Source organism: Lygodium microphyllum, chromosome 17 (assembly GCF_053477565.2).
Source record: "Lygodium microphyllum isolate KBCC chromosome 17, Lygodium_microphyllum_v1.1.10, whole genome shotgun sequence".
NCBI lineage: Eukaryota > Viridiplantae > Streptophyta > Polypodiopsida > Schizaeales > Lygodiaceae > Lygodium > Lygodium microphyllum.
Window position 1 is genome coordinate 95,261,561 of NC_141151.1, and position 144,179 is coordinate 95,405,739.

The following is a 144,179-nucleotide window of genomic DNA, read 5'->3' on the forward strand; positions in this document are numbered from 1 at the left end:
GGTATGTAACCCCTAGTTCTCATGTGTCTCACTCTTTACAATGTATTCAATTGTATTCATAATCATTTTTCCCATAGTAGCCTTATTATAAAAGTAGTAAGAAAGCAAGTAAATCATGCTTTTTCAAAATGCTTAGGCTAAGGTTTAAGATATTAACAAAAAAAAACTACTTCAAGGCTAAATAAAAAGGCCTAAATCTAGATAAAGAAAAAATGGATGGCAATGTCTTGAGTAATCATGTGCCAATTTTAATTATGCTATAATAATATTGATGGCCGTGTTATGATCTCATGACTTGCTACCATTAGGAATAACATAACAATAAATATTATGATTGTGATGCTTCGACCTCGTGACCTACTACCATTAGGAATTAACTTTGCACTTAAATACTAAAACATCAAATCATCCAAGCAAATAATATATCAATAAAAAGTACATATGAATGAATAACCAAATAGAAGAAATATGTAAAAAATTAAACTTCATTATAAATTACTATTTTATGCTATTCTAGGGAACACTAACTACAACATACTCATAAACCAATTTACTTGGCTACCTAGATAATGCTAGCTGCAACAACATACGCATCGGCTAATTCTTCTGCATTAAGTTTTTCTATCATGATCAATAATTTTACTCCAAGTTGTAAAATCTCAATGGCTTTCTCTAATAAGTGTGGAGAATTAAATCTCTAATGTGCAGGAAATTGGCATCTAAAGGAAAAGCAAGCTTATGTGAAAAAAATTATGAACATTTTCATGAAACCAAATTTTAACCTAAATGTAATTTTACTAACATTAAATGTAATATAAAAGAGACCATAGAATCTAGGTGCTAACTCGACTACTAGATTTTTTTTCTATGCTTTTAGTTTTAGGACTCTCAATTTTTGGCAAAATGTAATCACCTATATTAAATATTTGAGATTGTCTCAGTTAATTGGCTTGAGTAATGTATCATCCTTGTGCTTTTTCAATAGATGTGTAGGAATACTAATAAAATAAAAATGTGTCATTAAAATAAAAATATTATAACTTTACTTTAAAATCTTGAATGAAAACAATAAATAACTACACTAAAAGTCTACTAACATCTAACCCAACAATGTTTCAAACAAACAACTATAGTAGACAATGAATTTGATAGTTCGTTATTGCCAAATATTATAAGTCCTTGTTAAAAATTCAATTAATTTAAGTAATATTGTACTCCTAAAGAAGGATATTCTTATGGGATCATTATAGATTGTATAATCAAGGTTATTAGCATTAAGGTTGATGGTTTAAGTACTACAATTATCTCAAGAAAAGTGAAGGCTTGGTAAAAATATTCTTTTGTATTTCTTAATCTCAATGTCTACTTTGAACAAGTATAACTTCTTATAAACTCAAGGCTAGGTCACAATGTGACTTTTCATTTTTTATGGGAGTATATTAGTCAAGCACTCTTAAAAATGAGCCTAAACATGTTACAATAAGCCTAATATTAAATTGAAAGATTTTGACTAAGAAGCCATTTTTCTCTATTAATAAATACATGTTGTAGAGCTATTTTGATGTAGAATTTCAATTTTTACTGCACCATCATATTGCCTACCTAGTAGGAAAACAATATCGTATTTACAATATGTCAAAAGCATGTTTTGATACCATTATGGCAACAAGATGACAATGTGGACTAGCAACATAGAATCTTGGACTTGAGCTGCCTAGATCTCTATAAAATAACTATGAATATTATTCAATTGTTTCTCAAGCTTTGCTTTAAAAAGGGAAAGACGATAATATTATTTTGCAAGGTTTGATTTAAAAAGAAAAATTCAACACACTTATTAATCATAAACATTTAAAACTTACATGATCGTGAACTCTTGCACAAAAAATGCACACCATGTCATCCATCCATGGGAATGAGTTCTCCATGAATTTCTCATACTTTTCTAGGGCTTTAAGTATTAATTGTGGCATATGGCAATTGAAAGCCTAGAGCATAGCCTTCCTTTGATCCCATCGTTGCAAGGTGTCTCTTTGATTTCTTTTCAACATCGGAACAACAAAATTGTGCTATAATGTGTTTGAACCAATCTTATTGACAGGATAGAGATCCAAGCACAATCCCATTTTGGCTTTAGAAATTAAGTCAACATATGTGTTGTGTATATGATATCACTAAAAAAATGAGGACCTATACATAATCATTGGCCATCTCACCACTCATGCACTAAATAACATGCTAAGATGTACATAATCACCAACCATCTCACCACCCTTACACAATCTCTAGCTATCACTTGTACTATTATGTTAGCAAGATTACTTGAATTGGCATGTATATGATGATCCTTTCTAACCGTGATCTATATCATAGACCTCAATAACACATATGGTAAGAGTAATGACTTGTTTCACACTCTTGCTACTTTGATTAGAGAGTATCTAACTTTGACGAGTGTCTTAACTTTAGTGAAATTATACATGATTTCATGAAGTGTATGAGCATGGACTATTTACTTACAACCAATCCATATGGAGTACAAGTTTTGGCATGTCCTTTAATCTCCCTCCCAAAATATTAGAGAGATTCTCAAAAAGTATCAAATACACATACTACACTGCACTCCATGTGTTCTTTGTGGTATTATTTTATGGCAACAATGGGTAAAACTTGGACATGCAAATTTGTTGAGAGTACAACTGAGTGTGTTACTTGCAGGTGAAGTAGCATCCTCATAAAAGTATGAAATTGGGGTGGATTTTGTGACATTACTTAATAGAAGCATATGTATAAAGTCACTTCACGTACAAATTAAGACCGGTATGGGTATGTTGCTTGCATGAGACTAAGAATCTAGAGACTAAGAATCTACAAGTAACTAGAAAGTTGCAAATCATATCACATATGATTAAGAACAAAAAGTTAATAGAGCAAGAGGATAGGTTGCAAATCATATGGTTTATTGAGAGTTCTTTATGACATTGGTACCATCCCCTAGTTAGGATACCTAGTTTTTTTTTTGAGAGTTTTTCACCACGTTGGTACCATCCCCTCATGGTCTAGACTTTGACACTTTGCATGAGTGATGATCGCAAGAGAACACATTAGTAGAGAAATTAGCCTCATTCAAAGTACTTGACCCCCTTTCTTTCAGAGAATTAAACTCTACTAAAGACACCTCCAAAAAAAAAATCCCCCAAGATAAAAATACAATACACAGCAAGGGCCCTATAAAGAGCAATTCAATACATCATAAAAACAATGGTTGTGTGACCCAATCTAACAGGCTATAATGCCAAACCATATGATGGGCTAGGTGAAAGGTGCCCAGATTCCATGTCTACATGAAAGCATCTCTTCTCATCCTCCCGTCATTGTAAGCTCACTAATGTTAAAACTATTTAGACATCTCTCCTCAACAATAATTCATGGATTTAATAGCTTGTAAATTTGTTCTACCATGCTAATTTTGGATTTCAATGAAGATACCCTTGTATATCTCACAACTTGGTGATTTATTTCTCAATTTGCATTTGGAAGGTGAATTGAGTAGCTCTCTGTGAGTGAGTGTATGGGATGCAGCTCAAAACAATACGAGTAGAATCTCATTCACAACCACATGTGCAAGTATTTGTTGCTTGGAATACGATTACAAAATAGCTGTTTTGCATGATGTGTCTACAGAAGGTCAGAACTCACAACAACCTTTCTTAGTGCCAAAACCTTTCACCAGGAAGACCAGGCCATGAAAGCCACTTGTTTGTCATTATAACAACTACCATTCTGGAATTGCATGTGAGCAACAATGTCATTCAATATCTTTACTTGATGACTTTAAGAAAGACACGTAAAATCGATGGTTCCCGTGAAGTGTGCAGGCAGAATCACCTGGACTTTTGATATTGAGTTACAACCTGATTCAGAGACTTGGGAGGATTACAAAACACGCTAGGGACCCTGAAGCAACGACTTTCATGTATGCACACAATTAACCTAGATTTCTCGTATAGGAGTTTCCACCAATGGCTCAATCGTGCTTGTACTGGTGAAAATGTATCTAGCCCAGTAGATATAAATGAATCTGTGGTCCTCTTTACAGCAATAATAGTAGATACCATATCTATGAATCAATGAGATTGATCCTGCATTTTTCTTCCTGCAAGCCCCAGCTCATGGTTCGAATTTCTTTGATCCCATTGTATTAGCTGGAAAAAAAAAACTGAAATAACTACTGAATACAGCAGCTAATTCTTTGCCCTGTCATCAACCAATATGCTGTCAGAGCTGGTAGTACCTAAATATGGTAGAACTAACATGATTGAATGAGAGTGTTTCTGTGGTGCACTGTAACATGCCGGTGCTTATACAAAGATTTAATTATAAAATATTAGAATAAACCAAAATAACAAACTCATCACAGCCCTTTCAAAAACGAACAAGACAGAGCAGATCATGAAGTCATCTTTGACAGCTAGAGTTTGCAAGAATACAACAAAATGAGTTCACATTAAGATGTGATCTGATTAAAGTTCGAATTTCGCCATATTATTAAGCTCCAAACCTTGAGATTGAGCTGTAGAGCTTGGTAGAGACCAAGATTGAAGTGCAGAGTATGGGTCTTGTGATGATCCTACATTTGTTGAGGTCCATTAAGATGTGATCTGATTAAAGCTTGAATTTTTCCATATTATTCAGTTTGAATTTTTCCATATTATTAAGCTCCAAACTTTGAGATTGAGCTGTAGAGCTTGGTAGAGACCAAGACTGAAGTGCAGAGTATGGGTCTTGTGATGATCCTACATTTGTTGAGGTCCATTGGGTCGCCAGCTCTTGAAGATCCGTGTCATGGAGTTTAATGTCTCTAAAAGGCCAGAGTGGCCTATGAGACCATAACCAATACAACTGGTATCACCATCTCTCATCAGATAAGAAGAGATAAAATTTATGTGCAAGTTTACATGGTATATTGGAATGAGAAGTATGGAAAGTTAAAAAGTTGGACAAAACTAAGTTTAAAAAGATCAAGATTGCCCCCCTCAATTTATGAAATCCACAAAGACTCTGCAAGCTACCTCCGACTGAGTCACCGCCCCAATCTACCTCTGTAACGAGCAATCGTGATGCAAATGTGACGCGTATGGACACGCCTATGTTGCTGAGTAGGTACTCTAGGGCGTCATGCTTTGCGTAGCGTTGTAGCTCTATCAACTGTGATGCCTCCTGATACTATATCTCCGCAACGCCTATCAATAGGAGATGTAATGTCTGGGGTGGTCGCGGCTAGGGGTTCAGCGATGCTGAAGGAGTCTGTAACCGCTCTCTGGAGGGGTGGATGATGCTAGGGTTGCCTCCTACCCGTAACAATAATGCTCTACGTCGTTGGAGCTCCAACAAGAAAAGGCCCAAACATCTTTGGTCCTCATAGTCCATCACCCCTCTCAGTATTCCAAAACCCTCCTTAAAGAGATAATGATAGAGGCCTCGGATATCATAGTATACAGTACATCTACAAATGAAGTGCTCTTTCGTCTCTAGCTCCCATCCACAAAGCTAGCACATCCTCTCATTGGCTGCAATATGGCTCCATCGACCTGTCTCAATCATCAGCTAATGCAATGAGGTGCAGATCTGACTAATAGCAACTCGGAGTCCGTGGGAAAGTTGAGCATCCATGTATCTAGGCCTCATTATGAAACCGTCATGAGAAAGCTGCAAGAAGTGACATTGGTATTGTGTCGTTTTCATGCCTAATGGGAAAGGGGGCTTGGACCAAGTCCTTTCTGTCTCCACTTTAGTGATGCTTGCCCTGATCACACTATTCAGCTCTGCACAATTGAGGCTCAAAGTAGGGCAGTCAAGGCTATAATCAAACGGTGGTAGTCTATTTGTACTCATGCCATGTAAATTCAGTCACATGCTCATATGTGCATACAAACACTATCTATCTCCCTCTGTTGCAAGCTGTCTTGAAGACTCCAGCGCTAGTCTAGAATATTGGTCTTTAGGGAGCTGCCATATCCTCTGGAGGAAAGTAATTGCTTGGAATAATGCCTCAAGCACCATGGGTGCAGTGCCTAATTCTACCCGGATGATCTCCTCTGGTACTAAGGCTTTTGCCCTTATCATACGTGCTATCATCATGACTAGCGGTCTTTCCATGTGTTCCCAGCCATCATAATGTTGTGCTTCCGGTCCATCGCAGTCCATAAGTGGCATCCATCTAGTATGATAAAGCCTTGGGCCCCAAATTGCTGCCCCATAGAGTAGTGTGGGCATAACTAAAGTGTCAAAAAGCCACAATCTGGTACGAGGCTCTTGAAACTATGTGCGTGCACACTATCGCTCTAGAGTACACTACATATGCCCGTGCAAGCCTAGCCTTTGAAGTCTCCTTCCATGAAAACTCTGGCCCCTTGAAAGTGACCCCAAGGTATACATATTGTCTAACCATTTCCACAGGCTGACCGTCATACATAAAGTGGTGCCACCCAAGCTGTTGATGCATCCAGATGCTATTGTAGTAGTCCCTCTAGTGAATTTGAGATAAGCACCATATCATCAATATATAACAAAATTGGTATCAATACCCCAGCCAAGCTGACTCCCATATCACCCCATCTTTGCATGTAATCACGAATCTTGTCAATGTACGGTCCAAAAAGCAAAGGAGAGAGGGGACAACCTTGCTTTACGCCCATCATACTAGAGACTGAGTCTGTTGTGTCTCCATGCACCCGTACTCTCCTTGTAACAGTTTCATACAATGCATAAATATACCATTGCATATCCTCTAGGACCCCAATAGCTTGCAACCTTTTCATGAGTCTTACACGTGGCACAGTATCAAAGGCTTTGCAAAGGTCCACAAAACAACAATAGATTTTTTGCCTCCGTGATCATTCCTCCTCAATCAAGGTCCTTAGCATGAATATATGGTCTAGCGTATTGTATCCGTGGCGGAAACCAGCTCGTCCTATAGACCGTATTTTCTTTGTTTCAGCCCACCAACTCAACTCATGCTCCACAATAGAGGCATATATCTTTACTAGCATATGGCCAAACATAATAGTGCGCTAGTTGTTAGCGACCAATGGATCTCCACTCTTAAAAATCAACACCAACATATTGGAAACCCCTCACATATGGTTCTATTGAAGAGACCAATGCATAGCATACATGTGCAAAATGCTTTGCTACAAGGCCATCTTGATCATGTGCTCTCCCATTCTTCAACCTCCAAATGGCATATCTCACCATCTTTTCCGTAAAGAAACCGCACTGTGTTGGCCTAGAGTTTGATGGACAGGGTATCTGCTCTTGTGATGGAACATCGTATAGTGCCCTAGCATGTTCATGCCAAACCATAGGTGATGTCAACTGAATTGGGGGTTGTCTTCCGTGAAATTTCCTCCATGCCCTCTTGCTGTCTCTGCTTAGAAAGAGCTAATACATCTCTGACTCTAGTTTGGCTAAATAATCTCTCTTCTTTTTTCGCACAAGATGACAAAAGACATTCCGTGCATGTTTATGTGTGCATGTTCCTAGTGTAATATCCCTCTGTTGGTGGGTCCTAGTCTGTTTGCACCCATCATCATACCAAGCATTTTGAGGGGCAGTACAATTGCGTATTGCAGTAGGGCCCATCTTACATGGAAATGCCTCTGAAGCTATAGCATGTAAAACCTTCGCTAGAGATCTAGTGACATCTTCCAATGGTTCATGTTGGTCTAGCTGACTTAAGCCCTCTTGTACTGCATCACTATAGATATGCGACGTTTACTCTAGAAATTCATAATGCGGGAATGTATATGACTGTGTGCATGTTTCTTGTCTCTGACTATATGCTAGAGTAAATTTTAGGATTGCATGGTTGGCCGCTATACCAATCGGCTAAACAGATATCTCAAAATCCTTAATTTCTCAAATTAGCACTGGCGAGCCCATTACATAGTCCACCACACTAGCCCCTTTTTGGTGTGCATGTTTCTTGTCTCTGACTATATGCTAGAGTAAATTTTAGGATCACATGGTCGGCCGCTATACCAATCGGCTTATCAGATATCTCAAAATCCTTAATTTCTCAAATTAGCACTGCCGAGCACATTACATAGTCCACCACACTGGCCCCTTTTTTGTTGTTCCAACAAGTGAAAGTATCCACTCCCAGCCATCTTAGTAGGCCATTGAATATAGCCAATCCGTGAGCACTTCCCAAAGCTAGCATATGGAATCCTTATGTTGTCACCTCCTTATCTTGAGATGTCCTGGCAAGCCCTAGTTCATCCAATGCCAATTCCTTAAACATTTCATGTTCAATATCATAAAAGACGGACTGCTCACTTCTTGTTCGAGCATTAAAGTCTCCCACTAGTAGTATCATGAGAGAGAGGGAGAGGGAGAGAGAAGAAAAAGGAGAGGCAGAGGGAGAGGAGAGGGAGAGGGAGAGGGAGAGAAGAGGAAGAGAAGGTGAGGGAAAGGGAAAAGGAGAGGGACAGGGAGAGTATGGTGACAAAGCTAGAATGGAGACTTGAGCTCAAAAAGGAAATTGAAGAAGATGGAGACTGATTTGTGTGATGAGATGAGAAGGGGCTGCCCTTTTATAAGGGCTGAGGTGAGGGAGAAGAGTCAAGACAAACTTAGAAAGTTTGAACTTTGAAGTGTGAAAGGGTAAATAAGGTTCGAAAGAAGAGGCAACTTAGAAGTTTGAAGTTACAACAGCCGAAAAAAAGGGGGTCACTTTTTCAAAAAAAAAAAAACTGCCAACAGCCACTTTAAAATGGTTTTTTTTAAATACAATTCGAACACATGGAACCTGTACAGTACCATACGGTATGGTATTGTACAAAATGTACCATACGTGAGCGGAATGCAACCCTGTGCATGTCATTGTATTATGCATAGAAGAGCAGGCTGTTGCTCTAATATCTACAAAATCGCCTCCTAGGATTCAATATACACGCAAGACATTTCACAAGCCTACCACAGAGAATAAAAAACAGGGAAATGGTTAACAGACTCATCAACCAGCCATAGGAGCCAAACGGGCTCAACCCCAAACGTAGGATGAACAGCATAATGGCTCATGCTCATGTAACAACAGTTAATGTCCATATGACGACCTGTGGGCCTAGAGGCCAATTATGGGCGTCACACAACGTGTGGCACACATGAGCCCTTCAGTTCTTTTTACAGGACTCATTGACCTCTGCCTGAGCCTAAGGTCACATTCAGACTTAGTCTCTCAGTGATCCAGGGATATAACCAATGCTATGGACACCCATCTTCAATGTCCTAGGATGTTAAATGAATCTTGTTTACACCTTTAAGATCCATCTTCTGAACTGCAAGTTATATGCTTGCATTTGTGCTCCATGTGCTTCTAGCATGTGTGGACTTTTCTGTAAGTAAGATCATCTTCCAAAAACAATTTCTCAGCTTTTTCCAAAGTTCCTTTCATGTCTAAGTAAAGAATTTGAAGCACAATGGTGTTACGGTGTTCCTAAATGGCTCCTCCTAAGTTCTCTATGTGGTCATGAAGGTATATTTGAAAGAAAATTGACTATAGGACTCCCCTTATTTTGGCCCAACAATCTCGTGAAATTTTTTCTGAAGGCACTGGTTTCTCACCTCACTAGCTTTTCCGTTTCTCATCAAGTTGTTTTCAAACATCCATAGTATGAACTTGTCATGTGGTAAAAAGAGAGAATGGGAAAGACAATCGTCAATCCACAATGCAGATGCAAATGGCTTGAATGATAGAGTTGGTAAATTGCACAAGGTCTTCCAAGGCAATCTATTCATCCATCCCTTTATTTAGCCAGATAGTTTAAGCCAATAACAGTGGAATATTCCCTGGTTCATTCATTGAAGGAAAATGCCAGAAAGGAAAGCTTCTTAAATTCCTAATGCTAGCACAACATCCTCACAAGATACTCAAGGTCACAAAATGCTTAACAGTAAACGAATAAGAACATCCAGACAGTGCAATAGCATGACCAAGCCTCACCTTGTTACATAAGAATTGTCTGCTGTATTCACTACTACCTCATCACCATCTTTTATGAATGTGGGGGCCTGGAAAATCCATTGCATATTCTATTATTTTTCATGAGGTAGTCTGACTTTAGGTTAGGCATTCAAATATAAGTAGTTGCCATACCATTATACGCACTCCATTATCCAAAAGAACTTTCTTGTACCTGCAAAGCATACTCATAAAACACGAGTTTCACACAATACGAGCATTTAACGACATACAAGTAAATAACTAGACTAAAGAAGCAGCCCTTTCTGTAAGTTAAGTGTGTTTGCATATTTAGCATGTAGACAGGATTTACTAATTGTGAATATTGCTGGAACGGCAAATTTATGACCTTGCTTAACATTTTGTGGAAATTCAACTTGAAATGCTGATGGAAATACATTGAGGATGGTTGTTAACATTTCGCATGTGGACATACGGAAAAAGGAAACAAGAACCAATTGGCTGTGTAGCCAAGATCTAGAGAACACTTTGTTGAGAATCAGCAATCACACTCAAACAGCCTCTTTGTATGGAGTCTCAGGGTCAAGGACATGCAGGCTAACTTATCCCATATGCACAATGGTGCCTACTGCAGTTTCCTACTTTCCTATAAAGCATTGTACTTGCTTCCTTTCTTAATGCAATGATAGTACTCTTTTCATTTCAGTAAAGTGTCAATGTCATTGTCCACATACACAAGATTGTGTTTATGAGTCCAAGTCTCAATCTTAGAACCTAATTCACTTGTGTAACAAACAGTGTCCTTTCCATCATGAGTCTACACTTATTTCTTCATCCTCCATAGCTTCCGTTTTTGCCATGCTCTAGATCCCGCATTTCTCACATGGTATCAGAGCCCAGTTGGGCATGGCATTGCTTGTCTAGCCTCTCTTGATTCTTTTTAACCTCAGTCTAGCTCAATGTCAGCTCATGACTTCATCTCCCAACTCTACTCTCACTGAAGCTTCCATGGCAGCCATAGCCAGCAGCACCCTGTCAGATTGAACTGCTTATATCTCACTCCACAGGTCAAATCTCTTGGAGCTTCCTTCTGGAAAAGTATTCCCCAACTCATAAAGCTTCCCTGTATCACATCAATCCAGGACATTGGACCATCTGGAGCTCAGCATTGTGAAAATCCCCAATCTCTGCTCTGTGTCTGCCATAGCCAGACAGGACCTACCTTGCTTGGAGCTTCCATAACTCTTCAACCAGGCCATTTCAGCCCACGATTTCTTCTGGAGAGTTGTTCCTCTGCTCAAGGCGCTTCATCCTGGCACGATAATCGATGAGATTGCTGCTCCCTGGCTTCAGCATTGCGCAAATCGCGGATTCCTGTCAGAAATGCGCCTGCTGCTGTTCGACGTGTCTGCGTGCTGCATACTGACCACGATTTTGATCATCATGATAGGGCTTTTGTAGCCCATGAAATCAGCTTCCTAGGCATATAAAAAGTTTTGAAAATGATCCACTGTAGCTCCTGCAATCAGCAAAAAACCAGGCCCCTGTCTCAGAAACCCTAATTCCACCATAGCCAAAGCTTCAAAATCTTGACATTTTTCACTGTTTCTTTCACTGAAGTTATCAACAGTGATTTTAATCACTGAGCAATACTCTCTGAAATTCATTAAAGTACTGTCACTCAGATCTGAAGGCATCAGCATCAAATCAAGAAGGGAAAGATCTTAAAGATCACTTGGATTTTAAAAGAGTAAAAGACTTTTTGCAAATCTGGTATTCATTGACACTCAGTTAGTGCTTTTTAGCACTTGTGTCTCTCAATCAATTCTTCTATTGCTCAAATCAAATAAGTCTGAAGTTGATTTGCTACTGTTCCCGTAAATCTAACATGGGCAAAGACTCTCCAAATGCTCGATTCAAAGGAGTCGGGTTCCACACTTGGCAAACCCGCATCAAGCTCATCCTGATGAAGAAGGGTCTCTGGGCCATCACAAATGGCAAAGAGAAGAAACCTCGGGACGCGGACCTTGCAACTACTTGGCAAAAGAATGATGACAGAGCTCAGGCCATTATCAAACTGGAGCTAGACGACAGTTATATCCATCATGTGGATAACTGTGAGACCTCACAGGATACATGGAAAAGACTTGACACCCTGTTCGGTGCACAATCTAAATCATCAAAGTATGGTCTCCTGATTGAGTTCTTCAGGCTTGAAATGAAGTCCAGCACATCACTTGCCACACATCTTAATTACATGGAAGGACTCCTAACCCAACTTGCAGGAATCAACATTAAAATGGATGAAGATGTTTGCATCGGTGTTCTACTTAAGAGCTTGCCTCCTGAATATAATAATGTATCAACAACTTTAATCAACATGCCAAATCCTGAACTTGTTGATATCCAGGCATCACTGTTAGAAGAAGAAAAGAAGCTAAAAACTAAAGAAGAACCAAGTACTTCTAGAGATGAGCATGCATTATATGTTGGCAACAGGTACAAAGGCAAGAAAGATCAGCTCTTTTGTGACTTCTGCAAAAGGACCGGACACACCAAGAAGTTCTGCCACGCAAGAAAGAGATCCCAAAAGGCCTATCTAGTCGCAGTCAAAGAAGAAGAAGAAAATGGAGCAAAGGAAGAAGAAGATGAAGATGAAGACCACTAGGATCGGAAGGACAAGACTCATCAGTCCTTGTACTCTCATAATTCTGATAGACTGTTTTAATAGCCTTGTATTTTCCTTGCCCTAATGCTTTCTGCCATAAGCTTTGTAAACTCCTTATGTAACTTGGCATTATAGTCCCTGTACACTTTGTGAGGCCCCTGTTACAGCCTCTGGATGTCCACCATGTTTATGGTACCCACACTTAGCTTTTTCTGCGACAGCCTCTGGTGTTTTGCCATGTCTGTGGTATGCCCACACTTTGCAGGTGGTTCTCATTACAGCCTCTACACACTTTGTGCCTTTCTTAGTTGTGATTGAGGAGGGGTGTTGAGAATCAGCAATCACACTCAAACAGCCTCTTTGTATGGAGTCTCAGGGTCAAGGACATGCAGGCTAACTTATCCCATATGCACAATGGTGCCTACTGCAGTTTCCTACTTTCCTATAAAGCATTGTACTTGCTTCCTTTCTTAATGCAATGATAGTACTCTTTTCATTTCAGTAAAGTGTCAATGTCATTGTCCACATACACAAGATTGTGTTTATGAGTCCAAGTCTCAATCTTGGAACCTAATTCACTTGTGTAACAAACAGTGTCCTTTCCATCATGAGTCTACACTTATTTCTTCATCCTCCATAGCTTCCGTTTTTGCCATGCTCTAGATCCCGCATTTCTCACACACTTGACAATCATTGACCTAGACACTCAGCTCAAGGCCTCATTGGCCAAGCCCATTGTCAGGGTCCTCCTTCCATGCAAGGAGCCTCCGAAGAGACTTTAGTCTATTACACCTACACATGGAGGACCATGGCTTCAGTCTATTACACCTACACACGGAGGACCATGGCAGCCGAGCATTCAGTACCTTTTATTACCTTGCGAATGGTCATTAATATTTCAAATTAAGCATACCTTGAGAACAGTCTTCAACATTTCAAATGTTGATGGAAATACCTTAAGAATGGTCATTAACATTCCAAATGTCAGCATACCAAGAAAGGAAGAACTTGAAAATCATTGACCCAGACACTCAGCTCAAGGCCTCATTGGCCAAGCCCATTGTCAGGGTCCTCCTTCCATGCAAGGAGCCTCCGAAGAGACTTCAGTCTATTACACCTACACATGAAGGACCATGGCTTCAATCTATTACACCTACACACGGAGAACCATGGCAGCCGAGCATTCAGTACCTTTTATTACCTTGCGAATGGTCATTAATATTTCAAATGTAAGCATACCTTGAGAACAGTCTTCAACATTTCAAATGTTGATGGAAATACCTTGAGAATGGTCATTAACATTCCAAATGTAAGCATACCAAGAAAGGAAGAACAAACACTTGGTCATGTAGCTGAGATTTATAGGAGGCTTGAGAATCATTGACCCAAACACTTAGAGAAAAGCCTTATTGGCCAAGCTCATTGTTAGGGATCTCCTTCCATGCAAGGAGCATTGTTAGGAAACTTTTGCTGTGGAGGTTTCAATCTATTACGCCTACACATGGAGAACCATGGCAGCCTAGCATTCACTAGATCTTCTGTAACCAGCCTTCCTTCTTGGAATGGGTGGTGATAACCTGATTTAAGAGTTAATTACAGCAATAAATAAATGCACATAAAATGAAATACACACTTTACCATAACATTCTTGGACAATAGACACCCTGTTGGCCCCAAAATTGGCGCCCCTTGCGGTATTTCTTTAGCTTTCATTCAATTGGAAGGAGTACAACTTGAGATTCTTCAATCTCCTCCTACTAACCAATTGCTCTTGCTGTCATAAATGTCCAGCAAGCCTTTTGGGTCATTTGCCCCTTGTTTCACCCAGGATTTCTTCTCCAATTTGACCCTTGGTTGGCCAAATGCTGCCCCAAATCAATTCAAGATGGGCTGGCTCCTGAAATCCCTTGATAATCTTCAATTATCAGCTGCTGATTTCAGTCCCTTGAGCCTTCAATCTTTGGCACAGATCCCAAGGTGGCTGCTAAACCCTAATTTCTGCTGTGAATTAGGGTTTACTGCAGAAGTTACAGATCAGCCCACCAAAAATGGCTGAGATCTCCTCCGAATGGCTGAGAATTACTGAGAATGGCTGAGCATAGGCTGAAAGAGATGAGAGAATGTTACAGAGAGAAAATTTTGAGATTTGTCGCGAAGAACTGATCAAAATCAGCTGCTACCCTCCTGTACCAGCCCCAAACGGATGCACCAACAACAATAGGAGCATCAGAGACTGTGATCTTCAGGAGAAAGTGCATCAGCAGCAATCGTCAGCTTCCCAAGGTCAAGAGTATGCAATCCCCATCACCAAAATGGTCTCCAATGGCTGGGAAATGGCCCCAAAAGCTGGCAGCAACAGTCCAACACCTCAGCTCTAAAATGGGAAAACGAGATTTCCCTCTCCCTTCAGCCCTATTTAGCCTTTTCCCCACTTGCATGGGAAAGTTTTGCCAAGTGGCAGCTTTCTTAATCCATTTTCAGCAATTTCCAGTCATTTAATTAATTTTCAGAATTAATTAATTCTGAAAATTAATTCAACCCTTAATCCATGTCCAGAAAATTGACCTTGCCCATCCAAAAATTAATTGGCTAGGCCATTTGCAACCCAAAGTGATCCCATGCATTAATTGACCCTTGGACAAGCATTAATCCATTAATTAATGCCTAGTCCCTAGTGTCACCACTGACACTTAATGGCCAATTAATGGTCCTAGGGGCAAACTGACACCAAAATTCACCTAGAATCTAACAAGTGTAACTTGTTACAACTTTTGCCTTCGACACCCATATTTTTCACAAGGTCCTTCGACCTTCAACTATGAAAAAGTAGCTTGCACCTCACATGTGCAACACGTGCATCTTTTAATTGCAAATTTGATTAATCCTTTAATCAAATGTCAATTAAACATAAGCAAAGTATCAAATTTTCACATCCTCGTGACATCTTCCAAGAGATCAAGACAATAGAAATAGGGAGGAGTTCACCACTTCTCACACCTAATTTGGTCTCTTGTCTACAAGGGACATCCTCCCTAGGGTCATTGCAACTAGTAGAGACAAGATATTCACTTTCATGGTGGATGAGGATGGTCATCTCCAATGACACGATCTATGCCCCATTGCAACTAGTATAGACAAGATATTCACTTTCATGGTGGATGAGAATGGTCATCTCCAATGACACAGTTTATGCCCCATTGGCAGCCTGTCCTCTTCACTTGTTTTCAAGTGTTGCTGGGAGAAATTTGGCTCAAGGAGACACATCAACATCCCTTGTACATCTGCCTTCTTCATTTAGCATTCATTGGCTGCAGATTTCTAAGTCTTTCTGTCTCTTTTCTCTCTCCCTTTCTCTTGTGTTCATTGCCTTTCAGTGTTGGCCATATGCTTCCGCATTTACTACACTCAGACATGGTATCACAGTGGCGTAGAAGGGCTGATTGATCGTGGGCGCACCTGATCGGGAGAACTCTTCACAACAAAAGTTTGAGTTTTCAGCCTTTGGAGGCTACAGTGAACAAGTTGTATGCAAAGAAGAGGCAAAGTTGTATGCAAGTCAATAAGCTTTGGCAACTACAGATGCAAGTCTAGAACTCCAGAACCCTGCATTCCAACAAGGGAGGGGAGTTTGTCTCCCATGAGCTAACTCGTTTTGTGCAAATCGCGGCATTCGCTAGGAGTTTGCCTACACAAATACCCCTCAGGAGAATGGCATATTGCAGCAAAAGAATTGCAGTGTGATCAGACTATGATGGAGCGTCAACAAATACCTCATGGTCTTTGGGCCGAACCAGTGGCCACCACTGTCCATATTCTTAATTGATCCTCTACTTCGACCCTTTTGAGACTTATTTTGGACAAAAGCCAGATGTCTCTTATTTCCAAGTGTTTGGGTGTGATGCCTATATTCACATCCTAAAGAAGAAGAGAGAGAAGTTTGAGCCGCCTTCCAAGATAGACATGTTCGTGGGATATAGCTCGTAGTCCCAAGGATACCGCCTTTATGATCCCACTACCCGAAATGTACATAAGTCAAGATGTTCGATTCATGGAGTTTCTAGCTTTGCAGGGGGGAGTTGAGCATCCCGTTTTTTGGAGATCCATGTGACAATTGCACACTTGCTCCAATGTTGGGAATAAAAGGCCAATGTGCCTTTCATACGTACTCAAGTGTGAACACACCCTTAGCACTTGTACTTTACATATAACTATAAAAAAAAACCTAAAAGAGATACAACTGATTGTACCCACACATCATGCATCTCTCTTACTCTCACTCCCTACTGCTACTTATGCTTTCTCTCTCTCTCCACCATTGCCATCGCTGAACATTGCATCTCCACTATGCACCCGTCACTACAAACTAGTATTAAAGCTGAAGGCTATCCCGATTGTGCCTCCCAAAGCTAGTCCAAGCTGTGCCATTAATAGGTAGTCGGTTTGAGTTAGGTGTAGGTTACAAGTCACAAGGAGCTGCCCGGCAGGTAGGCGACAGTCCTTCCAGTCAATCACAGACAACACAGGTCTTGTGCAGGCTATAGGGCAGTCAGCCGACACATCTCGGCCGTCAAGCAACAGGTCTCGATGGTTAGGAGGCAGTTCGGCGCAGGTTACGGGGCAATCATGCTAGGTCAGCACAGGTCGTGTGCAACCATCGACCCATCGACAATCAACTTTTTCTTTTTTTTAAGAAATCACGTTTTTTTAAAGGGTTGATCCTTGGTTAAAGTTCTACAGGCTGTCATGCATGTACAAGCACAATTTGAAAATTTGAAAAATTGGGTACACATTTACTCCCGGAAATTGGGGCTTTTGGCATATGCTTAAAGATTTTGCTCGGCTGAGTAAAATTTGTGGAATTTGAACACTCTCGAGTCTCAAAAATTGGGGCTTTTCATATAATTGTGGAAATTACAATTGGACAAGTATAATTTCATGAAATTTTGACACATTGGACCTCGCACAATTTGGGGCTTTTGCAAATTTTGGGTCAAATTTAGACTTGGCACATACTTGCAGTGCAATTTCTATGCAAATTGAACACATTGGACCCCAAAAATTTTTGGGGCTTTTGCAAAATTGTGAAATTTTGGCAAAATTGGCTTATGCAATCTATCGGGAGTTATGTTTGATGTCATTTGAGCAGTCTAAGCAAAGAATTTTTGGGGCTTTTGACCGTGGGAGTCAAATTTGTGCGCGTGAATGCATTTGGAGCAGAAATTACAGCTAAAATTTGGGGCTTTCTCATGAAATTGATGTATTAGCCCATGTCACAACTACAATTTCTTGTGGTGTGCTGTAGCACACATTTTATGCCTCTCAAAATTGATTTGCAGATCTGAAAGTTCTGCAATTACTTGTTTTTCATTGCTGGTTGGTACTTGTTTTGTACCTTGGTCATTTGTGTGACAATTCAGCTCACATTTGTTTACTTTGAGCAATAAATCATGGTTGGGAGTAGTGACAATAGCAATCTTTTGCGCATTAAGAAGCTTGAGGGTGCACACAACTTTGCTATATGACAGAAGCAGTGCTATAATGTATTGGTGCAAAAGAAACAGGTGAAGCCCATAAAAACAAAAGGGGTAAAACCAGCAACCATGGATCCAAATGAGTGGGATGAGTTAGATAAGCTCGCACACTCTGCCATAGAGCTTTCGATGTTGGACACTTTGCTCTTCAACATAGAGAAATTGAAATCTCCTTATGATATGTGGCAAAGACTTGACGAATTATATGCTCAAAAAAGTGTAGCAAGCAAGGTTTATTGGTTGAAATTTTTGATGGACCTTCATATGAAGAAAGGTACATTTGAAATGAGTTTGAATCTATTTTCAGCCAACTGATTGCTTTGGAGATCCACATTGATGAGGAGTTCAAAGCAACATTTTTGCTATGTACATTGCTTGAAAGTTGGGACACTTTCAGGACAGCAATGAGTAACTCCAATGCCATGCTATTATATTCAGATGTAGAGAGCTCTTTGCTCATGGAAGAGCTCAATAGACAAAATATTTCAGCAAACAAGTCTTCCAATGCACTACATACTAGAGGCATATCCCAGCAGAAGTGTAATTCTAAAAACAAAGCACACAACAAGTCTCGTGGACAAAATGTAGAGTGCCATCACTGTTGCAAGAAAGGGCACTTCAAGTGGGATTGCTTTAAGTGAAAGAAAGAGAAGGGCAAGCGTAGAAGCACTAATGATAACAATGATGAGAAAAAGGATAGCAATGTGAAGATAGAGAAAGTCAATGTAGTCAGTCACGAGAATGACAGTGGCAGTGATATACTCTTTGCTCCTTCTTTTAGTACACAGTTATTGATTGTAGATTCTGATGATGGCATGCACACTTGGATTCTTGATTCACGTGCTTCATTTGTGCGTAGCATGTGTCCCTGCATAAAATAGACGGAATCCATGACAATCCACAACTTTTTCCTGCTTCACCGTGACTTTTGTGCTCAACTGCACACAATACATCCCACTGGTTCTCATGCAAGACAGTCCACATGGCATGTTGCTTATGGCGAGAGCAAATGCCTCGCACATTCCACGTGGCTATCTTCATATATCTTCAAAAAAAAGGAAGTCAGGAACGAGGCGCCTGTTGCCTCGATTTTACCTTTTCCGCAAGAGCATCCAGGACACCCTCATCCAGAAAATCAGCCAATACTGCAAACGAATTCTGGCGATCTGCTTTAGAGGTAGAAGGAAAATAAACTGCCTTGGGAGTGGGGCGGGGATAACGCCGATCCCAGGGTGTAATCACATTACCTTTTGCATCAAACGCCAGCTTAGCAGGTGGGCCCTTGGGACCGTCTGTATAGACTTTCCTTGTAGACTGATTACGGGGGGCAGACGGGGCCATAGTACGCGCAGCATGCTGTGAAGTAAACATTTCTTTCCTGCGCATATACGTGCGCACAGAATCCTGCGAAGCATTAGGCCCAGGATCCGCCAGCAGGCCTGCATCCAACTTTTTACCTTTTTTTTTACGTGCCTCAATCCAATCAGTGCTACGGGAATCCAAACCCAGGACGTGTTGTTTGCCTTTATCCAGGACATTAGGCGGCTGAAGGGCCTTTTGTGCCGGGGCATCAAGCACCATGTCATCCTTAGGCAGCACAACATGCACATCCTCGGAAGACGGTTGTCTTTCGGGGCATTCGGCCATAAAATGCCCCAATTTACCACATGAAAAGCAGTGTCCTGCAAAGTTGCCCCATTTCAAGCGAAAATGCAAAGGATGCATACCAGAACAATTGAGGCGAAGCCACACAGGCCTTTTCCTGGCCGTGTCCCATAACATGCATAAACGGTTTCGATTCATAGCCCTGAGGCTTGGGGGAACCAGTACTGTTCCCACAACTGCCATCGCATCCTGCAACAATGGCCAATAGACCGCCGGACAATTTTCCACTTCCACCCATACCGGGCATTCTCGTTGAAGCAGACGCTGGAAGTCTCCCATAGAGCGCCATGGTACAACATGGACCAAGCGGCGATCAAAGAATAATGGCAACTTGGACAGGAGCTCAGCTCGATGTGTTTCCGATTTCAACAGCACCTCATAAAAGCCGCGAGGTCCAAGAAAGATCTCCTCAACACACTCCCCTTGCAATAAATGGTGCATCCACTGGCGAATATGTGAAAGCACTGGGATCCTGCCAGTGAAGAAAAGTATAACGGCACGGTCATAAAACACCGAAAAAGACCGCAAGACTGATTTCGGGTCGACCGTGGCTTCTAGCACGTCATCAGTTCCCGCGTCAGAAAAAGTTTCATTATTATGCTGGACATAATCGCCAAGCAGAGTATTGGCAAAGTCCAACAAATACTGCCAGTCAATCTCCTGCAAATCCACAGGATCAGAGGCAACCTGCGCATAGGAACGTTCCTGAGGACCCATTGGCTCGTCAGAAGTATGCTTGGAGTGTTTGCCCGCAGGCGGCAATTCAGAACCCAGAGGCATCTCCTCCGTGCACGGCACCATATCCTCCGGCTCCTCTATATCAGAATCAGGGCCAAGGGCTGCCACCGTCCGGTCTAGAAAATCCATATCCAGGCCAGCCATACTGCTGTCTTCTCTCTCTGTCAGGGACTCTCTTTTTTTTCGTAAAGGGTAATTACGAAAAAAATACAAGTTTACTTGGTTACAAGATACATGATGACAGTAAGCCAACATGTGTAAAGGCTCCAGTACTACACTACAAAAGAGTTACAAAAGTCATGACAAAGCCGCCGAGGAAATTGCCATATGCCAGGGAAGAAAGGTCTCCCGAGGGAGTACGCGTGAGTGCCGAAGGAGATCTATCTGCCGATGCAAGAAACCTTTAACCCTCCCAATATGTGCCGGGCCTTTCGAGGCTGAATCGAAAGAAAGGCATTCCGAGTGATCCAATTGTGCCAGCATCCCCAGTATGTCTCTTTCTTTTATGAAATCCCCAGAATCCAATACATCCCACTGGTTCTCATGCAAGACGATCGACATGGCATGTTGCTAGCGGCGAGAGCAAATGCCTCGCACAATCCTCGGAACTATCTTCATAAATCTTCAAAGAAGGAAGTCAGGAACGAGGCACCTGTTGCCTCGATTTCACCTTTGCCGCGAGAGCATCCAAGACGCCCTCATCCAGAAAATCAGCCAAAACTGCAAACGAGTTCTGGCGACCTGCTGTAGAGGTAGAAGGGACATCCACTGCCTTGGGAGCGGGGCGGGAATAACGCCGATCCCAGGGAGTAATGACATTACCTTTGGCATCAAACTCCAGCTGAGCAGGAGGGCCTTTGGGCCCGTCGGTAGAGACTTTCCTTGGAGACTGATCACGGGGGGCAGACGGGGCCGTAGTACGCGCAGCCTGCTGTGAAGTAACCATTTCTTTTCTGCGCGTATACGTGCGCACGGAATCCGGAGAAGCAGTAAGCCCAGGAGCCGCCCGGCCTGCATCCAACTGTTTACCTTTTTTGGGACGTGGCTCAATCCAGTCAGTGTGACGGGAGTCCATACCCCGGACCTGTTGTTTGCCTTGATCCATGACATGAGGTGACTGAAGGTCTTTCTGGGGCGGGGCATCCAGCACCATGTCATCCTTGGGTAGCACCACTTGCGCATTCTCCGAAGACGATTGCCTTTGAGGGCATTCAGCCATGAAATGCCCCAATTTTCCACATGAAAAACAGTGGCCCGCAAAGTTACCCCATTTCAAGCGGAAATGCAAAGGATGCATGCCTGTACAATTGAGGCGAAGCCAGGCAGGCCTTTTCCTGGCCGTGTCCCATAACATGCATAAACGGTTGCGGTTCATTGCCCTGAGGCTGGGGGGAACCAGCACTGTGCCCACAACCGCCATCGCATCCTTCAACATTGGCCAATATACTGCCGGACAATTTTCGACTTCCACCCACACCGGGCATTCTCGCTGAAGCAGACGCTGGAAGTCGGCCATGGGGCGCCATGGCACAACATGGACCAGGCGGCGATCGAAGAATAGTGGCAACTTGGACAAGAGCTCAGCTCTATGCGTTTCCGATTTCAACAGCACCTCATAAAAGCCACGAGGACCAATGAAGATCTCCTCAACACACTCCCCTTGCAATACATGGTGCATCCACTGGCGAATATGCGACAGGACTGGAATCCTGCCAGTAAAGAAAAGTATAACTGCACGCTCATAAAATACCGAGAAGGATCTCAAGACTGATTTGGGATCCACCGTGGCTTCCAAGACATCATCCGTTCCTGCTTCAGAAAAAGATTCATTATTATGCTGTACATAATCGCCAAGCAGAGTATTGGCAAAGTCTAGTAAATGTTCCCAGTCAATGTCCTGCGAATCCACAGGATCCGAGGCCACTTGCGCATAGGAACGATCCTGACAACCCATTGGCTCATCAGAAGTATGCTTAGAACATTTGCCGGCAGGCGGCAGTCCAGAACCTGGCAGTTCAGAACCCGGAGGCAGCTCCTCCGTGCATGGCACCATATCCTCTGGCTCCTCTGTGTCGGAGTCAGGGCCAAGGGCTGCCACCGTCCGATCGAGAAAATCCATATCCAGGCCAGCCATACTGCTGTCTTAGCGGAGGCTGCAGATCCGACTGGCGACAGCAGGGCAAAGCACGCAACTGGCAGGCCTCTGAGATGCAGGCTACGGACCTGCAGGAGAAGGCGACGGGACTGCAGATGACGGCGAACGGAACAGGCAGCGGGGCTACAGACTATGGCTCCAGGGCGCAGGCGACTCCTCGCTGTCGAGCACTGTCTCGCTCACGGGCACGCGAAGGGGCACGTTGGCGAAGACGTGGGCCTGCGACGGCAGACGGACAGAGGCCAAACGGCGACTGACGAATCGCGGGCAGGCGGCGGTGGCTCAGGCGACGAGGGCGCAGTCGACGGGGGTTCAGGCAGACGACGGGGGCCAGGCGAACGGGCTCAAGGACTCAGGCGACGAGGGCGCAGTCGACGAGGGCGCAGGCAGACAGCAGGGGCGCAGGCGACGGGGTCGCAGGCGGCCGACGAAGGTCCGGGGTCAAACGTACTGGCGGGGCCCAGGAGGAAGCGGAGGGCGGGACAGGCGGGTCAGACGACCTTCTGCAGGTCGTCAGACCAACTCTCTCTCTCTCTCTCTCTCTCTCTCTCTCTCTCTCTCTCTCACATTCAACTCTGTCAGGGACTCTCTGTCTCTCTCGCTCTCTCTCTCTCTCTCTCTCTCTCTCTCTCTCTCTCTCTCTCTCTCTCTCTCTCTCTCTCTCTCTCTCTCGCTGGCTCTCTCTCTTGCTTGCTCTGCAGGTCCCGCAGACCTGCAAAATCAGTGCACCACCCGTCTACAGCAACACGACTGCAACAGAGAACCGGGCAGACACGCGCAGATGACCCGGGGTGCCGAGTAACAGGTGAAACACTGGGGAGGCGTAAACGTGGCTGCGTCAACCCCGCACGCTGACGCAGAGGAGTCTACCACAGGCGGAGCAGACATCAGGCAGGGCGGATGATAGGCGGGGCAGACCTCAGTCAGGGCGGACGTCAGGCGGGGCAGCCGTCAGGCAGGGCAGACGTCAGGCGGGGCAGCGTTCGACAGGAGGGTCAGACACCAAACGTCGATGCAGGCGGGCAGACGAAGTCGCAGCAGCCGTCCAGCGAGCAGGCGCGAGGCGTGAATGAGCGCAGGTATAGACGGGCGGTGGTACCTGCGACAGTCGTGGCCACGAGAGGGACTGACGGGCACAGCAACGGCACGTCCTGACGGGTCCGCGGCTGCACAGGGTCGACGACTCGCTCGCTAGGTCAGGCGGGATGAAGGTCCGCCATCGCCAGTTCTCTCTCTCTCTCTCTCTCTCTCTCTCTCTCTCTCTCTCTCTCTCTCTCTCTCTCTCTCTCTCTCTCTCTCTCTCTCTCTCTCTCATGCGTAAAGGGTAATTTGATTCGTCATTTCCCTTATAAAGTCTTAAGGTACCATTTAGTACCGTATTTTATCGTACTGTACCATACCGTACTTTTCGTACTTGACAACTATGTGCTGTCCACTTAGGGGACAACTACGCATGTAACATTGCAGGAATTGGCAGTGTAATAGGGTGTAAGGGGAGGTAGTCATCTAAGGCATGTACCTCAGCTCAAGAAGAGCTTGATAAGCACAGGGCAACTAGATGATAAAGGCTATCACACCGCTTTTGGGGATCGCAAATGGAAGATATGTAAGGGATCTAGAATTGTTGCTAAAGGCTCTAAGAGTGACACTCTATATCCATTATATGTATCTAGTGTGCATGATCATGTTGTTGCCATAACTGAGCAGCCAAATGTGTCTTTGTGGCATAGCCGGTTGGAGCACAAGAGTCAAACTAGAATGAAAGTGATTTCTCATTTGGGTTATTTACCGTGTTTGAGGTATACTGATTTTGATCATTGTGATCATTGTATATTTAGCAAGCATGTTCAAACATCACATGAAAAGTCTCTTTCATTAAAATATTCACCCTTAGAGTCGGTACATTCAAATGTATGTGAGATGTCAGGATTGTCTCTAGGAGAAAATAAATATTTTATTACATTTGTTGATGATGCCTTATGCAAAGTATGGGTTTATCTGATCCATCGTAAAGACAAGGCATTGGATAAGTTTAAAAAATTTCTGGCACTTGTTGAAAATATGACCAACAATACATTAAAGTGGCTTCGCTCTGACAATGGTGGAAAATGTGTGTCCAAAGCCTTTCAAGCCTTTTGTGATAGTTAAGGGATAAACAGTGAGCTCACTACCTCTACAATCCACCCCAAAACGGTGTTGCATAGCGTACGGATAGGACAATTCAAGAGAAGGTCTGTACCATGTTGTCTCATGCTGCATTACCTCATGGATTTTGGGCAGAGGCTATTATGACAGCCGTACACTTGATAAATCGGTCACCAAAACTGTCTTTTTTTTTTGCGAGGGGGTGGGGGGAGAGGGGGGGTCTCTCACGAAGCGTGGGCAAGCAAGCCACCTTCGTATGCACTCTTAAGAGTGTTTGGCTACAAGGCATTTATGCACATATGCAAGGAACAATGCGACGAATTCAAGCCAAAGTCCTGTAAATGAATTTTCCTAGGATATGGTGACGAGGGTGAAATGGAGTACAAATTATGGGATGTCGAGAAAAGGAAAATTATATGCAGCAATGATGTTATCTTCGAGGAAGATCGCATGCGTAAATAGTCTGAAAAGACTAAGGAAATTAGAAGGGTTGTGTTCCGAAAAGAAATACCTATAGGACAGCAAAGAGTGCCCGTTGTACAGCAGCAAATACCTGCTATAAATGACCCTATAAATGCAGGGAATGATGCTAAAATTGATCACAAGAAGTTTCCTATGATATACCATAGTTTCAGCGAGAAAATGTGCCATTAGAATAGCTGGAACAAGCAGGACAGCATGCTGAACCATTAGAACAACAAGCTATTAATGCAGATTTGCAAGCCGAACAACCAGCAAACATTGATCATTGGTTCGTTGGTTGATCAGAAATACCAAACAACCATATAGGTTTATTCCTAATGCGAATTATATTGCCGATCATGTCATGCTAACAAATTGTGGTGAACTGTCATGCTTCAAGAAGGCAATGGACAGAGAGAACAGCAAGAAACCACATAAAGCTATGCTATCAAAGATGGAATCTCTAAAGAAGAATGGTACTTGGGATTTGGTGCATTTGCCCAAGGGACAGAAAGTCCTACTATGCAAATGAGTTTACAAGATGGTTCTTCGCCAAAGTACAAAGCACAACTTGTTGCAAAAGGATATAAGCAGGAACATGGAATTGACTTTGACGAGATCTTTTCTCCTGTAGCCAAGATAACTACTTTGCAAACCATATTGGGCTTGGTTGCATGTGAGGATATGGAACTCATACAGATGGATATCAAAACTGCTTTCTTACATGATGATTTACATGAGGACATATATATGCAACAGCCAAAAGGTTTTGTGGCCAAGGGGCAGAAAAATATGATATGTAAACTGAACAAAAGCTTGTATGGGCTAAAACAGGCACCATATGAATAGTATCATAAGTTTAATACATTCGTTTAATACATTCATGTAATCTCAAAGATTTAAAAGAAGTCAAGTGGATCACTGCTTATATACCAAGAAGGCAGCAGATGGCAACATTATTATACTAATTTTGTATGTGGATGACATGTTGATTGGTGGTAGGGATGTTCATGCATTGGACACATTGAAGCAGAACCTACACAAAAATTTTGACATAAAGGATCTTGGTGAGACAAATCACATTCTTAGCATGCATATACTAAGGGACGGATCGAAAGGTCTCCTTTATCTGTCACAACAAAAGTATGTATCCAAGATTTTGCATCGTTTCAATATGGAGGGGGGAAAAGCAATTAGTGTACCATTGCCTCCATATGTGAAACTCAGTGTAGACAACCCTACATTTGATGATGAAAAGGCTGAAATGGTCAGGATTCCGTATGCTTGAACTGTGGGTAGCTTGATGTATGCTATGGTTGCTACACATCCTAACATAGCATTTGCACTAGAAGTGGTTAGCAAGTACAAGGCACATCTTGGTAGAAAAGCATTGGGAAGCAATGAAGAGTATCATGAGATATCTTAAGGACACAAAGAATTTGTGCATCTGCTTTTGAAATCAAAAGGCATGTGTTGTTGGCTTTATGGATGTAGACTATGTTGGTCATGCTAACTGCAGGAAGTTTACTTCAAGGTATGCATTCACCTTCACCGGGGAAGCAAGTTTCTTGGATCTCCAAGCTACAGAAGTGTGTTGCATTGTCTACTACAAAGGCAAAGTATATGGCTGCCACTAAGGCATGCAAGGAGGTTTTATGGCTTTCACGTCTACTGGGAGATCTTGATATTACTGAGACCCCTATCCTCCATTGTGATAGCAAGAGTGCTATCATGCTAGCAAAGAATCCCGCCTTTCATGCAAAGACAAAGCACATACACGTAAAGTATCACTTTATCACAGATGTACTTGACAGCAAAAATATTGAGCTTGTGAAGGTACATACATATGATAATCCAAGAGATCTTCTCATGAAGGGTTTTCCAATAGAGCGGTTTGCTCATTGCCAACAAATGATGAGAGTTCGATAGTATATGTATTTCAGTTTTCTACATACTTAAACTTAGCTCATTCTTTCTCAACCTCAAGGCATGCAGCATGCCGCCTTTAGGTGAAAGATGGTTGGAAATAAAGGGCCACCATGCCTTTTATACGTGGTCAGGTGTAAACACACCCTTAGCACTTGTACTTTATATATAACTATCACAAAAAACCTAAAAGAGGTACAACTCATTATACCCACACATCGTCCATCTCTCTTACTCTCACTCTCTACTGCTGCTCACACGCACGCACTCTCTCTCTCTCTCTCTCTCTCTCTCTCTCTCTCTCTCTCTCTCTCTCTCTCTCTCTCTCTCTCTCTCTCTCTCTCTCTCTCTCTCTCTCTCTCTCTCCTGACGAGATGCTCACCACCTAACGCCTGCTGACACTTGACGAGATGCTGTGACGCCTGACGGGGTGCTAACACCTGACGCTGACGCTTGACGCCTGCTGACGCCTGATGGGATGCTCTGATGCCTGACGCCTGATGCGTGACGGGATGCTGTGACGCGAATGACTCCTAATGCCTGGAGAGTGGTGGGCTGAAATGCAAGGCAAGAGAGCACAAGGACAGGCAGGTTTCAGACAAGGATATACCACGCTGTGTTGAGAAACCCTTCACCCGTAGTTTGCATTTTTGCGTTTCTGCGTTTTGCGTTTAGGGTTTGCAGCCCCAAAAAGGGGCGCCATCCTAGATTGACTGTGCCTGTTTATAGTCCGCGCTCTCATTCATTCCTCACGGCTGATTCATTTAGTCCGTCACCTCTTCTCTCCAGCCTCTCCACTACCCTCACACCCCTTCAGGAGGACATTGCGGTTCGTGGTTCGTGGCTGTCTTCATCATCTTCCTTGTGCTACGGCACCCTTGTTCCCTTGTATCACATTCACTCCATGATTCGGAACTTCATCATTCCGTTGATCAGAGTTTCTTCTCTCATCTCTTCTCTTCTCCATGTTTGCCAAGTTCACTCCGTGTTCCTCCCTGCAAACCCTACTGTCTCACCGGTACATCATCTTCTGACATGGTATCAGAGCTGGATCTGCTCAAACAACAGCAAAGATCCTCCACTCCAGTAAAGGCAAAGACCAGTGGCACTTCCTTCGTCATCAGACATTTCGGAGTCCATGATCCATGAGTTTTTGGATTCCCTATCTACTTCAGAGGGGGATTTAGAGGGGGATGTTATTTCTTTGCCTTCAGAGGGGGCATCTACTTCTTCTTCGACTTCAGCGGGGGGCCCTCCACCTCCCACCTCAGAGGGGGACCCTACTCCACATGAAGTTCTTCACCCATCCTCTACTTTCTTGGGGTGGCTGTTTTCGACCAATCATCTCGTCTACTGATACCCAGGATCTTCCAGTACCACCTAGATCGGGACCTCAAAGGTTTAGCCACGACTTGGTGACGAGGCCTTCATATTCCTTCCAGCATGGATACACGGAGCTAGTGGCTTCTCTCCTGAGATTGAGTTTCGGGTTCTCCAGTTCACTCTGTCTACTGTTCTTTACTGCAGCTTTCCTTTCCTGTGGAAATCTTGGATCTTAGGGATCCTCTACATCTTCTTCCTCCTCTTCTCTTCTTGCCTTGGTCACTTGGTTAGCATGGAGCCACCTCCCGAGATCGAGTACGGGCCTCTCCTTATGGTTCTCAGCACCACACAAAGTCCAGCATTCCTCCTATGCATTGCATGTTTTCATCATCTTTGTACTAGGGCGCTTGGGCAAGTGAACAATTTCCCCACGAGGGACACTGTCCAAGTGGCACCTGCTACATGAGCATTCTTCAGCATGTAGCATCTCCACCTCACTCTTCTCTTGTTCTCTTTTTTGGACCTGAGAGGGGGTGTCGAGAAACCCTTCACCCGCAGTTTGCGTTTTTGCGTTTAGGGTTTACAGCCCCCAAAAAGGGGCGACATCCTAGATTGACTATGCCTATTTATAGGCCATGCTCTCATTAATTCCTCACAGTTGATTCATTCAGTCCGTCACCTCTTCTCTCTAGCCTCTCCACTACCCTCACACCCCTTCAGGAGAACATTGCGGTTCGTGGTTCGTGGCTGTCTTCATCATCTTCCTTGTGCTACCGCACCCTTGTTCCCTTGTATCACATTCACTCTATGATTCGGAACTTCATCATTCCATTCATCAGAGTTTCTTCTCTCATCTCTTCTCTTCTCCATATTTGCCGAGTTCACTCCGTGTTCCTCCCCGCAAACCCTACTGTCTCGCTGGTACGTCATCTTTTGACACGCTGGACCATATTCTCACACTTAGAGCCATTATTGAGGAGGATCGAACCTGAGACAAGAGGATCTATCGTTGCTTTGTAGACTTTCGCAAAGCTTTTGATACAGTGCCTTGTACATGCATCATACAGAGATTGCATGACATTGGAGTACCAGAGGGTATACGATGGGGTGTCTATGCATTATATGAGGCAGTGACAGGTCATGTACGAGCACCTGGGGGGCTATCAGAGAGGATTGACATTAGCATAGGAGTGAAACAAGGATGTCCACTTTCACCCACATTGTTTGGTCTATACATAGATGAAGTGTCTGATTACATAGACCGAGAAGGAGGAGCAGAAGCCAGCCTGGAAGGGGTGCTGATACCGATTTTACTGTATGCAGTTGATATTGTTCTCATTTTAGATTCACCGGAGGGATTGCAGTGCCATCTAGATGCTTTGTATATCTTCTGTAGAGATAAAGACCTCACAGTGAACCTTGGGAAGACCAAAACCATGGTTTTCAATACTTCAGCAGCATGGGTGACTAGATCTATGTACCAGTTCACATTTGGGGGAGACATACTGGAGCATGTGAGGAAATATGTCTATTTGGGAGTCACCTTCTCTGGCCCACGTTTTTCGTTGAGAGGGACATCAGAGGCACGTCTGGCACATGGATACGTAGCACTGGGGGCACTCGAGAGTCAATGTGCTCACATACAATTCCAGGAGCCCCGCACTAAACTCTGGTTGTTTGACACCCTAGTTACACCTGCATTACTATATGGAGCGGAGGTATGGGGTTGCAGCTTGTACCACAAGCGTCTTAGCCCACTTACTGATCAGATTGGAGTAGAGAGGGATTATTATGATGGTTGGGATAGCATGGAAATGCCATTAATCATGATGATAGCACGTATGATTAGGAGTAAGCCCTCCACCCCACATCCCATTGTCAGAGCAGAGCTAGGGGCAGCACCTATAGTTATGGAGACACTCTTCAGGGCAGTGACCTTTTGGCACAGACTATGGGAACTTCCACGCCATAGATACTCTAGATTGGCACTAACCTCATCTAGACAACTAGCAACAGGAGGCGAGAAGAATTGTTGGTTTTCACATATGACTATTTGAATGAGCCTACATGATTTGGATATTGACTGTCTTCCACCTTTGGATTATAGCCTTGACTGCCCTACACTTTCTCTCAGCCGATCAGAGTTGAACCAAGTGATTAGAGCTAATATCTTGAGGATTGAGACAACAAGGACATGGATCCATCCACCACTCCCTCTAGGATCGAGGATGGAGTTCTACAGGAGTCATTTCTTGTGTCTCTCTGATGATGGTTTCACTATTCGGCCAATATATATGGACACCCATCTCTCCCATAGCGTACGGGTTGCTATCGGACAGATTCGTACCTCCTCACATAGGCTTCAAATGGAGACAGGCACATGGACAAATACCCTAGCAAAGGATAGGACTTGCCAGCTTTGTGGTCGAGAGCCTGAGACAAAGGAGCACTACATATGCAGATGCACAATATACTATGACACACGAGGACGGTACCACTGCCTCTTCCGTGATGGATTTGGACCCCTTCGTCATGTCATGGAGTACGAGGACCAAAGATGCCTAGGTCTCTTCCTCCTGGAACTCGAGAGGCGTCCAACTGCACTACTGCAAGATAGGAGGTCAGCTCACCTAGAGGGACACACACAGAGAGCAGTGACAAACTTCTTCTACAGAGCCGATCCTACTGACACTACCAGCCTAGCAGAGATAGAGCCACCCCGCCAGGCACCTTACAGGCCACACCGTGGAGTCACATTGGATAGAGCCATTTCCCTTCGTCGAGCATGAGGACCCCGTCTACCAAGACCACGTCCGAGGAGACCACACCACAGTCGGATTAGAGCCATTATCACAAGACACCGCAGACTCACCACCAGGCATATCAGTGAAGCAGTTAGGGACTGCATCATAGTTGAGATCATGTGCAGCTTGAGATCAACTATAGCCCATAGTCCCCACCACACTTTTGTACATGGTTCTATCAGATCTGGTTCTCCTTTCCTTTCCTTTTCTTTTCTATCAATGGAACAACACTATACATGATTCAACCCTAGTATAGTCCCATCGTATAGTTATTTTCAGTATTGTTTCATAGGCCACCCACTCTGTAATGTTATCTTTTCCTTGATGAGATGACATTAGACATGGATGTACTCTGGATTTTGTCTCATAGGCCACATTGGCCTTATGTAGACATTAATATCTCTCTCTCTCTCTCTCTCTCTCTCTCTCTCTCTCTCTCTCTCTCTCTCCCCGCCATTGTCATCATTGAACATCGCATCTCCACTATACACCCATCACTACACTCTAGTGCCTTCCGAATCTTTGCCTATTGAGGTTCCACCCTCTGTGAAGGAGAAGAGTGCTTCACCACCGAATTCCCCCGTTAAGTCGGCCCCAGTGTATATTCCAAAGACTTTAGCAAATAGCGAGCAAAGGGAGAGGAGTATCAACCTCTCCTCATTGGGCTCGGGAGACACTTCTGATTCAAGGATTGAGGAAGTCCCTAAGGAGTGGCAACCACAAGATGGTCTGTGGCGATCTCGAAGGAACCAAACACATACCGCTGAGTTTGTTTGTACTAACTATTGTTTGATAACCCATGTTATACAAGATAGAGAGCCCACCTCCATAAAGGAGGCTAGTCATAACATTGAAAGAAGGCTATGGAGCAAGAGTTGGATGCTATTGAGCGCAATGGCACTTGGGATCTTGTGCCTTCTAATCCCCATTTTCAGCATAATCCAGCTTATTAAATTAATTTTCAGAATAATAATTATTCTAATGATCAAAAAATCAATTTCACGAACCAATATTTAAATTGGCTAGGCCAATTTTCTTCCAAGTATCCCTGAGCAGTTATTGACCCTTAGACTCGCATTAATTAACTAATTAATGCCTCGTCTCTAATGTCACCACTCACATTAGTGGCTAATAAATTGGTCTAGGCCCAAATCTGACACCAAGTACCACCTAGTACTACTTATCAAACATGACTTATTGCAACTTTTGCATTTGGTACCCACTACATCCTCAGGGTCCTTGGCATGTTACCATGAAATGACTCCCATGTGCATCACATGTGCCAAACAACCTTGCACATTTAATTAACATCTTAATCAAATATTGTCAACAAGATTAAAGCATCTTAAAATTTGACGCCCCTACAAACGCTACCTATGGGACTATCACAAAGCCCAAGAGATACAAAGTAGAGCCCTTCAAATGGTCTTTCATGGGGGTAGTAAAGACCATGGCTGCAAACCCTTGCCCCCCTCCCCCCTCTTCTTTTTAGGGGGGTGAGGGGGGCATAGCTTGGGTCACAAACAGAGACCCTACATGTGGATAAGAGGATTTTCACAAAAGCCACTCCTTTTTCATCATTGATCAACATTTAAGCAAGCCACTCTAAATTACTCGCAAGAACAATAGACCCAAGGACGTTGCCGCATATGGGAGCTGATTGCTAGTATTATTGCTTGGTGTAATTGACTGCAAGGTGCAACTATGCTTTATATCTTCAAAATGTAAAGAATTTTTTGATGATTTGGACAAGAATCATCCATACTCTTTGCAAAAGATGGGAGAGGCTGCAGGGTGGCTCTAAGAGTGTAAGGAGGAGGAGAGATGCCTTCCTGTGGACTTCGAACTACAACACATTTCACATGGCCCCTCAATTGCTCTGGCATTATTGCCCACCAGATTGATTGTTCACACACCCATTGTGTTTATAATGTACTTAGCTGATTTTTAGGGGGTTCTTTGTACTTTCTACTTTACCTCCCAGTATTTGCTCCAAGGTCTTACTAATAGAAGTTCCTTTTCTTCATAAGGAAAAAAACAATTGGCCATCTTCATATCCATCCCTAGTTTAGTATGTTTGGGGCTACAAACGGCTGCAGAATGAACTCCAAAACTGTAGTCTATGTGGTTTCTTGTCACCCAAAGGCAAAACAAAGGAGCTGCAATTAGAAGGTGCTGAAGTGACCCTAAGCTCCACAACTCTATGCCCACCTCCGCTTCCACTCCCTCTCATGCCCCCATCCCTTCTCCTGGTGGTCACCATTCATAGCTTATCCCATTGTTTTTTCCTTGCCATTCCGTCATCTTTTGTTGCTCCTCCCACCTAAGCCCAGCTATCCCTTGTTCCTCTTGTCCCCTGCAGTCCCACTACTCCTCCCCACCTTCACCATTGCTTCTTGCACCCCATGTCATCCTCTTAAGCAATTCCACCATCAGTTTTGTACTTCTTGTCTCTTTCCTCTTTCAGCCCTACTCCTTTCAGCCAGCAAATCCTTTTTCATGCAGCAGCCTCCTCTCTTTCCCTTCCCTCCCTCCCTGAGCCATGGCTGCCTCTGCGCCTTAACTTTCCTCTTGGAGCCCCCGTCTAGCTCATTTTATCAGCTGCTTTCCTCTCCCTTAATTCATGCTCCGCCCTCAGGGATCAAGCTTATGCATTGGAGAAAGGGAGTGAATGATACTACCCACACGACAGCTAATCCTCTTTCATCACTTAGTGACTCCAATGCACTCCCCCACCGCAAAGCACTTCTTCAGCCAATGTTATCTGATGTGTCCAGTTTGCTCTCAATGGTCACCCTCCAAGTGACAAATCCAGTCCGCGAACTAGTGGATAACTGCCCACCATTTCACACATTGAAGGACATGATTCAAGTGACTCTCACAAGCTCTTACGAAAGGGTCTCAACACTAGTACTCTAGGCCAAGGAGGGCTTCAGGGTTCACTTCAGCACTCTTCAGCAGTCCAAGTGACACTTGCCACGAGCCAGCTAGACCTCGAAACTTCAATAGCCTCGTTAAACATCTGGATCTAGGCCAAGGACAACTTCTAAGGGTACACTAGGGTTTACAGAGAAAACATTGTGTGCACACATGGCTAATACAATGAGTGTAAAGAACAAGTTTGTTTGTTGCTTAGTAAATATATGCATGTAAGCATGTGTCATTGTACATCTTTTAAATGATTTATGAGAGTGAGAGAGATTTTTTTCATCTATCTCGGGTTGATTGTATATCAGCTCAGCCCTCAAGTGACTTGGGTTGATTGTAGCTATGCTCAGCTCCGTAAATACAGTTTCAATAACTCTTTTGAAGCACTTCTATTTATGTTCATTCACCTAAGGATCGTGATGAAAGCCATACCAATGTAATACTTACCAACCATGAAGAAAGGCTGATTTGCTCTCTCCTGCTGTCTGATTCGTAAGAACTAGTTGATTTGTGGTTTAGTAAATATATGCATATGAGCATTTGTATATCTTTTGTATGATTTGTGAGAGTGAGCAAAATTTCTTCTCACTGCTAGAGTGCTTTAATTGAGCCTAGCCATATGCAACTTGCACTGAGCAAATCTAGATTCCAAGCTGGTTTCCATCTCTTATATGTGTCTATGGCTATAATCAATTCTGAATATTTGTTATCTTCAACCTCAATTTCTGTTCTATAGATTTGCTTGAAAAATAAGTGAATATCCCACTTCTAAAAAATATTATGTTGTATGGGGTGCTAACAATCGAAGAGTGCTTGAAACTCCGCCAGGCAGGGGTAGCAGCAACAATCTCCTACTTCATTTGGTCCAAGAAAATGGAACTCAACCAGACCATGGATCCATCATGGGAGTGCTGAAAATTTATGTGGCTAGGCTAGTCAGAACCAGTAGATCCCTACAGTCTTTCATATGTAAGCCATTTTGCTGAAACATGCTCTCACATAGAATTACATGAACTTCTAGTATTGCATATCTCACAATTTTACTCACACGGCAGTTGCAGTTTGCCCTTTGTAAGATGGCTCAGCTTCAGCTACTTTACAGGTAACTTTTGGAGGAACTGCTGCCGAGATAGGCTTCCCATCACCATAATGCAGAGTGACCGATAAACCATCTGTTTAAAGCCAACAAAGATTACTGCATAAGGTTATAAGGAAAATAAAACCGTCATTATCAGGCCATAATCCAATGTGATAAGTAACAAAGTGTTATTAACTTAACATATACTCTTCAAGTTCATTTCAGCTAGAGTTGGAAAAAATTAGGTGTCCTTTCTTCCAAATACAGAAAAATGGAGTTATCAGTTTATTTGAGTCTATCTGTGCAGAATTCTCATAGAGAAACTTTCAGGTCTCATTCCAGATGTCTTGTGTAAGTACCTACTGAACTTCTCTTCTTTCAAAAATACAACACCTTGCATTACCCTTTGATGTCATTCCGCCTAGATTTGTGAGAGCATTATGGCATTCTTTTTCCCGAGCACAGAAAGACTGAGATTTAAGTTCATCTGTGCAGAATTCTCCAACACAAACTCTATGCAGAATCAAGAACAGTATTTGGAAGATAGAGTCACCTGAAAGAAATGCTGCTCCATTTCCAAACAAACTCTTAGGAATCTCCACTTGCTCAAAAGTTTTTGGCCTATAACAAAACAAATGCACTCTATTTAGTGCTTTGCAATCACATGCCTCTGCATGTCTTAAAAACATCCAATAGAGGCCCCTGAGAAAGAAGTGATCATCTTCAATCTAAAATGATGACAATTCAAACAGCTATTTCTCTTCTTTGAGAAAAGAAAAAGTTACTTTCCTTGTCACCCTTTTTGCAACAGCTCAAACAGCAGGTAGAAATATTCGGCCCTTAACCTTAGAAATAATTGTGACATTTGCAAAATACGACTGCATCAAAACATTCTAGTCAAACATACTAGAAATGTAAGAAACATTTTGAAGTACAAAGATCAAGAAAAAGAGGATGCATTTATGCTAGATTAGTACGGAGTTGACAAAATGAGTGCACTTGTATTGTGTGCCTCACAAACTTTTGACAAACAGCACTCCAGAATAAGTTGATTTTTGCAACATATAAAAGCTGGATGAAAAAAATACTGTTTCAAATAATTATTTCCAACCTTCTAAGGTGTTACGCCCACTTCCTACCTTCTCGATCAAGGAGAACTCCACACTTTTCAGGCTATACACCATTCTAAAGAAGGACCAAGCTTGAGCAATTAAGGGACCAAGGTGACATGCAAATGCTTTTCTTCTTCCTTTCCCTTAGAAAAGAAAATTCTATTAAAAAGACCTCACATAAAAACCACCTAAGATAAAAAACAAAGTACAAGGAACTTTGTAGAGAGCAGCTTAGTACATCACAAATACAATAGCTGTGTAAACAACCAATATGGTGGGCTGTAATGTCAAACCATCTAAGGGGCAGTATGGAAAAAGATGCCGGAGTCCCACGTCCACAAGAAGGCCTCTCTCCTCCTCATCCTCTCCCATCTCCTAGGGACAGAGTTGATGATCTTTGTGCAAATCCTTGAAAGAGTCACCATTGTGATACATTCTGAAGGTCTGCATGGTCCAAATGTACCACCCTCTAATACTAGCAATCAATTCCCATCTATGATAGTGTCTCTGAGTCCACTATGCTTGCAAGTAACTCTAAGTGGGGATCCTACTTAGATGTTGTCCAAGGATGAGAAAAGAAAAGCTTTGCTGAACATCCTCATAACTACATGTTGGACCTCTGTTTGTGAGCTAAGCTACATCCCCCCACCCAAGTCATGACTGTCTTCTCTATTGTGCCACGGAATATCATCCTAAGGACTCTCCTCCATGCCTCCTAAGCTTTGGGAAAATCCTTTAGGCAATGCTTTTGTGTCTCCTCTGTCTCACCATATCTCACAAAGGCCATTGAGTCCCTATCATGTTAAAGCCAAGTGCCAACTGCTAAGCTCCTATGAGGTATTAGCCATAGGAAGGGGGATATCTTCCCAAGCCTAAAGCTGTCGTCTAGCCTCCTCCAAAAATCCCATAAGAAATAGTCTAAGATGCATGGTCAATACCAATGAAAGGTGGCTGCTGGTTGTGTGCTTATCCTACATCCTACCCCTGCACCAGTATTGTAACCAAATAAGGCCACATCATAATGCCTTTCAAGGAATGATTCCCTCCACACCCACTCTCCTAGATCCAACTATAATCCCTGGAGAGGCCTCCTTTCATAAGAGACTCAATATCTCCATCCATCTAACACGCACATGGTTCGGTTTGGGTCCATGCACTACTTCCTCTCACATTGTGCCACTACTTTGATCCTTTGTCTAGAGAATCCTATGAACTCTGTCTAGTCCAAGACCTCTTATTGGAGCAACCATTCTCCTCAACCATAAAAGGGAATGTAATGCCTCAACCAATCGCAATGACTACTAGAAGGATGTCCCCTTTGGAGAAGAGATCAATCCAAGTCTAAGAAGTGCCTGTCTCCATATGCCAATCGGGAGCTCCTCCCTCACGACCTCAATCATAGTCCAAGCTCCCCTAATACCTTGTAGTCCTTGTCTCTGAATCTCTTGCGGTAGTCTTGAAATGTAAACTAGCCTCCGATTGAGGTAGCAACCTATATAAAGAACCTCCCCAAGGATATGTAAGTCCTCTGTCCAAGAGAGTGGCCAAACTCCAATCTCAAATAGTAATTGAAGAGAAGAGGTTGCTTCCTCTTCTCATTGGCTTTGGTCAATGGTAGTTAACAAAGGCTAGATGAAACAAACCTCCATGCTCTAATAATTGTTGGGAATAAAGGCTCACCGTGCCTTTTACGGTGTTCGGGTGTGCACGCACCCTTACACTTGTACTTTATATATATTATCAAAAAAACCTAAAGTGGTACACTTTGTTATTGTACCCACACATTGAGTATCATGCTCTCACTGTCTTCTCACTCCCTACTCTGCTCTCCCTCTCTCACTGTGCATATCTCAGCTACACTCTGTCAAGATCTCTACACACTCAACTACAAACTCATATCAGAGATTAAGGAGTGCACGCTTCTCGAAGCTAGACAAGCGCATGCAAGCGAACAGATCAGAATCAGCAGTAAGCATAAGCAAGCAATTGAAGGATGGAGGCAGTCGAACTAGCAAGAACAGATCCGGCAATCAACATGCATAGCAAACAGGGACCAGCTATGGCACATCACAAGGTAGGTGACAGGAAGGCGGCACAATCAGGCGCACACGATGGGCAACAGGCCACAAGCAATAGGGCAAGTCAGTGCCGGCGAACAACACACGACAATTATTATTATTTCTTGTAATTTTTCCTTCTCTCACTATCGGGCATTCGCATGCCCAAGCACAATGTGCAATCTTGACCCGAAAATTTGGGCCTTTTTCTGAAGTTTGGGACATTGATGTAGAACAGGACAATTTGACTCGGAAATTGCAAAATCGGTGCACATCTGCCAATGAAATTTTGGTGCTTTTCACATTTTAGTGAAAGAAAAAATTTCACTGAAATTTATGCACATTGGACCCAAGAAAATTGGGTCTTTTGCAGAATTTTATCAATTTGTGCAAGAATTGCCTAGTATATGCACTTGGGTACATATATTGATGCAATCTAGACGGATTTCCTTTTGAAGATTTGAGGCTTTTGACCGAAATTGTCAAATTTGTGCCCAAGAATGCTTTTGGAGCAGAAATTGCAATCAAATTTTGGGGATTTCACATGTAATTGGTGCATTGGCTTGTAAACATGGCTAGAATTGCTTGTGGAGTGCAGTAGCAAACATTCTCTAATTCTGGATATCAATTTGCAGATCTGAAATTTCTACAATTTCTTGATTTTCACTGTTGGTTGGTACTTGCAGTGTACCATGGTCATTTGAGTGACATTTGGGCTTGCATTTGTTGACTTTTGAGTCAATCTAGTGCTGCAGATCATGGCTAGAAACAGTGAGAACATCAAAAAGCTTGAAGGTGCACACAATTTTGCAATATGGCAAAATCAGTGCTACAATGTCTTGGTGTAGAAGAAACAGGTGAAGCCCATCAAAGCGAAGGGAATAAAACCAGCAAGTATGGAACAAGAAGAGTGGGATGATTTGGATGAGCTTGCACGCTCTACCATTGAGCTCTCAGTGTCAGACAACTTGCTCTTTAGCATTAAGAAACTGAATTCAACGTATGCAATGTGGCAAAGACTTCAAGAATTGTATGCTCAAAATAGTGCAGCCAACAAGGTTTATTAGCTGAAAAAGTTGATGGACTTTCGCATGAAGGAAGGTACAGCCATGTCTGTACATTTGAAGGCGTTCAACTCAATTTTCAGTCAGCTGATTGCTTTGGATTTCCATATTGATGATAAGTTCAAGGCTACTTTCTTGCTATGCACTTTGCCTGAAAGTTGGGATACTTTCAAGACAGCTTTGAGTAATTCAAATGCTCAGCTGTTATATTCTGATGTAGAGAGTTATTTATTGATGCAAGTACTCAATAGGAAAAATAATTCAGCCAACAAGTCTTCTAATGCATTGCACACCAAGGGTAGATTTCAAGAAAAGGGCAGTTTTGAAAATAGAGCACGCAACAAGTCTCATGGCAAAAATGTGGAGTGTTATCATTGTGGCAAGAAAGGACACTACAAACAAGATTGTTTTCAATTGAAGAAAGAGAAAGGCAAAAACAAAAACACTACAGACAACAAGGCTGAAAAAAAGGATAGCCAGTCTACAAAGAACAGCAGTGTGAAGATAGAGATCAATGTAGTCACTCATGACAATGACACTGACGGTGATGTACTTCTTGCTTCTTCTTGGAGTGCACGCGCATTGATTGCAGATTTTGAGGATGACAAGCACACTTGGATACTTAATTCAGGTGTGTCTTTTCGTGTTACACCACATCATGATTGGTTTTCTGACTACAATGGTGGTGCACATGGTGTTGTCCACTTGGGGGATAACTATAAATGTGAAATTGCAAGCATTGGCAGTGTGAAATTAGAATTTCAGCATGGCTCCGTGTTTGTTTTGCATAATGTGAGGCATGTACCTCAGCTCAAGAAGAGCTTGATAAGCACAAGGCAGCTAGATGACGAAGGCTATCACACCGTCCTTGGGGATAGCAAATGGAAAATTTGTAAGGGCTCTCACATTGTTTCCAAGGGCTCCAAAAGTCATAGTTTGTATCCTTTGCATATATCTAGCATGCGTGACTATGTAGTTGCCATAATCGAGCAGCCAAGTATTTCTTTGTGGCATAGCCGGTTGGGACATATGAGTCAAACTAGAATGAAAGTGCCTTCTCGTTTGGGTTATTTGCCAATCATTGTATTTATGGTAAGCATGCTCAAACGTCACATAAAAAATATATTTCTCTAAAGTCTTCACCCTTAGAGTTGGTACACTCGAATGTATGTCAGATGCTAGGGTTATCTCTAGGGGGAAAGAAGTATTTCATAACTTTTGTTGATGATGCTACACACAATCTATAGGTTTATCCAATCCATCGTAAAGACAAGGCCTTGGATTAATGTAAAAAAATTCTGACATTTACTGAAAATCGACCAGCAAGACATTAAAGTGTCTTTGCTCTAACAATGGTGGAAAATATGTATCCAAAGCCGTTCAGGACTTTGTGACGGCACAGGGATTAAAAGAGAGCTTACCGCCCCTCACAGTACACCTCAAAATAGTGTTGTAGAGCGCATGAACAGGACCATTCAAGACAAGGTCCATACCATGTTGTCACATGCTGCTTTACCTCATGGATTTTTGGTAGAGACTGTTATGATAGCCGTACACTTGATTAATCGATCACCAAACAGGTCTTTGGGAGGGAGAGTCCCTCAAGAAGAGTGGTCGCGCAAGCCACCTTTGTATGCTCACTTGAGAGTGTTTGGCTGCGAAGCATTTGTGCACATTTGCAAGGAAGAATGCAACAAACTTGAGCCAAAGTCCTGGACATGTATTTTCCTAGGATATGGTGACGAGAGTGAAATGGGTATCGACTATGGGATCCCAAGAAAAGGAAAGTAGTACGTATCAATGATATTATCTTCCGGAAAGATCGCGCACACAAACAACCCGAAAAGGCAGAGGAGATTACAAGGGTTGTATTTCGGGAGAATGTACCGATAGGACAACAAAGAATGCCCGTTAGATCGCAACAAATACCTGCTGTAAATGTCCCTGAAAATACAAGAAATAATACTAAAAATGATCAGCAAGATATTTCCCATGATGTACCACAAATTCAATAAGAACAGATGCCTTTGGAACACCCAGAACTAGTTGTACAGCATATTGAACCTACAAAATAGAAAGCTATTAATGGAGATTTGCAAGCTGAACAGCCAACAAATCTTGACCGTTGGATCTATAGGTTGACCAAAGTGCAAAGACAGCCAGAAAGGTTCATTCCTAATGTTAATTATGTGGCTGATTTTGTGACGTTGGGAGATTGTGGTGAGCTATTATGCTTTAAGGAAGCAATGGACAAAAAAGATAGCAAGAAATAGCATAAGGCTATGCTATCAGAGATGGAATCTCTCATGAAAAATGGCACTTGGAATTTGGTGCATTTGCCTAAAGGGCAGAAAGTGCTACCATGCAAATGGGTTTACAAAATGAAAGTCACTTCTGGTTCTCTACCGAAGTACAAGGCACAACTAGTTGCTAAAGGATACAATCAAAAACATGGAATTGTCTTTGATGAAACCTTTTCTCTTGTAGTCAAAATGACTACTTTGCGAACCATTTCGAGCTTGGTTGCATCTGAAGATACGGAACTCATATAGATGGATATCAAGACAACCTTCTTACATGGTGATCTGCTATATGCAATAGCTTGAGGGTTTTATTGCAAAGGGGAAAGAGAACATGGTATATAAACTCAAAAAGAGTTTGTATGGGCCCAAACAGACACCACAAGAATGATATCATAAATTTGATATATTTATGCAATCTCAAGGATTCCATAGATCTCAAGTTGATCATTGCTTATACATCAAGAAGGCAACAAATGTCAACCTTATTCTCTTGGTTTTGTATGCGGATGACATGTTGATTGCAGGCAAGGATGTTCATGCCTTGGACTCCTTGAGGCAAAGCTTACACAGTGGCTTTGATATAAAGGATCTTCGTGAGGCAATTATATTATTGGTATGCGTATACTTAGGGATAGATCAAAGGGTCTTCTCTATCTGTCACAGCAACAGTATGCTACTAAGGTTTTGCAGCGTTTCAATATGGAGGGAGGGAAAGCCATTGGTGTACCATTACCTCCATATGTGAAACTCAATGCAGATGATAGCCCTACGTCTGATGATCGAAAGGCTAAGATGGCCAAGATTCCTTATGCTTCAGCCCTTGGTAGCTTGACGCATGCTATGGTTGCTACACGTCCTGACATTGCATTTGCAGTGGGAGTGGTTAGCAGGTACATGGCATATCCTGGCAAAAAGCATTGGGAAGTAGCGAAGGGTATTGTGAGATACCTTAAGGGCACAAAGGCTTTGTGTATCTGCTTTGGGAAGCAAAAGTCGTTTGTTGTTGACTTCACGGATACAGACTACGTTGGTCATCCTGACTGTAGGAATTCCACTTCAAGCTATATGTTCACATTCACAAGGGGTGCAGTCTCTTGAATATCCAGGCTGCAAAAGTGTGTTGTTTTGTCTACTACAAAGGTCGAGTATGTGACTGCCACACTAAAGCATACAATGAGGCTTTATGGCTTTCACGTCTAGTGAGAAAGCTTGGTATTACAGAGGTTCCTATTCTCCACTGTGACAGTCAGAGTGCTATCATACTAGCATGGAATCCTGTCTTTCATGCAAAGACAAAGCACATACAGATGAAGTATCATTTTATCAAGGATGTACTTGACAGCAGGAGCATTGAGCTGGTCAAGGTACATACAAATGATAACCATGTAGATCTTCTCACGAAGGGTCTCCCAACAGAGCAGTTTGTTCATTGCCGCCAAATGATGGGGGTTGGATAGTATATGTGTATTTTAGCTTTGTACATACATAGAAATAGCTAATTATTTCCTCTACCTTCAGACACGTTGTCTTAAGGTAGGAGGTTGTTGGAAATAAAGGCTCACCGTACCTTTTATGGTGTTCGGGTGTGCACGCACCCTTACACTTGAACTTTATATGTATTATCAAAAAAACCTGAAGTGGTACACTTTGTTATTGTACCCACACATTGGTGTCATGCTCTCACTCTCCTCACTCCCTACTCTGCTCTCTCTCCCCCTCTCTCACTGTGCATATCTTAGCTGCACTCTGTCTCGATCTCTGCACACTCAACTGCAGTAATAGCATTGGCAAATCTCGCCTCAAAGCTTCTTCCTAAGTCTCTCATCCTAATCTCTTGAAAAATCCAATGAATACTAAGCTGTCATGGTCCTCATGTGTGGATGTGATAGACTAAAGCCTCCATATCAAAAGCTTCTTCCAAGGCTCCTCGCCTAAAAGAAAACCCCTGTCAATGAGTTTAGCCAACAAGGCTTTGGTTCGGTTATCTAGGTGTATGATGCCCATGTCTCTTCTAGATCTAGGTTGTATGATAACTCAAGCCACCTTGGCTCTAGCTAGGCTCCCATATCCTCCTAACCAAATAAAATTCCTACTAAGATGCTTCATCCGGCCTATCCATAACCTAGACAATGCCCAACAAGAAGTGATGTACCACATGGTCATAAAAAGAACCAAGCTAGAAAACCACCACCCTACCTCTGTTGATAAAAGCCTCGCCGAGCTCCAATAAATGATCTTCTATCTAATGCGAATGCTTTTCAGTCCCCCTTAAAGGAGGACATTGCAAAACTTGATGCAACCTAGAGGGAAAGGCAACAACTTTGGAGATAACTCCATAATCTGAAGGAGTTATCTTCAGCTATAAGGGTAAAAATGACTCTCCACTCCCTACTTCCCTCAAAGAAAAAAATGTATTTTACTATTGCAAAAATGCATCAAGCCCCTTAACATAAAAAACAATTAACATAAATGAGACATAGTCATAGGTGATGGTCACTTTTGGGCTTGAGGATTACAACGATGGTAGCTTCTTTCTGCTCCACGTCCCATTCCATGTGACTTATAGTCACTAGTGATGACAAATCTTGTATGTCCCTATCCTCATACCATTTTGCATCACTTGTCACTATGAAATGCGAAACAGCTGCTCTAAAGGGTGGATATATAATACACTAATGAGGTAGCGTACAATAGCAAACCATGTAGGGACTCCAAGGCCCAAACAAGCCATATGCAATGACCATTTTATGACAAAAAGGACACTCTGTATCAAGAGAGTGGCATGGAGGGTATGATCTCATGAGAGTCCTGAAGGACACATCAGCTTGCATAAAGTATAGGGAGCATTTCTTTCAATTAGCATTGCACAAAGCTTCCATCAACCATGGTGCTTGCTCATATCTTGTACAGTGACCCCCTCCTCCCACAAAATCTTAAGCTCATCGACCAGTGGACGAATATACATGTCCATATTTTTGACTTTGTAGCGGTCGAGAATGAGCAAGCTAAGGATGAGATGTCCTTTCTTCGTAGAAAGCCATGGAGAGATATTGTAGTTAACAAGGACTATAGGTCACACACTGTAAGAAGTTGCACGCAGACCAAATGGGTTCACGCCATCTATAGCAAGACCGAGCCGAATATTCCTTGGCTCTCGAACAAAGCCTGGGAAGGTAGAGTCAATGTGGCTCTATACGCATGAATCCACTGATATTCATTGAACTTCATCTATAGACCTATTCTGCACATGCCACATTGTCAAGCTCGCCATGCCGGACATATGAAACATGTGGTTTATGTGGGGGATAAGCGAAAATTTTCTAAGAACTTTTTGAGGGATGGTTTGCCCTTGCAAGTCCTGTCGATACCTGTGAGCACTACACTTTGGACATGTCTCCATAGTCTCGTATTCCCCTCGAAATAGTATGCAATCATTGATACATGCATGGATGCTGTTGTAGTCCATGCCAAGCTTTCGTAAAACATATCGTGCATCATCATGAGACTTAGGCATGGTATTTGTAAGTGGTAATATATGATACTTCAGTAACCTTTTAAAAAATCATAAAACATCTTGAAAAAAGACAAATGTTTTTAATGATAGTGCCGAAAAGAAATCAACGAAGCGTACGTACAAGGTACCTAAACAACTCCGTCACACTCGCATCGCTTCACCCATATTTTGCTTGCCCACTTAGGAGTGCAAGCAGTGTCTTCAGGCAAGATACTCGGCACCCATCATATAATGGTATGGAAGCTTCCTCTCTAAGTGGATTAGAAGTCTCGACATCCATGGGCATCAATGCATAGATCATTGCCTCCATCTCAGGCTCCAAGTTTATAGGTAAGTCTGAAAGGCTGCTTGACTCCTCTGGTATTGATGGTGTGGATTGGGTAGTACCTTCCAAGTGGTGGATTGGCTCAAGCACTCCATCCATCGCACGCCCACGAACTCTTTTAACTGGCCGCAAAGGGTGCACTCCTCCTTTGGATGAGACGTCACCTCCTTGGATAGAAAATTTGCAAGCCACACCCAATGTTTTTGTATATGGTATTCAATTAGCTTGTGAATATAATGCATGATTGATACACTTTTCTTACTGTTTGCTCAAAATCTAAGATCGCCTAATCAATTATCTCATATTGAAACTTGCCGAAGCATCATACTTGTTCTATAGACAATCGACGTTTTCATCTAATTGCCAGCTTACATTGAGAGCAAGGAGATGGGACATGCTAATTAAGATATGCCTCGCAATCTTGAACATCATGACCTTCATCATTTTCCATTTGGTCTATGTTACGACAATTTTTTTTTTTGTTATCATTCTTTTTTTCTTTCTTAAATTGTTTGAGAAGGGATTTCTTCTCTTGTAACTCAGTAACATTAACGTATGTAAAGTCTCCACCCATCCACAAATTAACATATGTCGGAGTGTTTCCTATCTCGTGGTATTGCACCGGACCTCACCACCACTCTCTCTTTGTTTTTTATCCATTCATTCTCTTCTCTCCTTCCATGCTTCTCATAGCATCCCTATCTAACCCCTACACATGCTATCCACTTGCGCATGATGCTAGTACAAGGGACTATCTATCCCATTGGAGTCTAACACGTCATGTATATGTCCTCCATCTAACAAAACACCACATCTAGACTCCACCACAATCATTAGTTTGCCAACCCCACTATCACTTTACCCAACAAACATCTACCATATCTTCCTGTTAGATCTACTATGTCCTTCAAATTGGTCCCTTATAACCCCTGAAGTACCTCACATTACGCTGAGCTAAAAACTACATTATAAACTGATTAGCTCTTTATTCCAACTTCAAAACTCAATTATTACCAAAAGTTTCATTAAAGGGTGAGCGTTTCTAGAGAGTGTCTATAACTCATAAGCCAAACCCTAATTTGGGAGGATCCACACTTCTATAAATAGACACACTGCCACCACTCAGCCTATTCCTATTTTGCAGATTGTTGGCACCTTCCTCTACTGTCTAAACCCCATCTACAGAGGATCTCTCAGTTCGAGCTGGCTGTCTACTACTGTCTACTTGTGGCGCCTGCATCCAAACTCTCTCTTATTGCTGCTGACTATTTGGAGCCTGCTGTCCACAGCAGATAGGGTGCATTTGCTGCTGATTTAACTGTTCCAGCCTGTGTTCTACACTGTGCAGCTGTCACTCAGTGCTGGTGCCATTATCAACCTGACTTTAATATGGTGGAGACTCTTGAGGATAGGCGAGATAGATACACAAAAACTATTAGAGGAGGAGAGCAGGCTCCCTAGGAGGAGTTACTATTTCATATTAGAGGCCAAGTCCCATTGTTCACTGTAGAGTTTGGCAGATTCACGGGCTGGCTCCAATTCCCCAAGAGAGATAGAGCAGTAGGAGCCACAACTTTCTCTAGGATTGACCAATTCTATGTGGACGATTGGGTTTGCAATAAGGGCAGCCTAACGGGCATCATGCCAGACACGATCCTCTTAGATCACTCACCGATTTAGCTACTTCTCTTTAAGAGAGTCAGAGGACCCCACTCTAGTGTCAAGATTCCAAAGCACTAAGTGCTTCTATGAGGATGATTTTAGAGAGACAATCACACAAATTTGGAGATCTAGACCCTTCTTAGTTAGACAAGCAACTAGTGACTTGGATGAGAGCTTATAGGAGATTAGTTCCTTCTTCAAGGAGAAGGCCACGAGGAGGAGAGAGGACCTTCTAGAGAAGGAGAGATCTGCTACAGCATTCATTGGCTGCCCTATATAGGGGATTAGAGAGACAGCTAGGATGCAAATGTATAGTTGAGAGGATGCATATTGTTAGAGCCAATGTATAGGTTTCAGGTGAGAGCTTCCTTTTGGACTCACGCTGGTGATAGGATTAACAGAGATTTTTTCCACACCACATGACCAAAACACTCTAGACAGTGTTAGAAGACTTAGGAGAGCAAACAGATCCATTGCGCAGGGCCCCTTGGAGGTGAGACAAGTAGATACATAGTACTCCACAACTTTGCTTGGGTCTCCTACTAGGTTGCTAGGCTACAGGAGGGATAGAGAGATAGTATGGAAAGCACTAGAAAGGTGATTATAGATATGATGAGCACATAATGGCAAGCACCATCCTCTATCATGAGATCAAGTGAGTGCAAAGCACATGGAGTTCGCACAATAGTGGGATAGTCTCTCTCAACATCCTCACCTATCGTGGCACAATATCAACCATTGTCTATTGTGACTTACACCACATGTTATGCCCCAATCTCATCTATGGCCGTCTTGATGCAAGAGTAAATCCACTCCCAAGTAATGCTTAAGCCAAGGGCTAAAGCATTCGCCACATGCAACAATGTGGTATTGGCACAACATGATACCAAGATAATTATGTGTCAGCATCTCTACGAGTATTGAGAGTCGAGAATTGTCAATAGTAACTACTAACTATCAACTGTGTGGAGTTAAGACTTAAAAAAGAAAAATAAAAATTATAAATAGGTGCAATCATGAGATAAATTAAGTATAATTTACCACTTAGCCTATCACTCCATCCATCCGACACAATGCTACAACCATATCAATGTCAATATGACTTAATCCAATCAACTCATCCTGAATGTAAGCCACTTTAGCATTCAAGTGAATGGTCCTTAGTGACTCTAAGCTAACTAGATGTAAGCCAGTAGTAGCTGCTGCTCCAACTAAGGCAACCAATGCATTCTAGAACTTGACATAAGCTGATGTTTGAGCAATGTTGAATGCAAGGTTGCATTGGTAGAAGAACCTACGCTCGCACAAGCATCATATTTGGAACAATTTCCATGGCTTAAGCAAGAGGACGGTTCATAATCAAGGCAATAAACAGCTCGTTGTATTAAATTTCTGTGTGAAAGTAAATTGTCTCATCAGCATCAAAATTCGATTTTGAAAGCATGATTGGATACTACATGTTGTCCTCTACATTTCTATATCTGGCACATGAAAATCGGCCACTTCTAGCTTAAGATATGGCTAATTTTGTACTACAACCTGTTTTGGACAGTTTACAGCAGTCTGTTCCACTTATATGATCCTTCTTCATCAACTTCTTTGATCTTCATCAATATGGAGCTTTATTACAGCATGATTCCAAATGATTCAAGCTATCTTTGTAATTTATTCCCAATTCAGCTTTGAGGACAAAGCTCTTTTAGGCTGGGATGGCTTGTAATAAAGAACAAATCACCTAAGTCTAGACTAGGCTAGGGTCAAGTTATGATCCTTCTTCATCAACTTCTTTGATCTTCATCAATATGGAGCTTTATTACAACATGATTCCAAATGATTCAAGCTATCTTTGTAATCATCTTTGTAATTTGTTTCCAATTCAGCTTTGAGGACAAAGCTCTTTTAGACTAGGATGGCTTGTAATAAAGCATAAATCACCTTAGTCTAGACTAGGCTAGGGTTAAGTATAAAAAGGTGGGGATGTAACATGTGAGGGATCTTTTTGCCATTTTCAAGCAATACATGCTTTAAGGATTCCTTCCTCCCACCAACTAAGAGGGTGCATGCTCTTAGCCACCAAGATATGGGGTGCATACCATATCCCACCTTGACATGAGGTGAATATTCATGTTGCAGCTTACATCTATGATTCTCAGCCTTCCATGGCAATACTATTTCATGCCTAGCTACCTTGGCTATGGCTTCCTTGAAAACATGGTGTATTTCTTGTATTTCTTTGCAAATATGGTGTAATTCATAAATTTCCAGTTATTTGACTTGCTGTGAGAACTAGTATATTACATCCAACCCTCCACAAGTGTTGGTGACTGCTGTCCACCGTTGTCTAGCCTGCGTTTACTATTGTACGACCATCTACTATTGCTGCAAGAACTTCTCAGCTTGTTGCCAGCTACCACATGGCAGTTTTAATGTGTTTGTTGCTCTAGACTGCCACCAGGAGAGCCACATCAGCAGCTGATCCTGTGCTTTGCTGCTGCACCCTGTCACCCTACTGCCACATCATCATCAAGCTGCATTTTGTTGTTCTACACTGTTGCCTGCACCATCTATCATTTGATCCAGCTCCACAATTCTACATTTGCTGCTGCCAAACTTATTTGGAGGCTTTCTGCTACCTTTTGGGATGCATCTAGGTATGACACTCTCCAGCTCACTCTCTACCCCAGTCCTTGAGACATGGGAGTTGGGGTTCAATATGTCACCTTTGCAGAGTGTGTTTGCTGCATTGAGCATCATATATATATTCATTCATTATCTTCTTCAATGGTCATTGCCTGAGTTACCCTAACGCTAACTGTTCTTCATCAGTCTTTGCTTTGTTTCACAATTGTGTTTGTTATCTGTAGACAAGTATTTCTTTATATTGCTGCCCTAATCATCATGACCGCTATGTTCTCATCCCTACAGGCTTCCTTGCTGTTGTTCATTGTCTAAAGATCTTTTCAGCATCATCTTGACCTACATTTACATCTGTACTAGGTCGTTCTTGACTTTTCAGCACTTTTCTTCATCAGCCTTTACTCTGACTAGTGAAAACTGCACTCAGGATTCATCTCCAATGATGGCACAAATTGACACCTCGCTCAACCTATTCGCACAAGAGCCATCAGCTGTTGGATGGCTCTCCCTTTGAGCATTCTGCACATTTTCATTCATTCATCCATTACTCAATTATCTTCTTTTATGGTTTGCATCTTTGCATTAGTATTTGAGTTTGCTGTGTTTCAATCATGGTCATACACCCTTATATTTTCTTTTGCAAACCCTAGTATATCTTCACATGGTATCAAAGTGGAAGCTGTTCTAAAGAGTTACCTAAAGCTATCATGGATTGCTTGGTTTGTTCTCGATTACACTATACATCACATAGTGACTAACAATGGCTCGGACCACTCCATTGTCAAATCCTCTGATGCTTTCCCAAGCTACTCATTCAAAATGGAGCCTCTATTGAGGATACAAGGTCCATGTGACTCTTGAAGACTTGGAGCCAAGAGCCTCTGCCTACCTTGGTGGCCAAGCCTCTCTTATAAGGTGCTCTTTACCTTGGAGTGTTTTATGAATAAAGAGGGGAACCAAGCACATCTTTCAAATACTAGAGCGCATATCCATACTTTAAATACTTCGGAGAATTATTTGTATCATCATATGCTCTTGCTAATCAAAGCATTGATTAAGCATCAAGAGAGGAGGCTAGAAACATACACTACGCATTGACATGCTTTAAGGAGCTTCTTTAAGGAAGGGGTTTGTAATGAACTTTTAGTTATGAGAACTCTTTGGAGACTTGGTACGCCTATAGCCTATATAAGGCACCCCACTTGGCACTCCCATACTCACATTTATTCAATTTATTGACATTCGCTCTTATGAAGTGCTACACTCTTACCTCATACTTCTTTAGAGTACACCGATGCCTTGCATTGGGGTATGATGCCTCACTTTGGGATCTCTTTGTCATCATATTCATTATTGAGTTGCTTTACATTGCCCTCATCACTCATCTGTCTTTTGCAGTCTTGTTACTAAGTGCATGATCTTGTGATATTGTAAACATACACAATGTCCCTCTCTTAGCCCACCACACTCCATACACAATGTCCCTCTCTTGAGCCCACCACACTCCCAACATTATCTGTATTTTTAACCCGACCACATGTCTAATTTAATTAGATTCATACAAATGTAATCATATGCTATATAACTAAGGCCATGGATATACATACAGAGTGAAAAGTAAACTTGGAGATTACATTTAAATCAGATATAGTTGATCATGCTTAAACAATTTCCATGTTATCCAATACTAACTAGTGTTCAGATATACAGCAAGATCCTTCCATCCAGGACCAACAAAATTCACTTCGATTTAATCTTTAAAAAGTACAAAAGAGGCAAATACATTCATTGAGACCTTACAGAATGGTCACTGAAAGTTCCATGTTATCCAATACTAACTAGTGTTAAGATATACAGCAAGATCCTTCCATCCAGGACCAACAAAATTCACTTCGATTTAATCTTTAAAAAGTACAAAAGAAGCAAATACATTCATTGAGACCTTACAGAATGGTCACTGAAAGTGCAAACCACTTACTCCATTAAAACAGCCATGTCCCCATCCTGATACAAGAAGGTTAAACTCTTCACCTCAACAAGTACCTCTGACCAGAAACACAAGAAATCAGCAGTGCCTACAATATCGATTCTTTCAAACATCCAGCACAAGGTGTATCAAAGACAAGGAATATATTCGCAACAACAGCTGAAAACAGATATGAGAAAATAACTTTTAAATATGAACATATCTAACAATCAAGATGAAGAAAACCTTTTTTTGGCATTGGTGTGGATACAGAACTACCAAGCACTAACAAGATCTTCAAGCTGGAAATGGTTTCACAGTAGCTAAAACCAGTGCTAAGTAGTATCTAGCATGAAATGAAACAGAGATTAAAAAGAGACACAAACAGAAAGACCAGTAGATTGAACATACGTGAGAAAGCCTGTAGCATCCTTTTTTTCCCCAGCAAACAAGATGTGGCTAATTACATTCGGAACTGGGCTCAACAGCATCTACCATCTGTGGAGCAAACACAGTCTCTCTCTCTTTTTTTTTTCGTAAAAGGTAATTGTATTAATTATGAAAAAGGGTACAAGTTTACATGATTACAAGATACACGAAGGCTCTACCCCATCATGTGTAAAGCACACACTGTCTCTCTACAAGAACTAGACGACCAAAGAGTTACAAAGTCATGGTAAAGACGTAGAGGAAATTGCCATATGCCAGGGACGTAAGTCCTCCTGAGAGAGCATGTCAGAATGCCGGAGAAGATCTAGCTGCCAATACAAGAGTCCCTTAAGCCGAGCAATATGCCACTGAACATTGTAGGCGGAATCAAAAAGAAGAGCATTCCGAATGGTCTAGTTATGCCGACAGCCCCAATATCGAAGAAAGTGAAACACGATCTTCATATGTGGCTATGTCAGTGTGGGGTATTTGGGCTGCACAAAAACCCAATCAAAGGGGCGTAGCGAGAAGCCAACCACCACTCGCCAAACGGCTGACAAGAATGACCAGATTTTCTTAGCGATGGGGCAAGAAATAAATCGGTGACAGGCAGATTCCACACTGGTGGAGCAAAAGAAACAGTTGCCGTTGGAGATTCGTTGCTTGGAAAGAGCTGAAGCAAGCGGAAGACCACCAATCATCACCCTCCAAAGAAAGACCTTATATTTGAAGGGTGTCTTGTTCAACCAGCCCTCCATCACAATTGCCCTCCACCATGACCGGGATTTACGCAATCCCCATAGAGTATTAGCTTTAGTAACCAGCCATTGATGATCTTTAATCAGAAGATGATACACCTGGTTAGCCGAAGCTTTGCCTAAATTCAGCCGTCCTTCAAAGTCCCAATCCTGCCAGGGGCGATCCGAATCAAGGGCAGGAAAGGGTTGTCTGCTCTGAAGTACCATCAAAAGTTGTTCCCATAAATGCCTGTATCCACGAGGGATCCTGAAAAGCCTCCTGGCTGTACGAAACGATATTAACACATTGCGACTGGCAAGAGTGGCATCCGCGACTGAAGTTAAGCCCAAACGTGCCATGCGGTTGAATTTTGGTCGAAGCTCGTGTTTCCCTTCCCATGAAAGTAACCGCGAGACTGCCAGTAATTCCAATTGAAAAGAATTAGTAGCTAAGCGGTCCTCCGTTGGATGCCACTGAGCCTTCCGGAGGACCAGTCTCCAGGAACATACCAAATGGGCCAGCAGAGATGAAGAAGAACTGGAGAACCGAGAATCGGCATTAAGAACATGCCACCAAGAACTCCGGATTTGGGTATTACCATGCAGAAGCCCGTGATCCTCAAGGAAATAACGGGTGATAACAACCCAGGGATGATGATCCACGCACATGGCGCGGAAAAGAGACCAACGGAGTGCCAACATGTGAGTTTGTGCATCCAAAATAGCCCCTCCACCCATGCGTTTGGGGGTGCACGCATGCGACCAAGAAATCCAGGAAATGCCTGCATGCAAGGAATCCTTTTTCCATAGCATGAAACGAATAGACTGAGTAAGAGCATTCAGTGTAGTAGTAGTCCAGGGCAGCAATGGCAAGAAATATGTGAGCATTGGCAACATAATTGTCTGGGCTACTTTGAGGCGAAAATGGAAGGGCCAGGCCTGAGACTTCCAATATAGAAACTTCACCGCCAGTTTCTAAGAAATCTACTGTAGAAGTTGCTTTGGGGAACATCAACACCCAAAGGGTACCCAAGATACCTGACAATGGAGCCACGGGAAACAACCATACCCTACCAGTCCAATGATTGCAAATCCGACTCCGTGCAGCTGAGAATGGCTGATTTCAAAGCATTGATGCGAAGACCAGAAGCCTGACCAAAGAGAGCCCAAACATCTAATGCTTTGCGAAGGTTATCCTTGTCCGCACGCAGAATCATAAAGATGTCATCAGCCAAGGATTGGCTAATGAAGTGCTGTCCAAAAGGAAGAGACAATCCAGCCAACTGAGTAGAAGCTGCCATATGAGATAACATCGAAAGAACTGGATGACTCGCAAGGGCAAAGAAGAGAGGGCTCAAAGGGCACCCCTGTCTGACAGAGCGGGCAAGGACAAATGGCTCGGTAACGCCTCCATTCAGCATGACTCGCGATGACGCCGCAACACTGATGGTGTAGATCAGACGAGACATCCAAGCACCAAAGCCCATAGCAGACATAAGTTCTACAACGAAAGACCAGTCCAGATAGTCAAAAGCCTTTTCCAGGTCCAATTGAATCAGTACGATCTCCTGATTAGAATGCCTTGCATAATCAATCGCCAGTTGCGCATTTAATACATTGTGCAGAATGTTTCAGCCCTTAATGAAACCATATTGGAGAGGATGCACAATGGCAAGAAGATGCTTATGGAGCCGATTCGCCATTACTTTGGAAAAGATTTTATACATAGAACCCATCAAAGAAATTGGGCGCCAATGTTTCAACATAGACGGCGAAGGAACTTTTGGAAGCAGTTTAATAAGTCCTTCTTTCCAAGAGAAAGGCATGATCCCCGTTTCCCACACCTGCTGAAACAAGGCCGTCAATGGTTTCGCCAATTTGATAGCAAAAACCTCAAAGAACTCATTGGTGAGACCATCCTAGTCAGGACTTTTATCCTTGGGCAAGTGTAACAAAACATCCATAACCTCCGCCTCACAAATATCTGACTCCATAGTAGCTTGCATATCCTGCGGAATCTGATTGCGGACCAGGTCATAAAAAACTGAACGGGCCTGAGTAGTTTGGCCTGAAGGTGGAGAAGTGGAATCAAGAAGGTCGAGGAAATAATTCCTACACATATGCACAATAGTCTGCGGATCAAGGACCATGTGACCTTCTGCATCCTGGAGTCTAGTCATATTCTCTCGAGCAGGAGAGGCATGGAGAGCTCGAAAGAACTTATGAGTCTGACACGCACTATCTTGCAAAGTCTCCATCAGATGTTGCAATTTGACCTGCTGATAAGATTTCAACTGAAACTCTTTAATAAGATCAGCCACACGCATTGCCAGTGACAGCAGAAATTCATCATCTGGAGTGTCCACCAGCAGAGAACGAACCAAAGCCAGCAGGTTCTTCGCTGCTTGTCGACGCCGCCGACAAAGAGCGGCATGATGGATCCCATACTGCCGAGCAACCCGCTGCACATTAGAGAGCAATCGTTCAAACGAAGCAGTGCCCAAAGAGGAGAAGTCCGATAAGAATCTATCAATCAATTGCTGCATATAGCCCTGAAAGATTGCATGCTTCAAATAAGACGAGTTGAAACGCAAAGGGAGTCTCTCCAGAAATTGCTGAAAAGGTGCAATGGGTTGTGCAAGCAGCTCAAGCTGCAGAGGGAAATGGTCCGACAAGGCATATTGCTGCAACACTTTCATTTCGAGCATCTCAGGAAGGAAATCATCATTCTGCATGATGTATATGCGGTCCAACCGTGACCATGTTGTTGCATACTGGGCAGAATGGAAAGTAAACCCTGTAGAAGACAAGTGTAGCCAAGACCAGAGACCTTGCTTAAGAACAGCAAGAGCCAACTCATGCCACATACGACTTTCCGGCGCGTCCATTACCGAATGCTCCGATGTGGACTACGAAGAATCAACACACATATTGAAATCCCCCATAAAAAAGCCCCGTCTGCCAAGTGACAAGGAAGTCTGCAAAGTATGCCAAAGCTCCCGGCGAGATAAAGGATCATTCGGAGCATAGAGGCCAAGTTACCATAAGATCTCTCCTTCGAATAAAATTTCAATCACCACAAAGCGGCCATGTACATCATTTTTAATAAGAACAAGCTGATATTTTTCATGTACAATCATGAGCACACCAGAATAATGCATGGCATGTGTCCCTACATAGAACAAATGAAAGCCATGGCAATCCACAACTTTTCCTGCTTCACTGTGACTCTTATGCTCAACAGCACACAAGACATCCCACTGATTCTCATGCAATACCGTCCACATGGCATGTTGCTTGTGGCGAGAACAAATTCCTCGTACGTTCCACGTGGCTATTTTCATGTGTATTCAAAGGAAAATCAGGTATGAGGCACAACTTGCCTCGATTTGACCTTTTCTGCGAGAATGTCCAGGACTCCCTCGTCCAAGAAATCAGCCAACACGGCAAAAGAGTTCTGACGACCAGATTTGGAGGTAGACGGCATATCCGTTGTCTTGGGGATGGAACGGGGATAACGACGATCCCATGGGGTAATGACGTTGCCTCTGGTATCAAAAGCCAGCTTAGCACGTGGACCCTTTGGACGATCCGAATACACGCTCCTAGTGGGCTGTGGACGGGGGGCAGAGGAAACCATAGCAGGAGCAGCGTGCTTGGAAGACAACATTTCTTTCCTGCGCATATAAGTACGCATGGAATCTTGTGAAGCAGAAGGCATAGTATCCTCCATGCCAGCAACAATCCTGTTGCCTTTTTTTGCGCGTACTTCGACCCAGCCAGTGCCACGGGAATCCAAACCCGAAACCTGTTGTTTACCTTTATCCAGAACTTTAGGTGGGTGGGTAGCATCCTGCGACGGAGCATCACACACCATATCTTCCATGGGCAACGCAACATGCTCAGCATCTGAAGTGTGGTGCTGCTCTGGGCATTCGGCCATAAAATGCCCCAATTTTCCACACGAAAAGCAATGTCCTGTAAAATTGCCCCATTTCAAGCGAAAGTGTAAAGAATGCATGCCAGAGCAATTGAGACGTAACCAAGCAGGCCTTTTCCTAGCAGTGTCCCATAACATACACAACCGATTACGATTCACGGCCCTTAGACTTGGAGGGACCAGAACAGTGCCCACAACGGCTATGGCGTCCTTCAACATTGGCCAATAGACAGCCGGGCAATTTTCCACTTCAACCCACACAGGGCATTCACGTTGCAGTAGGCGCTAAAAATCTGCCATTGGGCACCATGGCACAACATGGCCCAAATGGCGATCAAAGAACAAAGGCAGTTTAGACAAGAGAGCAGCATGGTGCGTCTCAGATTTCAACAGCACCTCAAAAAAGCCTCAGGGCCCAACAAAAATCTCTTCAACACATTCCCCTTGTAGCAGACTGTGCAGCCACTCGCGAATACGGGAAAGCTGTGGAATCCTACTAGTGAAGAAGAGTATCACAGCACGTTCATAAAACACTGAAAAGGAGCGCAGGACATTTTTCGGGTCCACAGTGGCTTCCAGAACATCTTCAGTTGCAGAGTCAGAAAAGACTTCCTGATTATGTTGAACATAATTACCAAGCAGAGTGTTGGCAAACTCCAACAAATGCTCCCAGTCAACATCCTGAGAGTCCACAGAATCAGAAGCAACCTGAGCATAGGAACGATCCTGATGATCCACTGTCTCTTCCGAGGTATGCTTGGTGCGTTTGCCCGCAGGCTAGAAGTCAGGACCACGAGGCATCTCTTCTGTGCACGGAACCATATCCTCTGGTTCCTTGGTATCAGAATCCGGACCAAGAGCTACCACCGTTTGGTCTATAAAAGCCAGATCCAAACCAGCCATATTATATCATTGCGTATGCCGATCAGAGGCCGAGTGAAGATCTCACGGGAGGCAGAAACGTGCAGGCCTCTCTCTCTCTCTCTCTCTCTCTCTCTCTCTCTCTCTCTCTCTCTCTCTCTCTCTCTCTCTCTCTCTCTCTCTCTCTCTCTCTCTCTCATCACACTCACAGCACCGTATTTTCAGTTTCCAGTTTTTAGCTTTTCATTCAGCACTTTTATTTTGGATAGCTGGACCTCATCAGTTGTATCACAGTTTGTCTCATAGGCCAGTTTTGGTCTTTAGAAGACGTTAATATAACTTTCTTTCTTTTCTTCTTTCTCTCTCTCTCTAGCAAAACGGACTGGGCACTGGACTGGTGAAGGGGCTTAGAAATCGCGTGCACAGAAACAGACGACCGCTATGCAAAGAGGGCACGTCCACAGGCCGAGAAGGGCTTGTTTCCTTTGCTGGCTCACGCTGTCACGTTCGTTGTGTAGCAACATGGGTGTGACAAGCTACTTCCCCTTGGTGGCAAAACGGGCAGATCAGGGCGGCGTCTGACAGGCGAGGGCGGCGGCCGACAGGCGCAGGCGGCGTCCGACAGGCGAAGGCGGCGGCTGACAGGCAAGGGCGGCGTCTGACAAGCGATGGCGGATAGAACGAACAGGCGACGGCATGTGGCAGATGATGGCGGGTCTAATAGGGAACAGGACCGACAAGCGTACCTAATGGCGGGTAGGACGGATGGCAGGTCACGCGACGGGTCAGAGGGGGCAGACGGGCGGTGTAGACGCAGGGCAGGTCGACGTGCAGAAGCAAGCGAAGTCAGTCGGCTGCAACGGAAGGGTCACGGCAGGTCATCGTCTCTCTCTCCGCCATCGCGTCCATCATCGTTCCCGCTCCTCTCTCTCTCTCTCTCTCTCTCTCTCTCTCTCTCTCTCTCTCTCTCTCTCTCTCTCTCTCTCTCTCAAGAGCAAGATGCCAGATATAAACTCGGGATGATGACTGGGGTCAGCCAACCAAGGAACAATACGAGGAAGAGACACTCCCCCAAGCTGATCTAAGGTTGTCGGAGGGTAGTGATTTTCAGCCCCTATACCATGCACAATAAGCCTTGAACATCCAAAACATTAAGCAGGCATCTGTCATACAAAAGTAAGCCACTATACCATGCACAATAAGCCTTGAACATCGGAAACATTAAGCAAGCCTCTATCATACAAAAGTAGCGGGTTACCTGTGGTAAAAGCCTCTAGGAGGGAACTGAAACCAGCCTTCCTCCTCGGATAGGGTGGTAAATAACCTGATTTAGCACTAATTACAGCGGGCATAAAATTCACATAAACTGAAAATGCACACTTCACCCCTTTAATCTTGGACATTGGACACCCTGTTGGTGCCAAAATTGGCGCCCCTTGCAGTATTTATTTGTCTTATGTTGCAAATGGAAGAAGTACAACTGAGATCCTCTAACCTCCTCTACTAATCCAAGTGCCTCTTGCTATCAACACTGACAAGCAAGCCTCCAAACCGATTTGCCCATTGGTTTACTTGGGGATTGGCCTTCACCCTGCTCCTTGAAAGACAAATTCAACCCCAAATCTCATATTGGTTAGCTGGCCTCTTGAATCTCCCTAAAATTCCTCAATTTCAGCTGCTGAAATCCAAGTCCTAGCCCCTCAATTCTGAGCATGCATCCCCAGGCAACTGTCAAAACCCTAATTTCTGCTGTAGATTAGGGTTTACAACAAGGATTGACTAAAATCTCTTTCTCTCATGGCCCAAACTGCTAGAAAATGTTGAGATAGCTTGAGAGATGGCTAGGGGATGAGAGAAAATGTTGTAGAGAGAGAAAACTCAGAGTTTCATCACGATAAACACTGAAAAGTTACTACTACACTACTCAAACAACCATGGAAGTTGTTATCTACAGCTTATGTCATCTGCACGAAAAGGACCTTGGGCTGCTGTCACCTGCTCCTAGAGGGATCCAAACTACTATCACATGCTGTAGGACTGATCCCTCGTGTGGCTGCAAATCACATCAGCAACCTCTCATTACTCTCTAATAGCCTCCTCTCTCAAAATGGCTAGGATTGACTCCACCAATCCCTAAAAACGTTTTTCCCACTTGCATGGGCAAGTTTTACCAATTGCCAACCTTCTAATCCCATTTTCCAACATTATCCAACTTATTAAATTAATTTTCAAAATATTAATTTTGAAAATTAATTTACTAATTATTCTAGTTCTCAAAAAATTAATTTCACTAACCAATAATTAAATTGGCTAGGCTAATTTGTCTTCCAAGTATCCTCAAGCAGATATTGACTCTTTTTTTTTTTTTGCAAAATAGGATGTGGCTGATTATATTACTCAAAAAAAACTGATTACAACAGAGTGCTCATACTCAACAGACTAGCTGGACCTGATGCAAAGTCATAAGTACATCATGTATACAAGTCTCTCAAGGCAGTCTGGGGGAGATGGGGGCAAGAAGCCATAGAGGGGGGGTGTATCGCCATCTAGGACTGCCTGCCTGCATCATGAAAAACAGGTCCTGGCCGCCCCAAGTGCGTAGGAAGTGAAAACGGAGCTCCTGATGAGCTCAAGACTCGTCCTGCACCTGGTTCCACTAGCCGCGAAGGGAGTGGATGATGGAGGTCCAGAGCTCTGCCAAAGTCGTCTGTACTGAAAGGCTCTCCCTGCCAAAAACCTCCTAGCAGCATGCCTTCTAGATATGCCATCCAGTAAGACTCCCTACGATCTCCCATACCTCAGATAAGGGTCCAAACCCCAGGTCTTCCCTTGAAGACCAACCACACGAATCCTCCTCCACGGAAGGACAATGATCTCATCTTACTGCCCTCTGTAAAGGACCAAACGCCCCCCCTCCTGCACGGTGAAGAAAGTCCCGTATGGGGTGTTGCCCACTCTGCCTGTCACCTATAGGGGGGTACTCATCGGTGAAAATCTAGCGGCCTATATCTCGCCAGGCTCTACCGGCTCTCGTATCGAGGGGTTGAGTCACTCCTGAGGTATCGCTGCGTCAATCTCCCTTCTCCTCAACTCAACTCCTCTCTGACAACCTAATGCCTGTTGCAATACCTCTTGGTCCACCATCCTGTACAACTCCCGCTATGTCCTAATGGTATGAGCAAGGCCGGCCTCCCAACCAGCCCACTGGATGTGGGGGCGCTCGCCCATCTGTATCCCGTCCCGTCCTCTGACCTAGGGATTCCAAATCATCGATTGGCAGTCTATCTCCTCTTGACAACTTGGGGGGCTATAAATTAGGGCCTTTCGAAGGCCTTGCCACAAAGTAGGCTATGGGGGAAGGAAGACCTAGGGGACGTGATCTGGGCCGTCGTAAAGATCCATCTCAAGGACAGCCTCCAGTCACCACCAAGCCTCGGTCTACACTCCTCGAGACCCTCCTGCAGTAGGACCTTCCAGGTCTGCCCTCTTGGTGTGAGCCCGCGAACTACTAGCTTGCCCAAAGGGCCAAGATCTGGTACTCTGGGTCTATGATCCAAAGCCCTCACTCTCACCGATGTCGGACGATGGTCGCCCACGCCACCTTGGCCCGAGAGTCCTTGGAATCGTCTGACCCCCGGCCCAGAGAAAGTTCCGCACTAAGCAACGAAGCTGAAATACACAGGACGAGGAAAAATACCAACATGAGGCGATATACCAAGCCATCTCTAAGAGGACCTAGTTGACCACCAATGCTTGGCCTACTAAGGAAAGGCGGGCGGTACTCCAATAGATCAGCTTCCGCCTGATAGAATCAAGGACTAGAAGAAATTGTTGGGCAGGAGTGATGTCGAGTCCCACCTAGAACCCTAAGTACAGACGGTCTGCCCTCTGCACACCCGTTTGAAATCCAAGTGGACACTCCACTCCATACTAGAGTCCAACTCCGTAAGGAAACCAACCGACTTTCGCCAATTGATTTTCGCTCCTGCTGCAGTGCGAAACACCTCTAGAGCTAGTCTCACTCTCTCCAACATCAACTCATCGTCCTCTATATAAAGTGTGGTATCATCTACATACTCTGAGTCTAACAATTTCCTCTCCTCTCTCACCGGAAGTCGGAGACCACATAGCCCGCTGAAACCGGTCTATGACTCGCGGTAGTTCCTTCAATTAACACATGGTCTTTACACACACACACATAAGCAGAGACCTCACTCCCTTGCTCAACACCAGATTGTCCCCGAAGACCGGCGCCCCTCTTGGTATTTCTTTATCAATTAAAAGATGGAAAATTACAAAAATGATAATGTTCCAAAATACGTAACCTGTGAACAGTTGGTTTTCATCTCTTTTGAGTAAATCCCAACTGCATAAGAACGAAACTCAATGATTCCTATGCAGAATTGCAGTCTGCAGATCTCTGAATTCACTGTTCTTACTGTCCAGCATCTCCAAAGTTCACTGTTCTTGTCCACCATGTGCACAATTCATTGCTCTTACTATTCAGCATGCGATCAAAACTCAATGATTCGTGTGCAGAATTATAGTCTGCAGATCTCTAAATTCACTGTTCTTACTGTCCAGCATGTGCAAAATTCACTGTTCTTACTGTTCAGCATGCGACCAAAACTCAATGATTCGTGTGCAAAATTACAGTCTGCAGATCTCTGGATTCACTATTCTTACTGTCCAGTGTGTCTTGCATTTTCAGTGACCAATACTCAATGATTCATGTGCAGAATTTCAGAGAAAACACAGAATTGTACCTTCGATGGAATCAGGCCATCATGCGAAGCATTTCCTCTGAGAATAGAGAGAGAGTTGATTAAAGGGAGCAAGCTCTACCTCTGTACTTGAGTCAGAGACGTAGAAATACTCTCCATGGCTGATTTTCTTGCAACAATCTACCCCCAGCTCCTCAAAACTTCATTCTCCCAAACAACCCCTTATGCCTATTACGTTTTTTTTTCATGCTCTCTCTCTCTTTTGGAAATTTGTACCACATGGCATACATGTAACAATTTTCCCGTTTAAACCTTCTGGTCTAAAATTCTCCATGATCGGTGCAAAATTTGACCTCGGCACAGACCAGAGAATTAATCCTCTTGCAAAAACGAAGATAATAACGCGAACAGATTCTGGGGTCCAAAAATAGTAACTCCCTAAATTTTAGGGATGGTAACCCTTGCATTCCTCAAGTTGTTCTGAGCAACTTTTATCATTGTGACCACATCAAAAAGTGTAATGTGGCTCAGTTACGGTGACTTTTATTCCATGAGCACTCTCACATGTGTATCTTCTGTCTTGGCCAAGCTCATTGTCCTGCACCATCTCCAGTGGCTAAGCATACAATCCCAAACCACTGGCATTCTATTCTTCAGTGCCCATTCAATATGGAACCGGTCCTAAGGCTCAAACAAACCATTAGTCCGATTTGTCCCAATGGCTGCCTCTTCTAGCCATACAAAGATCCCGGCTTATTCCAAGAGAACTCTGAGAGTAAGAAGCAACAACAACAAAAGAAAAGAAAAATAAATATTTATATAAGTAAATAAGAAAAGCAACTGTAAAAAGTATCACCATCTGGTGACACCCACTCACACATGACCTGAGGAATAAGACATCGCCTCTGCAAAGAGTAGAAACAGATATGGGGCTAGAGGACAGCCCTACCGGACCAATCTCTCCAGCCGAAACTCCTCCCCCCTCCTGCCACCTATGAGAATCCTGCTAGTAGTTTATCTATAAAGTGCAGAGACCCCGCGGATCCATGCCTGGGGAAAGCCCAACCTCACAATGGTGCCCTTTAAGAAGTCCCAGTCAACCCTGTCATAGGCTTTCTCGAAGTCCAAGAGAAGTACAGCCAATCCTTGACCACTGTGTTGGGCCCACTCAATTGCCTCAAAGAAGGTGAAGACATTGTCGAGGATGCTCCTATCCTGGACAAAACCTGTCTGTGTGTCATGAATGATGTCTGGAAGCATGGGACGGAGTCGCCAACCGATCATCTTGGCCAGTGCCTTATAGGCCACTGACAACAGGGTGATCGGTCTCTATTAGGATAGCTCCAACCAGTCTCCCCCTTTGGGGAGGAGACTAATAAGACTTGCTGATAAACTCCCTGGCATCCGTCTTGAGCTGAAAATCTCCTGAAAGGCCAGCAATAGGGGGTCCTTCACCACCTCCCAATAGGTATAAAGAAGGCCTTAGAAAGACCATCCTCTCCCGGGCATTTCTACCCGTCCTGTGCATGAAAAGCCTCCTCTAATTCCTTCTCTGTGAAGGGGTCTAGGAAGCGTCCCATCTCCTCTGTCACGAGGGATGGGATGTGGTCCCAGACCTGCTATCTACAGCGTTGTCCTCTGGCTGAGACTGTCTCCTGCTAGAAAAGGTGTATGTAGTAGTCAGTGGCAATCTCCATCACCTCATCTAGGCTAGAGCGAATCCTCCCATACTAATCCCGGAGACTGCGAATCTGCTCTCCTGAGATGCGGGGACGATGCACCTGGAAAAACTCCCTGCACATTGTGGCTCCCTTCCACGCCCAAAAGGCTAGTGAAGTGCGGAAGGAAAACTCCGAGCGCCTGTCCTTGAGGCCAGCAAGGGCTCCACGTGCGCATACCTCCTATGGGTGGAGAGCGGTCCCCCCTGTCCCGCTCCCTAGTCCAAAGCTACTCAATCTGCCTCCTCCCTCATGTAGACAGCAAGGATCCGACAGGATCACATGTCCAAGGTTAAGGCTGGGGCATCAAGTGTCAGGAGAACTAGACAATGATCAGACAAAGTGGTGCCGGCCAACTGCCCTACCTCGCCTCTACGAGAGCGTCTCCACTCTCCCACATAAAACCTGTCCAGCCACTCCAACAAAACTCCGCCCAGCCGCCTGTATCCCCAAGAGAAGTCCAGCAACCTCTTCCTTCTATGGAAAGCTGGGTCTCTCCAAGCATCACGTGCTCCTACTGCAAGGAAGAAGACCTCCCATGCCTCCTGCTCCTCCCCAGCCATACCGTGGTAGTTTATGCCTCTTCCCTGCTGGTCCTCTAACACCTCCAGGTTGTTGAAGTCTCCTCCAACAATCCAAGAGTCCACCTCTAGAAGCCCTACTGTGATCTCCCCCCATAACCTGCTGCGTGCCCTAATCTCAGTAGGGGCATAGATATTGAGGACTCCAAGGCACGAGTCCCCAATATCCAATCTAATCCATAGAACCCTCCATGCCATAATCGTCCCATGGTCACGTACACAGGCGGTGAGGCTCAGACCAATAGAGGTGCATACATCTCCACTCTTGCCGTCGTAGGCACTGATGACGTACTCCTAGTAAGTGCGTAAACTGCCTGGGAGTACCTTTCCTACCCGATGGGCCTAGGCGGGGGTAAGCTTGTGCTCCTGCAAAAGTAAGATGTCCTCCGTCCAACGAGGGCAAGCTGCAACTCCCGCCGAACAATCAACTTCCTGGAACCACATACCCCACTATAGTGGAGGTTGTTCACATTCCAGGATGCCAGGTGTAAACTCATAGGGAAACCTGTGACTGACCGAACAAGTATCTATTTGGTGTGGAAGTTGCTGATGAAGAAGAAGAGCTATGGGGCATGCGGATACGCTTTGCTGCAGGCCTGGACGGTGAACTCCATTCCCCCATGGTGGCCCTCGTGCGGACCATAGGAGAGATAGATGTTCCTGGTGATACCATCAAGGCATCTATCAGCCAGGCTAAGAAGCGTGACTCTGTACACTGGTAGAAACTGGCCATCCATGCTAGGAGCCACTCAATCACATCCATCAATGCTCTCCATTGTGGTGGGGCTCGAAAGATAATGCTCAGATGTGGGATCTTGGCACCAGCCCAATAGTTAAGGTCCATCATGCAACCTGGCCATTGCTGGGAAAAGAGTGCTAGTCCTTCTCCCATCCACCGGGAGGTAGTATGCCACCTGACTCTTCACCTCCTCCTCTATATGTGTCATAGTCCAGTCTCCTGTGTGAGAGATCTGAAGGAAGAAAGCATAGTTTGGTCCATCCAGTGGTGCTAGTAAATGGACCTTGCCGCTCCTTGACTTGCATACCACGAAGATCCCCACCTCCAAAGGAAGTGGAGACTCTCCACACTCTGCAACTCTCAGGTAGGACCGCGGACCACTGCGAAAGAATTCCTGTGGTAGCAGCTCCACCTATCTCGAGAAAGTGTAACGGGCGGCAGGGACTGATGAGCTGGTGGGCGGCTATGTGGGGAGGGGGAAGCTAGGCTACTGGTGAGTGGAGGATGTCGGCGTATGGGGCTCCTCACCTTCTGTGGAAAGGGGGGGAGGGTTGTCACTTGTACTGGGTGGGTATCAGAAGGACTAATTGGCAAGAGAGATGGTAGGGAGGAGCAAGATCGAGGGATGGTGGGGTGGTCGGAGGTACGAGACGGATGTGGGAGGTGGGAGTTGTGGGCTCTCGGGTGAGGTAGCCTGTGACGCCTCCATGGGTAGTGGATGTGGAGGCCTCTGGTCCTGCCGGGTAGAATGAGCAGGGGGGCTGCGGGGTGCTCTGCGGAAGGCCTACCCTCGCCCTCCTGCTCCCTACTGCCGTGACTGTGTATGAGGGGCTAACTGCGGCTCCACCTGCCATCTCCCTCTCTGTCGTCTTTGGACCCATGTAAAACCGTCAGCATCCATCTCGGGCCTATCGACGGAGCTCCCTTGGCTTGGAAGTGCGTGCAAACTGCTGCCTGATGCCCAAATTCAAGGCAACGCAAGCACTGCCTTGGCTGCCCAGTCACAATAACCTGCTGCCTGAAAGAGTGTCCGCCTGCCTCAATCTCCAGAAACTTTGGTATATTCAGTGTCTTTCACTGCCACCCGTACCTTTGGGACCCCTGCGGCTATCATTGCATCCGCGAAGGAGGCCAAAAGAACTATGCCGAAGAGCCGTCCAAAGTCCACTAATTGGCGATACTCTACCGCTAGTCCGGGGAAGAGTAAGGTGACCGGATGTCTAACAAACCTATTATGGAGCCCGAATGCCTCCACTGTAAAGCCACTGTATCAGGAAACCATGTAAATGACCCCCTTCATAGAATCATAGGGTGAGCTATCCACTAGCTCACGAGCTGCGTCTGCAGAGGTAAGTCGAACCATGAAGATCCCTTGACCCATGAGAAGAACTGCCTCCACGATCTCTGCGTTGTGCCAATGTGCAACATGGAGTGAAGCCAATCCTGAAACTAGGCCCTAGATGGGGAGTGTCCTACAACCTGACCAAAGATCGTTGTTTCTTTTAGCTCTAGCTCTGTGGCACGAACGGCTAAGAGCTGTTCCTCAAAGAGGACGATTCGCAAGGTGTTTGACTAGGAGGCATTCGCAGAATGCACCGGCGTCTGACCAGAGGTTTCCATTGTGTGTCCCTACTGAGAAACTACAAATCACGCTGCTATGCTACCGGGGGGGGAGTTGCTGCAGAGGGAGGGAGCAACTGGAGGGGAGGAGGGGGAGGGGGGGTGGAGGGGAAGGGGAAGGGGAAGGGGCAAGGGAAGGGGAAGGGGAAGGGTCCAATGGCAAGGAGGGGGAATATGTTGTTTTCTAACGGTGGGGGAGGTGCTAGACACCACTGAAGGCCGGCTCACCACGGGCACGGCGCGGGTGGTGGCCGGACCACAGGGCAAAAGAGACGGGGGATTAGGGGCAGAGAAAGCAAGGGGATTAGGCGAAGGAGGCGAGGGGAAGAGCTTGCGCCAGGCAGCGGTAGGTGATCAGGTGGAGGAGAGCTAGCTGGGAGGACAGCAGGCGGGAGGGATAAGGTGGGATAGCACGAGGGGGAGGGGGGGCGCTAGGCAGGGGAGCAGCACGCCATGGGGCAGTAGGCGGGGGCGCTCTGGTACATGTTAAGAAACCCTTCACCCGCAGTTAACGTTTTTGCGTTTCTGTGTTTTGCATTTAGGATTTGCAGCCCCAAAAAGAGGTGCCACCCTAGACTGACTGTGCCTATTTATAGGCCACTCTCTCATTCATTCCTTACGGCTGATTCATTCAATCCGTCGCCTCTTCTCTCCAGCCTCTCAATTGCCCTCACACCCCTTTAGGAGGACATTGTGGTTCATGGTTCGTGGCTGTCTTCATCATCATCCTTGTGCTACGGCACCCTTGTTCCCTTGTATCACATTCACCCATGATTCAAAAGTTCGTCATTCCATTCATCAAAGTTTCTTCTCTCTTCTCTTCTCTTCTCCATGTTTGCCGAGCTCACTCCGTATTCCTCCCCGCAAACCCTACTGTCTCGCTGGTACGTCATCTTTTGAAATGGTATCAAAGCTGGATCTGCTCAAACAGCGGCAAAGATCCTCCACTCCAGTGACGGCAAAGACCGGTGGCGGGTTCAGTATCTTGCCATAACTCCGCCTGTAACATAGCAAGAGTAAGAGAGAACGCTAAATAGGCCAACTATTCAACTAAAAGAGCATCCAACTCATATAACCCACGACATAGAGTGTCAGTCAAGACCAAAGTCATGTGTTCCTTATCTCGCGCCATGCATCTATCATCATCAAATGTGACCTGCAAACCACACCGTGTCAAAGAAGAAATAGATAATAAATTATTATTTATACCTGGCACAAACAAAGCGTCCTATATATGGAGAATAGAGCCATCAATGGCTATGATCACAATCTCCCCAATACCTCTAACAAGGTATAATGCATTGTTGGCACACTGTACAGACTTGCCAACTAGGACTGCACCAACAGAAGCAAACAAATCTCTGCGAGATGTGATGTGCCTAGAAGCACCACTGTCAAAAAATCATGTACCTACATCCTCAGTAGAGCTAAATGCTCTATCAACCCAAGAAGAGTCATAACTGCATGTATGAAAATAATAGTCCCTGTCTGCAACAACAAAGAGCGCTTACTCAGTAGCAATGGAAGGAGCATCAAAAACACACATCCCCGATGACTCCTCCTTAGCTATGCGCTTTCTACACTCATTGATGTAGTGGTCTGGCTTCTTGCAATAATGGCATTTGCCCTTCTTGGCTTGTGTGCCCCCTTGTTTCTTATTGCCCTGTGAAGTGTCAAGATTATGGGAGAGAAGGAAGGAGTCTCACTTGTAGCTTTCTTGCTTGCACAATGGGGGAATACACACAGAGGTGGAGGCTGAAAACAGTTTTCCTCTTCTTAGTTGTGTAAGCCAAAAGAACTCTAGTACATAGAAATAGAAGAACCCTATATATGGGTCTCAAACCAAACTCAACTAACTAAGGTGGCATACTAACTGAGCCACGAACTAGAGTAGATAAGGATAGCTGTCATCTAGCTATTATTCATGGGCGGTGTACCAACCGCATCTGCAACTGACACGTCGGTGACATAAATGCACAACGGTCACCCTGGCATATTACGAGTGGAGCTCGATATCTCAACACTCCCCCTCGAGCTCAATCCCAATTCCTGCACACCAAGCAGGTCTCTGAACTTGCGCAGCTTATCTGCGCCCAATGCCTTCGTAAATATGTCAGCTACCTGATCCTCTGTGCTGACATAAACTAGATCAATAAGACCTAGTAAAACCCTCTCCCGCACATAGTGATAATGCACCTCAATGTGCTTTGTTCTAGCATGATAGACTGGGTTACTTGCCAAGTGTATACTGCTCATGTTGTCACAATAAATGACAACTGGCCCATCTATAGGTTGATGCATATCATAAAGTAGCTTATGCAACCAAGCTACCTCACATGCAGCCATTGCTGCACCCCTGTACTCGGCCTCTGTGCTCGACAAGGCAACTGTAGGCTGTTTCTTGCTGCTCCAAGTGACTGCAGCACTCCCAAAAGAGAACACATATCCACTGGTAGATCGTCTATCAGAAATACTACCAGTCCAATCAGCATCAATGTATCCATGCAGCTGTATCTAAACCCCAGTCTCATAAAATAGTCCATACTACAATGTGGACTTCACATACATGAGTATGCGTCTAGCCGCATCCAAATGCGGTTTCCTTGGAGCCTGCATAAACTGACTTACCAGTCCAATAGCATAGCTCAAATCTGGCCTGGTAATAGTCATATAAATCAAGCTTCCTACTATGCGTCTATACATAGTAGGATCTTCCAGAAGCTCACCTGCATCTGCGCTCAGCTTCACATTCTGCTCCAAAGGAACTGAAATAGGCTTACAGCCTGTCATCCCATATTTGGACAGCATGTCCAATCCATACTGCCTCTACAAGAGCTGTATCCCACTTGGTGATCTAATCACCTCAATGCCCAAGAAATAACGCAGCTCTCCCAAATCCTTCATCTCAAACTTCTGCTTCAATAGCATTTTCACATGAAGGATATCTTCATCACTGTCACCTGTCATAATCAAATCATCAACATAAATGACAAGTAGCATAATATCTTTCTCTGTTTTTCTCACATAAAGTGAGAAATCTGCCTTGAAAATCTGAAAGCCAATAGTGACAAGATACTGTCCTATCTTGTCAGACCATGCTCTAGGTGCTTGCTTTAAGCCATACAATGCTTTCTTCAACCTGCAAACAAACTCAGGATGATCAACATGCACATAACCTGGTGGCTGCTCCATATAGACCTCTTCTTGCAAATCACCATGCAAGAAGGCATTCTTTACATCCATCTGATGTAAAGACCATCCCTTTGATGCAGCCATGGCAATGACTGCTCTTACGGTTGCCATCCTTACAACCGGACTGAATGTTTCTTCATAGTCAATGCCATATGTTTGTGCATACCCCTTGACTACTAATCTTGCCTTGTATCTGTTCACAAAACCATCTGCATTGTGCTTCACCTTATAAACCCACTTACAGCCAATTGCATTCTTACCTTTAGGCAAAGGTACTAACTCCCATGTAGCCTTTGCTTCCAAGGCATCCATTTCTTCATCCATGGCTTTCTCCCATTTTTCTTTTCCCATGGCTTGCTCAAAAGAAGTGGGTTCTGGTTCCTGTATCACTTTGACCATATATGCATAGTGAATGGCTGTAAATCCATCATATTTCAGCCTATCCACAGGATACCTAACTCTGGTTGACTTGCGCAAAGTAGGTTCACTCCCAGGTGCTCTCAAAACATCCCTGGTCTTCCTTACTCCAGGTGTAACAATAGAAGGAATACCCAACTCATCATCAATGCTCTGTTCTAAGCCACTGGATTCACCATCCACATAAGAGTGACCCTGCATTCACATCAAACATGGGCTGATCTACCTTCTCTTTTCCTTTTCGTGATACCTGTATACCACTATTTGCACTACCTTGAGAAGATTCTCCTGATCTCAATCTGCCTGTCCATGGCGAAGAATGTAAACCACTGCTAGAGGACGCTCCAAGTCCACTAATATCTTGTGACTGCTGTTGAGAATTTTGTGCAACATTACCATTTTGTGCATCTACATTATCAATCACATTTACTGGTTTATACCAACTACTCATCTCATCAAAAACAACATCTCTGCTCACTGTAAACTTACGAGTAGAAGGGTTATAGCATCTATACCCTTTTTGCTGCAGAGAATAACCAATAAAGATGCACTTCTCAGCTTTTGGATCCAACTTGGATCTCAACTCATCTGGCACATGCACATAGGCAATGCAGCCAAAAATTTTCAAATGAGAAATATCTGGTTTCCTACCAGTATACCTCTCCTCTGGAGTCATGCCATGTATTGCTGCAGTGGGAGTCCTGTTCATTATGTAGACTGCTGTAGTAATTGCCTCAGCCCAATAAAAATCTGACAAGTCTTTTTCATTGAGCATGGCACGAGATACCTCTCCAATATGCCTGTTTTTCCTTTCTGCAATTCCATTTTGTTGTGGGGTATGACTGCATGAATATTGCTGCTTTATGCCATGCTCCTGCAGGAACCTTGCAAACTCATTTGAGAGGTACTCTCCCCCTCCATCTGACCTTAGGCATTTTATTTGCAGACCTGTTTCTTTTTCAACCATAGCTTTAAGAGTTTTGAAATGCCCAAAAACTTCACTTTTCTTTTTCATAAAATACACCCAAACTTTTCTGCTATAGTCATCAATAAAAGTGACAAAATAATGACAGCCTCCAAGAGATGCAGCTTTAGTAGTCCACACATCAGAGTGGATTAATTCCAATGGCTTCTTACTCTCTTGAACATGTCTAGGAAATGGTTTCCTTGCCTGTTTTCCAAACTGACAGGCTTCACATACCTTATGCATTTCTGCAACCTTGAATTTCGACAATCCTGCAACAATATTTTGGGCCTGCATTGATTTAAGTCGCTGTACATTAACATGACCAATGCGTTTATGCCAGATATCAATATCTGCAACTACACCAGTCCCATGTGCAAACATTGCTGCACTCAATTCAGGCATGTCTGCATCCAACGTAAACATTCTTCCCTTTTTCTTTCCTTTTGCTATCAAGCGACCTTTATTTTTCATATCCTCAACAAAGCATCCATGAGGATTAAATCTGACCTGCAAGCCCTGCTCAACCATTTGACCAACAGAAACCAGATTCTTGGTGATATTCAGGACATGAAATACATCGGACAGGTATTTCTTTTTCCCATCCTGCATAGACAAAGGAATTTTTCCAATCTGCACAATAGGATGTGCAGTATCATCACCAATCTCCACAAATCCTGGTTTTTCCATTTTCCTTGCATCCACCATCCATTCTGCATGACCTGTTATGTGGTTTGATGCACCTGAGTCAACATACCATACATCATTGCTTTCTTCTGTACTTGTCACAGAATTGTTCATGTGCTGCACCATAAACAAATGCTCATTTCTATCATCACCCTGTCTACTAGAAGATGCATAATTCCCTTGTTGCAGTTTTCCATTCATGATGTCATTCTGCTTTTTATAGCAGTCTTTAGCCATATGACCCATTTTACCACAGTAGTAGCATTCAACATTATTGTTTGCATTTTGGCCTCTTTGCCATCCACCACGACCTCTTTGGCTCCCTCTGCCTCTAGAGTTACTACGTCCTCCTCCATAGGACTGGTTTTCTTGAGTTTGCTGCATATTCTGATTTCTACCACGGCCTCCAAATCGGCCTCCTCTACCTCTGCCTCTACCTCTTCCAACATTTAAGTAGAAGACAGCTTCTTTTGAAGTTCCTCCTGAAGAAGATGCACCACCATTTCTCTGCTCCTCAAAAATTAGAAGAGCAATCAACTCCTCAAAATCTTTCACGAATTGAAATGGATGTCCGAAACTGTGCATAATCCTTTTCTAGACCATTCAAGGTCACAGAAACTAAATCATCATCTTCCATTGGCGATCCAATGGAAGCAAGTGCATCTGCAATCTTCTTCACCTTCATGTGGTAGTCATTGATGCTCATACTTTCTCTTTGCACATTATGCAACTCTTGCTTGAGCTGCATTTTCCTGGCTTGCGTATTTGTGCTATACATTTTTGGCAAAGTATCCCATGCCTCCTTTGGCGTACTTGCATCCTGAATATGCACAATCATAGAGTCTGAAATACTGATAGACAGCCAGTACATAACTTTCCTCGCTCTCTCATGCCATGCTTTGAATGCCTGCATTTGCTGTTAATTGGGAACATCAGGAAGAACTGGTTCTTCTTCATTTCCTGCAACAAATTCCCAATATCCTTTTCCCATAAGGAAATTCGTCATTCTAAACTTCCATGCTTGGAAGTTGTTATTCTCAAGCTTTTCAGTTACAATCTGTGAAAGAGAATCAGACGCCATTACAGAATACTGCAAAAAATTCTGTCACTGCAGAGAACACAGCTTCAGCCTCACAAGGGCAAATCTGCAAAACTGACGAAAGTGGTATTTAACCACACAGTCACTTCCTAGTGACGATTTTGCATCAACAGGCAACAAGGATGATTCTGTAACTCCCAATGTCTCTGCGCACACGCATACGATGCAATTTCTACAGTAACTTTTCACCGACCTGTAGAACAGTGGCTGCACAGCAAAAAACTGGGCCTTTTCCTGAGTGCGTGCAGAAAACTTCCGCCTCCAAAACAGGCCCCGAAATGGCCTCAAATAAAAAAAACAGGGTCGCCAAGGGCTAAAGCCCTTACCCGCAACATATACTGCCCTCTTGCTTCACCGCGAAGGGCGTCTCAACCTGAGACAATGCACTCTTGCAATTTCCGGCTGTGCTACCTGCAGAGATCTGCTCCCAAAACAGAAAATGAAAGCAACACTGCTCCTCTTACCAGAACACTGCGAGCTTGGCTTGTTTTCTTGAGCTCCTTACCACGAACAAGGCTCTGATACCATGTCAAGATTGTGGGAGAGAAGGAAGAAGTCTCACTTGTAGCTTTCTTGCTTGCACAATGGGGGAATACACACAGAGGTGGAGGCTGAAAACAGTTTTCCTCTTCTTAGTTGTGTAAGCCAAAAGAACTCTAGTACATAGAAATAGAAGAACCCTATATATGGGTCTCAAACCAAACTCAACTAACTAAGGTGGCATACTAACTGAGCCACGAACTAGAGTAGATAAGGATAGCTGTCATCTAGCTATTATTCATGGGCGGTGTACCAACCGCATCTGCAACTGACACGTCGGTGACATAAATGCACAACGGTCACCCTAGCATATCACGAGTGGAGCTCGATATCTCAACATGAAGTGCCTGAAGTCCCAGAGCTCTACGAAGCATTCTTTGCTTGGCTGCCCTTGCTCTTCTGTCGTGCCATAAAAGCCTGCTCAGAGACTATAACATCCACACCATTGTTTCTTCTTGTCTGCTTCTCCTCTAAGAGCAAACTGACCAGCTGAAGAAAAGTAAGTGGTTGTGGGGCAATCCTCATAGCGAGGTTCAAGGCCGTATGAAAGGCCAAGTACAAGGGCGGCAATGAATTCAATATAGTAGATATCATCTGTGTATCTGAGTAATATTCATCAACATTCATAAGTTGCTCACACAAGTCCTGAATTTCGTTTAAGTGATCCTACATAGAATCACCCTCTTCCATCTTCAGTGTCTCAAGCTCTTTCTTCAAGAAAGAGATGCGAGTCTCATTCTTACCAGCAAACATCTACTCGAAGGTTAGCCAAGCTACTCGTGAAGAAGCTATAGACCGAATGTGAGGGATGATTGACTGCTGAACTGCCAATCCAATCAGTGACAAGGCTTGTGCATCCCCTGTATCCCATGCCTTTTGTGCTGCTGATCTTTGGGGAATTGGCTGAGCTGGAGCAGGCTAAACAAGCTGAGTTGCCCGTTGTCCACATCCTCCTGAAGGAGGAGTAGTAGGAGCCACAACTCTGGACCTAACTTCTTCACCACTGACATATTTCCAAAGATTCTTCGCAATCAGCACATTCTTCATCATGAAGGACCAGAGTAAATAGTTGTTACCATCCAACCTATCCTCCTTGGATACATAGGTAAATACATCACCTCCCTGATTTACAATGACGAACAATGCCAAAAGGAGAAAAAGAGCAATGTCCTAGCTGGATCAACCTGGAAATCTCAAAATTTCCAGAAATTACAGCAAGTAATTTGCTGCAATTAGCAAACTATAGCACACTCTGTCAAAACTGTATGTAATGCACGCGATCCAAGATGCAATGACTGCTCAGCAACACTGTAGAAGCAAAAACCCCAAAATTTCTTGCCCCACAATGCTCAAAAATAGTCTATTTCAGACTGAAACTGTACTACATGTACCAATGTCTTTACAAAACCCAAAAGCCCCAAAATTCTTGACTTATTTTCCAAGAACTTTCTGCATTAATCACGTCTCAAACACTATTGAGACTGCTTATGCCTGCCCAGGCAAAAGCCCCTTCCCCAAAGATGAATCTAGAATAAAAAAGTAATTTTTACTTTAAAATTTTGTACCTGGCGCAAGAAACAGTCAAGCTGGTGGAGGGAGCAGCTGGTCCAAGGAAGCTGCGCAGGCGAGCGGGCCAGGTGCAGGGGAGCTGCGTAGGCGGACGGCGCAGGGCAGAGGAGGGCACAAGAGCAGCAAGCGAGCGCTGGTCAGGGGCAATGGCGCAGCGCCACAGGTGTAAGCGCAGCTTAGGGGCAGCAGTTAGGCGTAGCTGGTGGGGCAGCTGGTGCTGGCGTTGGTACAGGCGGGAGGGGAGCTGCTGGCTGGCGGCTCCAGCTGAAGGGACGGTTCCGGCTTTGACAGGGACTGAACTGAACTGTACTCTACTCTGATACCAAATGTGAGAGGTGGAATCGATCAAAGCTCAGCTAAGAGTGAAGTAGACAGTGTGGAGAGTGAAAGCACGACACCCAATGCAATATATTGAAAGTGTAAAATGAAAGTACAAGGTACAACCCTTAAACCTTAGGATTGTAAGAGGGCGTTCACACCCGAAGTGTATGAAACACGATAAGTGCTTGAAAATGTGTAACATAGGCACATAAAATAAAGAGAATAAATTTGGGGGAAAAAACCTCTCATACAGAGAGTAAAAAGTGCCCCAATGTCCTACTGAAGATCACCGACACTCCTCTATGAGCGTAGGCACGAGTAAAACCCAACACTTTTTACAACTTTTTCCTTTGATGCCTGCTACATCCTTAGGGTCCCTGGCCTATTACCATGAAATAACTACCATGTGCATCACATGTGCTAAACAACCTTGCACATTTGATTAATAACTTAATCAAATGTTATCGACAAGATTAAAGCATTTTTGAAATTTCACGTCCTAGTGACAAGAACACTCTATGTAGCCCATGACAATTAGGTATGTCCAACACCCCTTGCAAAAGAACTTCTATGGCAAGAGCTAGGCATGCTGAGGCAAATCCCTAGCAAGCAAAGATAAAATGGAGCTGCCTGTTGACCAAGTCAGGCTGCTAGAGCACTGCTGATGTCTAGCAGTGGTCAGTGGTATGCATTTTTCATGATCATAGTTCAAGCGTGTGATTGGGGCTGTTAGCCTGACATGTCAACTTAGGAATGTGCATCGAAGGCAGTAGAGAGGAAAAGGCACAGAAGAAGAGCCTTTTCTTTCTTTTGGGGTTCTCAAAAAGAGAGAAAGAAGGACAAGAAAACGGGACAGGGCAGGGTGGGGTGGCGTGGGGTGGGGTGGGGTTGGGGGTGTGCACACCCAACTTCACGACAACAAGAGCCTAGTTGTTGGGAGATCGGCTGCTGGACATTACCATAGTTCAAACTAGTGGTCAGGGCTGTAAAGCCTGACACATCACCTTACCCTTGCTCTAGCGATGCCATGAGACAAGGACATGAATGTCTTCACCGAGACATTACCTCTCAATATTCTTGGAGATCTTTTAACACGGTTGGACCATTATGATTCATCTTTCTTGAATTGTGGAGTCTGGAGATGTCCAGCTCTATATCAGGGTATTTTGGCCCTTGGCTATGGTCTACTACATTTTGGCGCTTCCAAGTTTTCTAGCCAGTCAGCCATTTCATGTTAAATGAACTGAATCATCCAATTTCCTTCATTACTGACCATTGAATAGATAGCATTCTTACATGTACATTCATTTCTCATCTTTACTCCCATTGCCTAGGATCCTAGCCTCAGCAATCTGTCCTTCTTCTTCTTGCTGTCCACTACTCTGCATGTCTATTTCCATCACAATCAAGAGCATTCCTACAACCATCTTCTACAAATCACGTGTTGTCCCTTTATCTGCAAGAGACTACAGGTAATATCACAAGTGCAATGAGGATGCCAGCTGAATTCATCCCTATGAAATTAAGCTTTGCATCAGCAACTCTCATAATTTCTACTCCATTCATACTGGCGTTCAGATATTATGCATAATAACTCACTATGTCAACAGAGAGTAGATACCAAGTCACATCCTTGTCAATCCATGACATTTTTTTCCAAATATTGAAAGCAAACTTCAACTATATCCTGGAAAAGTTCATGTAATAGAATATCAATTCACATGAGCTGTCTATAATCATCGAAGAGACCTTTATAATAAGAGAGCTTATCCACCTTATGTGATTGACCCAATATCACAAATTTGACTGTTCCACAAAAAACTGCGCTATACAAAGCTACACTTCTTCCTTGGCATGACACACATATTCATGTGCTAGATCTAACACAGCATCTGGTCCACTGGAACAAATAGTTCGTAACATTCTTTGTTTGAGAGAGTCACAACCAGATGTTATGCATCATACAAGCAATTGGACTATCCATCAGTCAAGTTTCCAAATCTAGGCCCCCTATACAAGCACACCCTTTCCTTCGGAAAAATCACTTTCCATTACTTTAAATGTGCAATAAATATTCCTTACATAAGAGAGGTCCTTTATAGACTCCATGATTAGAAACAGTGAAAAAGTAAACTATTGACCCCAATTGTCTGCTTCCATCCAAAGCATCATATAGTGCATGAAGAGGGAATATGAGTTCATATCGATCTCTGCAGTATACATGATTATTTGATTGGAACTGTCCAGGATAACTTGGGCAAAAAGTATGACAGCCCCGCAGTAACGGCGGATGTCCTACCATTTTATTAGATCAGAGCACCAAGGAGGAAAAGAGGCAAAAAATGTCTTTCTTTTACCTAGTTTCTCTTAAATAGGCAGTGCTTCAATGCATTGTCTCTGAAAGTACAAACATTTGAATTGCAGAGAGGTTGTTTCCATACATTTTCCATGATTTGATCCCATGAACTTTCTCGTTTTGCAGCTTGTCTGAATGATCTTAATCCATTGTAGTTATCATAAACTCGGACACCTGTACTTTGGCAATACCTTGCTGATGTCTTTGCAGTGTCCAATCACAAAGCAAGTAACAGGATAGCTGAGGCATAACAAAGTTTTGATTTCTGGTGATTCAGCGAAAATACTTTGGTTTAGGCACATAAAAAGTCACAGGGCATTGAAGCCCACACTTATTGACAAAACTTTGCATTGTCGTCCAGCATACACACCAATGTTTATGATACAAGAAAGTATTGAGATCCACACATTGCAAGTATCTGTAGCATGCACTGAAGCTAGAATATAAGCATTGGGGATGAAGGTGGTAAATGTACATGATCCAGAAACATCAAAGCAAAACATTAAACCACATATGCTTCAAGATCCACATTATACTTACTTTCAAGAGGCTCAGTTGTTCGAAATCTTTCACTAGACTTGAGACCACTTTGTAAATCCCTGAGTTCCACCTGCATCAAGAAAATATCATTGTCTAGAGAATAAATAGTTTGGAGACTGCATAGTGAACAGACTCTCAGGATGCTAAATGTCTCTGATCAATGTAAATTCCCAACAAGATCTCATACATGTGAACTTATCAGCAGTTCTCTCCGCTCACCTTCTAAAAATCTTATCCATAAAATGTTTGAACCAATTCAAGCATCTATGTAAAATTTTTGCTTGATTTGAAGAGCATCTGCAAATGCCCCATACAATGTAGTAGCATTAACAACTATAAAATTTGCTTATTTCTGAGACGTCGTTTCAAGAAGATCGAAAGAGCGTGTACTTGAATTTGCAAATGACAATTATTGAAAATTTTACAGCCATGAACACCTAAAAGGGATCAAGACAAGTTGAGGGTTTGAAGATAGGCAAACCCCCTCCCCCCCCAAAATAAAAAACAAAACAAAAAAACCTACATGGCCCAAGGAAGAAATGTGTTTTTGCTCAACCCAAGTCCCTTAGGGATTGGCTCTGTTATAGTCAACCTAAGAATGAGAAGAAGTATTTCTCATTCTCACAAGATCATGCAAAGGATGTACACATGCATAAATTTGCTATGCAACAAAAGAACTGATTTCTTTACATATACAGAGTAGAAAGAGAGGAAAATTAGAGTGACTTCATGGTTAATTGCGTGTACATTGACATGAATTCCCTCTTGATCAATTTGAGAGTAGGAAAAAAGAGAAATTCAGCCCTTCTTCATGGTTAATCAGTAATACATTGACATGGCTTCTTTCTTGATATTCAAGTGGAAGAAAAGCTTCAAAAAAGGGTGTTGCAGTGAATTTCGAGCGTGCTATCTTGGGAAAAACACAATGGGAGAAGAGGAAAATTGAGAGATTTGATGATGTGAAGGATGATGGTGGAGATGGCTTTCGCCAACTCTAGGGCTATCATCAAATGTAGTACATGAGTTTATAGAAAGGAAATTTGATGTAGGATGAGAAAATAGGAGTTCTTTTTATAGAAGAAAGATAGACTCAATACGAAGAGGGAAAGTAGGGTAGCACAATACAAGTGTGGACAAGGATCCAGCCACATTTCATATAGGACTCCAAGAACACTTGGAATCTTGAATGACAATTGTCCTAACACTAGTCACTTTAGTATGGTTTTTCTTTTTTTGTTGAGAATTGCCGAGCATTAGAAATAAGCAGATTAGTGAGAGCTATCGGAACATGAACTCTTTTTTGAACATTGTCCCTATTCTTTAGGATTGGCAAGTTTAGGCCAATACGCAATCCCTAAAATTTAGGGACATCCTACAATTTAGAGCCCCCAATATGAATATCATGTGAAAGCTCTTTCTAAGTATAGTACACAAACATCCCTAGAATCTTGAGACCTCATATAAGTTTTCTATCTAAAGATATGTGCAATCTAAACTTTTAGTCTACATATATACATTGTACAAAATTCTCATGATCATATGCTATCTTTTTTATTATAACTATCTGTTTTAATAAATATCTAGCCCACAATCCAAGGCATCAATCTTCTCTATGTGCAATTCTAATTCTAATATGCTTGAGTTCTAGTAATAGGTGCCCAATTGGATCATATAAGTAAAAGTGTATACTATCTTTATTCTAGCCCACAACTTTCCAACAAATGATGGACAATTTATTCCATCCATATTTGGGAAAAAAGAAGTGTTGACTCCTCAATTATATACTCATCTAAAGTAAGCCATGAGAGAAATATGTCAATCACATACGCATCATCTTATGTCTCTTAAGACGAGCAACTATTTTGTGAGTAATACCGCACAGATCTTTTATACCTCAGTCATGTCATCTCAGTCGATAACATTAGTATTCACGTTGACAAGGTGAGAATAGTTTATTGGCTTGTTCTTCGAACCATCAAGCAAGTAAAATCAAATTTTATTTCCATTACTTGTCAGAACTTACCAAAGTGAAAATTGTTTTGGCAACACCCCTTGAGAGAAAGAAAGAAATTAATCGAGATTTCACAAAATAATAAGCCATTAACTTCAAGAATTCGATAAAGAGCATCGACAACCATATTAGTACACTCTTTCTATAGGGGATCTCGAAGTCAAACTCTTGCATAAGCTCTGCCCATCTCGCCTTGTAGCCACGAAGATCGGGCTGATCATAAAGGTACTTTAATAAATGGTGATCCATTCAAATAATAAATCCGGCGCTATACAAATAATGGTGTCATACATTAAGTGCATGAATGACTGCCAACAATTTTTTCTCTTGGGTGGTATAGCATGTTTGGGCATCGGTGAGATACAACTCTCAAATGTGATAGGTTAACTATCCTCTGAAGTCATCCGTATCTGATGGTAACTAGACCTAAAATCGATTTTGGTGAAATATCATGCATCACAAAGTCAATCTGTAAGGTAATCCATCCTAAGCAATGGATACTTATTCGTGATGGTTATCTTATTGAGACCTTTGTAATCGACACTGAAGCATATCATGCCATCCTTCTTTTAGCAAAAAGAATAGGCATATCCTATAGGGATTTACTTAGCTCAATAAAATCCTTAGGTAGATAGTCTAGAAGTTGCCTAGCTATCTTATCTTCCTCTTTTGGGTTAAACCTATAAGGTCACAAAGAGACAAGATGACTACAGGACAACGTCTCAAGGATATAAGGTTCTGAAGACAACGGAAATTTGTCAAGGAGTTCACAAATAGACATCAATATACTCATTAATATCAAATCCAAATACTCACATTCGAATTCCTATTACGATTATTATTAAAAGAAATTAAATTATATTGTGAATCGAATGATTGAAGTTTTTCAATAAAACAAATATAAATAGTAACACTTGGATCGAAAAAACATTCACTAAATTTCAATATTGGAATCATATGTACATTATTTTCTGTGATCCCAAAGAGTGAGCAATCCTCGATCACATAGAAATGGCTATCAAGCTCAAAAGAAACTATATGATTTTTGTAGTCAATGTATCAAGAGGAATATTTATCAAAGAACCATAGCATGCCAAGAATGAAATCAACATAGTTGAGGCTCATAAGTCCAAAGTCCATAAGCTGATGGTAGTGTTGGATCAAAAGATCCAAATCTAGGTACCACTTGATCCCACCAATACAAGTAGGGCTTCCTACATATTGTTACACAATAAGGTTGATCAACTTACTGTATGAAGCTGCAATTTCAACACCAATCGAGAAGAAAGAAATTACAAGCAGAGTCATTATTGAACAAAACAATAACTTGGCCATTTATACGCCAAGTGACCTTTAAAAGGTCATGGGTGTTAAATACAGTTTTATTAACGAAACTACTATTACAAGTGCTAGTATTTACAAAATAATCTCCCAATAAAACTTCAAAAGATATATCTGGAGCTTCAAGTGTATTTATTGAAGTCCTAGAAGTAGACTTTGCCTTCTTATTCTAGGGGCACTCTCAATCACCGCAAAAGTGACCCATCTAATGGCAAGCGAAGCAATGGCCCTTCGAGCAATTCTCCTTGCAAGTGACCTTGCACCTACCATTCTTCTTTTTATGCAAGTCCGAAAATAGAGGCAGCTTGATGGGAACCCCCATTGATTGGGTGCCCCTACTGGCAACCAAAGTATTATCAAAGTCCTTGCATACCTTTAGATATCCTCGAGCAAGTGAAGCGAATTACAAAGCACCTCGTTCTAGTTGTCCGATGGTAATTCAAAAAGTTATTGCATGTAGAGCAATGCTCAAGGATTATCCAAGGACTTTGTTTCATGCAACAAATCTTTAAAATCCTATGAATATACATCCAAGCTCTTCTTCCCCATGTCTAGCTCAAATAATTTTCAAAAATTTTCAATTCAATCATCAATCACAAAACGTTTCCAAAAAATAGATTGAAAATCAACCTATGTCTCCAGCTTGGGGCGTCACCCTACCCACCAAGCATACGCATTCCCTTGTAACATGATTTATATCTACCCAGTATGTTGAGCATCATCGAACTCATATAATTCAAAATACATTGTCCATTTGGCCAACCATAAGCCAATGTTCATCTCATCACATTCCTTCTTCTTCTCTTCAAAGGGATCAAGTTGGAACTAAAGAGGCAATGTCCTCATGGCCACGGGCACAAATGGAAAATGGAAAGTGCACACCTTGACCAACTGCCACTGCATGTCCTTCACTTGAGCTAGGAGAATTGCCACAGGCGACAAATCTCCATGAGATTTGAAAGAAGGAAACTTTGGGATGCTACTAGTTCGTGAGTTCGAGTTCGAGAGAAGTCGGACAAGCGTCCTCCATGTGTTGAGGTTCTGTAGAAACAGGTGCATTGAAAGGAGGTCCCTTGTGAGAAGTCATGGCATCAATAAGAGAAAGGAGCGTAAAGAAGAAAGGAAGTTTGGAGCCATGGAGAGATGTGAGAGCTTAGAGATTAAGTATGAGAGAGAAGAGCAGATTATAACAAAGGCAATCTATATTTAATGCAAAATTGGGGGGCTTGATTGGTGTACTTTTTTTAAAAAATTCCAAGCAAAAGGACGGCTTTCTTATACATTAGACCAAATGGATACAAAAACAAGAGAATTTGAGAAAAGACAGAGAGATTGAAAGGGCTCATAATCTATCAAGAAGGACACACCAACCCTTCCAGTGCCTCGCCAATCCTCCAAGCACCACACCAATCCATCTAATAGTCCATCAGCCCATCCGGCAATTAGTCACTCTCTTGCGAGCCCGTCCAATAGTCTGTCTCCCCCTCTCACTCCTATCAATAATTGAACCCCCTTCCTACTTCGTCTTCTCACTCCATTCAACACGATTGTTTTATCTTTCTCTCTCCACTGAATTATCTTCAAAGAGTTACTCACTCTCGAGAGTTGGACTCAAGAGAGTTCTCTCTCTCTCGCTTCTTTCATGATGGTAAATTGTTGCAATGGCAAATTGTTAATGAACCTTCCTTTCACCATGACAACAATACTGAATTGACAGTAATGTTTGTAAAAGCCTCAAATAGTATGTTAATATTAAAACTAATAATACATAAACCTAAACATTAGATATTAAACCAAGCGTAACATTTAATGTTGTATCAACATTAAAATTAAATTGTAGCATTAATATCAGGTATTAAATTGAAAAAAAATCACAGTCAATTAAAATTTTGATGTCTATATAGGCTGCAAGAACTCACCTTCCAATGATAGTCTGCCATAGCCCTAGAGTGGCATCAGACTCCAATCATTAGAATCGACCAAATTTCTTATGCACAAGCATCACTCCAACACAAAACCCGAGCACAAGTATTGGACAAGAAACATACCTTGTCATCGTAACCACCATCCGCTACACGTGCCCCTCGTGTACGCCCCTCTCACTAGCAATGTCCCATACCACCCTTCATGAGATAAAAGCATACTTGTAAGGCATCAACCATCACGGTTTTTCAAGCAAAAGTGATTTTGTGCATATCATTAGATCTCAAATCCAATTGCAGTTGAGGCTCTGGTATCAATGAAACGTCCCCATAGGATCCAACCTACATAGGAGACACGATACAAGCCATATCCACAATAAAAGGAACTGGACATCAAACTCACCTCCCACCCATAGAGCCAAACGGGCTCACCCTCAACCCTAGGAGCTAGCAACACTCCGGGTCACCACCACATCCCAAGGTTTGGCGTCCCATACCACCAACCCAAACAATCTTAATATATAGATGCATCAGCCAATGGGTCAAGAGTCGAAGAGTGGTGATCACACAATGAATGTGCTCAATAGAGCCTCGAGTCCTATAAATAGGACTCGACTGCCCTAACCCCAAAGTGCCCTTAGTGCATTCGCACCAAGTCACTTCATGGCCACTATAACCAATGCTACTAGCACCCATCTGGATGTCCAAGGATGTAACAAAGAGAGTGTTAGTTTGTGATAGCAAGTTACTTATGAGCATCCTATTTTTGGAGACCCACATGATAGGTGGTCACAACCACCAGTTCACTATGAGCCATTCAAGGATGAGACTCAACTAGAGGATGATCCACCGCTATCGGCTTCCTACTCAATGACTATTTCAAATTTACATTCCAAGACAATGGACTCATCAGACCATAAAGATGCAAGTATTAAGGATGTCCCAGAGAAGTAGAGTAGCAAGATGGCCCATGACGACCTTCTCAGCATTAGGCACATTTAAGAGAGGTTTTGCAAACCAATCAAGGGTGGATGACCCATGCCATGGCAAATAGGACCCCAACTTCATTTGGAGAAGCTATGCAACATGACCACTGGCGGAGAACCATGGGGTTGGAATTAGAAGCCATTGAGCAGAATGGCACATGAGAGTTGGTGCCTCCACTAGCTGAAGTGGTTCTTTGGACAAGCACAGGGCCAAATTGGTGGCTAAGGGGGGTTTGCTCAAAGACTCGGAGTGGATTTTGATGATACCTTCGCCCCTACCACTATGGATGGCAACAATCACGGACGTTCTTGCTCTAGCTAGCATTAGACAATGGCGACTCTATCAATTTGATGTACAATCTATATTTCTCAATGGAGATTTGAAGGAGAATATCTATGTTGAGCACCCTCCTGGGTTCACGAGGTCGAATCACAAGGGCTAGTTGTACAAGTGAAAGAAGGTTCTCTATGGCTTGAAAGAGGCTTTACATGCATAGAATGAAAAGATCAACGTCTTTCTTGGGGAAAGGAAAAGATTGACATCTTTCTTAGGGAAAGATTGAGGTATCAATAATCAGATTCCAATCCCAATCCCTATATCTATGTCTCAGGCAATCGAACAGTTATGTTCCTGCCATACATGAATGATCTCATTGTGACAGGAGGTGATACATGCATGGTGTAGAAGACTAAGGATTCCCTCTGCCAGGAAGTTTGAGATGACACAGGACCATGCAACAATCGAGTAGTAGTAGTGGAAAAAATAAGTAGGGGTGAAACTATGAGCAAGGGAGACAGCCAAAAAGCAATGGTACAAGTCAAGAAGAGGGACAACAAGGGTAGTGAGGGAAAGAAATAGCACAACAACCATAGCAATAGAGGCAATGGCGATAAATCAACGTGCCCACCAAGTGACAAGGGGAAGGGCAGTGTATCAATGAACTCATGTGCAACACATCAATGTTAGGCTACAAAGGAAACATCAAGATGCAGGTTATCAAGTGGCAATTGACTATAGGCAACACGTCAAGGAGGTGACCAGTCTCTAGATTCTCTTCTTGCCATGATTGTAGAACTTAAAGTTCATATCACTAAAGCTGTATTTGAGCCATTTGTAGCTTGAGATTTCCAATAAACAAACTTGGCTCCCAATTTTAGTGATATCCATTTCAGCAAAAGACTAGGCTGCACATCAATACCCAAGCGATAAACAAGATGCCCTACAATGTCTCCCTATTGAACAATATACCCTACAACCCTAAATTTGGCAAATTTGAGCTTGTGCAAACAATAAGGGAAGATTTAGTAACGTTGATTTGGAGCCCCAACATATACCCAAATGATTCCCAAACATCTAAGGCTTTCGGAAGATTAGAAGCATCTGCTTTCAAAACCATAAAAGTATCATCAGCCAATGCGCTTGACCAACAAAATGTTGCTGTGAGGAATAGAAATTCAAGGAGGTACATCTGGTCTAACAATGAATGAACCACATCCAAGACCTAACTAGCCTGTGATACATTTGGTTGAAGTATGAAAGATTCACATCTCAACCCAACTAGCCTCCAATATCTAGAGATGTCCTACTACTCATTGTGTACTTGCTGCCAGAACTACTGAAACTTGAGAGTTGATGTTCACCCTCATATCATGGGCACCTTGGCATGGACACATCAAAGCTGGGCAATCAATTTCGCCCATGTCATCATGTAGGTCGGATCCATTTTTGGCCCTGGAAGGTCATCTATTGTTCTCTCTCGAATGCAGGGTGGCCATGGGTGCCTACTTATAGGCAACCATATGAGCATTCTTCAGTTCTCACATCAGTATTTTGTGCTGGGGTTCACAACCTGGGAGCCTTGTCTTTCTCTGCCATTCTCTGGCAGAGTTCATATCCACTGTTCACTCACCTTCTGCACCTCTGTTTTGATCTCATATCAAAGCATACAGTCTATCAATGCCATTGAAGCTACTTTGCTGATAAACAACAGTTATTCAAGGAGCATTGCAATCCAGACCTAGATTTCTCACAACAAAAGGCCTCACAGCTGATCATGTTTGCTGGTGCAGCAGCATTCAGTGCTTCCACCATGACTAGTGACTATTGATGGCAGTCGGAGGCTGCATTTGCAGCAGATTTCGGATCTTCCCTGGTCTGGGCTGTGGTGACATTTGTCAAAAATAACAAGTATGCTCTAATACCATGTCAAAATAAGAGACTGTGTAGAGAGACAGTAGGTTTTGCGGGGAGTAACACAGTGTGTACGGCAAACACTTGAGAGAGGAGAAACTCAAAAGCACAATAAGAACATGGTGATGATGCACTGAATCATGGTTTGAATCAAGTGGCAACACCTGTGGCAAATCTGCACAATGAAGGGAGTGAAACGTAATCCTCCGAGCAATGGGCTATCGAAGTAATCACTCAAAGGTAAAAGACAGCTATCGAGGAAGCAAACTGCAATCCTCTGATGCCGTCGGAGATGTGGAAGATGATCACCAGCTGTCAAGGGAGCGAACCGCAGTCCTCTAATGCCCAGGAGTGACCTGGGCAACAAAATGCAAATCCCAAACTATTAGAGCTGTCAGACGCAAGGAAAGCAGCCCACATGCTGACGCCAAGTGAATAACGATGACGCCAAATGATGGAGGATGAGTTGGGCTGCAAAAACACAGGTCCCAGTAGCCTCTGTGATTGACAGACAATTGACACCAAGTGATGGAGGAGGAGCCACGCTGCAAAAACATAGGTCCCAATAACCCCTATCAAAAGATGACATACCAACGAGACAGTAGGGTTTGCACGAAGGAGCACGGAGTGAACTCGGCAAACATGGAGAAGAGAAGAGAAGAGAGAAGAAACTCTAATGAATGAAATGATGAAAATCTGAATCATGGAGTAAATGTGATACAAGGGAACAAGGGTGTCGTAGCACAAGGAAGATGATGAAGACAGCCACGAACTATGAACCGCAATGTTCTCCTGAAGGGGTGTGAGGGTAGTGGAGAGGCTAGAGAGAAGAGGTGGTGGACTGAATGAATCAGCCATGAGGAATGAATGAGAGAGTGGCCTATAAATAGGCACAGCCAGTCTAGGATGGCGCCCTTTTTTGGGGCTACAAACCCTATACGTAAAACGCAAAAACGTAAACTACAGGTGAAGGGTGAAGGGTTTCTCAACACCCCATCTCAGGCTCAAAAAGGGGAACAAGAGAAGAGTGAGGCGGAGATACAATGCTACATGTTGAAGAATGCTCATGCAGCAAGTGCCACTTGGACAATGTTCCTCCTGGGGAAATTGTTCACTTGCCCAAGCACCCTAGTACAAAGATGATGAAAACATGCAATGTATAGGAGAAATGTCAGACTTTGTGTGGTGCCAAGAACCATAAGGATATGCCCATACTCGATCTCGAGAGTTGGCTCCATGCTGACCAAGGGTCGAAGAAGATCCACCCTGTAATCTAATAATACCACTTGAAAGAAGACCTTTGAAAATAGTCAAGAGACTGAATGAGTTGTAGAACCCGAAACTCAACTCGGGAGAGGCACCACTAGCTCCGTGACTCCATGCTGGAAGGAATACAAAGGCCTAGCCACCAAGTCGTTGCTGAAGACCCAAGGGTCCTAATCTAGGTAGGTTCTCTAGATCCTGGATATGAGTAGAGGAAATGATTGCTCAAAGGAGAGCCACTCCCCGAAAGTCAAAGGCCGTGGTGTGTGAAAAACATCATGGCACATAGGGTCCCTCTCTGAATCAGAAGGAGTAGAAGTAGGAGTCCCCCTCTGAAGCCGAAGAAAAATTGGAAGCCCTCTCTAAGGGCGAAGTAAGAAAATCCCCTCTGAATCCCAGTCTGAGAGAGAAAGGGAATCCAACCACTCATGGCTTACGGACTGCAAAGCATCTGATGACGAAGGAAGTGCCGCTCGCCGTGGCGAAGAAGATATCTGGGGCTCGGAAGAAGAAGCCAGAAAGCACCCAAAAGTGGCCTCTCAAACCAGAGTGGAAGAGGGTGGGAAAGAAGGAGGCTCATGATGAGCCAAGCGTGGGGAACGGTCGCAGGCTCTCAGGAGAGTGGACTGTGGAGGAGATGTGGGCCGTGGAAGCCACTATACCCGGAAGTGGATGGGGGAAACCTCCGCGTTGTGGGTTAGTCTCCAAGAGGGCTTATCGCCTCGTAAGGTCTTAGAGCCTCCATGTACTCGAAAGAACTTAGTGCACGTTGGATGCAACTTATTGCCTTGAGCATAATACTCCGATAGCCAATGCATAACAATCTCTATGGCCGAGAAAGGAGAGGTGGCACAAGGAATGTCTGGTGAAAGACGCATATACTCCGGGGGGGGTGGGAGCAAAGGTCGATGTCAACAATCATCAGTGGAATGACTGTTCTTGCCGCTATAGGAACACCCAATAGACTGGTAATCTATCGGTGGAGACACCATGATACCAGTGTGGCAAACTGGAGAAGGGAGGGTGGAAGGGAGAAAAAGGATATCTCCCAATGCGTAGTGGAAATGATGGAGAAATCAAATGTTGATGCCGAACCCACCACCAGTCTTTGTCTTCTTTGATAAGGAGGATCTTTGTGAGCAAACGCAGCCAAGGAAGGCTGGATCTAATGCAAACGACAATGCAGGAGAGAGAAATACTAAAAACGCAAGTGGGGAGAGAGAAAGACTAAAAACGCAGGCTGCAAGAGAGAGGAAGACTAAAACGCAAGAAAAACCAGCAGTAGCAATCAGTATGCTGAAATCAACTCCGAACAATGTGTGGTAGGCTGGAAACAGGCACTAGACTGTTATAGACAGCGATGACCAGCTTGGACCACCATGTCCTCCGCATCCGGGGTGTGGGCAGCAAGTTGAAATACCTAAAATCTACAAAAACGATATTATTTTCTTAATGGAGAGTGATCAGCAACAGTCGCTCTGCTATAAACAGCTGCAAACTATGGGTGGAAAGCTGGAAACAAGTACCAAAATGTAGATGACAGCAAGGGTCAGCTAAGACTGCAATGTCCTCTACCAAAGGGGTGTGGGCAACAAGCTGAAAACACCTGAAACCTACAAAAACGAGATATTGATGCAGTGGAAAAAGAAGGGAATTGGATGCCGAACCCGCCACCCGTCTTTGCCGTCACTGGAGTGGAGGATCTTTGCCACTATTTGATTAGATCCAGTTCTAATACTATGTAAAAAGATGACGTACCAACGAGACAATAGGGTTTGCAAGGAGGAACACAAAGTGAACTCGGCAAACAGGAGAAGAGAAGAAAAGAGAGAAGAAACTTTGATGAATGGAATGATGAAGTTCTAAATCATGGAGTAAACGTGATACAAGGGAACAAGGGTGCTATAGCACAAGGAAGATGATGAAGACAGCCACGAACCACGAACCGCAATGTTCTCCTAAAGGATGTGAGGGTAGTGGACAGGCTAGAGAGAAGAGGTGATGGACTGAATGAATCATCCATGAGGAATGAATGAGAGAGTGGCCTATAAATAGGCACAATCTGTCTAGGATGGCGCCCCTTTTTGGGGCTGCAAACCCTAAACGCAAAACAAAAAAATGCAAAAACACAAACTACGAGTGAAAGGTAAAGGGTTTCTCAACAAGCCCTCTGATAGATGAGTGATGAAATCACTCATGCTCAGAGATGGAGATTGTCGTTAAAGGCTAAGATGTTGACGCCAAGCTAGAGATGATGACATCATGCAAGGAGAAGGTCTCCACACTAAAAAACGCAAGTAAAGGTGGAGCCTAATGGAGAAGAGCGTTGATGCCAAGCAAATGATGGTGACACCAAGTGAAGAATGAATGAAGTGATTGTCTATTTATAGGCGTAAGTTGTCTAGGGTGGCGCATCACTGTGTGGGCGGCCACTGAAAAAGTGGCCAAAATGTGGACACCATCCCTTTTTGGGACTGTTAGTGTGAAACCCTAAAATGAAGTGTGTGAATTGAAGAAGTGGTTTCTCAACAGCATTCCTGACATGTTTTAATGACCATTCCAATGCAATCAACAAGGTGTATGTGTTGAGAAACCCTTCAACCGCAGTTTGCGTTTTTACGTTTCTGCGTTTTGCGTTTAGGGTTTACAGCCCCAAAAAGGGGCACCACCCTAGACTAACTATGCTTATTTATAGGCCACTCTCTCACTCCTCCTTCACGGCTGATTCATTCAGTCTGTCACCTCTTCTCTCCAGCCTCTCCACTACCCTCACACCCCTTCAGGAGGACATTGTGGTTCGTGGTTCTTGGCTGTCTTCATCATCTTCCTTGTGCTACGGCACCCTTGTTCCCTTGTATCACATTCACTCCATGATTCAGAACTTCATCATTCCATTCATCAGAGTTTCTTCTCTCTTCTCTTCTCTTCTCCATGTTTGCCGAGTTCACTCAATGTTCCTCCTTGCAAACCCTATTGTCTCGCTGGTACGTCATCTTTTGACAGTATACACAGTTAGAGGCATTGACCAGCTGCAGCGGGTGAAAGCCAGCTTTCATGCAACCTCTTGCCTCTATGTCACCTTCTTCTTCAGCCATTTTCACCCCACGTAGCCCCTCCCCTCTGCTGTGACTAGCAGCAGTGCATTGTGCTGCAGCCCCAATTGAGCTCCAGAGTGCTGCAGTTTTGCAGATAGTGCTGTGTTTGACCACCAAAACGGCATATTTGACTTCAGCACCTGCTTTTTTGCTGATTTGCACTACTTTTTGCAGCCATTCTTCTGTTTCTCTTGCAGATTTGCTGTGTTGTTCGGTGGTGTGATGGCATTGCCATTTGTCTTTGATGTGTCCAGCCTTATCTTTGGATTCATCTTCAGATTCTTTTCAAGCCTCAGAGGTGTTAAGCAAGGCAACAGGAGAGTAAAGCCAAAATCAGGTCCAAAGTAAAAGATCCCAAACTGTTGAATTTGATGTGTCCAGCCTTATCTTCGGGTCCTTTTCAAGCTTGAGAGGAGGTGTTAAGCAGGGCTAAAGGAGTCGAAATGCCAAATCAAGTCCTAAGTAAAAGATAGTTGGGATAGGTGAAGAAGGACACATCTACAAACTCAAGTTATGTCAAAACACCATTGCAAACAAAAGGAAAACCGTGGAATCGGATAAGACTTATGAGAATCAATCGGTAAACACATTGATTGATCAAATCATGAAGCATAGAGAAAAAAAGCTACGAGGAAAAATACGTGAGAGACAAATAGAATCTGCCATCTATTATATGGCAAGCCATACATGAGGTAACTCCCAATATTGTCAAATGTGTGGGTGGATCAACTTATGTGATTCCTGTTCAACTCATACCTAAGTAAAAGCTTTGGCTGTTAGTTGCATGTCAAAAACGTTTACATCAAAGTAGATGGAGTAATGAATTATTGAATGCTGCCAAAACTACTAGACTGTTACAGGCTGTTGGCCAAATTTACCTCATTAAAAATAGCCCCAATAAGGATCAGATTAAACAATTTCCTCATGTTAACTTTGGGTAGGGCAAACGCCCCGCTGCCCAAACTCTATAAAGGTGGCCAAGAGGTACAGCCGGTTTTCATCCAATCATTGCTATTCAGCACCATTATTCTTGCCTACTGTTGCATCCAAGATGGTCTCTACTTAAACCATGACTATTCCAGAGTTCGTCACTCTGTTCCAACACATTCTGCTTCCTACAGCAGCTGCCACATCATTGAGGGTTGCCTGTTTATGATCAACAGATAGCCTCCTGCTCCCTACTTACTATTGTTGACTGCCATGCTGGATCCCTACACTGAAAAAGCAGCCTTGCTGCCACTGCCCCTTACATCCACATATGGACATTGAAAAAAGCATGCAACTTCCAATTCAAACCTTCCACACATCTGTAGAAACAAACTCACACCCTAGAAATCTTATCCCTCATACATATTATTTGGAAGCCAATGGCGAGATGGTGAGATTTTTAACAACTAAGACCAGAAATAAATAGGCCAAAAATGGTACAATCTGTTTCCTGCATAATGTGAAACACACGATTTTATAACTAAGGATTATTATCGTTAGGACGTCATGATTGCCCTTTACCACTAACAATTAATTATTGTCTTTCTCCATTTCAGTTAGATCTGTATAGAATGTTGTACATTGTACATTCTGCAGTACAAATAAAGGTTTATGGCCAATATTTGAGAAGAATACGATTTGAACTATCTAAAATTATAGAATAATGATGTGCAAGCGTATCTCTTTGTCTTATCACACATGCAAAAGATAAAGTGAAAGCAATCTGTTCTGGTGCCTTACCTGTATTGTTGCCCCACCTCTTCCCTGCTGTGTGTGTTGAGTCTTCAATACCTACATAGCATTTAATGTTTCATATGCTCTGCCCAATGAAAAGGAATGCACTATCACAAAGAAATCAGTGTACAAACTATTAACCTCCACCATGCGACCTGCAATAACACAAGATTTGGAACAGCTGAGTTTATTCAGAACATATGAATTTTACAAACACAAACACATGCAGTAGAACTAGTTGAACTAGTTAATGTTACCAATCAAATAGAAATCAACCTTTCCGCTCGATTATAACTCCCTGCCTCACCTGTTAAAAGCGGAGTATTGCTTTGAGATTACAAAACGAAAAAGGCAAAATGATTTCCTGTTACATCATTAAGGTGGTAAAAGTTCAAATATGAAAAATCAATCTCCCTAAACATGCCATAAATACAACAAATACACTAAGTAAATATTATCCCATGAGCACACAACTGGACACTTCACATGCAGCACTCCAGTAGACCCGAACTGTGCAAGCCACCATTTGGACCATGGGGAAGCAATGATACAGTTGAATTTCAACTTTCCTCAACCAACTTTCACAATGGTTAGGAAGCACTTTGTCAGCCAATACAGACAAGATTAGGTGATTCAAATTGTTTGCAAGGAGTACATAGGGGTTCATAAAGTAACTACCAAAAACACACTGCTTTCTACAAGCCCATGTGCTAACAAAACAAGATGTTAAAAGCACAATGGTCTAATTGTCATTTAGTACTGTTTTCTGCCTGTTCACACTGTACACAGCCTGAGAACCCCCTAGATAATATCCCCTTATATGTAGCATATAAGCTATTTTAAATCACTCTAGATACATATTGACGGTACCTTTTACTTTCAGCACTATATCCAATAAATATTCAGTGAACAGGCTTATCATCCAGTTTATGCCTTTTTTGAGAAGTGGGTTTGTTTCATTTTGGCCTTGGTTGCACAAATGGTACTAGACTTATACTAGCTGGATGTGGTTTAAGAAAAACATGATCAATACAAGATAGTAGTTGAAAAAAAATAGTAAGGGTCAAAACAAGCTAGGAAGTGTATATTATTGTGTTCATTTTTAAGACCATTTTCATAGAGAATAAAAAACTTTTAGTGTTTCTAATCAAAGCCATCTTAGAAATTTTTTCATCAAGCTAAAACTCTCCTAAAAAATACTTTGATATCTATATTATGTATTTCCATTAAGAGATTTGGAATTAGATAAAAACTATTAGCTTTTTTTAGAGCTCCAAATAACATTGTCGAGTGTTATTCTGACCAATTTTCTTACACTTTTGAAAATCCACTTTCTGTTGAAAATAAAACTTATTTCAAAATATTGCATGTACAGCAATGAAAAATCCATGGAAATGGTGCCCAAAGTTTTCAGCAAATCGCAACCCAACACAATGTCTATCGGCCCCATATTGAGTGCAATCAAATCCACTTTCTACTCATAATTTTCAGCAAGCTTAATAGGTACAGCTGGGCATACATGAGTACTAATTTCCTCACTCCCATTGGCCACTTGCACCCTCATTGATTGCTGTAAATCAGAGACCAAACATTTCAGCCTGTCCATGACTGCTCTATTTATGAAACTGTGTGCTCTACCACTATCTACCAAGACAAATACACCTTGGATGAGACATGCCCATATAAGAGAGGACTAGGGTAATGGACTAATATTATTTGGAAATAGAAAGGAAGTAGTCTTAGTGTCATTGCCTTTATGTGGGAGGTTGTTGGGAGTTACAGGTTACTTGTGCCTAGCCATCTATATTTATTTTATACTCAATGCCCACACACTTGTATGCTGCAATTGGCAATTGGTCATCAATATTGTGTTTATTCTTTATTCTTTACTATGAAATAATAAACGAAAGGTAGGTCACATATTGTGATTGTTAGAGTTCCCACATACAGGTCTTGCTCTCTTGAGTTCAAACCTCCATACACATTGATATCTTACTTCACCTTGTGCTTCTCTCTCACTCTCACTCTTGCTCAACTTTTTACGCTTTAACCACCCTTGAAGGGAAAAGAAAATCCATACAATTACACCCACCACAGAAGGAAATTAGGGAGTCCTTGAGCAAAGAATTAGCAGCATTTAAAGCTATAGAGGGTGTATGAAAAATGTATGATAAGCTATTGAACAATGTGAAGTAGAGAGACAAAATCAAGTGCTACAAAGAAAATTTGCAAATGCCATCAAGAACAAGGTCAGAATAGAAGAGAAACCAAACATATTCATACAACTACAAGAGCAGTTAAAGAGGGAGCTAGAGGAAACAAGGAAAGCCAAGAGACAATGCAAAATAGTGAAATAAAAAGGTTGTGGAGTTGGCAAATGAAGTACCAAGGGTGTTGTACAATTATTAGTAGCTTCAAATCCAGCTAGTTTATGAAGTGCAACAAAGAATAGAGTTGAGTTATATGACATATATTCCTCTAGCTGCTCCCTAGAATGTGTGCCTATGTCCACAAGGGCGAATAATTAGTTGTCAAATTAGGACCCCGAGCTTGCAGGTTGATCCTCGTGGGGACAGTCGGTACCTTCCGTTACGGGGTGGACTCTAGGAAACCTAGACGATAGACCCTGTGCATTCTCACGAGTGCCGAGCGAAGCCGTCTAGGATAGTTCCCCGATTTACCACTAGAACGTGCTGCCAGGGAATTGTTAGGTAGGCACGTGACAGGTAGTAGGACATTCCCCAGCCAGGGCCCAGCTTCAGGACTGGCTTCACTCCACGCTGTGCATCGGCACAGCGCAGATCGTGGATGCGGTCCTAATGGGCCAAGGGATCTTCATGGTTCGGCTCAGTTTGGCAAACACAGCACATGAGTTACTTGCCAGTTCACCATATGCGTCCAAGAAGGGGGTCATATACATGGTCCCTTGGTACAGTGGCTTCACTGTGGAGGCATTTGCACTCCACAACAGGTTTCTTCTGCACCCAATCACCCTTCTTTTCCCCGGCCTGGCGATAGAGTATCGCCAGTTGGTGGAAGACTTTGGACGACTCTTTGGCACGGTCCTTCCTACATCTTTCGTGGACACAGTGACAGCCGCAAGAGTCCCAAAGGTATGGGTGGTAGTGAAAGAGGTCAAGAATATCCCACAGTTCCTAGAGATTGAGGCAGGCAAACACTCCTTTTTCACTTCTTCTAGTTCTTTGAAGTTTGTGCAATGTTATTGTTTTTTAGCAAAGTTTCTCCTCTCCTCTCTCTTGTGATACAAAATCTATCACAAAATTTTTCTATGCTTCCATCATCGCATCCACTTCTAACATGGTATCAGATTTCAAATTGGGCCCTGCTCCTACCTGGTATCAACTATTTGAGGTGTTCTGGTGCTGTTATTTGCTGGTGCAGGTCTGCATTTTCATCTCTCAGCTGCTGGTCTGACCTGTCTTGACTGCCACAACTGCTGACCCAGCCTAAGTGCCCAGTTTTTTATGAATTTCAGCCTGTTTCTGTTCCCCTACTACTTGCATTTTTACTCAGCAGTTTGTGTTTTGTGTCTCCAGGCTGAAGTGACCTGATTCTCTGCAAGATGACTGTATTTCATGTTGGTTCTGCCTGCGTTTTGGTCATCAGCATTTGCATTTACTGTTTTCGCTCCTGTGCAGGACTGGGCAACAGTGTTTTCAGGCTGGTTTCAGTCTCTGGCGGCTGCAAACTTTGTGTTTTGCCCTTTCCTAGCTATGTTTTGATCCAGTCTCCCTTGATTTCCTCTATGCAGCAATTGTGTTGTTTTTTGATCAGCTTCTTTGTGATTCATTGCTCCATTTTAGAGAAGGTTCTTGTGGGTGGTTGTGTTTCGATACAAACCAGTCTGTATACTGTTGATCCATTCTCTATGTGCTTTCTTTACTGCTCGAAATCTTGAAACTCTTGGGAATCTATATTCTTGGCACACATCAATCCCTCAAGTTCCCTTGCCTCCCCTTCTCTATATCTACCTCATGGCTCCTCCAAGCTCCAACTTCTTCTGATGATACTCTGCATGTAGACATTGTTTGCTCATCTACAAGCTTTACATTGGAGATTTACTATGTTCAAATTTAGATTTCGGTGAGGATGCTATCTCTCGGTACTTTAGATGTTCCAACTTCAGAAAGGGATGACATACGGCAAAAGAAGAAGAAGTCTCAATGGTATTATTGTGGCAAGAGGGGACATCTCCATAAGGACTATAGGACATTAACAACTTTGTGGAAGGAGACAGAGTAGACAAAGGCCAAGGTTGATGACTCTGTTGAGGAGTCCTCATCCTCTACAAGTTTAGGTTCAAGCTCCATCAATGTGGCCTCGACGATGGCTGCAAGGGCCGTCTTTTTAGCTTGCTAGTACAAGTGACGTAGGCCATTCCTCACAACTCTCTAGTGCTATAGAGGGAATACGAGAGTGATAAGGTGGGGAAGTCAAACCTCATCTATACTTCTATACAGGTGCAAGGATACACAAAGGCGTTTCCTTGATGCATCAACCAAAGTCTAGCAGTTTGAAATCCTAGAGCTGGGATTGACATCCAGGTTCATGATGAGCTATTTGACAAAGAGCATGATTGGGTCCTAGTCCAAGTTTACATGAGGGGACACTTTGGCGGTCTATCGAAAAAAGGGGAATCCATAGTTATTTATGCACTGCGACATTGGTGATGGGATGGTCACATGTGCGAGTTCAGAGGCATTGTTAACTAGACATAGAGAACTGCTATGATTCCTTTCTATTTTGAAAAGCTACTATGATCGACATCAACATCGGGTTCACTCCAGGGCATCTTGTGTTGGGAATAAAGGCTCACCATGCCTTTTACCGTGTTCGGGTGTGAATGCACCCTTCACTTGTTGTACTTTATATATACTCAAAACCTAAAAGTGATACACAGTCTTTTGTACCGAACATCAAGTGTCGTACTCACTCTTCTCTCTACTGCTCTCAACTCTTTGCACATTCATTCTCAGCTCAAAAAACTGTCCAACAAACTGGTATCAAAGCACAAGTTGTGCACGCTTCCTGAAGCTAGATAGGTAGCAATCAACCAACAACTAGCAGGCAACTAGCAAGTAGCAATCAGACCAGTCGGCAGGTGGCAGACGTTGCAGGCAACACGGGATCAAACTCAGGCGACACGCAACCAGTCCGACGGCGCGCTGCATGCGACACGTGGATAGGCGGTAGGCGACACGCTACAGGTGACATGGGCTCATAGCTCACGTGGACAAGCAATGGCCTGTTCAACAAGTCACCCGTGACCAGACAGGTCACGAATCTAACTTGACAGTCATCAAAAAAAAAATATCTTTAACTTCTGTAGTTACTTTACTGAGCATTCACATGCAAAGGCACAAAGTCAAATTTTGCCCAAGAAAATTGGGGCTTTTCTCGGATTTGGGAACTTTAATGCAGAAGTGGACAATTTGACTCAAAAATTGCAAAATTGGTAAACATTTGCCCGTGAAATTTTGGGGTTTTTCATATTTTAGTGAAATTTCTTCAATTTCACTGAAATTTGTGCACACCGGACCCGAGAAATTTGGGGCTTTTGCAGAATTTCATCAATTTGTGCAAGAATTGCCCGGTATATGCACTTGGGTACGTGTGTTGATGCAATCTAAACGGATTATCCTCTAAAATTTTGGGGCTTTTGATCCAAATTGTCATATTTGTGCTCGGGAATGCCTTTGGAGCAGCAATTGCAGTGAAATTTTGGGGATTTCACATGTAATTGGCGGCTTGGTCTCTAAATGTGTCAGAAATTACTTGAGGAGTGCAGCAAAAAGACATTTTTTAATTCTGAAAATCTATTTGCAGATCTGAAATTTCTGCAATCTTGGGATTTTCATTGCTGGTTAGTGCTCATGTACTGTGGTTACTTGTGTCACATCTAGGCTTGCCTTTGGTGACTAGTTAGTCAATTTGGGACTGCAAATTATGGCTAGAAACAGTGACAGCAGTAATCTTTTGCACATTAAGAAGCTTGAGGGTGCACATAATTTTGCAATTTGGTTAAAACAATGCTACAACGTATTGGTGCAGAAGAAACATGTAAAGCCCATCAAAACAAAGGGAATCAACCAACAAACATGGAACAAGACAAGTGGGATGATTTGGACGAGCTTGCTCACTCTACCATTAAACTCTCAATGTCAAACAACTTGCTCTTTAACATTGAGAAGCTGAATTCAACATATGCAATGTGGCAAAGGCTTGAAGAATTGTATGCTCAAAGTGCAACCAGCAAGGTTTATTAGCTGAAAAAACTAATGGACTTTTGCACGAAAGAAGGTACAGCCATGTCTGTACATTTGAATGAGTTTAACTCAATTTTCAATCAGCTGATTGCTTTGGATTTCCATATTGATAAAGAGTTCAAAGCTGCCTGTTGAGCTAAAATATGCATTACTTGCTGATTAGCCTCTTAAACAGCCCCAAAACACACTAAAAATGCTCTTTTAGAGTAAAACCCTAAAACGGGAAGCGGTTCGAGAGAGTTCAATGGAAACCCTAAAACAGGGAGCGGTTCGAGAAAGTTTAGTGGAAACCCTGATTTCTGGGACGCCCTTCCACATCTATAAATAGACAAGCTGCCCCCATTCAGCAATCATCCTTGTCTGCAGGTTACACTAGCCCACACACCCTCTGCTGCTGTTGGCGCTCAGTTTCCAGCCTGCCACCCACCTCCATCTGCTGTCCAGCCATCATCAACTGCAACCACATCATCTTCAGCCTGTCCATTGCTGTCAGCGGCAGCTCTCAGCTGCTGGCGAATGCTCCAAACTGTCCCAGACTGCTGTTCAACCTACTGTCCATCATCTCCAAGGTCAGCCAGCCTGCATTTTCAGCATTGCAGGCCCTGACACTCTCAGACGCTGTTTCAGCCTGCTGTTTACAGCAGACTGTGCACAGTTTCCAGCCCCCAATCGGTGCTACACTGCTGCGTTTACCAATTTCCAGCCTCTAGACTGCTGCATTTTGGTGACCAGCCTGCTGCCATTCACTATTCAGCACTCCTACACTCTGATTGATAGTCACAGACTTGGGATCCGTCTTCGGTGGACGTCACACTCCGACATTGCTCTGCCCTTGAGCACACTATACACTCTTACATTCATTTACAGCATTCATTCACTTCAGAGTTGTGTTCTCTCTCTCCCTTCTTCTGTTTGTGTTTGACTTTTGAGTTTTGCGTTTAGGGTTTTGAGTTTTGCGTTTAGGGTTTGAGTTTTGCCCTCTGTGTCTGTGTCTGTGTCTTTGTGTTTCTGTCGTGGTCATACACTCTGTGTGTCCTCAATGCAAACCCTAGCAGTCTTCTTAACATGGCATCAAAGCCGGTGCTCTTGTAAAGAGTATCCTGCGGATACTGTTGAGAGCTAGTCTTTATGCGAGGCACACAATACGACTCGTAACCGAATCACAATGTCCCAAACACCTTCTTCTCCAGTTCCTATGATGTCTTATCAAGCTTCTCCATCATTGGAGGCCCTGAGATGGCATTATGGACTCGGTGAGGAGGACGACACTCCACCTTCACCAGATTCACTAACATGACAGAGGAGGACTTTGAGGAGTACTATCGCAACAAGTACGGTGATGTTTACACCCCTCCTACTAGTTTTGCTACCACATCCGCACCGGTTGGTGAGGCTGGCCACCTCTCCAATCATAGAGGACATACAGCATTCGGAACATCTAGCGATCCATCTTCATCATCTCAGCTAGGTCCAATGTCAGGTTTGTACAATTATTTTGTGTTGCATGAATCAAAACCCTCGCCTGTTTCTTCTTTTGAGGTACAGGATCCGGATGGCTTTGCGTATGTGAACTTCAATAGAGGGGGCTTACGAAGTAGATAGAATTCAAGTATATCTATAGCTTCTGTTTCATTTGAGCATATCGCACACACTTCACTTCCCTCCCATCCCACCCTCTTCTATATCACACCTTGATCATCTCTCATCATCTTTCCAAAATCTTGGATTACACTCCACATCTGCTTCACACACCCTAGGGTTTGCATCTTTCATCTCCGCTCCTAGCACCTTTTCCTTCTCCATCCCATTCTCTACCTCTTTGCATCATGGTACTTCGTTAGGGGGAATGCCACCCTTTAACACAGTGCATCTCACCTTTCAGCAAATGAGCACACCCATAACTCCTGGGTCGACGGTGATGGGCATCCCCCTCACTATCCCTAGCTTCACATCTCCCATGACCACTCATACGCAGGGGTTTCCATCCTCAGCTTATGGTGCGTCTTCACACTCTCCTTGGGTTACACCTATGCAGGGATTCCCATCTTTTGCTCCCAGTGTTCCCATCCCACCTCCTTGGGTTCCTCATGTGGCTACCATGCCCATGCCTAGTCAGCCCATCCCTACCTATGGATCCACCTTGCACACTACCCCCATGCCTAGTGGGCACTCTGGGGCCCATTCCCAAGTATACTCCACTCCCCCATCCTACCCCCACTACACTTTTTCACACTATCCATCTCCGAACACTACCACTTCTATTGCAATAGCGAAGAATGCCTTCACGGACAAGATACGTTTTAATGGGTCAAATTTCACTACTTGGTCGAATTTCATGCAACAAGTGCTTGAGTCTCAGGGTCTTTGGGGCCTCGTCATTGGTCTACAGCCTATGCCGGGCTCACCTTGACTACATCCGTCAATGGAGAGTCCGCAAATGCTACAGCCAATATTGAGCTGATGCAGGGATTGCTTCCTGAGTTTCACTCTCAGTTGCAGTACTTCCTGCTCGCGTCAGAGCATTGGAGTCACCTTCTCGACCGCTATGCGGCTCGTGATCATACTCGGCGCATCAATCTCGACTTTGAGCTTCAAGAGTTCTCTCTTAAGGAAGGGGATGATCTGAAAGTCAAGCTGGCTGACCATAGGCGGTTGCTTGCCGAGTTCACAACTGGCTCTCCAAAGTCAGATGATGAAAGTTACATTATTCTTGAATAAATTGCCCGCAAAATACTTCGATTTCATTCAACGCATTATCTCCCAACCTCGATTGCCAACCTTCTATGAGTTTGAGTGCCAGTTCTTGCGTTACACACGGCTGCATGATCAAGTCCACAAGAAATCCTCATCACAGCCTTATTCAGAGCAAAGGGGGTTGGTTGCCTCTTCTTCCGGAGGAAAAACCACCAGTGGCAAGAACTCGCTAGATGCGAAGGCAAGCCAATCAAAGGGTGACTCCTCTTCCTCAGATGGAACCAAAGAATCAACACCTCTCTAGCAGCATCTCCCTAAGAAAAAACGGTTTTGCACACACTGCCAGAGAGCAGGCCACGTGGACGAGGAGTGTCGCTCCAAGGCCCAAGGTCTTCCACCTAAAAAGCCTCAGCAGACTGCTGCGACTCCACAGTCCAGTGGGGCTACGCCTTCCGCTCCTGCTTCATCTGCTCCTTCAGCACCCGTTGTTGCTGCTGGATATGTGGCTCGAGTACAGCCTCAGCAGCCCATCTCTTTCACTACCCCTGAGAGACTAGTTGATTGATCTACAAGTTCCAATCCCGTTGTACTTCATCCATCTATCTCACCTTCCTCCCCACCTCGTCAAGCGTTCCCTTGGCAGAGCCCTGCTATTGGACGTACACGATAGTGGCCACCTTCTTAGACTAGCATGTCTCTAGGTCCTTTCAAATACCCTAGGTTAGTCTAGCATTCATTTTTTGCACTCTTAGAGTCGGACCCATAGGATTTTTATCTCTACATTTTAAGTCTTCCGCTGCATTTACTCACACACACAGACACATTTGCATCTTTGCACTTGTTCCTTTAGTTAGCTTTTCATTTTAGTTTTGTTTTATTTTTAGACCATCTCACTACTGACCTCTGTGATTGCAGACTTTGATCTCCTTTGCAAGTTTTGTTTTCAATGTGGGGCTAACATGTAGGTTTGCCCAGTTCTACCTGGGCTGGAGACTTGGGATGCGCGTCGTTCCTTCATGGTTTCATCATCCTTGGAGTTTTGCTCTTCTACCAGCATGGAGGCTTTCCCTCCCGAGGCGGATCGTGCAGCATCTCTCTTGATGCTATCATGGCGATGACTTCTACCTAGCTCTTCCAGTTGGGATGCTTCCTCCTCCTCTTCATTCCTTATGGTTCTCGGCACCACACGAAGACCAACATCAGGCTCCTCTTCCTTCTTTGGCATCTACATCCAGGTTGAGAGGGGATTTCTACCCTTCTTGGTATTCTACAGGCTTCAGCACTTTGTCTTCAACATCGGCTTCTCCCCCCTGTTGTACCTTACCCTTTGCATTGCATGATTTCATCATCTTTGTACTAGGGCGCTTGGGCAAGTGAACAATTTCCCCATAAGGGACACTGTCTAAGTGGCACCTGTTGCATGAGCATTCTTCAACATGTAGCATACTTTGCATCTCATTGTGCAGAGCACCACTTGAGCGGATCCTAAGCTGTTTCCACCGGCAGCTGTTGTTACCACACTACCATCCTTCTTCATCACATGGATACCTCATCACCTACTTTTCCTCGTCATCGACACCCTGAGTGGATGAGTTAGCTTGCACTGCTTTGTGATGTATTGGGTGTACCCTCCCTACTCCCGTCTTCTGGGTTACTATTCCTCAATCGGCCGCATCCCATAAAATTTACCACACTTATTCAAAAAAAAAAAACAACACACAAAAGTTCCATGTAGTTCCATCCGCCTTTGTAGGGCTTGATAGGCCACTGGGCACCCGACGTGCACCCTTTGTCCGATGCCCTGTCCTCTCTGGGGTGACTACTTGGATTCCCTTGGTAAGATAACCATCGCCTCTATAGTCTTGGTAGGCCACTGGGCAACCGACGTGCACCCTTTGTCCGATGCCTTGGCTGCTTTGGGGTGGGACGCCTTGGGGTACATCAACATCACAATGGTTGCCCTAGCCTTTCGGCTCAGTTTTGGGCCTGAGAGGGGGTGTTGAGCTAAAATATGCATTACTTGCTGATTAGCCTCTTAAACAGCCCCAAAACACACTAAAAATGCTCTTTTAGAGTAAAACCCTAAAACGAGGAGCGGTTCGAGAGAGTTCAGTGGAAACCCTAAAACGGTGAGCGGTTCGAGAAAGTTTAGTGGAAACCCTAATTTTGGGGCGCCCTTCCACATCTATAAATAGACAGGCTGCCCCCATTCAACAATCATCCTTGTTTGCAAGTTACACCAGCCCACACACCCTCTGCTGCTGTTGGCGCCCAGTTTCCAGCCTGCAGCCCGCCTCCATCTGCTGTCCAGCCATCATCAACTGCAGCCACATCATCTTCAACCTGTCCATTGCTGTAGGCGACAGCTCTCAACTGCTGGCGACTGTTCCAAACTGTCCCAGACTGCTGTTCAGCCTGCTGTCCATCATCTCCAGGGTCAGCCATGTTAGAAGACAGGCATAGAAACCCACTATAAGCAAGGGAGTATAAGGGTAGATGAGTGTGAATAGCCCTAGGGGCAGGGGAAACCCTAACCCTAGCTTGGCAAAGGCTATATAAACAGCCTATGGGTCACTATCGTATGTGGCAGAGTGTACCCAAGTTGTACTCTAAGCAACTTAGTAAGCAAGATTTTGTTCTTATACTTTGAGCTCTCCTCTCCCTCTTGTGCACACATTCCAATGCTGCAACTCTGATTTCAAACATGGTATCAGAGCCATCTCTGATCTCCTCAGCTTCCCTCAGCCTCAGCTATCACTAAGTGCACATAAGCTATCATCTCTTTCATCTTATCCTTCTTTCCTCCATAGCTGCTTGCAACCTATCTCCATTGGAGGACTTGGGGAGGACAAAGGAGGCCATATCTCCCTCTGATTTCTTCTAAGGACTTCTTGCCTATCTCAGGGCGAATCAGCCTGGCACGATAAACCTCGGGATTAGTCGACCTAGTAGGCAGCATTGCCAAAATCCCAGAAACGGTGCAGTTTCTGACAACGTGGCGTCTTCAGGCGTGGCGTGGGCAGCAAGCGGCGCAATCTCAGCCACCACCATAGGGCTTCTATAGCCCCCCTAGTGGGCCATCCTCCCACAAGAGGGATTCTCGAAATTCCTCCCACAGAGAGAGATCTCTGCCAAACCCTAACTGTGTATTTTGTGGCAGCCATAGCCAACAAGCTCCAAGCTTGACATTTTGTCATTTTTTTCACTCTGAGCTTCATTAACAGTGATTCTAATCACTGAAACATATTCTCTGAAGCTTATTCCAGATTCAAAAGCTCTTGGATATGCTCAATGGACATCACTAAGTGCATTGGGAAGCCGACTTCCAACCGGGTATCATTCAAGCATTTCACTAAGCTTGACATTAGTGTTTCTAAACACTAATCACTAATCATCTAATCATTTGCTTGCTGGGTATTTACTAAAATCTAGTGAGTTTTTTATTCCTCTTCGTATATTGTTGTAAGGTTATGTGTACAATTATAAACACATAGACCATCATACACTAGAAGTGTATTGCATACCGTGGGTGACCTTGTTTCAAAGTACACTGGTCAATGAAATCAAAAGGATGAGTGTCATTGTACTCTCCTCGGAATCATCAGCAACAAGCATTGAGATCATAGACCAACCTTGTCCAACACAAGCTTCATCCACTAAGCCACACCACAAGGAGGAGCCTAAAGTCCAGTCTAGGTTTACTTCATTAAAACCTAAAAAGACTATTAAACCTCGGAAGAAGTTTGCACATAAGAAAGGACCACCACAGTCATACTTTGAAATATTACATTTATATGATTTTCAGCCTTTCTCTTCATTGCAACTTTGATTTCAAATTGTCTGATTTGCTTCCGCATTCAGTGGAAAATTTGTACGGGACTAGACACTGCCCTTGTCCTAACAAGTGGTAAGGCATTCCCAATAAACACAACATATGCTGATGTCCGTCCTCAAATTCGAAAGTTTGATGGCAAAGATTTCCACCCATGGCAGGTACTTATAAAATACAAAATGATGGAGAGAGGGTATTGGCCTCTTATTCAAGGCAGTAGAGTTGTAAACTCTGCAAATCTGGTTGATACAGAGGATGACCAACGTGCTCAAGCAATCGTAATGTTACACTTAGATGAATCCTTGATTCATCGTGTTGATCAACTAAACATGCTAAAGAAAAATGGGATGAGCTTGAAAAGCTCTATGGAGCCACTGGTAAAAATACTAAAATCTTCCTTAAAATTAAATTATTTAGCTTGGAATATCGATCAGAAGAAGATTTGGGAAAATTCATTTCTCATATGAAAGGACATATGGCACAACTTGCCTCTGTACAAGCTCCAATACATGAAGAAGATACTATTGCTATTCTTCTAAAAGCTGTAAAACAGGTGTTTCCTACTCTTGTAACCACTCTCACCAACATTCCAGATCCTACATTGGCAAGTACCATTCAATCTTGTTTGGATGAAGAAAAGAGGAACCACAAAGAAAGCAGCAACAGTCAGGCAACTTCAACTTCCCGTGATCAAGTATTGGTACATACAGCTCTCACTAGATGTTCTTTTTGTAAGAAAAAAGGACATCTTGTAAACAACTGCTGGAAGAAGTATCCCGAGAAGATGAAATGTAACAAATGCAAGAAGACAGGGCATATCACTAGTAAATGCCCCAACACTCCTGATATACCCAAAGAATTGGTGGCCAACTATGCCTCCAATCCATCTGAAGATCAACTGTTTTGACTCTTTAAATCATCTACCTAAAACAACCTTGTAAGCCTGATTTATAAAGGCATCCCAAGAAGGGGGGAAACCTCTTACATGTTTTGTAATCCAATGCCACCCTGGCATTGAGGGGGGGTGTTAAAAGACAGGCATAGGAACCCACTATAAGCAAGGGAGTATAAGGACAGATGAGTGTGAATAGCCCTAGGGACAGGGGAAACCCTAACCCTAGCTTGGCAAAGGCTATATAAACAGCCTATGGGTCACTATCATATGTGGGAGAGTGTACCCAAGTTGTACTCTAAGCAACTTAGTAAGCAAGATTTTGTTCTTGTACTTTGAGCTCTCTTCTCCCTCTTGTGCACACAATCCAATGCTGCAACTCTGATTTCAAACAAGCCAGCCTGCGTTTTCAGCATTGCAGGCCCTGGCACTCTCAGACACTATTTCAGCCTGCTGTTTACAGCAAACTGTGCACAGTTTCCAGCCCCCGATCGGTGGTACACTGCTGCGTTTACCAGTTTCCAGCCTCCAGATTGCTGCTTTGATGGACGTCACACTCCGACATTGCTCTGCCCTTGAGCACACTATACACTCTTACATTCATTCACTTCAGAGTTGTGTTCTCTCTCTCTCTCTCTCTCTCTCTCTCTCTCTCTCTCTCTCTCTCTCTCTCTCTCTCTCTCTCTCCTGTTTTGTTTGAGTTTTGAGTTTTGCGTTTAGGGTTTGAGTTTTTCCCTCTGTGTCTATGTCTGTGTCTTTGTGTTTGTGTCGTGGTCGTACACTCTGTGTGTCCTCAGTGCAAACCCTAGCAGTCTTCTTAACACTACCTTCTTGCTATGCACTCTACATGAAAGTTGGGATACTTTCAAGACAACTTTGATAAATTCGAATGCTCAGCTGTTATACTCTGATGTGGAGAGTTCTTTGCTGATGAAAGAACTCAATAGACAGCATAACTCAGCAAACAAGTCTTCAAATGCATTACACAGTAGAGGCAGATTTCAGCATAAGAGCAGTTCTGAAAACAGAGCACGCAGCAAATCTCGTGGAAAAAATGTGGAGTGCCATCATTGTGGCAAAAAAGGGCACTACAAACAGAATTGCTTTCAACTAAAGAAAGAGAAGGGCAAAAACAAAAACAATGAAGCCAACAAGGCTGAAAATAAGGACAGCCAGCCTGCCAAAAAGAACAATGTGAAAATAAAAGAGATTAATGTAGTCACTCATGATAATGACTCATAATGACAGTGATGGTGATGTACTTCTTGCTTCTTCTTTGAGTGCACATGCATTGATTGCAAATTCTAAGGATAATATGCACAATTGGATACTTGATTCAGGTGCGTCCTTTCATCTCACACCACATCATGAGTGGTTCTCTAACTACAATGATGGTGTACATGGTGTTGTCCACTTGGGGGATAACTATGCATGTAAAATTGCAAGCATTGGCAATGTGAAACAGGAATTTCAGCATGGCAACTAGATGATGAAGGCTATCGCACCACCTTTGAGGATAGCAAATGGAAAATCTGTAAGGGCTCCCGCATTGTTACCAAGGGGTCCAAAAGTGATACATTGTATCCTTTGCATGTATCTAGTGTGCGTGACCATGTTGTCGCCATAACTGAGCAACCAAGTGTTTCTTTGTGGCATAGCTGGTTGGGACACATGAGTCAATCTGGAATGAAAATGCTCTCTCGTTTGGGTTATTTACCGTCTTTGAGATATGCTGATTTTGAACAGTGCGATCATTGTATTTATGGTAAACATGCTCAAACGTCACACAAAAAATCTATTTCTCTAAAGTCTTCACCCTTAGAGTTGGTACATTCAAATGTATGTCAAATGCCAAGATTATCTTTAGGAGAAAAGAAGTATTCTGTTACCTTTGTTGATGATGCCACACGCAAAGTATGGGTTTATCCAATCTATCACAAAGAAAAGGCCTTAGATAAATTTAAAAAATTCCTAACGCTTGCTGAAAATCAAACCAACAAGACATTAAAATGCCTTCGCTCTAACAATGGTGGAGAATATGTGTCCAAAGCCTTTCAAGACTTTTGTGATAGCAAAGGGATTAAAAGGGAGCTTACGGCCCCTCATAATCCGTCCCAAAATGGTGTTGCAAAGCATATAAATAGGACCATTCAAGACAAGGTCCGTACAATGCTGTCCCATGCTGCTTTACCCTATAGTTTTTGGGTAGAGGCTATTATGACAGCCATATACTTGATTAATCGGTCACCAAACAGGTCTTTGGGAGGGAGAGTCCCTCAAGAAGAGTAGTCGGGCAAGCCATCTTCGTATGCTCACTTGAGAGTGTTTGACTGTGAGGCATTTGTGCACATTCGCAAGGAAGAACACAGCAAACTTGAGCCAAAGTCCTGTAAGTGTATTTTCCTAGGATATGGTGATGAAGGTGAGGTGGGGTATTCATTATGGAATCCCAAGAAAAGAAAAGTAGTACATAGCAATGATGTCATCTTCCAAGAAGATCGCATACACAAACAGCCCAAAAGAACAAAGGAGGTCGGAAGGGTTGTATTTTGAGAGGATGTACCAAAAGGACGGCAAAGAATGCCCGCTAGACAATAGCAAATACATGTTGTAAATGTCCTTGAAAATGCAGGGAATGATGCTGAAAATGATTAGCAAGATCTTACCCATGATGTCCCAGAAATTCTGCAAGAACATGTGCATCTGGAACAACCTGAACCAGCCATACAGCATGATGAACCTGCAGAACAGCAAGCTATTAATGCAGAATTGCGGACTGAACAGCCAGCAAATTTTGACCACTGGGTCCGTCGGTCGACCAGAGTGCAAAAACAGCCAGATAGATTTGTTTCTAGTGTAAACTATGTGGCTGATTATGTCATGTTAACAGATTGTAGTGAACCGTCATGCTTCCAAGAAGCAATGGACAGACAGGATAGTAAGAAATGGCAAAAAGCAATGCTATCAGAGATGGAAGCTCTCATGAAAAATGGCACTTGGGATTTGGTACATTTACCAAAGACACAAAAAGTGCTACTTTGCAAATGGGTTTACAAAATGAAAGACACTTCTCATTCTTTGCCAAAGTACAAGGCACACTTGGTTGCTAAAGGGTACAAGCAAGAACATGGAATTGATTTTGATGAAATCTTTTCTCCTGTAGTCAAAATGACTACTTTGCGAACCATCTTGGGCTTGGTTGCATATGAGGATATGGAACTCATACAGATGGATGTAAAAACCGCCTTCTTACATGGTGATCTACATGAGGAGATCTATATGCACCAGCCCGACGGTTTTGTTGCAAAGGGAAAAGAGCAGATGGTATGTAAACTCCACAAGAGTCTGTATGGGCTGAAGCAGGCACCACGAGAATGGTATCACAAATTTGATACGTTCATGCAATCTCAGGGATTTCATCGTTCTCAAGTTTATCGCTGCTTATAGACCAAGAAGGCAACAAATGGCAGCCTTATTCTCTTGGTTTTGTATGTGGATGACATGCTAATTACAAGCAAGGATGTTCATGCCTTGGACTTCTTGAAGCAGAGTCTACACAATAGTTTTGATATGAAAGATCTTGGTGAGGCAAATCACATTCTTGGCATGCGTATACTCAGAGATAAATCAAAGGGTCTTCTTTATCTCTCCCAATAAGATTATATTACGAAAGTTCTGCAGCATTTCAATATATGGAGGGGGGGAAAGCTATTAGTGTACCATTGCCTCCATATGTGAAACTTAGTACAGATGACAGCCCTACATCAGATAATGGAAAGACTAAAATGACCAAGATACCCTATGCTTCAGCTGTTGTTGATAGCTTGGTGTATGCGATAGAAGTGGTTAACAGATACATGGCATATCCTGGCAAAAAGCATTGGGAAGCAGTGAAGGTATCATGAGATACCTTATGGGCACAAAGGATTTGTGTATCTGCTTTGGTAAGCAGAAGTCATGTGTTGTCAGTTTCACGGATGCAAACTATGCTGGTCATCCTGACTGCGAAAAGTCTACTTGAGGATATATGTTCATGTTCACAGGAGGAGCAGTCTTTTGAATATCTAGGCTGCAAAAGTGTGTTGCATTGTCTATTACAGAGGCAGATATGTGGCTGCCACGAAGGCATGCAAAGAGGCTTTATGGCTTTCATGTCTGGTGAGAGAGCTTGGGATTACAAAGGTTCCTATCCTCCATTATGACAGTCAAAGTGCTATCATGCTAGTATGGAATCCTGTCTTTCACGCAAAGACAAAGCACATATAGGTGAAGTATCACTTTATCAAGGATGTACTTGATAGCAAGGGCATTGAGCTTGTCAAGGTACATACAGATGATAACCCTGCAGACCTTCTGCAAAGGGTCTTCCAGCTGAGCGGTTTCCTCATTGCAGCTAGATGATGGGGGTTGGATAGTATATGTGTCTTTTAGCTTTGTACATACATAAACTTAGTTGATTCTTTCCTCTACCTTCAAGCACGTTGCCTTTAGGTGGGAGGTTGTTAGGAATAAAGACTCACCATGCATTTTACCGTGTTCGGATGTGAATGCATCCTTCACTTGTTGTACTTTATATATATTCAAAACCTAAAAGTGGTACACCAATCTTTTGTACCGAACATCAAGTGTCATGCTCTGTCTTCTCTCTACTACTCTCAACTCTCTGCACATTCATTCTCAGCTCTAGAAAACTGTCCAACACCTTGGTGGTGGCCTGGCCACTCAATGCTTTGGTATCCAAGGTCCTATTTTGAGTGTCATTGTTGTACGAGCCAATGAGTCATTATCATTATATATTGAATTGTACCAGACATAGTTTTTTCATACGGCAATCATACATCATACGCAAATGAGTATGAAAGCATGCTTGGAGTATGATTCAAGCCCTAGGGCTGAATCATACATTGCCCTAATTTTCAATTTTAAAAATGTATCTAGAGTAACTAAGATAACAAGCCGAATGAAAATTTAACATTTCATTATTTCAATGAGCTTAGATTCTACAAAGTAGTTACTACCAATAAGGCATTCAATGATCAATAGATAACATTTATTTGCCAAAGAAAAGTTAAACTATGATTTCCAATCATTTGATTCAAGATACAATTGAAGCACCAATGGTAGGTGGCTGCCATACAATGTTGTCTACAAGCGAGTTTTTTTTATAAAATTGTTAGGTCTTGACCCAAAAAAGGGTGGTCAAGTCTAAAATAAGATATCTTACTCTAAGTTTCATACGTCTACATCAGCAATCATACGTGTGAGATAAGAACTATGGTACCAGATCACCCTCTCTCATATGACTCACTTCATGAGTGAGTTCATGCATGTCCCATTGGACTGGGCGCATTTCTTTCAAAGTGTGATGAGGCCAATCAATTTATGAGCCCTATTGTATGGTCAACAAGCATTTTCTATCTGGCTGACTTCATTTGTGGGCCCCCAATTTATGGCCAACCTTGGCATATTTCTGGCCTATTTATAGGCCATTGCTCCCTCCTCCTCAATCAATTGAGCATACACCTACATGCAAGTTGTAGTGGAGGGAGGGAGCTAAAGCCATGCCCACTTAGCCAATGACTCGCTATTATTTTTATATTGTCTTGTCTTGGTATATGGATTTCATTTTCTAAGCATATCTTTTCTTCTGAGTTCTTTGCGTAGTATACTTCTTCTTTTGCAATCTCGCTCTTCTCTCTTGTGTTACACAATCTATTACAACAAGTATCTTTGTTGTTAATCCCTAACACAATAAGTTTTTGACATTTTCCCATGTGGAAAAAGTTTTCTCTAGTTTTTCCCTATAGTGTTCAACATTATGAGCCTCTGTGAGGGAGGCACCACATACATCCACCTGCACCTAGCTATGCAGTGTCTCCTCGTAGAAGCTCATGGTGTGGTTGTAATTCACAATGTGGAATTTACAGTGGCAGTTTGTCTAAAAGTTCTTGTGTAATGCTTTTAATTGATGTGTCCTACTTATAATTCTCGTACTTCTATCAATCTATTAAAGGATTTTCATTAATGTTAGAATATATTTAGACGATAATATATAGAAGTCTAAAATATATTTTGGGTTCATATGACCGCTTCTTCTCTTCCCACCAAGCCACCATGCAATTCCTACCTCCATTAGCTCCTCGTCTGGCACTCCACGTGCCACGTTCTTTCCCATTCATGCGATCTTAATATCCCCCCCCTTCCAACTTTATTTTAAGAAAAAAAAAAGTCGTGTCCTCGGTCTGACAGTCCCAAGCTATTCTCGGCAAGGCACCAGCTCAACAAATGTAGCAAGGTCCTCAAAAAAGATCAAGCGCTTTCAATCACGACCCTCCCTTTCATGCAGCACTATTTTCAAAGATACTTTCATTTTTTATTGAAGATTCTAACACAAATTTGCACATAAATTAAGAGACATGAAACTTCGCAAGGTGTGGTCAACCTCCTCCAATGCGAGATGCTGCAGAAACATCCTTGAAGACCATAGACTTGCTATAGGTCAAACCAAGAACCTTCTCGTCTTGTGTAGACAAGAGACCAAAGCATGATGATCTTGTAATATACTCTGCTCGGTGCACCGAGATTCTACAAAGTCCTCCAAGAGGGGCTCTAGCGCATCTTAGGCCCTCCTTCAATCTTCTACAAGATCATTGTCTCTGATAGTGCTTGCTTGTCAAACACAGTGGTGTGTTGCCCTAACATGATAGTATGCTTTGAAGATGAAAAAAGTACTCAAACACGTATACTTTGAAGAATGTGCGTTCTCAGAAATCATGCTCTACATTCTAAGATACACAATGTGGCACGTTAAAGAGATGTAATTGTGCCTTGCTTGCATTACAGTGTTGTGCTCCATGCAACTATGCATAACACATAGGGCTTGTGGGTTTAAGATTAAATTCTCGGAGGCTCAAGCTCATATCCCATTGAGAAAAAGGAATTCCACATTGTGCCCCCACTTACTAGCACTCAATTAGATGAAGTCAATGGACATCTCACCTTCTCAAAAATCGGTGCAGTCCTACACAACCCTTTGACTCACCAATCCTCCTTACTCTTTCAACCCAAGGTTTCTGTTGACCTGCTTTGGTTAGTATATCCACAATCACTAGGATGGAATCATACTCTCCTTGCATAGTAGGTGGGCCACTATAAAATCCATAATGATATACTTTCATTTCATTTAGGGAGTATTAGGAGGGTGTAATTCGCTAGGTAGTTTGACCCTTTGATAGCTCAAGCATTGTCAAAAACCTTGGGCTGAAAGAGTAAGGAAGATTGGTAAGTCAAAGGGTTGTGTAGGACTGCATCGATTTTTGAGAAGGTGAGATGTCCATTGACTTCATCTAATTGAGTGCTAGTAGTGGGGACACAATGTGGAATTCCTTTTTCTCAATGGAATATGAGCTTGAACCTCGGAGAATTTAGCCTTAAACCCACAAGCCCTATGTGTTATGCATAGTTGCATAAAGCACAATACCGTAATGCACACAAGGCACAAGTACGCCTCTTTAATGTGCCACATTGTGTATCTTAAAATGTAGAGCATGATTTCTGAGAATGCACATTCTTCAAAGTATATGTTTGAGCATTTTTTTCATCTTCAAAACATATTTTCATGTTAGAGCAACGCACCACTGTGTTTGACAAGCAAGTACTATCAAAGACAATAATCTTATGGAAGATTGAAGGAGAGCCTAGGATGCGCTAGAGCCCCTCTTGGAGGACTTTGTAGAATCTCGGTGCAGCAAGCAGAGTATATTACAAGATCATCATGCTCTGGCCTTTTGTCTACACACAAAAACAAGAAGGTTCTTGGTTTGATCTACAGCAAGTCTGTGGTCTTCAAGGAGGTTTCCGCAGCATCTCGCACTGGAGAAGATTGACCACACCTTGCGAAGTTTCATGTCTCTTAATTTATGTGCAAATTTGTGTGAATCTTCAATAAAAAATGAAAGTATCTTTGAAAATAGTGTTGTATGAAAGGGAGGGTCGTGATTGAAAGCACCAGATCTTTTTTTAGGACCTTGCTACGTTTGTTGAGGTGGTGCCCTGCCGAGAATAGCCTGGGACTATCAGACTGAGAACGCGACTTTTTTTTTTCTTAAAATAAAGTAGGAAGGGGGGATATTAGGATTGCATGAATGAGAAAGAACGTGGCACATGGAGTGCAAGACGAGGAGCTAAGGGAGGCACGAATTGCATGGTGGCTTGGTGGGAAGAGAAAAAGCGGTTATATGAACCCAAAATTTATTTTAGACTTCTATATATTATCGTCTAAATACATTCTAACATCCATGAAAATCCTTAGAATTATAAGTAGGACACATCAATTAAAAGCATTACACAAGAACTTTTAGACAAACTGGCCTGTAAATTCCACATTGTGAATTACAATCACACCATGAGCTTCTACAACAATCACACCATGAGCTTCTACAAGGAGACACCGCATAGCTAGGTCCGGGTGGTCGTATGTGGTGCCTCCCTCAGAGAAAAAAAAGAAAAAAAAAAGCTTTTTCCACATGGAAAAATGTCAAAAACTTAGAGTGTTAGAAATTAACAACAAAGAATTCTCAATCATGTGTGAAAGCACTTGTGAAGCCAAGACTCTCTTATACATGCAGCTAAGAATGCATTAAATTGTATGAAAATCCATAAATAGACTGGAACACATCAAGGGATCAACAGAAACAAAGAATTGTTACTGATTTTGTATGTAGCACTTACATCTGCACCTAAAATTTTAGCTCCTCGGAGCTGATGACAGAGGAAGGGGGGCTGGAGAAGGTGACCGATTCTGGATTCCCATGATGATGATGATGATGAATGGACGGTTCCGTGACGTGCCCACCTTCGAAGGATTGCAGCTCGCCCGTGATTCATCATCACTTCGGCGTTCTAGCAATTCGTTTCCCTCTCAAGAACAATAGAAATAATGCAAATTTGCCAATGTATACTTATAGGTTGTGAAAATTCCTCCATTATACCCCTCCAATTTAAGAAATTTTAAATTACCCCATTTTTATTTACTGTAGGGATTTATCGTAATCTACTTTTTGTAATTTGCCTCGTCCCTTCTTCTGGGTTTAACCTACCTTTAGTCAATGAACTCCACAATCGTGGCATTTGCCTATGGGATGCAAGTAATGTGGAATGGCCCTCCATTGACTGAATTGCTAAGTGTTTCCAATTGAATGAGAGAGAAAAGGCTTGGGCAATGAGGTCCTCCTGCATCGTTGTGCTAGTTCGCCTACCTTTATTGCAGTTAGAGAGGTGTCTATTTTGACTTTAATGGGGCCTTGCCTATGATCCCCTCTGCACCTTCTATAGGCGAACTGATGAAACAACAAAGAACTTGTTTTGGAACTACATTCATGCGATATCAATTGGGGGGAAGGTCAAGAAGTGGGTTAGAAAGTCCAATCTGACTATGAGAATTTAGATGGGGTCAGTCGGCACTTGGTTAGCATCATTTCTATTGTTACACTCAAGTTCATATATGGAGTTGCAAGAACAAGGTCCTCTTTGGCAAACTATCATTGTACTAGAGAGCCAAAGATAATGTCTACACTTAGAATAGTCAAGGCCAAGCATTAGGTCTTCAAGCTCTTCCATAGGAAATTTAGTAGTAAGGTTTAATACTAGGTTGCATCATAGATGTTATAATATTTTACTCCTATTATTAATACAAATATGCATTAAAAATAGTGACGTTTGTGTTATCCCGTGTAATAATAAGATGACAAGAGAGCGATTCTCTATTTCTCATCGATTTTTCCACACACACACACACACACTCTCTCTCTCTCTCTCTCTCTCTCTCTCTCTCTCTCTCTCTCTATCTCTCTCTCTCTCTCTCCACTTTTTCTCTTGCTCATATGTTTTACATGTGTATAGGCATATATGTATAATTATGATGAAAAATAGATTTGATGACTAATTTTATGTGAATTTTTACTTGACAATTCGCCGCATGATTGTAACTTATCACATGTGTGAATGTGTGGCACCAATCGCATTGTGCAAGGTGGACATCAAGTAAATTAAGGTGTTTTATGCTACAATGATTAGCGAATTATTATTTTTCAATGGAGTGCAAGTTAGCGCACAATGATTATTTATTTATTAATGTTTTATTATGTGGATTTATTATATTTTTTAAGCACTCCATAGCGCACAATTATCGAAATTTTTTTAGAAAACCAACAAATTGAAAGTAAGAAGAATGGGGACACAAGTACAAGAGAGACAAATTGGGTACAATCATCCCACCATGCATTGAGAAGGCACTCCCCAATGAGTGTATTTGTAAGTTTAGATTATCTTCTTGCCTAAGATGCATGCTAAGCCTTACTTATAGGCTCTTGCTTTACATGAGTGCTTTTTTTCCAAAAGTATGGTTCTAAAAATATCAATCTCTATCCTATTCTCATAAAATTTCCACAAAATAATATTGTAACCTTGTCTAAGCTTTTACAAAATAATATTCCAATAAATCATTTGTGCATGTGCACATATAATAATTGTGCACTATGGAGTGCTTATAAAAATATAATAAATCGACGCTAATAAAACATTAATAAATAAATAATCATTGTGCGATAACTTATGCTCCACTCAAAAATAATAATTTGCCAATCGTTGTAGCATAAAACACCTTAATTTACTTGACATCCACCATGCATAATGAGATCAATGCCACGCGTTCACACGTGCAATAAGTCACGATCATGTGACAAATCGTCAAATAAAAATTCACAAAAAAATAAAGTTATCAAAGTTATTTTTCATAACAATACGTGCATACATGAGTGTATGTGTTTGCACATATGTTTACATGTGTTCATGTGTGTATGTGTGTGTGTGTGTGTGTGTGTGTGTGTGTGTGTGTGTGTGTGTGTGTGTGTGTGTGTGTGTGTGTGTGTGTGTGTGTGTGTGTGTGTGTGTGTGTGTGTGTGTGTGTGTGTGTGTGTGTGTGTGTGTGTGTGTGTGTGTGTTTGTTAGAATATGCACATATTACATGCACTTGATCAACCATTAAAATATCATCCCATCAATAAAATTCATTTTTTTTTAAGTGTATATGCATTTGTGGATGTTTTTAGAGTATGCACACATTGCATGCACGTATTCAACCATGAAAATATCATTTCATTTCATATCTACAACTAGAAAAGAAATGCATTTTTCACACGCATACACACAGAAATAACTTTTCAAATGCTCACATTTTCTCTTTTCATCATCACATCACCCCTTCAAAAGAAAACCCCTCTTTATTTCTTGAGTACCGATTCTCTCCTCCTTGTGCCGCATAAACTCATGGATTTTCTCCTTGATTCGGGAGTCACCCAAGCAAACCTTTGAATAATAAGTAGCAAAGATTAAGCCTCATTTAACATGGTTGGCTGATTGCATGGAGTCTTGTTTAGAGTATGTTGAGTAAAACAAATCGAGAGGATATGTTCATGGAGGAAAGAATCCTGAACAACAATATAAATGCCTCTAACATTGGAGAAATGCCTATTATAATACACAAGAGGAAGAGAGAAGAAGAACACGAGATAGTTGTTGATTATAGTGGTTTCAACATTATGGATCACTGAGCCAACAACCATAGATTTCTAGGCTCTTTTGTCAATACCGAGGAGGATAATAAACTCGGTAAGAAGGCAAATCCACATATTGTCTCAGAAATACTAGCCAAAATACTTAGGTGTAACATGGAGGAGAAACTCAAAGGATTGACAAAGAAAGGTTCTACTCAATTCCAAGATGGAAATTGTAACAATGTTTTACCGTTCAATAAGAAAGTGGTTCTTGTCTTTTTCATTGGCAAACCTCTTAAAGCCATGAAAGTGGGTACTTGGCTCAACAGTATTCTTAAAAATAATGGAGTTGTTGACCAAATCTACTATTGAGGAAAAGGCTTCTTCAAAGTCGACTTTGATAAAAGAGAAGCGATATAGTAGGTTCTCTCTCCAAGGAATCTACCTCAAGAGACTTGATCTTGTGTACATCATGCTATGGCAATGTCTTGGATAACAAAAAGCCTAGTATCTTCAAGAAACTTCTAAAAGATTCTAAGAAGCATCTAGATGCTTGCATTAATGCTTACATCAACATTGCTTATATCATCAATTATGTCAGTAATGTTTATGTCATCAATTATATCTTTATCTACTAGAAGCTTCTCCTTAACCTCCTCAACTCTAGCATAAGTAGCAGTCTTGGGCTACAAGCCCTTCAATCTTATCAATGCTAGTTGTGAGGCTCCTATGAGATAATCCTTTTATAGTTCAAATTAAAGCTATATATCTCCAATTCTTGTCCTATCTTATCTTGTCTTGATCTAGTCTTATATCAAGATCTCATCTTGTGAACACCATTGTCAGAATTTTGTATTAAGTATGTTATTGTAATCTCTCTTCTTGCAATAAAGAATCAATCTTTTCTTCTTCTTCTTCTTCTTCTTCTTCTTCAATTTAATTCCTTGTTGTGAACACCATTGTTAGATTTTTTGTATTTAGAAGTATATTGTTGTAATATCTCTTCTTGCAATAAAGAATCAAGTTTTTCTTCTTCTTCTTCTTCTTCAATTTAATTCCTTGTAAGTTGTAAGGCGACAATGATTGTCCTTTACCAACTCCTTATCGACCTTGTAATAGTTTGGCAAGACTCGATACTTCAATCATGCCTAGTTGTGATGGATACATTGATCAAATCATCCAATAACTCTAAGAGGCAAACCTACATTTAAAAAGCTATTTGACATATTGTAGCCACCCTCTGAGCTATGGGAAGGAAATGACAATTAGTCTACTTGAAATTTCAATGGGACCACACCAAAGTTTTGAGGCTTTTTGTAATAGATTGTTGTTGCTCATCCACATGTAGCTCGAATAATATCTTGATTATGCTTTTCAAGTGGGACTTATTAGCACACTTCTCGTAGCTACAACCCTCTCTTGGTTTGCACCCTTAATTAAGAAGGAATCTCCTCTACTTTATGATTTCAAAGCTTTTTTTTTTCATGAATTCTCAACTACCTTTGGAGACATTGATAGAGCTAGAGTTGTTGAGACAAAAAAAAAAGAGTCTACATTAAGGATCTAGACTAACTTCAATTTATGCATCTAAATTTTGACAACTCAATTGTAACTTGACTTGGTATGAGGATTATTTTCTTAGCCAATTTCACAAGGATATGCCAAAGGTTCATGCATTAAATGACTTCATTTCTCAAGCAATAGAATGTGACAATTGCATTTTTTAGGGTTGCCAACAAAAACACCATGGGGCTTCATTAATCTACATATCATCACAACAATGACCTCCCAAGGAAAATAAGAAATTGTTGAGATGACAAGCTCAACACATGCGGACATTGATGATGTGAAAGATGCGGGATCTAGGACATGGCAGTGAGTTATGGTGGATGGAAGGAGAAGAGTGGACTCATGATGGAGAAGACAAAGACACTGTTTGTTACTCAAGTGAATTAGGTTCCAAGATTGAGACTTGGACTCATAAACACAATCTTGTGTATGTGGACAATGACACTGACACTTTACTGATAAGAAAAGAGTACTATCATTGCATTAAGAAAAGGAAGCAAGTACAATTCTTTATAGGAAAGTAGGAAACTGCAGTAGGCACCACTGTGCATATGGGATAGGTAAGCCTGCATGCCCTTGGCCCTGAAGCTCCATACAAAGAGGCTGTCAATGAGTGTGATTGCTGAATCTCAACAGATGATGGACCGCCTGGTTAGATGGGTCCACACATCTACACTTAGCACGTTGGTGGTCATTATGACTCTCACATGGCCACTGACTCATTACTTATTATATTCAGGTTGTTACACCTATTTATAGCTGGCATAGTTATAGCGCCAGTCGACTATTGTAGTCGGTTATGCATTGTTTGACTTAGTAGGCCACTTTCCTTTATGTTGTATCTTATCTATACTTTGTGTACATTGAAAAGTGTGTGGAAGAAGAAGAAGAAAATAGCAAGAAAACGTTTTGGCCTCCATCTCTCTTCTTGTCTCTTGAGTGAGCTTCTCCTTGTGCATTCTGTGTATGTTCGGTGCAGCATCTTGAGCAAGTCCCCCCACCACGCGATTCTTGACAAAACCAATGTCGAGCCTATGCATATTGATTCAAGCCATTGTCATCTCAAGAGAAGTAACAACAATGTGCTCTTGGATTGTGGAGGACTTAGGCATATTTCTCATTATTATCCTAATAAGAATCTGCAAGCATGAAGCTCTACAATGCCTCGCAACCAATTATGAAAATTAGATGTATTATCTCAATGCTTCTATCTTATATCTAAGAAATGAGATGTGGTTCATGAGCAATAGGATTTTATTCTCTTCAAACCAAAATAATTATAACTTTGCACAATAACAAGCAAAGCTCCAAAAGGTTCAAACATTCTTCTATAAGTCAAGAAAGGACTTTGTATTTATTTGTAAATAATTGAAGCATTTGGGTTATGATACATTGTCATTTGACTTGATACGAAGCCAATCATAAAAGTGTAGATTGTATTAAAGAGATGCACAATAGTCAATGACATATGGTGTCATGTGTAAAATATGCGGGATCTAGAGCATCAGATGCGGAAGCTACAGAGGTTGAAAGAGGAAAAAGAAACTCATGAAGACATTGACCCTGACTAGGACAAATTATTACACAAGTGAATTAGGTTCCAAGATTGAGACTTGGACTCATAAACACAATCTTGTGTATTGACAGTGACATGACACTTTACTGGAAAGAAAAGAGTACTATCATTGCATTAGAAAAAGAGTGCAAGTACAATGCTTTATAGGATTTGAGTGGTGGTACTTTCTCCTATTGTGCATATGGGATTCTAGTCCTGAGCCCTCACTGCTCCTCACAAAGGGACTGAAGTAGGTGTGATTGCAAATATCTCAACACCCCTCCTCAATCACAACCAAAAGTACAAAGTGTGGAGAGGCTTTAGTGAAAGCAACACCTGCAAAGTGTGGGCACACCATAAACATGGCAAAACACCAGAGGCTGTCACAGAAAAGGCTAAGTGTGGGTACCACAAACATTATGGACATTGAGAGGCTGTAGCAAGGGCCTCACAAAATGTATAGAGTCTATAGTACAAGGATAATTGAGGAGTTTACAAGTTTATGTCTGAGGCATTAGGGCTAGGAAATACACAGCTAAAAAAGTCTATCTGAATAGAAGGACTGATGAGGTTTGTCCTTCTCCTGGTGGTTTTCTTCTTCTTCTTCCTTTTCTCCATTTTCTTCTTCTTCTTTGACTGCAACTAGATAGGCCTTTTGGAACCTCTTTTTGGCGTGGCAAAACTTCTCGGTGTGTCCGGTCCTTTTGCAAAAATCACAAAGAGCTGATCCTTCTTGCCTTTGTATCTATTGTCAACACATAATACATACTCATCTCTAGAGGTACTTGATTCTTCCTTAGTTTTTAGCTTCTTTTCCTCCTCTATCAGTGATGCTTGGATATCAAGTTTAGGGTTTGGCATATTAATTAGAGTTGTTGATACATTATTATATTCAAGAGGCAAACTCTTAAGTAGAACACCAATGCAAACATCTTCTTCCATTTTAATGTTGATTCCTGCAAGTTGGGTTAGAAGTCATTCCATGTAATTTAGATTGTGGCAAGTGATGTGTTGGACTTCATTTCAAGCCTGAAAAACTCAATCAAGAGACCATACTTTGATGATTTAGACTGTGCACCGAACAAAGTGTCAAGTCTCTTCCATGTATCCTGTGAAGCCTCACAGTTATCCACATGGTGGATATAGTTATCGTCTAGCTCCAATTTGATAATGGCTTGAGCCTTATCATTGTTCTTTTTCCAAGTGATAGCAAGATCCACATCACGAGGCTTCTTTTCTTTTCCAGTGGTAATGGCCTAGAGGCCCTTCTTCATCAGGATGAGTTTGATGTGGGTCTGCCAGGTATGAAACCCGACTCCTTTGAACTGAGCAGTTGGAGAATCTTTGCCCATGTTTGAATTGAGGAACCAGCAACAAATCAGCTTCAGACTTATCAAATTTAAGCAGCAAAAGAGTTGGTTGAGATGTGTCAAGAGACAAGTGTTGAGATCACTAAAAATGAGTGTCAATAGACACTATGTTTCTTCCCTGAGTCTTTCAAGCCTGCAAAAATCCTTCAAGTTCTTTTAGATCTAGATCTTCCCCTTCTTGATTTGATGCTGGGACCTTCAGGTCTGAGTGACAATGGGTTTTTCCAGTGGCAGAAGAGAGAAAATGATGAGATTTTTGAGCTTGCTGAAGTTTGGCTATGGTTGTCTTGTCAAAACAAGGACCAACGACTGGTAAATGAGCTCCCACGAGCTCCACAGGTCAAATCTTCTCAAACCCTTTGAGATAGAGGACCTTCACTGATGGGTTTAACTCCTCCTAAGAGGGTTTGTACTCATTTTGCCCCAGTTGAGAGATCTAAGCCTTCAAAGTGGTCGTTGTCAAAACTGTGCCTAGATTTGGGAAAATGCAAATGACGGGCATGATGTGCATCAATCTCCTTGATTTTTGTGCCAAGAAGTTGCATCTTGACCTGAAAAACAACTTTTGAGAAGAAAGCTTGAAGACATATGACCTGGTTGATGAGATATGGCTGCTCCAACATAGGTAGATAGGTGCTGTCCACAGACACAGTTATGGCAGCGACTCTAAAAAGAGGCAATGTTGAAGCTATAGTTGCCCAATCTCAATGATTGAGGTACCAAGGAGGAGCTATGGAAGTAGAGAAACACTTCTCGAGAAGGAATTTTAGAGAGATTTGGCATGTGGAGAGAGATATGAAAGCTTCAAGCTGACAAGGTGTTGCTTCATTGAAGGTAGGAATACAAATGAAGTTGGAGATAGGGTTCAATACTAAAACTGAGCTGAGCAGAGATGGAAAGGAGCTGAGAGGAGTGAAAGGAGAGATATGCCATGCTCATTTGAGCTATGATACCATGTGAAATATGCAGGATCTAGAGCACGGCAGATGTGAAAGCTATGGAGGTTGAAAGAGGAAAAAGAAACTCATGAAGACATTGACCCTGACTAGGACAAATTGTTACACAAGTGAATTAGGTTCCAAGATTGAGACTTGGACTCATAAACACAATCTTGTGTATTGACAGTGACATGACACTTTACTGGAAAGAAAAGAGTACTATCATTGCATTAGAAAAAGAGTGCAAGTACAATGCTTTATAGGATTTGAGTGGTGGTACTTTCTCCTATTGTGCATATGGGATTCTGGTCCTGAGCCCTCACTGCTCCTCACAAAGGGACCGAAGTAGGTGTGATTGCAAATATCTCAACATCATGGATAGGAAGTGAGATGTAGACAATTACATTTAAGATTATGCCATTTTGGCCTAGTTAACTAACAAGACAGACCTCTTCATCCATGAGGAGTTTGCCGAGCAAAGGTTATTATACTATTTCTTCACTTATTGAAAAGTCTTACATTATTCCAATAACTTATAAGGAAGTAAGAGCTACATATGTTGGATTGCACATGGAAGTCTTTATAGCTCTTCTTTACACCCTAGATAGTTGTTAGATGACTTCTAATTTTGGAATTGCAAGCTTATATAGTATACTAGTTCTATTAAAATGTGCTTCATCCTTTTCGTTTTCATTCCAATCCTTGTATTTATTCCATGATCTTTTGATAGTGCTAAACATAAAAAATGGGAATCAACTAGAGACTCTAGGCTACACCTTCGGGGATGATCTTCAAGAGTTCCTCCACAGTTAGTGATCTCGCAAAGAATAACATTTGTAACATCCCAATATTCCACATATACCATGCATATCCCTTTGGCATACTCGTTTGGGGCATATGTCCCTTAAAGGAATGAAAATGCTTCGTGCTTTGCAGTATCTTCCGCCTTTTGACTCTTCGCATTTTGATTCTTGTGATCATTGTTTGTATGGTAGGCAGACTAGGAATACACATAAGAAGTCTGGTAAGAAACACATGGGTGAGCCCTTGGCTCTTGTGCACTCAGATGTATGTGGGCTCATGCCCTATCAGTTACTAGGTGGGGCAAAGTACTTTGTTACTTTCATAGATGAATACTCATGTAAGGTTTGGGCTTATCCCATAAAGAGAAAATTCAATGTCTTAGACACATTTCATTGTTGGCTTGTATTAGTAGAGAACCAATCTGGGAATAGGCTGAAATGCCTAAGGTCAGATAATGGGGGTGAGTATGTATCACATGCTTTTGAGTAGTTTTGTGATGAGCGGGGTATTAAGCATCGGTTGACCACCCCTTACACCCCTCCCCAGAATGGTATGGCTGAATGCATGAATAGGACCATCTCGGAAAGAGTCCATAGCATACTTAGACAAGCTGGCTTACTGAAACACTTTTGGACTGAGGTAGTTACTACTGCACTGCTGCATCTCATTAACAGGTTGCCTAGCAGTGGCATTGACTTTCAGGTTGTAGAGGAGGTATGGGCAGGCAAGCCCCCCTCTTATGATCATTTGCGTGTCTTTGGATGTGAGGCATTCTGCCATGTGCCCAAGGACAAACGCAATAAGCTGGATCCTAAAAGTGTCAAATGCATTTTCATTGGCTATAGAGATGCAGGAGAGATGAGTTACCATCTATGGGATCCACAGGCATGGAAAGTGATCCGCAGCCATGATTTCATCTTTCATGAGGAAAAAATGCATATGCAGCCTGAGAAAGTGGTTGAGGTATGCAGAGTTATCTTCCAAGAGGAGCCACCTGCTCCCGTTTAGCCTGCTCTACGGCTAGCTAAACAACGTGCAGCATCACGTGATGCTCATGGTCTAGATGTTAGACATGCTGATGTTAGACAGGATATTTGTCAGGTAGCAGAGCCTGGGTTGAGGCTTTTTACTAGAGATAGACGACCTCTTGACCATTTTGCGTCCTCTATGGATTATGTACTGGTTACAGATGCAAGAGAGCCTCTCACACTGATGATGAGGCTATGTACAGGGGTGATTGTCACTCTTGGGAGAGGGCAATGTAGTCTGAGATTGACTCATTGCATAAGAATCAGACTTGGGATTTTGTTTCCTTGCCTCAGGGTAAGAAGGCTTTGCCATGCAAGTGGGTATACAAGTTGAAAAGTACCCCTGGACACCCCAAGCTGGCATACAAGGCTTGATTGGTTGCTAAGGGCTTTAAGTAGGAGCATGGTGTTGACTTTGATGAAGTTTTTTCTCCTGTGGTCAAGATGACCACCCTACACTTAGTCTTGGCTTTGCTTGCACAGCTTGACCTGGACTTGTACTCGATGGATGTCAAGACAACTTTTTTACATGGGGATTTGCATGATGAGATTTACGTGGAGCAGTCTAAGGGCTTTGTAGACCTTGGCAGAGAACACCTAGTGTGCAAGCTAAAGAAGAGTCTATATGGCTTGAAGCATGCCCCCAAGGAATGTTACCATAAGTTTGATGCATTCATGTAGTCATAGGGCTACAGCCGCAGTGCTATGGATCCGTGCTTATACACAAAGAAAGCCCGTGATGGTTCTTTATTGATTTTGGTACTCTATGTGGATGACATGCTTTTAGCAGGGACAGCTCATGAGGAGCTAGATGCTCTTAAGGCTTAGATCAAGAAGAGATTTAAGATAAAAGATTTGGGACATGCCTCTCATATACTTGGTATGCACATTAAGCGCAACAGATCTCAGGGACTACTCTATCTATCATAGAGGGAGTACATTCATAAAGTCCTTGAGCACTTCCGTATGCAGGATGTTAAGCCTATTGGCTGTCCATTACCTTTTGATGTGAAAGTTTCACATGACAATTGTCTGCAGATAGATGATGAGCAGAGGGCCGAGATGGCCAAGATTCCCTATGCATTAGCCGTGGGCAGTTTTATGTATGCCATGATAGCCATCCGTCCAGATATTGTTTTTGCAGTTGGGGCTGTCGCATGTTATATGGCTACACCTGGCAAGAAACATTGGGATGCCATGAAGGGTATCATGAGATATGTGAAGGGCACAACAGATATGTGTATTTGCTATGGTAGCTAGGATACAAGAGTCATGGGGTACACTGACTCTGATTATGCAGGACATACGGATAGTATGAAGTCCACTTCTAGCTATGTGTTCACTTATGTTGGAGGGGCTACGGATGTCTAGGGCATAGAAGTGTATGACTCTTTCTACTATAGAGGTCGAGTACACTGCAACCACAGAGGCTTGCAAGGAGGCTAAGTGGTTAGGCCATTTGATTGTAGACCTTGGTATAACAGATGTTATGCCTACACTGCATTCAGATTCTATGAGTGCCATTCAGTTGGCCAAGAATCCGGTCTTCCATGCAAAGACAAAACATATTGAGGTGAGATATCACTTTATTCTTAAGGTCATTGAGGACAAATCTGTTGACCTTGTCAAGATTCCGATTGAGCAGAATCCTATAGGCTTGCTCATAAAGAGCCTCACTAGAGAGCACTTTGCCTTCCTCACGAGATTGATGGGCATTGGATGAGATGACGTCTTTTTCCTCATCCTATTGTACATGTGTACATGTTGTACTATCTTTTCTTTTTTCTTTTCTCTCTCATTGGGGCAGATTCACCTTTAAGTGGGAGGTTGTTGGGGGTAAAGGCGTCTCTGCCTAGCTGCCTGTGTATTACTACACTGACAGTACCCTGTCACTGCACACTGTAGGTGCGTATTATTCTTTATTATTTTTTTAGTGACAATTTGAATAAAAGAAAGGCCCGGCCACACATTGTGGTTGTTGGAGTTCCCACTTTTGAGTCTATCTCTCTCTCTTTCTCTTGCTCTCCATTAGTTCTCACCACCAAGCTTCTTCCTCCTGGGTTCCACTTCCCTTTCATCTAGAAAGACGTTAGCCACATCCACTTCTTTCATAGGTTTTGGGGCTTTATTGGACTTGGGGAAAATTGTAGAAGCAATTCTTAAGCATTTTCTTGACAACATATTTTTAAATTTCTTTTGGCAAGCTAGGGGATAGGATCAGCATTATTGGAATGCTTGGTTTGGTTTGAAGGTGTCTAGGTCTTTGACCAAGTCATATTCTTTAATGGAATCCACGAGCTTCTTCAATTTTCTAGGGAATGGGTAACACCCACTTTTATCTTTTCTTTTTCTTCTAGCAGTGGCAACATTTGCACTTCTTCTATCACTCGGGTTGCTTCTGCATCCTCTATCTCTTGGACCTCTAGTCCTATCTCTATAACTATCTATGTATCCTTTTGTAGTACTAGATTGTTCTTCTGTACTATAGTATTCTGTCATGCACTATTCTATTTCTCATTTGGAAGATTTGACTTTACCATTTTGATATAGGGAACATTCTCATTTGGAACTCTGGGTTCTCTTTCCAAAACGAGAACAATACATCCATGTCTGTATCTCATTGTCAAGGTGATTTCAGAAGTCACTCTTGGTTCAGGGAGCAGATATTCATCCATCCACAAGGAATGTGCTTGTTTTGGAAGTTGGCTTACAATGTCCACTGTTAGGGACTATGCTTCTATTTTCTTAGAAAAGATCTGCTTGATAGCTTCTTCATCTATTGATGTGCCATCTATACCTTTGTTGGAGGAGTTTGTTAAGAACTCAATGGAGGTGGATCCATGATCTTTTTACTCTTGAAGAAGCCATGGAAATTGTTCCAAATATGAAGCATGTTGCTAAGAAGTTTCTTCCATAGGTAAACCCTGCTACTTTATAAGATACTCCACAAAAACTCCATTCCTTAGAACATTCTCCCGCTTACCAATAATCTTTTTAGGTTCATAAATGATCAAACCATCTTCATCAAGGGGAGGTAGTTCTTCAAGAACTTGGATTTCACTTCTTGAGCTAAGATACGTAAAAGACATTGTGGATGCATGCAGTTGAAGGTAAATCAAGTTGATAGGGAAGATCTCCAACTCGCTTAATTATTTGGTATGGACCATAATACCTATGAGTAAGTTTATTATGTCCTTCCTTAAGAGAAGCATAATGGAATTTTGAAACCTTAAAGAGAATACATTCACCTTTGTCAACCTCCACATGTCTTCTTTTCTCATCCTCATAGGCCTTCATTGTCTCTTGAGCTTTTCCAATGTTATCCTTGCATTGCTTCATAAGAACCTCCATCTTCTCTAACTTTTCATGAGCATTAGGATTCACATCATCATGCAGCAATGAGAAAGGTACTTGAATCTTATAGCCATATAATGCTTCAAAAGGAGACATTCCAATACTCATGTGATGGATATTATTATAACAAAATTTTGCAAGATGAAGCCAATGGTCCCATGCATTTTGTGTATCATGGCAAAAATGATGCAAGTAAACTTGTAGCCATTTGTTGATCCTTTCAGTTTACCCGTCTGTTTGTGGATGATAAGCCATACTAGGAGTCAAAATAGTCCCCATAGAAAAGAACACACTTCTCCAAAAGCTACCCATAAATTTGGTGTCATGATTGGACACAATCTTCATTAGCATTCCATGAAGCTTAAATAGACATTTCATAAACTGATCGGCCACTTTCTTTGTGATAAATTGAGCCTTTGTTGGAATAAAATGGGTTGATTTAGTCAACTAGTCTACCAACACATAAATGCTATTCCACCCATGTTTTGTTGTAGGAAATCCTGTTATGAAATCCATGCTAATATCAGTCCACTTCCCATGAGGAATAGGTAGTGGCTGAAGCAAACCACTTGGTAGAAGGGTGGAATCCTTATTTTGTTGACATGGAAGATAACTCATGACATAGTCTTTAACATCTCTCCAGATATCTTTACAATAAAATCTCTTATAGATATTATTAAATGTTTTGGATAAACCATGATGTCCTACTAAAGGTGAAGAGTGCATCTCTCAGAAAATGCGGTCTTTGAAAGACGATTGAGAAGTAAAGAAAACCCCATCCTTGATACCATAAAAGACTTTTGTGTCATTTATAATTTGGATACTCGTCTCCTTTTCCTTGCTGCAATTCCTGCATCATTTTGGATGCTTGCTCATCAAGCAAATAGTATTCTTGAATGTCATGGATCCAATACTTATGCACGATGGAAATGGTGAAGATAGAACATGCCCACATTATTGATAAGACATATGCTACCACATTATCTTTTTTAACCATATAAGATATCTCAAAGTCATATCCTTGAAGAACAACTAACCATCTTCATTGCTTGGGAGACAAAATTGGTTATAAAATAAAGTATTTCAGCACACGATGATTGCTTTTGACCTTGAAATGACTACCATAGATGTAATGAAGAATGTGTACATCTCATTCTCTTAATAGGTTTGTGCACCAAATTTGTTTTTTTCTTTTCATTCTAGGAGATGTAGGATTATGTCAAAGGCATCTGCATTCATTGCTTATACTCTGGTTAAATATCATGTCAAATCTGATGAACAACAATTAGAGGATACAAAATGTTCCAACTTTTTCCTTTTGGATGAGGTGGCAAATGACAAGGATGCAAAGGAATGTTTTGACCTTGAGCAAGAAGCATATATTGGTGGCAAGCTAGATGTTGTCCAATTCAAAGCTGAGACCATTGTTGAAGAAAACCATGAAAATGTAGATATCATATGTGACTCGTCTTTCTGTATTGTTCCTTCCCTTCCAAATTTCCCTATCAAGGACAAGGAATACATACTACTATCAAACATCCAAAGGCTCTTCAAAAATGAATCCAAAGAGAGTTACTTAAACTAGATATTGAACTTACAGATGACAAGTTTATTGAAGCAGGGGATGCCCTTTCTCTTTGTTTTAACAAGGCAAAGAATGTTGAGAAAGAGTATGGATTTATTGATGAGGAGTTCAATTTCCAATTTTGGAAGAGAGGAGTCGGAGTATGTTAAAGAATTGGAAGATACCAATGAGGCACAATCATCAATTAATATATGGAATCCAATGAAGCTAGAGAATGAAGAAAATAAATTGGTACTATTATCTCAAATTTTGTAAGATACATTAATATGTTTGATTTCAACGACATTCATATTTTTTTTGTAGTTGGAGATTAAAGATTTTGATAACTTCTTGGGATGGGGTAAAGGGTCGAGAGCTAGTATTAGTTCATTGAAAGATGTTGCACTTGGCCATTACTTTGCAAGGATTGATCTCCATATTTTCTTAGTATTTCATAACATCTTCTTAGAGGAAGCAACATGGCCTATACTATGTATTAAGGCACTTACAAGGCTACTTGGTTTCTCTAGGCTAAAGTGCAATGCATACATGGTGATGTTTTTGGAGAAGATTACAATAATTAGGATTTTTGGTTATGGTCATGGTTTCTATGCTTCTAGAGTAGGATACTTTCTGGCCATCTCATCTTATGCTTTGGCACCAAACTGAACTGATATAAAATCAATAGTTGGCTACAAGAGAATAATTTTTTTTACGTTATAGAGGAAAGATCTCGAAGGGGGAGGAAGATGTAAAGGCTTTTGAGAGCTAGCTTTGTACTTTTCTTTCTTGAAAAATACTATGAATTCTCAAGTTTCATTGCCATCTTTAGTATTCATTCTTTGAAGCTCGTCGGAAAAACCAATTGAGTAGCTCCTCAAGAGCATTGCTTTTTGTAACTCCTCCTCCATGTCTTGTATCTCCGAAAAAGCGTATTTTTTGAGGGAAAATGAAGATTTTGTTGGTTTCGGGTGGGAAAAAGAGATACACATGGAATAAAATACTGATAAAAATCTATCTTTCAGCTGTCATAATTAGTCAAGAATCATAGATAAAAAAATACCCTATTTTTATGAATGAATAAATAGAAAAACTAGACAAAATGAGATAAAAATGGGGTTTTGTGCTTTAAAAATTAAGAAAAAATATGATTAATATTTATGAATGTTTAGCAAGTTGAGGCATGAGGTATAGTCTCAAATCATCCTTGTTTGTATATTTTAGTGCATTTTTATTACTTTATACATTGAAAATGATTAAAAAACAAAACCCTACATCTATGCAATGATGCAACACTTAAATGGTAGAAGGAAAAGAGGGGTTGTGGAAGCATTTAAGTGCTAAAAAATGATGCAAAGTCTGATATTTTGTTTATGCATAGCATATAGGATGATTGATTACTTAAGTTAAAGAGACTAGTAGCATGATTAAGTTCGGTGCTAGTCTCTAGCAATGTAGCAACAACGCATACATTGAAAATGATTGAAGGGTTGATTTTACACTCCACTTTGTTGATTTATTTTAGAATGAAACGTTTGTGCACACTAGGCATCCACATTTGCATTTTGCATGCTACATGGTATAAAAACCCTGGATCGATAGCACATGTATGCAAACATTGACCAACGTTGAGAGTGTGAGGAAGCCCTTGCTATCTGCTAGACGAGAGGTTCCTTGGAGTATGCTTAGTGAGGAAATATCAACTCTCGGATTGTTCGATAAATCAAAGAGTGGAGCTTGTACATTTGTTCTTTATGTTAGAGCAGTGCATTAAGGGGCCAATCTATGAGATGTAGGAGAGTTGCAGTGGGGTTGCAATGTTTAAATCGAGAGGTTGCCTGCTATGTATGTGATATGTGGTATATTATACCAATGTATATGGGATCTCCCTTTGAGGAGTAGGGGAAGGAAAATATTGGATTGTGTTCTATTACAAACGCAAAATCGATATTGGAGTTTAGTGTAGCATGTGCCTTAGACGCTCTTGGCCGCGAGGCCGTGTGGGGTGTCTTGTGTGTCTTAGAGGTCCAGCTAGTGCTAGAGAGCCAGTGTTGGGCTTGTTTTAGGTCTTGATAGGTGGTGTGTTTGACAGAGTTGCCTACAAGTGGTAATTTTTATGCCTTGGCCAATTGGGACATATTCTCTAGTGTACGCCAAAGATTAGTGAGCTAGGCTCACAAGATCGTTAAGCAGAGCTCCAACAGTAAGAAAGGGTTGAACGAGCTAGACGACGCGCTGAGATAAATAGAAGATACTCTCCACAGAGGAGCGGCCCAATAGCTTTGCAGGGGCAGGGTTTTAATAACCCTAGCTCGGCACATAGTCCATTAGGGGGAGGAAGCTTTAGTTCTTCCCCCCCTCCAATCAGTCCCTCCACTTTGAGTAGACCTCTAGTTCCGATTGTTCGAATCCCTGTAATATAGCAAATCTGGTTGTTACCATGGTGGCACAACCTAATGCTATACCTGTTGGAATGACACATTTGACAGCTTTAGGTTTCCCCTTGCCCATCTTTAATGGGATAGTGGAGGAGGATGTGGAACTACACATTAACGAGTTCCAAAAGTTGATGTTCAGCTGTCGCATCCAAGATGAAGGACATCTAATGATATTCTTTAGCATGACTCTCAAAGGAAGAGCTACCATATGGTATCTCGGCCCAGAGGCCGAAACCATAACCACTATTGATTTATTTTTCAAAGCCTTTCGAAGGGAGTTCACCCCTAAAAGGGGTGGTTAATATTGTAGTACTATATGTGACAAGTCAAGAGCCACATGAGGATAATGAGGATATGCCAAGAAGTTAAAGGAGGTCTTTTGCAAATTGCAAGTCTCTATCCCTATTCCAGCAGCTACCCAACTGCAATATTTCTTTCATGGTCTAGATTTCAACATTTAGATGCAGTTGAGTAGTGTCACTTTACCGGATGTAGACACCACCGAGCATAAGAAGTAGAATCCCGACTACAAGTGGCCTATGCCTCTCGAACCAATCTTAATATGGGTTTGGTTTTGGGAAATAATTTGGCATTGATCAATGTAAATGGAAGTCAGGGGGTATCGATGACTAGCCCTAATGGGAGAGGAAGCAAGGTTCAAAATGTACCCTTATTGCTAGCTCCTCCTAGTGTGACTATGCCTATGGCTAGTCAGATGACTTTGCCAAATGTTGGAGGTCAAGTATCAAACTCTAACATTGTTTGTGTGAGTCAACAACCAATGCCCAATCAAATTGTTAGGTGATGGAATGATGGATAGACGATCAAGGCTATGAGTCGAGTGCCTCAAATGTCCTTGGCAAAGTCAAGGATATGATGAAGCACTACATTGACATGATTTTTGAGCAATATAGACAAATAGCCATTGATGTTAATATTCTTAAAAAACAACAGAATCTAATAGGGAGTCGATGCCTTGAAGAGGGTGGCCCATCGAGATTCAATTGGAAATGGTGTGGTGGCCAAAACTACCCACAGAATTGTCCAAACGTCAAATGTGATATCTAGCCATTTGGCTACCACCTGTTGGAGTAAGATTAGCTCTCTTCAGTAAGGTAGCACACAACCAAGTCCTATTAACCATCACATGCAAGGGAACAACCTTCAGTGAGATGATGGGCCAAATCAAATCCTTCAAAGAGGTAAGGCTAATGTAGAGGAGTTGCATGGTGGCAGTGGAGTCAACCTTATTGAGGATGTGCAGGCCAATGGGACTAAAGACTCTAGTCTGCGAGCTATCACAAGAGGTCAAAAGGATAGAGAAGGTGATAAGCACAATGTAAAGCCTGTCGATGGAAACCCTAAGAAAGACGATAAAGGGATGCAAGTCCTTAACCCTGACAGGGAGGGTGGACCTTTAAAACCCGTAGAAAGCAAAGCCAATACCAAGAAGGATAAGGAGTTGCCACAAAAGAAGGAAAAAGCTAAGAAGGAAGTGCCAAATTTGGTTTAATGACCAAAGGAGAGAATTTTTGGTGTAAGAAAAGAGCTCTAGCGAATTATCACGAATTCAATTTGGAAAGCTCTCTTTGTAAAGTTAGACCAAATGTGAATCTCTTGCAGCTGATTAAGCTGTCTCCTAGAGTGCAGAAGGAATTTAAAAATATCCTGCATAATGTGTACATTGTAGAACCTCTCGGCATAGTGCGAGTAGGAGATGATTGGTTTGAGCATGCTAAAAACCTTGCCCAAGGGTTGCAGCCTACATTGATGGAATAGTACTGGACCATGCTATCATAGATATGGGATCCTTTGTAAACATCATGAGTTTAGAATTGATGGAGAGGCTGGGTCTCGCAATTCAAAAGGATGCCTCCACGATTCTTAGAATGGTTGATGATAGTCTAAGGTAGCCTAAAGGTTACATCACTAAGGTCCATGTTGTTGTTGCAAATGTAGAATGCCTTCTGGACTTTAGGGTGATTAGATTCATAGGGCGTCCTAGCTATCAAGTATTTCTAGGTAGACCCTAGATCTTGCAAGCAGACTATCAAGTGGATATACCTACTCGATCGAATGATATTTGGTAGAGGTGCTGCTGTGTAGTAGTTGATACTTATCCTGAGTCTCCTCAAAGCGAGAGAGCTCCTTTATCCTCTATGGAATTAGAGACATTGAAAGATGTATATGCTAGTGAGACGTCACCAAGTGATGAATCTGAAGAAGGGTCCACTACAGAGGACATCTATCAAATAACTTTGAATGAGGCAATAGAGGTGCAAGATTGAACAAGAGACATGGATGTTATTGAGTTGGACCTTGGTACGCCAAATGTTTCATGGCCAATTAAATTGGGATCCATGCTCACTTTAGAAGAACAAGAGGACTATGTGTCCATGATCCAGGAGTTCTGTGATATTTTTGCTTACGAACTTAGAGGCATTCCTCCTAGGCTGGCTGTGAATACCATTCCTCTAAAGGAAGGAAGCCACCCTGTACGTCAAAAAGTAAGGTGTATGCCTTTTGAACTAAGGGACGGGCTATTCGAGGAGCTATAGAAGTTGTAGAAAGCGGGTTTGATCTTCCTTGTTCAGCATACTAAATGGTGTTCACCAGTTGTGATTAGGAAGAAAAAAAATAATCAAATTTGGCTTTGTTTGGACTTTAGAGAGCTAAATAAGCAAACGATTAAGGACTATTACCCGTTGCCCTTTATTGACCAAAATTTGGAGCGGTGGGTAGAAAAATATATTTGTTTATGGATTGTTTTGCGAGTTATAACTAGATGGCAATTGCAGAAGAAGACAAGCTTAAAACGATGTTTATTACTATCTTCGGTACCTTTGCGTACCATGTGATGGCATTTGGTCTATGCAATGCACCTGGTTCATGGCAATGAATAGTAGACAAAACCTTTGGTGACGTCTCCCCATAAAAGTTGAAAGTATTTATTGATGACCTAGGGGCAGCCACCATAAGAGAAAGGCAACTGATTATTTTGCGGAAGTGTTTTGAATGTTGCAGAAAATTTTGCATAGCTCTTAACTTAGGGAAAAGCGTATTTGGGGTGCCTTATGGGCTATTGTTAGGTCATGTGGTCAATTCAGTAGGGATTGCGATTGACCTTGAAAAGATCAAGGCCATAGTCACCATGAGTCTGTCGTGCACTCCGAAAGGAGTGCATAGCTTTCTGTCATCGATAGGGTATTATCGAAGGTTCATAAATGCCCTGGTAGAAAGAACTTTGCCATTGACAAATCTACTGTCCTTTAGCTGTCTAATTGAATGGAGTGTCCCTTGTAAGGTATCTTTTAATGATGTGAAACATGAGCCAGTAAAAGCATCTAAAAGGGCCAAAGTATTCTACATATTTTTAGCAACCACCATGCATAGTATCAGCTCCTGCTTATCCCAAATCTTGGAGGAAAAATGATATCATCTGATTACTTCTACTAGTCAGAAGTTAGGAATATCAGAAATCAACTACACCTACATGGAGAAGTTGTGCCTTGCGATGGTATTTGTGACAAAAAATTAAGGCACTACATTCTCTATGAGAAGGTTGTATTTTATACGAAGGTGGAAGGGCTGGATAAGTTACAACTACCTGATCATTTAGCAAAGTGGTTAATCACTTTGCAGGAATTTGATTATGAGATTAGAAGTAAGCCACCAAAACTGCAGGGTATTGTGGAATGCCTTGTAGATTTTGGGGAGCCAAAAGAGACTTTAGTTGAAGGAGTTGATATTGAGGAAATGCTTAAAATTGATACGGCGTCTATTCCCTCTTGGTATACTGCTATAAGGCATTACCTGTCAATAAGAGAGGTTGGAGCTGGATTATCAAAATCAGAAAATAGGAAAATTAGATAGCAGGCATTGAAATTTTCTTTGATCATAGGAACATTATATTGACAGGGGGTTGATGATATCTATCGCAATGTGTGATGCCTGACAAGGTTCCATTCATTTTGGGAGAGTGCCATGACTCTACTTGTAGAGGGCATTTTGCTATGGCCCAAAAAGCTTTAAGAGCTAGATATTGGTGGCCATCCATTTGCCAAGATGCATTTGAGTATGTTAAGAGATGCAATACTTGTCAATGGCATGATAGTAGGGAGAATAGGAAGCAACCACTTACTCCGATTATGGCTATACTTCCATTTGAAAAGTGGGGCATCGACTTTGTGGGCCTATTACTCTATCATCCACTGCGCAAAAGCAATATATTATCGTGGCAACTGACTACTTTACAAAGTGGTTAGAAGTATGAGTGAGAAGGAAGGACGACACAAAAGAGATTGCCAGTTTCCTATTAGAGCAGGTTATATGTTGATTTTGTTCACCAAAAGTGTTGGGGGTAAAGGCACCTCTACCTAGCTACTCGTGTATTACAACACTGACAGTACCCTGCCACTGTACACTACAAATGGTGGGCGCCCATCACCGTCACTTTTTTCTTTATTCTTTTAGTGATAGTTTGAATAAAGGAAGGCCCAAGTGGTCCTTGAATGTTTGGGGAATGTATGCCTATTGATTGGACATCATTTTAGACTGATTTTCTTGCTGAAAATACTCAGTTTTAATAGTAAATCTTTGTTGTAATAGAGTGATTTGAAGCTATCTTACATGCCTTTGGTTATGCCTATTGGTTTCAGGCTGTCTTTGGGATATGCAATGAAGTATTGACCTTTGGGGGTACCATATCGATCTTATCTTTGGTTCTAGATCTTCATTTGAGCTTGAGCTCAGCTTTGGAATGCATTTGATACACTGTCTTGGATGTACATATGGCATGTATGTTACCTATGTCTGACTAGTCTTGACATGCTTGGGCTATGCAACTACTACATGCTAATTATATTGTGTGGAGCCGATTGCTACTAGACCCTTGTCTTGGCTTGCGTCTAGATTCTTGGAACTTACTTGGGTTATTTCTTGGCTTGCCAGAGTTGTATTTGGGATAGAGTTGATGTCTATGGATGCTATAATTGGAGGCTACAGAGGCTATATGCTCATGATGTCTTATTGATGCTTGGTCTTGGATCTTTCATCACTAGTGCTATCATATGAATTTCTTGAGATTCTTGGCTTGATCCATACGGCTTTTGTGCTAATGGGAGAATCTTTGGATGCTTGACAAACATTGAGTAGGTGGTTTATGCTATTGACCTTTGAGTCTTCTAAGACTAGGATCTTCTTCACTTGGATGTTGCATGGTTGATATGTCATGATCCACATACATGTACTTAGACTGATTTGGGATTTGCACTCCCTGAGCATTGTTGGGGGTAAAGGCGCCTCCGCCTAGCCACTCGTGTATTACTACACTGAGAGTACCCGCCACTGCACACTGCAGGTGGCGGGTGCCTATCATAGTCACTTATTCTTTATGCTTTTAGTGATAGTTTGAATAAAAGGAAGGCCCGATCACACATTATGGTTGTTGGAGTTTCCACTTTGAGTTTCACTCTCTCGCTCTTGCTCTCCATCCGCCATAGCTCTCACCACAAACCTTCTTCCTCCTGGGTTCCACTTCCCTTTCAATTGGTATTAGAGCAAAGGCATTGGAGCCTTCCCGACATTATCTTCAGCCCAGATTTGAAGAGCTTCAACCCAAGCTTCAATGGTAGCCATGGCACCTTCATTTGCAGGTATGTTTTGATCTCTCGCCTCCTCCTCGAGATTACTACCTTCCATTGGCACCTTGTAGGGCTGCATCAGAGTCCCCTTAACATTGCCAAGTGCTCCAGAGCAATACTGAAAACCACCTAGTCCCTAGGAGCAGCCAGCGCAAAATGCAGCGCATTTTTAGGGGGCTTGGCTGATCTCCTATTGGCACTTGCAGCTTCTTCCCCGGCTTCCCGGCACTGTTGGCAACCTTCCCGATTATTGTTGGGACTCCCCAGCATTGGTTCTTAGCTCTTGGCGATCGATTAGAGTGCTTCCACCTTCAGCCATTGTTGTATTTACAATCCTAGGACTGTCAAAACACGGCAGCACTTGACATTTACTGTTTGATGCTTCTTGGCATTGCCCGTTTGATGCCTATTGATGCCCGGTGTGATGCCTAGATGTTATGGGATGCTATGTCTATGCTTTGGGACTGATTTGGAGCAGATTTGGGCACTAATTGAGCTTCATTTAGCAGTAAATATGCTATTGTAATACAGTGGGCTGAAGCTCATTAACTTGGTGTATGCATTGGTCCTTAGATCCGGGGTGCTTACAGGAGATTTGAATGATCATACTGATGTATTTGGAGATTGTTAAATAAATCTTTCAGGTTCTAGAATGCTTTTGAGTTTGGATTAGGCTCCGCCTTTGTCGTCATTCACTGGCATTTGGCTTCACTTGGCATGCTTTGGACCGGTTCATGCCTATTGTCACTACTTGACATTTAGGCTTCTTGCATTTATGCTTTGGTCAGATATGGATGCCACTTGGTTTGCCCATGCTTGATCGTCACTTGGAGCTTTGTCTTTGGATGTATTTGACCATTTTGGACCTATTGGGCATTACATTTGGTTGTCAGTTACATGCTCTCTGAATGCTTTGAGTCTTATGCTTTACGGGTCTGAGATAGCTTGAGATTTATGCTCCGGATGTACCCTACTGGGATTTGGCATGTTTGATGCTATGTACTTGATGTATTAGAGTGTTGCTTGCTCTATTTGCATCTGACTTTACTTCTAGTGGGAGCCTCTTGGTATGTTCGAATGCACACGGAGTCTTACTTACACTTGAGCTTGAGCTTGTGGGATAGTTACATGCATTTGCTCTCTTGAGAGCTTTATGTCTGCAGTTAGTCTGTAGTGGGCTGATTTGATACGCCTATTGGGGTAGGCACCTATATCTATCATAGGTTTGTCAGTTTTGTATGCATCTTGGATGGTTATGCATTGATCTTCTTACTCTATTAGTTGTGCCTGTGCTTGGTTGCTTCTCTTACCCCGAAACCCATTACATGCATGACTTCTAGACCTATAAGATGTCTCTTGCCTGACAGGTTATTTATTTGATAGTTCTTGGTACCTTCTTGCCCCTTGACACTCACTATTGGATGTATCTTGCTACGTGGTAGTTGTAGTGACATATGTATAAGTGATTGCTTCACTTTGGGATAATTTTACATACTGCTGTCATTTATTCCAGCAAGCTAAAATCTGTAGATTTTGCGCACTTCTATGAGGGTAATGATTACTGTTTGATGTTAGCTTGGTCCTATTTGGTGGACAAGTGGTTCTCTTGGTGATATCCACTCTTTCAGTTAGTTTTACAGTGGTTTTAGTGCATTTTTTGCTAATTATAGCAACTTGCAATTTTACTTTTTTGCCTTGATTTGGGATAGTACGGCTGGTCATCTGAAAGACACAGCTCTCTTTAACATTGCCAAGTTGGATGGTACCAACTATGGGTATTGGAAATCCCAGATATGGCAGGTTTTGGTGCAGAAGTTGCAGATTAAACCCTTGCATTTCAAGGGCGTTAAACCCAAGGATATGGATGATGATGTTTGGATGGAAGTTGATGAGCTATGTAAGTCTACCATTATCTTGTCACTCTCAGAAGAGGTCCATCACAATGTTGTTGAAGATGAGAATCAAAGTGCATGGGACTTATGGAAAAAGATTCAGGAGCTTTATGCACAGCAGAGTCCTGCATCACAGATGTATTGGCTGAAGCAGTGAATGGATCTTCACATGAAGCAGGGGACATCCCTATCATCTCATTTTAGCCAGTTTCATGCTATCATGAAGAATCTGTTGTCATAGGGTATTGAGTTCAAAGACAACTTGCACCCGTTGTTTCTGCTGGGCACCTTGCCTGAATCATGGGATGTCTTCCATATTGCCATATGCACAAACAAGCTTGATGGGCTGAAAATCAAAGATGTTGAGAGTGCTTGATCGACTAAGGAAATCAACAAGAAAAACAATGATGCTTCCCACTCTTCACATGCATTGACCGTTAGAGGTAGCAGACATGGTAGGCATGATAATGATCATAAGGTCAAGGAGTCTCAAAAGTCTAGGTCAAAGTCACGTGGTTGCAGTAAGTCTCGTGGACGGAAGTCTGATCTTACCTGTCATTATTGTGGGAAAGCATGACATATTAGGCCATAGTGCCATAAGATGCATGATGATAAGTGCAAGGATAAGGGAAAAGAGAAAGTGTAAGAAAAGTCTTCTAAGTGCAGTATTGTACATGTAGAGTCCAGTGTGAAGATAGAAGAGGTTAATGTCATGCAGGTCACTGATTCAGATTAGGATAATATACTTGCAGCTTCTTCATATGATGCCTTACAGGCTTCTGAGACACATTTTATGTATGTGCAGTGCTGGCTTTTTTGATTCGGGTGCGTCATTTCATGTGACATCTTGTAGAGATTGGTTTCATACCTATCGTACCATCTTTGGTTCTGTGTGTCTTGGTGATGACAGGTCTCTTGACATTGTGGGCATTGGAGATGTTAGGCTATAGTTTCCTTCTGGTAGTTATTTTGTTTTGCATGATGTATGCCATATACCTGAGTTGACTCGCAACCTTATGTCAGCTAGAAAACTTGATGATGCAAGGTATTTTGTGCCTTTTGGAGACTCTAGATGGAATATTACTCATGGCACGCTTGTGCTTGCAAGAGGTGCCAAGTCTGGAAACCTCTATCCTTACTTATATCTAGAGCTACCTTGGATCATTTTTTATATGTGGGTTCTATCCCCCATGTATCCCTCTGGTTTGCTCGTTTGGGGTGATGTCTCTTAAAGGAATGAAAATGCTCCGTTTTGTAGTATCTTCCGCCTTTTGACTCTTCGCATTTTGATTCTTGTGATCATTGTTTGTATGGCAGGCAGACGAGATATACGCATAAAAAGTCTGGTAAGGAATGCATGGGTGAGAACTTGGCTCTTGTGCACTCAGATGTATGTGGACCCATGCCCTGTCAGTTACTAGGTGGGGCAAAGTACTTTGTTACTTTCATAGATGATTACTCACGTAAGGTTTGGGCTTATGCCATCAAGAGAAAATCTGATGTCTTAGACACATTTCAATGTTGGTTTGCATTAGCAGAGAACCAGTCTCGGAAAAGACTAAAATGCCTAAGGTCAGATAATTGAGGTGAGTATGTATCACGTGCTTTTGAGCAATTTTGTGATGAGCGGGATATTAATCGTTAGTTGACCGCCCCTTATACCCCACCCCAGAATGGTATGACTGAATGCATGAATAAGACCATTCAGGAAAGGGTCCATAGCATGCTTAGCCAGGCTAGCTTATTGCAACACTTTTGGGTTGAGGCAGTTACTACTGCAGTGTATCTAATTAACAGGTTGCCTAGTAGTGACATTGACTTTCAGGTTGCAGAGGAGCTATGGGTAGGCAAGGCCCCCTCTTATGATCATTTGTGTTTCTTTAAATGTGAGGAACTCTACCATGTGCCCAAGGACAGACACAATAAGCTAGATCCTAAAAGTGTCAAATGCATTTTCATTGGCTATGGAGATGCAGGAGAGATGGGTTACCGTCTATGGGATTCGCAAGCATGGAAAGTGATCCACAGCCATGATTTCATCTTTCATGAGGAAAAAATGCATATGCAGCCTGAGAAAGTGGTTGAGGTATGGAGAGTTATCTTTTAGGAGGAGCCACTTGCTCCCATTCAGTCCACTCCACAGCCAGCTAGATAGCGTGTAGCATCAGCTCATACTCATGGCCTAGATGTTAGACATGCTGATCTTAGACAGGATGTCAGTCAGGTAGTAGAGCCTAGGTTGAGGCGTTCTACTAAAGATAGATTTCCTTCTAACCATTTTGTGCCCTCTATGGATTATGTACTGGTTACATATGCAAAAGATCCTCTCACTTATGATGAGGCTATGCATAGGGGTGATTGTCACTCTTGGGAGAGGGCTATGTAGTCTGAGCTTGATTCATTGCATAAGAATCAGACTTGGGATTTGGTTTTCTTACCTCAAGGTAAGAAGGCTTTGCCATGCAAGTGGTTGTACAAGCTGAAAAGTACCCTTGGACACCACAAGCCGGCATACAAGGCTCAATTAGTTGCTAAGGGTTTTAAGGAGGAGCATGATGTTGACTTTGATGAAGTCTTTTCTCCTGTGGTCAAGATGACCACTCTACACTTAGTGTGGGAGCTTTCGCTCAACTGCCAAGACCCACGTACCTCTTATTGCTTCAAGCATTCCAAGCAAGCTCTCATGGCTATCTCTCACCTAGCAGATGCGTTGTCAATCCTCTCGGGGTGTAGTGAGCTTACCTTGATGCCGAAATGAGTTGCCTCCTCCCTCACACAAGTCGATAGCTCCACAATCCTAGATGCTAGCACAAGCATCCTCAAGCCTCCTCCATCTTTAAGCTCCATTGACCATAGCCACGTGCGAGGCAAGAGAAGGGAAGAGAAGAGAGAAGAGGAGACGGTGAAGAGCTTCACCCTCTTGATCCCTCACTCCCACACACTCACTCACTCCCTCACACTCTCACACTCACTCCCTCAAGCGCACACACAAGTGAGAAGAAGAGAAAAAGAGAAGAAGAAGAAGAAGAGAGGACTCTTGTTTGCCACACACCAAAGAATGAGATTTCATTCACTTTTTGAACTTTATATATACAAACCCTAAAACCCCCATGCGCATCCATCCCTTGGTACATGACAGGCCATTGTGGCAAGGT

General features: G+C 42.6%; 2 protein-coding genes across 5 annotated transcripts; one reads left to right on the plus strand and one right to left on the minus strand.

The window, feature by feature from the left end:
* Nucleotides 1-3,796: 3,796 nt before the first annotated feature.
* LOC148022161 (elongation factor P (EF-P) family protein) lies at nt 3,797-116,274 on the minus strand. Of its 4 annotated transcripts, none has more exons than XM_087697800.1 (11): nt 116,049-116,272; nt 93,890-93,920; nt 93,755-93,768; nt 93,620-93,670; nt 79,083-79,152; nt 52,061-52,127; nt 35,962-36,029; nt 35,379-35,502; nt 10,160-10,199; nt 10,007-10,074; nt 3,797-4,257 (listed from the first exon to the last, which is right to left on the minus strand). In XM_087697800.1, the coding sequence occupies exons 1-11, from the start codon at nt 116,205-116,207 to the stop codon at nt 4,245-4,247; spliced, it is 705 nt and encodes a 234-aa protein (XP_087553926.1). In that variant the 5' UTR covers nt 116,208-116,272; the 3' UTR covers nt 3,797-4,244. The 4 variants fall into 4 exon arrangements, with proteins under 4 accessions (XP_087553926.1, XP_087553929.1, XP_087553928.1 ...); XM_087697803.1 differs by lacking the exon at nt 93,890-93,920 and adding an exon at nt 93,921-93,977 and having other exon boundaries at nt 116,049-116,125; XM_087697802.1 differs by having other exon boundaries at nt 93,871-93,920; nt 116,049-116,120.
* Nucleotides 30,023-31,387, plus strand: LOC148022162 (uncharacterized). Its single transcript, XM_087698071.1, has 3 exons — nt 30,023-30,333; nt 30,382-30,607; nt 31,016-31,387. Exons 1-3 carry the CDS (start codon nt 30,035-30,037, stop codon nt 31,385-31,387), a joined length of 897 nt encoding a protein of 298 aa, XP_087554197.1. The 5' UTR covers nt 30,023-30,034.
* Nucleotides 116,275-144,179: the final 27,905 nt, after the last annotated feature.

What these genes read in the sequence shown, in the direction of transcription:
- LOC148022161 (XM_087697800.1), bottom strand. Translation starts at nt 116,207, where the DNA reads ATGATGAATCACGGGCGAGCTGCAATCCTTCGAAGGTGGGCACGTCAC. An exon ending in AACAACTGAGCCTCTTGAAA is followed by an intron (nt 52,128 to 79,082) that starts GTAAGTATAATG and finishes GTTTCTGGTCAG; the next exon opens with AGGTACTTGTTGAGGTGAAG. An exon ending in TGGAGCAGCATTTCTTTCAG is followed by an intron (nt 35,503 to 35,961) that starts GTGACTCTATCT and finishes GGCTTTAAACAG; the next exon opens with ATGGTTTATCGGTCACTCTG.
- LOC148022162 (XM_087698071.1), top strand. Translation starts at nt 30,035, where the DNA reads ATGGTTTTCAATACTTCAGCAGCATGGGTGACTAGATCTATGTACCAG. An exon ending in GAGGTATGGGGTTGCAGCTT is followed by an intron (nt 30,334 to 30,381) that starts GTACCACAAGCG and finishes TGGAGTAGAGAG; the next exon opens with GGATTATTATGATGGTTGGG. An exon ending in TAACCTCATCTAGACAACTA is followed by an intron (nt 30,608 to 31,015) that starts GCAACAGGAGGC and finishes AGGACTTGCCAG; the next exon opens with CTTTGTGGTCGAGAGCCTGA.